The sequence below is a fragment of the Psittacula echo genome, assembly GCF_963264785.1.
Source record: "Psittacula echo genome assembly, chromosome: 4".
Taxonomy (NCBI): Eukaryota; Metazoa; Chordata; class Aves; order Psittaciformes; family Psittacidae; genus Psittacula; species Psittacula echo.
The window spans coordinates 11,765,889-11,890,965 of NC_137738.1; the positions used below are offsets into that span (position 1 = coordinate 11,765,889).

The 125,077-nt window shown below is 42.2% G+C and overlaps 4 protein-coding genes across 8 annotated transcripts; 1 reads left to right on the plus strand and 3 right to left on the minus strand.

Moving 5' to 3' along the window:
• Positions 1 to 2,360: 2,360 nt before the first annotated feature.
• On the minus strand, positions 2,361 to 5,402 carry LEFTY1 (left-right determination factor 1; the record flags this gene model as incomplete). Its single annotated transcript, XM_080615010.1, has 4 exons — positions 2,361 to 2,700; positions 2,987 to 3,226; positions 4,049 to 4,283; positions 5,138 to 5,402. 4 exons carry the CDS (start codon positions 5,400 to 5,402, stop codon positions 2,361 to 2,363), a joined length of 1,080 nt encoding a protein of 359 aa, XP_080471136.1.
• A 17,387-nt stretch (positions 5,403 to 22,789) lies between these two features.
• On the plus strand, positions 22,790 to 63,927 carry TMEM63A (transmembrane protein 63A; the record flags this gene model as incomplete). Of its 5 annotated transcripts, none has more annotated exons than XR_013956711.1 (24): positions 22,790 to 22,975; positions 25,133 to 25,212; positions 26,746 to 26,809; positions 28,226 to 28,263; positions 29,423 to 29,565; positions 31,995 to 32,046; positions 33,180 to 33,288; positions 33,675 to 33,745; positions 34,474 to 34,554; positions 35,170 to 35,293; positions 36,395 to 36,528; positions 38,796 to 38,933; positions 39,822 to 39,975; positions 40,602 to 40,708; positions 42,406 to 42,492; positions 43,139 to 43,201; positions 44,107 to 44,269; positions 45,366 to 45,471; positions 46,990 to 47,157; positions 49,730 to 49,845; positions 50,190 to 50,252; positions 50,857 to 51,136; positions 52,295 to 52,428; positions 63,886 to 63,927. XR_013956711.1 is itself a non-coding variant. In XM_080616709.1 (22 exons), 22 exons carry the CDS (start codon positions 22,790 to 22,792, stop codon positions 50,913 to 50,915), a joined length of 2,313 nt encoding a protein of 770 aa, XP_080472835.1. In that variant the 3' UTR covers positions 50,916 to 51,848. The 5 variants fall into 5 exon arrangements, 2 of the variants coding, with proteins under 2 accessions (XP_080472835.1, XP_080472834.1); XR_013956712.1 differs by having other exon boundaries at positions 50,857 to 51,047; XR_013956713.1 differs by lacking the exon at positions 63,886 to 63,927 and adding an exon at positions 53,063 to 53,149.
• Positions 62,135 to 90,933, minus strand: EPHX1 (epoxide hydrolase 1). The gene is made up of 10 exons (XM_080616711.1): positions 90,881 to 90,933; positions 74,546 to 74,656; positions 73,870 to 74,054; positions 71,891 to 72,071; positions 69,529 to 69,756; positions 68,453 to 68,582; positions 67,738 to 67,952; positions 64,914 to 65,022; positions 63,851 to 63,976; positions 62,135 to 62,408 (listed from the first exon to the last, which is right to left on the minus strand). The coding sequence occupies exons 3-10, from the start codon at positions 74,047 to 74,049 to the stop codon at positions 62,186 to 62,188; spliced, it is 1,392 nt and encodes a 463-aa protein (XP_080472837.1). The 5' UTR covers positions 74,050 to 74,054; positions 74,546 to 74,656; positions 90,881 to 90,933; the 3' UTR covers positions 62,135 to 62,185.
• Positions 86,190 to 97,966, minus strand: SRP9 (signal recognition particle 9). Its single transcript, XM_080616710.1, has 3 exons — positions 97,837 to 97,966; positions 95,589 to 95,657; positions 86,190 to 93,606 (listed from the first exon to the last, which is right to left on the minus strand). Exons 1-3 carry the CDS (start codon positions 97,906 to 97,908, stop codon positions 93,487 to 93,489), a joined length of 261 nt encoding a protein of 86 aa, XP_080472836.1. The 5' UTR covers positions 97,909 to 97,966; the 3' UTR covers positions 86,190 to 93,486.
• Positions 97,967 to 125,077: the final 27,111 nt, after the last annotated feature.

The following is a 125,077-nucleotide window of genomic DNA, read 5'->3' on the forward strand; positions in this document are numbered from 1 at the left end:
GCAGTGCTCTGCTCCCTGCAGCCTGGTGCCGACTGCACTGGATGGGATTTTTCCCAGGCCTGGGGCGTGATGTCTGGTGTCCAAGTGCTGCAGGGCAGCCAGGGTTAATGCTCTTAATTCTCAGGCAGGAACCAGTTCAAACACTTTCTTCCCCAGGAGCAGTGAGGGTAAATCACCGGCTTTGTTCTTCAAAAGATAGTTGAGCTCATGGCCTTCAGGCTATGCCCTGTTTCCAGGAGAGGAACTGGGACTGAATGCCAATGCCATTAAGATAGATGCTACATAGTCATGAGAAGGAAATGGCCCGGGATCGATCTGGCTTACTCAGTTCTGATTCCAGTAACCCATGGTGCTGTAGCCCAGCGCTGGTGACTGGTGAGTCTATGCTTCTGCCTTCTTCTCTCCCCTTAAAGCTCTTCTTTTGCCACAGACATTCACACAAGTGGAAAGTGCCTGCCTACCAACAGGCCAAGGTGATGGTGATTGCAGGGATGCCTGGGTGACCTCAGAGCCAGGGTCCTGCAGGGCAGCTGGGACACTTGACACCCAGCCTTTCCAATTAGAGACTCAAAGCCACTGCAGAGTCCAACAGGTCTCTTTTCACCTAGCCCATGGCCACCCTGTCCAGTCAGACAAACTCATTTCAGAGTCCTCCCATCAGGTTCAGTCAGGGCCTCGGGGACCACATCCCACAGAGATGGACAGCAGAGACCTCTTCATCCCCAGAGCCACTTACCTACTGAGAAGTCTGACATGAAGTATGGAAATTATTATCATTGGTGACACCTGGGCCAACAGTTTGGTACAGTTCAAAACCCATTGTCATTGCATGTCTCCAGGGGATGTGCTGGTCAGATGTCATTCCGTAAGGAATGGTCAGGGTTAAAGCACTTCACCTGGGAAGGGAGGAGCACGAGCAGCTGAGCAGCTAATCTCTTCCTGCAGTACAGCTCCAACTGATTGCCTGCAGGCTCTGGCACTGCACTGCTACAGCTCACACCCAGAGCATCCTCTCCTGCCTGTCAGAATCATAGAATGGTTTGGGTTGGAAGGACCTTAAGATCATCTGGTTCCAGCCCCCTGCCATGGGCAGGGACACCTCACACTAGTAAGTTTCTAGGTTTCCTCTTTAAGAAAGCCTTAACCTCTGCAGCAGTTTAGGTGGTGTGGGCTCTGCTCCACCTGCAGATCCAGCCCAATGCCAGTTCATGCCTGGGTACCTGAGCTTTGCCAGAAGCGGTCAGGATCACACAGGTAACCAAGAAGAGCTTTTACTGTGTGTATCTTCATACGAGTGGGCATCGGGGTACATTCAGAAATATGACAGACTTTCTTCCCCTCCACTTTAATAACTAAGAATAAATATAAGCAAACACATGGCTACTTTAATAATTGTGGTTTATTGTTGCCTTGAGTTTGTAAGCACACCAAAATATCCCTAAATTGAAACAACTGCAAGACACAACCAGAAAAATAAAGGTCTGATTTCCTGGTGTAATGGTTTGACTTGATGATCTTAAAGGTCTTTCCCAACCTAGCCGCTTCTATGATTCTATAAACTGTTACTTGTGTGAGCAAACCTAAGTCCTAATATTCCCATTGACTTCAGAACTCCAAATTCTGTTTGAAACTCTCCTAAGCCCATGGAGCAGGGGCCAAAAATATGATCCTTTGTGTTCCAGGTAATATTTTATGTAAATGTATACATGCATATGATATATACGTGCATATCTATGTTCCTTTGAGCTCTAGACAATATTTTATGTACATGTATGTATGCAGACAATACGTATATATCCAATATGTATGTAGACAATACAAACATATATTCATATACTATATATATGTACACGTGTGTGTGTGTATACAATATATACATGTAAGTGCTTCTGCTCTCCAGTTCATCATAAACATGACTTGGACAGACAAGGACCAAAACCAGGAGTCTAACAATGAAAAGCTGAACCCATGTATTACTTCTCCATTTGGTGATGATCATTCCTCCTTTGCCTGTACCTGTCTGCAATACTGCAGGGTAGGGACTGAAATACACTGGATGCAGGTCCATCAAATTCAATGAAATTTCGCTAGCACCAAGAGGGTCCTAAGAAGCATTAGGCTCCATAGGTACCCCTCACACAGTTATACATGAAGATGGATGCTCTTCTGAGCCCATCTATATGGACAGTGGCTTTAAGTGCAAGCCCTCTGCAGGGTAGTGGGGCGCATGCTGCCCCTTGCACACAGGTATGTGGGGGTCCCCCCAGCACCTTTATCACTGCATGGCTGCAGCCTGGGGTGTCTTTGGGAAGGGCTGTGAGGAGTCAGGGCCTGGGTAGCATCCCAGCTGGCCCCACACCTCACACCAGTGCCATGCCATCCGTCACACAGCTGCACTTCTCGATGACCATGTTGGGAAACTCGGCCGCCTCGATCTCCGTGCGGTTGCCCCTCTTGACCAGCAGCATCATGGGCAGTGGGGAGCTCTCCACCTCAGCACAGGCACGCTCCCCATAGCCGAAGCGGCGCAGGGCGCTGGGGGCCTGCAGGCAGCTCCCCAAGCACCGGTAAGCCTGGTACCCTGCCGGCTCGATGACCCAGTGCTGCGCCCAGGGGAGCTCACGGAAATTCACATAGTGCTTCTGCCGGCAGCAGGTGGATTTCCCCTTCACTGCCTCCTCCCTGCAGTCCCCGGGGCCCCTGTGTGCCAAGGGAGAAACAAGAACTGATGCTGTAACTGGAAAGGGGGATGAGGGAGAAATAATCCCCCGTTAATAGCACCATGCCCTGTGAAACTGGGGCTGTGATGGGGTTCCATTTGAATATGCTGGCAACAAATATGGGAAGAGGAGAGGTATGATTCAGCAGCAACTCTCTAACTCCTCCAGTTTACCTGTGAGGGCGAGAGCTGCACATCTTTTGTTAGCACAATAATTCAGGGGCACTCTTATACCAGAGGCAGTACAGATTTACCTTTCATACATACCCATAGTCTTCCAAGTCGAGGGTGTAAAGCACCAGTTCAGGTTTGCTAAAGGCTTTATCCTTGGGGTCCTGAGAGGTGAAATGCACAGCTTTGGCCATTTCTGAGGCATAGCTGCCTACCCTTTCTCCTTCAATCCAGACCTCCAGGAACATTGGCTCCCGCCTTTTGTTTCGCTGCCAGTAATGCACGGCCTGTGTCACATCAAAGTTCTTCCAGCCTGACTCACGTATAGGAACCAGCCTGCACAACAAGGGCTTGGCATTAGAGAAAAGCACATCGCACAAAGCCTGGGCTTGCAGCACTGTCACTGCAGCAGAATAATTTGCTCCCCATAGATTGTCACATGCCTTGATTACATGGTAATTTTTGCTGAGCACTCTGATGAACACAACAGCAATTAACACACCTCAGAAAGGAGCATGGGGATCTAACAGACACTGAAGGGTCAAATAAAACTCTCTGTGTGTGCTCATGTTAAGGTATTACTTCGTGCTCATATAGAAATATGGCAGTGCAGGGTTACATGCAGCCTCGGGATTAGGGAAGCTGGTAAACACCACAGTATTCCCCCCTGCTCCTGTCTTAGCTGCATCAGGGCTGTAAGTTTCTACCCACCCAGAAAATTGGTTTGATGTCTAATTCTGCCTTCAAGGGTTGTAAAACTTCCACAGAGCTCAAGGCTACAGAATCAGATGCTTTTTGCACAGTTTACTTATTGAAACCAGGCAATGAGATGGCCAATTGAAAGCATATCAGCTGCCCATGTGGGTTAGAATGAGACAGAAGTGAACCCGGTGGAGTGTTTTGAAGGGGAAGATCTGGCAGTCCATGGCATTGTTTGACACAGAAATAGATCATTTCAGTGAATCATCACATATTGCAGTCTCAACCTAATATCTGCTCTTATAAACTCATTCTGGGTTTAGAGGCTATAGAGCCTGATTCTACAGATGTAACCCCACCAGGCTGACCGGAGGCAAAAACACATGACAACCAAACCCAGCCCAGAGGACCCATACCCTGTAACTAAAGTCCTGTCTTCAGAACAGGTCCCTTTCTTACCTGGAATCTACCAGGGAGGTCCTGTTGGTGCCATCATGCTGCCGCTGCACCCAGTACACGCTGACTCTGGCATTGGAGATCGGCCTGTGAGACTGCCTGGCAGGCAGGTTTGCTCTGTCCAGAGGCTTTTTGAAGAGCTTCAGCTCAGCCATTGTCACTTCACTGTTTTGAGGTATTCTGCCCTCCATGTCAAAGATCAGGTTCTGGCGTGTGGTGGTGTCAGAGTAGAGGGCTTCTCCTGTCAAGGAACAAAATAGACAGCCTGTCATTGCCATCCCAGTGAGCAAAGCCCCCACACTTCATCCACTATTATCATCACAACACACTGTTTCTATGCTTCCACATCAGCCCTTGTGGCAGAGACAGCCACTAAACACACCTTTTCTAATGCATACTTAAATCAATGTCTTGCAAATGCCCTAATTCTTCTGAGTCTCTGTAATCTGGAGGAAAGAAATCTCCTGTATCATTTGACCCCAAACTGAGCAAACCCCAAAAGGTGCACATCACATTGTGCCAGCACTGGGCATAACAGCAGGAAATTGCCCCACTTGCAATGAAAAAGTGCTTTCACTTGCTGCCCAGGGTGCTATGTATGCCTTTTGGAAGTGAAACAAGTGTCCTTGTACAAACCCCATGGTGTCTGCAGAGATGATCTCCTTGATATTCTTCCCAGGCAAACAAAACCAAATCAAAACAAAAAATACAGGGGAGAATGAAATATCCTCACAGAGATGTGATTCTTATCAGAGGACTTTCCAGACTTTTGACCTAAAACCTGCCAGATCTTCACTTTGTATTGATTTTTTTTTTAACATTACTTTTCCACCTGCCCAAAATGTTACCTGGGTACCAAAGCTTTTCCCTTCTACTACGCCCCAGCAGCAGCCTGCCCTTGTATGTGGGACCTGCACTCCAGGTGCAAGGTCTTACTCATGCGTGTTACTTGCCCCTCTTCTACCCAGCTCAGGTTTGGAGCCAGACCCAAACTTCATTCCCCTCGTGGGTTTGCCTGAGCCCATCCTGTTGCCTCCTGTGGCAACTGCACAATGCTTCCCAAGCTCCCAACAGTGCCAGCAGAAACATTACCTGCGTTGCCAGGGATCCCCCTGAGGATGCCAGCCAGGCTCGGCAAAGCTCGGCGCTTCACCCTTTGCCGCTTCAGCATGGAGATGTATTTGTTCTTCACGTGGTCTGGGATAACCAGATCCACCAAGTCTCTCTTATGAAGTGTAGGGATCTCAGAGAGCCCCAGCTGCTTCAGCAACACCTCCTTGAACCCCTCCTGGGTAAACGCTCGGACAGTGATGACCAGGCAGAGCAAGCAGAGCATCCGGGTGAACCTCACATCCATCCTCCTCTGTCAGTGAAGAGCTGCCTGCCCAGCAGAGATGAAGGGGGGACGTCTCTCAGCAGAGATGTGGTGGCAGGCTGCCTGAGCGGGATGCTGCGGTTTTATAGCCAGCCTCGTCCCACTGGCACAACAAATTCCACAAGTGGGGATGAAGGAGAGAACTTGAAAGGATCACTTCCCCATCAATAGACACATGCCAGTTTAACACCTTCATCCACTGCAAAGTTAATACAAAATGGTTTAGGGGAGCTTCCAGATTCCTTCACAGGGAAGAAGTTTCCATTCTTTTTTAACTCCCTGTAAACTTCTGCCCAGAAAACCCCTGTGTGATCAGTGTCTCATGTTCAGGCTAGGTCAGGGAGGAAACACATCTGCAGAGTACATTGCTTTAGGTACCACACCATATGATTCTTAAAGGAAGCATCAATCTTTACCGTAGGGGACTTGCTACCTAAAATATCCACTATCAATCAGGAGAATAATGCTTTAGCTGGAAGTCCATCTTTATGGCAAGCATTAAAAAATCATTTAAAATCTTTTTTTGGGGGGTAGGTGCTGCTTTGATCTCTGAGTATTTGTACCAAGCACATGAATCAGTGCAGTGAATCACAGCAGCTGAATGGTTTATGACCTTTTACGCTGCTCCTGAATCACAGAAGGTGGAAGATGTACAGGCCTGGCATTTTAGAAAAATGTCCCATCATTCTTTATGGATTCCTGTGGGTTTCATAATACTTGTGCTTGAGAGAAGAAGGCTTTATATAAAGGCAGATCACCTTTCAGTGAACATGAGAAACCACTCTGCTTTTCCACAGCATGGATGAGGAATATTGGTATTTTGAATGCTGTTCAGTCTCTGGAGAGCTGACCTGGAGGCTGGGGGATGTGTGCGGATGTTTGCCTGGAAGTCAACCTTTAAACTTGAAGCTCACATCCTCTGCTTCCCTGGCCTTTGCTGGCATAAGATGTGGAAGTCTGGTTTTGAAACAAATCCCAGGAGAAGCACACTGAAAAAGAATAAAATGTGGTTGATAACAGTGTGATGGAGCATGGCACTTGGGCACTCTGCAGCAGTGACATGCCTGAGCATACATACTCTTCTTGATGTCTTCAGCATCAATGTCTCTGTAAACGATTTAAAATTGGTCCAGTTTGATCCAGTGTCCAGGCTGAATGGTGTGCCCTGGGAAAAGCCTGGCTAGAAGAACCTGTACAAAAGCAGCCCACTGTGGTTTATCCCTCCTTAAGGATAACATCAGCCAAGGCAGCCTGGTTTGTACACACAGGAAGGCAACAAAGTGGCCTGAAAGAGCCTAACTAAACACTTGTGTCAGTGAACATTTTGTCTTCATAACCTTGTAAGAAACTTGTCTCCTTAACCATGATAAAGCCTCCGTTAGATATTAAAGGGGCACCTTATTTAGTTGAATTGAGTTTTAAGGCTGAAATGGAAACAGACTACAAACTAACAGTCTGTGCAAAGCCCAAGGCAGTACATTCTTTAATCTTTCCCTTTGTAGAGCATCTTCCTCTGAACAATTCCATATTTTCTGCTATATTCATTCCCAAGACACAAATAGCAACGAAAAATATCCACTTCATTGACCGCCTCAACTTCAACTCATGTCAGAAACTCCTGCTCTTGCAAGCAAGAGGAGGGAAGGGGTTTATGTGATATCTCTGTGACACTCTCAGCCCCTTAGGAAGGCTCAGTATGCCCGGCTCTTCCCCCTGTACTGCCTTCCCAGCTAAACAGCACATGACTGCTTCTCATTGCATGAAACCAATGCAGTCACACTACGAACCACCTCAGAGGCTTGGGGCACAAACTGCACCTAAGCAATGTTCAGGTGGCTGACAAAGTTTTCTTTAGATCTGCTCTGTAAGTGTTGGATAACTCGGTTCCAGCAATGAATTTGTTATATATAAATAGTAATAGTCACAGTGATAGTCACCTGAGTAAAACTGCATTTCATGGATTTGTAATGGTCTCTCTGTCATGTCAGAAGGCCTGATCCTGTAAACCTTTATCCACCCAACTATCTTTCACTCCAGAGAGTGGTCCTACTGCGTAAAGAGGGCTCTTCAGAAAACCGTGGTAACATGAAATGGAAATGTTCCAGCAGCACTTGGCTTTCCTGGATCCGGATATGATGTGATTTCTCCTGTGGCTGACGTCTAATCTACCAGGACTCTCCACTGTCCAGTGTGTATTGGAAGGTGATTTATGGGCTTCACACATAAAATTATTGACCAAACACAGTTGAAGCTCAGCTAAGAAGAAAAACGGAGGATGTGGATTGTAGGCTTTTCGCAGGAGAGTGATTATCTTGTCCAACTGGAGGATTTGCCATTCCCCCTTTGTCACACAAACAAGAAAAAGTCAGGAATTTTGTAATAGCTCTTTTTGTGTAATGTGTATTAGAACCTGTATGGCACATTCAAAATGTCAAACAGAGGGTTTACAGAGGCTGCAAGGGATGAAATATGAACAGCTCCCAGTTTTAATAGAGGCCAGTGCTTAGAGAAGAGAGAATCATTATGTTTAAGCTTTAATTTCATTACAAATGGTTCTCCATGACATTTGCTGGGCATATCTATGCAATGGGGTTTGGTAAATAAATCCAACAGGTTCAGAGAGAAAGTGTGAAAGGCTTAGCTTACTTATGTAGCTCTTACCCTGGGATACAAGAATGTTTCAAATGTATTTGCAGCATGTCAATGAGGATCTAAGTATTTTCAAGATTAGAATTTCCATGGACACAATTCTTCCGCATTGCAATTGAGCCCATAGTAGAACAGCCTTTGCTTGAGTGGTGTGAAAAGCAGCAGCTTTTGTGTGCTCCAAGAAATGCCCTGATTTGTGCAAAAGGTTTGTTGTACAGAGATGGGAGCACATCTCTATGTAGATTTTGGTCTGATTTGCCCCCAGATCAGGGTCTTTTGAATCCAGGAGGGTGGAAGTAAAAACAGTGGTAGTTAAGATGCAGGTATAAACTTGCCAAGTTAAGAAAGGAATTCAAGTAGATGTTCTGTTTCATATTCTTTTCCAGTCTGAAGCACACTGAGGTTTACATAACTAACACACCACCGCAGAGTAAGCTGGTCATGTGAAGTGCTGGGTTACAGGTTTCAAAAGTGGAAGTAAACTGCAGGTGATGCATGAAATTTCTCCCTTCTTGTGTTGCCTCACCAACACATCACGACAGCCACCAGCCAGCAGTTCAAACATGATATTCATTTTAAACCCAGGCTAAACACCTTTAAGTGGGATTTCACAGGCATCTTTGGCTTCTTTCTTGACTGGCACAGTCTGTGCTGGTGGTGGAACCCCCACTCCTCTGCAGAGACCAGCCCTGCATCACAAGCAAGTCCAGACAGAGGAGCGTGGAGCTCACCAAGCCCACCGCTGGAAAGCCACCCCGCTGCCAGCAGACAACAGCTCCACTTTGCTCAGTCTGGGTTTAAGCCTAATTTCTAAATAGTGACCAAGGCAAAAGGCATTTCCATTTCCCACCTCTCAAGCTGCACAGCAACTTCAGTGCAGGATGAGAGTGAGATGTCACTAAGTACAGCAGACAGTATTCACTCACAAATACTGAGGACTCATGGCTTAGCCTGCCCTTGCGCAAGTATGGCTGGGGGTGTAACACAGTGCAACACTTGTCCCACACCTAGCAAAGAGGCAAAGCTGTACACTGATGTTGTCTTTAGGCAAGAAGGGCCATATGTGCCTCACTCCATTCAGCCTGTGTGGCTCCAGGGACAATGCAAAACAACTAGTGCTAATTCACAGAATCACAGAATGGTTTGGGTTGGAAGGATCTTAAAGCTCATCCAGTTCCAACCCCCTGGAGAGACACCTTTCACTACAGCAGGTTGCTTCAAGCCCCATCCAACTTGGCCCTGAACACTGAGAGGGATGAGGCTGCCGCCGCTTCTCTGGATAACCTGTGCCAAGGCATCACCACCATCACAGGGATGAATGAAAATGGGATATGCCTGTTGAAAGGTACTGGGAAACCATCTTGCCAGAGCAGTGGCTTTCAGTCCTCCTCTACCTCTAGAGAAGCTGCTCTTTCATCAGAGCATGAACAGCTTGCTCAGTGTGCAGAGTCAGAAGAACAGCATCCAGGACTTTGGTGGGGCCAGCATAGCTCATGAGTTTGCATGTGTGCTCCCCATGGCCTCAGACACCTCTGCAAGAACCTGGCATAGAAAAGGTTCATGAGACATGGCCTGATAACACAAGACACCCAGCTTTTAATCTGGCTCCCAGGGCCAGGCTGCAAACAGCAAAGCCACACAATGCAGAGCACTGATATGCACTAAATCCTTTCTGCTGGTCATGATTTATTCCAGAATTTGGCAGTGTTAATTTTTGTGCCAAAAGGCTTTGTGCCTGACTTGCCTGTCCTTATCTAAGCATTTCCATGCACCACCACCCCACCCCCATGGTGGGTCTATAAGCATGGACTTTACATTTGCATTGTTGACTCCACCTGATACAACTCTGGGAAACTGAACTTTGTATCCCTTGTTTGAGCTGAACCATGTTCATTCTGACCTGATAGTGCACAAAACTCATACCACTGCAACCACAGGCTCAGTCCTTAATGTTTGCTTTGCCTGCCAGCTAAGGAGCCAATTCTAGCAGCAAGTTTTGTGGAGCAATCATCTGCTTGAGCTATACAGAAATTATCCAATTCATTTAATCTAGGCTAGGGCAGGAGCCTGCTTTCCCTGATCACCAGTGTAGGCTAGACTGCATTGGCTATCTCCAATGGAAATATCTTACAGATTGCATGTCCTGTTGGGTTCCTCTCACAAAATGCTGATGATGAAGCCCCAGGCAGCAACAGGAATAATATTTCCTTATGGACTTATCTTGTAATGCATCCAGCATAGTAAACCCCTCATTTTGAGAGATGTTGCAAACCTGGTTTAATCTTAAGCTCAGCTCACGCAACGCCTGGTGCTATGTATCTCAGATTTCATTGACTTCAGCACGCCTTCCATAGGCAGGCTGCTGCTTTTACTCACAGGCTTGTTTTGGTCAAACAGCCCGGACAAAAGGCTGCTTGTTTGAAGAGGAATGGATAAAACGTCCAATGTCCCACCATGTCCTTGGTCAGCTGATGTCAGCTGGCTTGCTCGCAAGGGTTTCTGTTGGCAGCATTTGCAAAGTACCAGTGTTCTGGCAGAAAAGTGATGTCCAAGACTTTTTTTTAACATAAAAGCAAACACAACTGTTTAAATACAGCTTCTTCTGTCCCCTCTGCAGTCTCCTCCCCACTGCTCTTATCTGTGCCTTGTTTGGAGCTGGGGAAGCAGGATTTGTTACCACTCTGATGGCTACAGAAAAGGCAAAACCACTGACATTTAGCAAATGCTGCTGACTCAGGCAAGTAAGTGTATGTCCCTAAATTGCTCGTTTTACACCACAGTTCACTTCATGAAGGAATGCCCCCATTACTGAGAAATAGCTGTATTTTTTAGGAGCACCATTTAATTTTCTGAGATCCCATTCATCTGCCCACTTAAAATGCTGCCTCTTTTTTCCTCTCTCTGCAGCTGTGTGTTGACACCGTAAAAGTTTATCAGCCTTTTTTTAAGAGTATGTTTTTCCTGCCTTAGTGATGCAAGTTAAGGGCCCACCTCTGGGCCAGGTGGGGCTGTCGAGGCTGCATAGGCTCCCCCTGCTCTTGGTTGTGCATGCTGCTGAGCTGGCCTTTAACCAACACACTCCAATGAATGTCACCACAAGGGCTCAGCGTGTGATCCTCTCAGCTGGTATCTCTATGGGTGGACTTGGCAATCCTGAGTTAACAATTGGACTTGATGATCTTAAAGATCTTTTCCAACCTAAACAAGTCTGTCCCATTCCCCCTACAGATTCTGTACCAAGTTTGTGTAGTGAGTGGCCTTCCAGTGACTGAGAAATGCCCCCATTTTCCTGTCATGCTAATACATTTGGAATACTATTCATATTTCATCTGTGGCAGCAAGTAGCCTGGCTTAATTCTGGATTGTATTGCCTCCAGTTAATTTTAACTCTAGTAACTTTTGCTTCACTGAACAGAATTTCCTCTTTTTGCCATGCAAATTAACCACTTTTTCCCCAAGTCAGATAGATAAAGAATAACACTGTATTTTAGCAGCTGTAATTTATTTCTATTACCAAGAGAAGCTGAAAAAGGAGAAAGACTATGAAGTAACATGTTAATGAAAATTGAGTAATTTGCATTACTAACTTTTCTGGAAGATGTTTTTGTTCTGCAGGCCAAAAATAAAGAAAGCCCAAGATGAGTGAGATCTAAAAGGAACTTCTTCTGTTAAGCCCTGTGAGCTGTCATACAATATAGTAATGTTAGTGTAGTGCAAAAAAAGGCTGTTCATTGCGTGGAAAATTACAAAAAACACTGCAAGATTGTAGAACACAAAATGAAGTCATAACGTGCACAGAGATTACAAGATAGACCTGATAAATACTTCAGACTTCTCTAATTTGGTGCATCAGATGGAGTGCGGAGTAACTGCCTAAAGGCTTCCGTTAGACCTCACTGAGATACTTAAAAGTAACTTGGGCAGCACCTTAGCAAACACATTGATTGGAAAAAAGATACCTGCAACAGTAGGAAAATGAGCTAAACTACTTGTATGGTTGTTTTTCATCTGTAACATCTGCTGCTAAAGTGACTCAGGGGCTATTGTGTGTCAGCAGGTTTTACACCATGGAACACAGATGTATTCAGTTTCAAATAATTACTTGCATATGGCTGTTTTCCTTGATGTTAACAGCACGTCAGTGCCATGATTGGAAGGATGATGAAATGGAATTCTGAATGGATACAGCAACAGCACCAGACCTGCCTGCCTGAGCTCTGGGTGAGCTGAGCTGGTGCTGGGGGAGAATGTCTGAGAAGCTTCGGAGGGTGCAGGAGATTCAAGAGGTACAAAACAGTCTTCTTGGAACTGGTGATCCGAATCAGACTAGAATCCCTCATCCTCATGTTTAATAGTCACTGTTTTTAAACAGATGCAGGCTTAACTTGCTGCATTGAACTTTGCAGGCATCTCTTGTCTTCAGAGTTCTGAGAATGGTTTTAAAGGGCTACAGGGTATTTGATATGCATTTAAAAGATTTTAGAACTGTTAATAAAATTTCAGATCATTAACACATTTTTGACCCTAGTGAGCTGTTTCCAACTTATGCTGATTTATTATTTATCCTATTCATTCCATTCCCTGTTCATTCCATTACCTTTCACTCTACACTGGGTACCTTGCTACACCTTTGAGAACTGCATAATAGCAAGTATTAAAAGATCCCCCTACTTTTCTTTTGCCTTCAAACAATGCTGCAATGTGCAGGAAGGAGGGTGTGTGGATAGACCACTTATACTCAAGCAGTTATTACAAAGCTGTTTTCACTTAAATACTTGTATTATTGCATTGCTTTTGTAACTTTTTGGGGTATGTTATTACTTTTTAATGAAAAAGACTTCAGTAGGAAAGCACTGGAGAAAACACAGTTCCTTAAGTATTTGACTCCAAAACAGAACACAAAGGGGTATTTTACTTCATGGCACAGGTCAAATTATGTAATTTCCTGCTATGTACTCATATCTATGTAAACAAGGGGTATACAGTCTCGGATTTAACATGGCCCTTGTAAAGAGTAAAATAAAGCTGTGTGACCTGGCTACTTTTAATCCTTTTAGCATTCATACTACAGGACCCTGGGAGATGCACCATGGTCACTTGATTTTAAAAGGGAATGTAGCCACACTTGGCCAGCTCACTTGAAGCGTGAAACACAAACTCCAGTTGCTTTTGTCTTTTCTTTTCTTACCTAGCCATTTGCTTATTCAAAAGCGTTAATCCAGGAATTACCAACATTTCCTCATAGCAACTTTTGGATTCAACATGGGGTTCTGTAGGAAATGCCATGCCTTTGAAGCTGGTATTTGTCAGCTTTCCAGGCTGAATAACTATTGTAAAGACATAGTTATCAAAATGTGTTTTATTTATGCAGCACCAGTACAGCAGTTGCCAGTACAGAATCCAGGATCTCTGGACAAATCATGCATGTGGAGAAGATTTTTAAATGCCCCAAAAGGAATTCAGAATCCATTCTTCATCTATTTGGACAAAATTTGGGTGCTTATTCCCTCTTCTCTGCTTTTATTCTAAAATAGAGCGAGGAATCTTTTACCTCTGTGACAGGAAAACTAGAAATAAATTACTACAATCAAAGAGGAGACTTAGATGGCCCAGGAATGAATCTGAGATTCTTACTTAGTTTGACCAGATCTGTTAGGACACCTCAAAAGCAGACTACAGCAAAATGATGTTTTCAATGACATTCAGGTTCTACAAATCCAGTGGAAGGGATCTGAAAATCACTATGTGCAGCAGACTTGGAAGACTGGCTCTTAAATCTCTTTGGAGGCTGCACTGCTGATTTGTTCTCAGTCTCTTGTGATAGGAAAGTTTACCTCTGGACTTCACTGTGTTCCCAGGCTCGTAACTCTTTTAAACACATGCTGTCCTAAACACGAAAACGCTCCAGTTCACAACGGAACATGAAAATATACTATTGCCTGGGCTTCCCTTGAAAGTGATTCAGAAACAGCAGCAATTACAAGATATAGTTGTCTTGTTTCCTAACGACAGTGGAAGGAACTGGTTTCTTAACACAATTTCATGTCCTCTGAGAAATGCTCTCATTGTGATCAATTGAATAGTAAGTTCAAGATCTTACACTGACATATGAAACCCTTCTAATCTGCACAAGAACTACAGTGCAAAGGAACTATGATCAACCTGGCTCACTGTTCCCCAGAGCAGATGGCAATTCAGGGTCTTAAACCTCAGGTCTGCTCATCTCAGGGCTCCAAATGCAGCAGTGGCAGCTTCAACCTACTCTCTCAGCTGTGCCTGAACAGTCCCAGAAACTGACCCAGACAAGACGTAGAAGAAAAGGTGTACCATGTTGTGAAGATAGGAATAGTTTGCCTAGATGCTCCCATGCAACATGGAGCATTTCTTCTGCTCTAGGGTCCATCTCAGTCCAGAAACTCCACAAAGTGACTGTGCCACCTTACAGGATGTGCTTTTAACTCCTCCCAAATCAATTCTGATCACTCACTTCATTATAATCTGGTATATAATCTGGATATATAAACATCTGCTTTACTGAATCTGGGTATCTAAACATCTACTTTACTGAATCTGTACAGAGTATCAATAGGAAGGGAGAGCTGAAAAGGTTTGGTTTTTTTCCTGTTCTGTCCCTGAGTCAGAATAATGACCTTGAGCAAATCGCCCTGGCCAAAATTTTCAAGTCCATATTTAGACACCAAAATAAATAACCTGATTTTCAAAGGCACCAGCCAACCACAGCTTCTATAAACAAAACCCTAATCACCAGTAGACTCTAACAGTAACTGTACATACAGTATCTTAGTAAAACAAGAGATACCCCTCTTGCCATCTGTTACTGCTTACGTAGAGGGAAGAAAGTTCTCCATTGGTCCACAGATCATCCATGTCTTTAAGCTCAGCTTGCAGTGACTACATTACTTTTTTACACAGATCAGGCCACCTTTATACCCTCTGCAACCGTTTGAGAAGATGGAACAGAAAGAAAAACAAGTGATTCAGAGAAAATAAAATCATCACAGAAAAGGAAATATGAGAAAGGATGAATGGGAGGAGGACACAAAATACTATACAAAAAGGAACAAAAGAGTGGATAGGGAGGGATGAGAATGGGAAAATCAGAAGGTATGGTGATAATATATCCAAAAGGTGACCACATGCTAAGGAACGGCTAGTATTTAGGTAACTCTATTGCTCCCCTATAGCAGAGGTCCCATGAAGTGTCCAGGGAGGACTCACATGCCTGCAGCATGCCTCGAGCGGCATGGATGCTTCAGCACCTCACCATTTCCAGCCATGCTCCAGTAAAGCCAGGCCCTGGGTGCAGGATTTTCCTTGCTGGAAAGAGCCACACTGCCTTTAGTCAAGGGTGTTTGCCATTGCAATGGCTCTTCACGGCCTCCTGCTTAAGCCACTTTGCATCCTGTCACCAATGCGCCTGGCGTACCTGGCACCTGACCCCCTGCACAGGCTCACCAGGATCCTGCTCATCCTGCCGTCATTAGTGGCACCCTGTGCTCGCCTGCTACAGCATGTATCTGCAAAGGAGCCAAGTCACTGCTGCAGTGAGAAATGTAACAGAGATCTTCTCAGCTCTTCACAAAGCCAAAATCTGAATTTAACAGATCTAAAGGCCAACACACATAAATCTACAGAGGTAATTATTGGTGCAAGCTCCTCCGTGGAACACAGAAGCTAATGAGTGTAACTCTTCTGCTGCTTTAGGTTTGCTTTGAGTGAGCCTGGGATTCAAATAAAATCAAAGCCCTTTGAAATCCTCATCTGCACTCTGAATTCCGTTCCTCTCTAAGTCTAGAAGTGGGAAGGGGGAATCCCTGCCTAAGGGAAAAAAGATTATTCATTTTAAAAGTCCTTTAAAAATAATTTAATCCAGATCTCTATTCAAATATGTAAGGAAGAAGCTCTTTACTGTGAGGGTGGTGAGGCACTGGAACAGGTTGCCCAGGGAAGTGGTGAATGCTCCACCTCTGGCAGTGTTCAAGGCCAGGTTGCACAGAGCCTTGGGTGACACGGTCTAGTGTGAGGTGTCCCTGCCCACGGCAGAGAGTTGGAACTAGATGATCTTAAGGTCCTTTCCAACCCAAACCATTCTACAAATCTATATCAAGGCTTAAGCTTTTGACACTTTAAAAGTATTGTGAATTACATTTATAAAGGTTCAAGTAATGTGTCTGATGCTGATATCTGAAGGAAAGTCAAGCCAGTGAACCAGGAAGAGCCATCACCAAAGCCTTGAAACCCAGTTCTTAAGTCTAAAAGCTGGGAATCTCACTGGACTCTTTGCAGACAGAGAGTGGATAAAGCAGACCAATCAATTTAATAACTAGTTTGCTCAGAGTGAGTAGTATTTGAAAAAAAACCTAAACCCTATTTTCCCTTTTCCAATCTTTTCTAATCAAAACCAGGATTTGAGAGGTTGGTTAACAAATATTTACTTTCAATTCAAGCTTCCAGCAAACCCTGCTGACTTCACCCTCCAATGGCTTAGACTGCAAGATCTCCCGGGGCGTTTTGTGGCTCCTGCACAAGCAATCACCCAGCTTTCTGCTCCAAAGAAAGCAGAACTCAAGGCAGGATGTTCTTAATGTCTGTCCAGGTTTGCTTTCACCCTGATACTGGTACAACGAGAGCTACTACTTATGGTTGAGACAGCCGTGGAGCACAGAGGCTCTACAGGACACCAGAGTTCTTCACTAAAACATCTGTTGTAGCCAAGAGCAAGCTGTAAGTGGTTTGTATTTTACACTGGTGACAAATACACCTGTTCCCTGATTCACCTAAATCCAATGGGTCATGCAGCCAGGTGCTGTGCTCTCCACGGGGAGAGACCACATTGTCACAGATGGTTTCTCCATCTCTCTGTCTCTCAGGGAGCTGCCTTAATTACAGTTAGTGCTATGCCACCCATACATTAACTCCCTTCAGCTTCTATACACACACAGTTAACGCATGGATAGGCATTAAGATAATAGGTATATTCAGAAAATCATGAAGTCATTCATGTTTCACATCACCTTGTCCTACTTTTGCGCCAAAGTGTGTCACATCAACAGTGGCTGCATTTCGACAAGCTAGTAATAAACCTAAAAATCAGCAAGAGATGCTCCACAGTCACAAAACAGAGGCATAAAACCTCACACCTTGTCCCGTGGTAAGGCACAGGCCTGGCTTAGCCTATGGCAAGGTTTGGCAGTGTTCATAGCTGCAGTGTTGTACAGAAGTACTCACTGGGATGCCTCTTTAGATACAACCAGGACGACCAAAACCAATGAACTCGGTGCACAAAGTAGGGACAATAATTCACCATTTCATAAATCAAACTTAAATGCAAAATATGTTGAAATAAGCTTTTTTTTTTCTCCTGCATTTTTCAGTACTATTTCTGATTGCAGTTACTTGTGCATTTTAACAAAACTCCAGTTGTTACCTTGACAAAGCTCGTGAGAAAAATCAATCATGCTCAAGCATCAATACCAGCACCCCAATCACCATTTCCTATCTGACACAAAATGTAAAAGAAAAGCAAGACAAATTTCTATCATATATTGATAGCTATAGTCAGTTAAATATTTTGTAAAATAATGAATTCTCTTACTAGAAATACATTCCAACTTCAATGCAAGGCTATTTCTACCTTGAATATCAACATGTTATCTATGAATGTGAAGCAGCACTATAAAAATAATAAGTATAGCGAGAAATCAAGTGTAAATTGTTAATTTAAATCAACACTGCTACTTGCTGATTTGTATTATGATTATAGTTCATTTAAATCTGTATATCTGTCTAGATTTTATTATTGGTTTGTTTTTATTAGACATATGTTAATGCTCAGGCCTTTCAAAGGAAGACTCCTTAATGCCCACACCAAATCCTTTGGTATATCAAGGCTTGTAAACAGATTGCTAGATGAAGGAGAAAAAGCTAGCAAAGGGCTGCCAGGCTAGAAGCCTGAATTAAACCCATTAAGATATATTTGAATAGGCAGATAAGTAAGGAGCAGCAATTTGGGCTGAGGAGTTTCTTCAGAGAGAAGAAACCACAGTGAGAGTTGCCACGCATGGTAAAGAATCAGGCCACCTGCTACTCACGTCCACAGACTATTGATGTCCTGTTGGGAGTTCACCCATCAAGGAAAATCCTGCTGTGATAAATCAAACTAAAGTGACAGAGTGTCTTTAGACATAAGGTCATTTAATAAAGCAAGGGAAGAGTCACGCATGTAAGTGTAAACACCCAGCACACTTGTTCAGCTTGGTGCTAAAGAGCTGTTGAAGTGAATACGGAACATGCAAAATACAAGAAAGATGGAAGAATTTGAAATTGTTGGCCTGCTCCCCAGGTGCTGAGGCTGGATTTCCATCTGCTCGAGCAACATAATGAAACGTTTGCTAACTAATGACAGTATGTGGCTTTTGTCACCAAAAGAACAGACAGTGGTAAACAAAACCCTATTTACAAGAGGTAGGGAAGAGGGAAATGTGACTCTGCTGTTGAAATTAGAGATAAACAAAATCACACCACTTAGCTAAAGAGCCTGTCTAGACAGAGGAAGAAAAAAAAGCCCAAATGACAAAAGCCTGATGTTACTCTTGTGAGAAAGAGGGGAAAATGATTTTGTAGCCAGGCAAAAGTCTTCAGAATGCAGAACATCAAGACTATAATGGCAAGATCACTGAATATCACCCATTTTATACTACAAAGGAAGATAATCTAGCCAGAGCAAGGCCTTCTTAATTTTGAAAAATAAGGCAAGAATCAAAAGTACAAACAGCAAAGGAAATCGGTGAGAAAATGAACCCAAAGGATTTTGGTCTTAGCAATGTAAGAGCTGCGAGCATACACCGAGGCTTCACCTATGTAGTAGGTCTACTCTGCTGCAGCTACCTCGGTAAAACTTTATTTAAAAGAAAGCAATTATAACTAATCCACTTTGAATTTCTGTTTTAAAATACACTGTCCACATGAAGAGTTACTCCAGAAAAGCCAAGGTGGAGTAATTACTACACTCATGACAAACAACTTTAGCACCAACACATCCCTAAGCACAGAGTGCATTTTAAAGCTAAAAAAATTAACATCATCCAACAACAGTGGAATTTCTTTATTCCAGCAGTGAATCTGAACCACTCTGCTTCGAGCTGGAACTTTCATGGCATTTTCTAACTAACAGTGTAAAATCACAGGTTATCTACAATGCAGCTGCTAGATAAATTACAGAATTATATCACAGAATCATAGAATAGTTAGGGTTGGAAAGGACCTTAAGATCATCTAGTTCCAACCCCCCCGCCATGGGCAGGGACACCTCACACTAAACCATGCCACCTTAAAATGTCTCTCAGTTACTGCAGGTAAATAGTACTCTTCCTCTTCTGTGGACGGACTGAGGGAAGGCAGATAACACGTACAGCCAAATGCTGCTCTCCATTGAACAGCCATACCTGAAAAGTGAAACAAGAATTTGACAGAGCGAAACAATTGTGGATTAATAAAATGGCAGGGATCAGAACAGCACGTATGCATTCAGGGCCCTAAGTAATATAGTTTGAATAGACAGGAACATAGAGAGTTGAAAGTGGAGAGGCACGGGCAGGACTGTCAACTGGAGGAGATACTGGCTTATTGGCAGCTGGGATGCTCAGTTCTTAAGCATCCAGCATTCCAAGTGTGGCCTGACTTCTTCATCTCTGCTGGCAGAGATGCCTCGATTCCCAGCATCCTGTGGGAATTTCATCCCCGATCTGTCACGGGCACATTAAGTTAAAACTCCCTGGGTTTTGTTTTTTCCAATTTACAACATTGGAATGCTATTTCTCAGTATAGGTGTGTGGAGACAAAAGGCTTCAAATATATTGTGGAACAGTCATGTTACTATTATAACTTAATCTCTTTCAGAGTTACCTTAGTGTATGGGCTGCTCCATTTGTACCTGCACGCTTGTCCACTTCACCAGATTGGGAACTGTGAAGTCTCTCTTGAAATCTCACCTATCTTCTTTCTTTCTTTCTTTCTTTCTTATTTTTCTATAAAAAGCTCTGTTTGGGTCTAGGTTTTTTTTTCTTAGCCATGAACATCGGAAATAACTGTTGTAAACTATTGTAGATGCAATTTCAACGTTGTTTCATGAAGAGAATGCTTGGCTCAAGCTGTTCATGGCAGGAGCTGGGAACTAGATGATCTTAAGGTCCCTTCCAACTCAAACCAGTCTGTGATTCTATGCTTCAAAGGCAGGTTCTTTGGCATACACAGGCCTCTAGCCTGAAGCTCTTGCTTGTGGTATGGGGAATAAACCCAGCTCTCACCACCGCTCCGGGTGTCTGAAACGAAACTGCTGACTGAAGTCGGGGGATCTCATCTGCCCGCTGCCATACAATGTTGGTGATAGATGAAATGGAACACGAAAAACGACACCAACTCGCCCCCGGTTATTTTACTACGTGATCCCTTCCCTGAGGAGAACACTCCAGAGTCTGGAAAAGAAGACTAGAGAAGAACAACCATGCCGCCCTACGAATACAGCTGCCTGTGGGCCGTGAAGGAAGACAGGAGGCGGGCGAACAATGGCCGCCGCCCCGACCCGCCACGCATGCGCGGCTCCCGGGACTTGTTGCTGAAGCTCGTAACTTCGGGGTTGGGACGGGTGTTCTGGTGTTGCGCCCCGTGTGGTGACGAGACGGGAGGGAAAGGGAACGGAGAGGCTGCGGCTTCCGCGGTGCAGGTAAGGGAGGGCGGGAGCAGCGCTGCCGGTGGCAGCCCTTGTCAGCTGCGCTGTGCGGGCACCGGCCGGACAGAGGCTACGTGAGGTGGCTGCGGGTAAGGGATAGGGCTGAGGTGAGCCCTGACGGGCGGCCAGTGCGGCCGAGCTGCGCACTCCTCTCCGCCCGGCCCTCCTGAGGGAACCGGCCTTTTCCCTGGGTCGCCTCCCCCTTCCTTCGTCAGTGCCCGCAGGGGACCCTCGGCGGGCTCGGGGCGGGGAGCGGGCGGCCCTGGCGGCGTCCCCTCCCTGTGGGGCGGGGGCTGCTACCCCATGCTCGTTGGCCTGAGACGAGCAAGGAGCTGAGGGGTTGGGTCGCTGCGGGTTTTCCGTGTGCCGCCCGGGAAACGGGCCTTGACACCCCAATTTCGCACCCTCCCCGGGCCGCAGACACTGTCAGGGTCCCAGCCTGGAGAAAAAAGGTGGTTTCTCGTTTATGGAGCCCGCAGCGGTGCTCGCCTTGCCTCGAAAGGTGGCCAAGTGCCTCTTACTGGGTTGCTGCAGCACAAATCCACCCGTGGCAGGTCTTGCCGTTCTCTTTATCTTGCTGACAGCCGGCTTACTTAAAAATAATAGCTTTTACGAACTGGAAACTGTGTCTGATAAGATACGTGTGTTACGTGAAACTTAATGTGCTGTCTGTGCAGTTGTGGTGAAGGTTTCAGACCTATGTTCAATAGTGCCTTCTCTTTTGTCAGCACTCAATTTGCATCCTTAGAAAGCAAGTATAGATTCCCGGCACACATTGGTTTGTTTATATGTTTCCCTGTGATGAAACGTGTCAGTTGGGACAGGATTTCTTTCCCACCATGTCACACAGTCCAGTGTTTAGTAAAAGCTGGTTTGGAAGGAGTATTCTCCATGCTGATTTCCTGCTGTTTAAAGGGAGAACTTGCAGTTATAAATAATCTCGGTTTGGTTTTGTTTTCAGCATCCAGAATAGTGCTGTCATCAGACACGTGCATTCCTCTTTACAGAGGCATGGTATCCCAAAAGCAGTGTCCCTGGACCTGCGTGATGAGTGCCTTATTTGCATTCAAAGGATAGTTTTTTTGAGTATGATTTCTTCATGAATTTGTCAGTCAGAAGGGTGCTATGCATGAAACATGCTTTGGTCCAGACTACATTGGAGCCATCAGGTTAGTAAGATACAAGAAAAGAAATGCTTGAAGTGGAAAGCCCCAAAATAAGTGAGCAGTTGCCTGCACTAATAAAAAGACATTTGTATCAGCAGCCAAATCTTGTTCATTCTTTTATGTTACCACGTTATCTGAGCAGGTCAGTTGACTAAAATGAGGTAGATGGCTGTTCTCTTAGAAGTATTCTTTGTTCTTTTGTGTTCGTGGTGCACTGTGCTGTTCTTTCAGTTAAATACTATTAACAAAGGAAAATCACACAGTATCCTAACAGCAGAGATGAATGTGTAGTAGTTCTTTTCTGTGGAATTAGTGGGAAATTAGTTAATAATCTCAAGGTCTTGACATTTTTTAATACAAAGTTCACAAGCTGGTATATTCAACACATGCTCATCAACTAGGAGCAAAATCTTCAACTGCCACTATTGGGATATCTGATGCCCCATGTTACTCTTAAAATCAGAACCCAAGCAGGGCTAAGTAGTTTGATATTAGAGCTTACAAGACAGAGAAGTTTGGTTTGTGTAGGTCTTTAATCGTCTTCCTCAGGCGTGTGTACAGAACATGGTTGGTTGGATGCCTGGAACTCTCACTGGGCCCTGCTAGTAACTGAGGCTGTCAGTTATTGTGAAATAGTTTACAGGTGAAGGGGAAAGTTTGTCAAATATAACTTCTTTTCCAAAGTAGTTTTCAGGTTGAATCTTTCTGCTTTTTTTATACTTGCAATATTAGTATATATCACAAATACCAGGCAGGCTTTTCACATGGTTGTTTCTCTTTTCTGTTTTTTTTAAAGGAAACACAAAATGAACCCTTTCTTTTTTCTGGGTTTTGGACATTCTCATCTAGTCTACTTCTGGAATAGAAGTCTACCTTTCAACTCAACAAATGAGACATACTGCTATAGCACTGCCCAGGGCAGCACAGTGCTCCAAGGTGTAACTTTTGGTGGAATCCCAACTGTCCTGCTGCTTGATGTAACCTTCTTTTTTGTAAGTCCAGTTTCTGTTTCTTGTATTGAAAATATCTCTGGCCTTCTCAGAAGTGAAGTTCTTCAAAAATCTCTTATTTATCAGGAAATTTGTTTCTGAGCATCTTCAACATAAGAAATGTGCTAAGGCCATCCTGGGAACCTCAAAACACTTTAACAAGCATTGATACAGGATCCCATATACGTGAGATGACTGTGTCACTGAATGTTGGATATGTAGATGAGAGAGAGGGCCTGTATGTGGATTCATGGTAAGCTTTATAGTGGTAGCTCAAAGTCCTATGTTTTGTCTTAACTGCAGCAACATTTTTTCCTTACTCTGGGTTTAAGTAGTAGGTACCTTTTCAGGAAGGGAACATCATTAATAACTTGATTGGTTTTCCAAAGGGAATACTATATGGAAAATTGGTCATTTCACGAACTTCTTAAACATTAGATTTTATGAAGCTGTTAAGGAAATAATGTTCTGATCAGCTCAGTTCTGACAAAAGGAGGATTAGTTGCTGCTCTGGAGGCTCCAGGACAGGCCTGAGACTCCAAAAAAACTTAGTTATTTCTGTGATCTACGTGGTCTTAAGCCACATGAAAAAGCTGTAGACCTCCAAATTAGCCTGATAAGTGAGGTTTGTGGTAGTAAAATGAGACTGAAGGGATGACATAGTTCCTGAGTTCTAGAAAACCTCTGTGGAGAAACAAAAACCTACCTGTTTAAGATCAGAGCTGGTAGTTCTGTGGGAATGTAGAGTATGTTCTTAACAGTCATGGAGTAGCATTAAGTGTTACTTATCTGATGTATTCAGCATGCTACCATAAATCCATTTTTGGAGGATGTACAGTATTTACTGCTCTGTATGACTGATGGCACAGCATTTAGTAAGATTTAGTTGGAGTGTTTGGGAGAACTTTAATTTTTAAGCTGTGGTTCATTTTTAAGATACTGAGTCTCTGCTTTTGAGTTCCTTGCTGTTGAACTCTCCTATCAAACAGCATTATGTAGTTAGATGCAGTGTAGAAGGCTTCTCTCTTCTTCAAGTGCCAAATACTGCAATTTATTGAGCAACTCCTGTATTCCTGTTTTCATGACATGTTTACTGCAGATCCCCTCAGTAACTGTCAGTAGATGGGTTTCTGAATATTATTTCTAGGCTGGTTTCCTAAGGAAGTGAGGTTTATATATTACATTCTCTTCCCATTTTTGCATGTCAGTTCCTCCTAATAACCATAAAACATGTTACGCAATTTCAGCCAAAGTTGTCAAAGAGACTTTCCTGCTTATATTAAGCTTAATGGGAAGTTGAAGAAGGAAGATTTAAATTAATAATCCTTGTTGGGGGGAAGGCTTTTATACGAAGATTATATTTATTGTGAAATGTGGAAATTAGCTGTGTAATCTTGACGCATATCCCAGCTAGCTAGTCGATGTTTGCATAGATCCAGGTAAGTTACACCACTTTCTAGCCAAACAGGTATGGGATGTAGGAGGGGCTGGAAGGTGAGGGTGTATGCTGCATATGCATAGAAAACAGGCCTTGTTACTTCTGTTTCATTGCTTCAGTGTACAAAGCAACTTATTTTTAAAGAAAGAAATGCATCTGTGAAATACTGTGTTTGGTTTATTTCTTCTTGTGTTCTTGTCATCTTTTAAAAAATAAAAATACAGGGGGAAGGTAAAAAAATACATTGCAGAGATCAAATACAAGTTTCTGGGGTTTATGAGTTGCAATAATACATTACTTTTTTAGGGATAAAAATAAGTCACATACTTGAGAAAGTAGCTGAAGCCCCTGCAGCCTGTTTACATCGCTGTCTTGCATCATAGTTCTGGTCATTAAGTTTTGAATGTGTGAAGGTGTATTTATGAAAGTTCTGACTTCCTCTCAAGTACTGCTTGCTTCTTTTCCTATCACCAACCTTCATACATTTGCAGTTCAGAAGTACTTTTCCATGCAGTTCTCCTCTATAATTTAAAAGGGGAAGGTGGGTGTTCTTGTCCTTTGGTCCCAGTGTTCTTTGTAGCACGGCCACCATTGGGTTGGTTAGCATATGACAGTTGGTTTAGGAGCCAGGACAGCATTTTTTGACAGTTCCTACACACCTAAAAACAATTATTATGAAGTGGAAAAATTGATATTCAAAGATTTTTATTTTTCTTTTCTAGGTTTTAATATTACTGTTTTCTGTTATAAGAAAGAGATTCTGGGACTACGGTCGTGTTGCTCTGGTGTCAGAAGCTGAAAGGTAAAAAAGATAGGCAATCAGACTGATTTGTTGAAACTGGGGAATGTAGAAGTAAGTACAGTAAATATGGTTTAAATGAAGTGCGTTTGTATCAGATATGGCTGGAACCACATGCACATAATTGTTAGAAATGTCCTTGTGCTGATTTGTGTGAAATAGGCCCCACTCAAAGTTACTCTTTGTGGTTTCAGTAATAGAGTTGTGTGTTTGGCATCATCATAAATTTCATTTTACAGTTGTGGGTTGAGGAAGTGGAGGTAAGAAAATAGGCTGCTTGTCTGCTAACATGTCACATACCCACATGTTGATGTTTTAATGGTGTTTCTGTGATAGAAGGATATTGACTATTTTGTTTATCTTGGCTCAAGCCCAATATCTTCCCAGAGCTCCCTATGTAGCCTGTGCTATAAAATTTCTGAAGAGTTTTAAAATACAGAAATATATGCTTGCAGGTTTCTGGAATTCTTTGCTGATTTTCAGTAATACTGTAAATAAGCTTTTGATTATTTATTTTTAAATGTTATTTTTGCAGGATGATGTCTTAGGGTGTTTAAAAGCTAGCTGTCTGTTTATGAAGTGGGTGAACTTTAACAGCAAGCCTCTTCCTGGTATTAGTGGTGTAGCTAAGTTGTAAATTCACAACTAAACATCGGGAAAAAACTCAGAATGTGGTTTTAGGTGTAGTCCATTACAGTTGTGAAATAAAGATGGTGGGGACTAAAAAGGAATGGCAATAACTGAGATGGCTTCAATCCAGGTAGCTCAGTCAGCAGGAATGAAGATGATCTGGTATGGGCTTCCATGTGGTCTGTAAAGGCCTGCATGGGACAAACAGATCCTTGAGCAGTCAGGCATCCAAGAGCCTATGTTACTGTCTCTGCTGGACTGTGATTTGAGCCACTAGGTCAAAATTATCACAGATACACCTATGAATACACTCCATTTTAACATGTATTGTCCTGTAATTATGAGCATATCACCATTGCCACATTTCTGGTTAGCAACAACTGAAAACAGGTACTCTGCTGTTTTTGAGGGCTACAGAGTCTAGCCTTGCTGCAGGACTTGGTTTGTGTGAGGAGGTGGCTTGGCAGGTAAGAGATTTAATTGTGTGGAGAAGTTCTGAGTGGTGGCTATAAGATGAAGGAAGAAAGGTGGAGGGAAAAGAGGTGATGTGTTGTAATGAGGAATATCTGAACAGGAAGCTAGCTTGCAAATCTGATCCTTGCCAGGCTTCCAAACCTGTGTTACGTTCTTCTATCTTACTGTGGTTTTAATAGCCCAATAAAACATTATTTTCTTTCCAGTTCAATTATATGCTCTCATATCAGGAGCTCACATCCTCCCTTTTCAAGATCAGACATAGCACACATTTCTGTAATTAAGCATATGCTGCAAGGTGAAAACCACAGCTGTGAAATACAGTGAAAGTGTTTTTGTAGTTACTTCAGAATTGTTAAAGTTGAAATAATTCTATGGAATTCCATCATCTGTTATTAAAGATGGTTAAAAGCAGCATTTAATGTATTGTAGTGAATCAAGATACAACAGATTGTCAACATCTTCATCAGTACCTGAAGATCTTGAATATGATAAGGTAAGTATTGTAGAATTTTGAAATGTTTTTTCAAATATAAGCTGTTTAATGGTATCTCTTGTAATTTGCCATTCCACCTAGCCCAATGAACCAGTCATTAAACTGGAAGGCCATCTATATGCAAAAAAAAAGTAATGCATTGTTTACTGTGTTTTTACAGGACCATATGTAATTTATTTCTGTTTCCTGACTATCCCTATATCATAAACCGGTATCTTACGTCATTGTTTTTAAGTATCTTTATTATTATTATTATAATAATAATTATTATTTCAAAGGGTGTCTAGTAAATATTTTATACTTAACAGCTCAAAAAGTTGTATTATTGCAAATAATACCCAGCTGGTCTTTATAACACATTGTTTTCCTCACAACATTGAGGAAACTGGATTGCAAATGTCAGGCCAGTAATAGTGCTATATACTCTTAATATTAAGGCTGGTTTGGAGTGGAAGATAGTTTTGTGGCCAGACTTTTAATTGGTTCCCTCCTTGGTCTCTCTGGAGTCTTTGAGTTCATGTACCTCTGTCATTGTGTGTTGCAGCTTCAGAGTGAACCATGCAAGTGTTGTGCAATTGTGGCAGCCTGTTTTAACCTTTTATATATGCATCGACTTAATATCTAGCTTTGCAACTAAATAACTGCGTGAGCATCAAAAGCACACTGGTGTTTGATCAGGGTTGCTCTGCTGTTTGTATAGTTTTCTTCATCTTTTGAAAAACCCTAAAGCAACTTTGTCACTGAAGCTGTTGAATAAAAATGTCTCTTTACTTGGCTCCTATTAGCTTGAAAGAAGAGGTCTTTTGAGAGAGAAGGTTTTGGGTGTTCTTGGAACTGTACTGCAACATTCAGTGAGTTGTGGTCTCTGCTGTACAGTTTCAGAGGAGGTTTTGTAAACGTATATGCGAAGCCTTTCTGCTAATGTCATCACAGCATTGTTTCTAACTGCTTTTTAACTCATTAACTTGTATTAGACTCTCATGGAGTTTATCCTTAAAATTGGAGAGTATCTGGAAATGGTTTTGGAAAAGATAATCACCTTCCCTGCTCTAAAACAATCCATTAAAAATAAATCCTTAGAAGCCTCATCTTGACTTCCATTCACTAGGATTCGGGCATGCTTGTATAAATTTAAGAAGCCCAAGTGATAAACATGTAGGTAATGAGAAAAAGAACAAGAAACAAAACAACAACCCTTAAATACTCTCTGAAAACACACATATGAAGTACCCTGTGAAAAATACGTAGGCTATTAGGTATTTTTTCTATATGTTTCTAAATGATGACTTTGGAGCAACTGACTGCCAGGTTTTTAGCTAAGAGGTTGACTTAATGGAAACACTTCTCTTAATTGTATAGATTAGAGACTATGTTTTTTGTATGTTAGTTCCTAAAAACTTCCGTCTTGATTTATAGGGGTTTTGTTCTTGGATGACAGCTGCTTTTCGGATGCGGTAAGTATATGAAACAGAAATAGTGAGCTGTGCTGTGCTTTGCTCTTTTTAATTAAAAAAGGGGGGTTGAGTTCGAAAATGGTTTGGGGTGGGTTTTTTTTGAGTAGATAGGATTTAATGCAAACAGTGATACAGGTGCCTCTGGTGGACTAGCAAAAAGAATATAAAAACACAGCTAATGGGAATACTTCTTCAGAATGCAGTCGTCCTCCTGACAGCCTAAGAACTTCCTGATCTTGTGACAGTGTGTGAATCTATGGCATTTATATGGATTTTGAGCTGATAACTAGGCTCTAGGCTTTCACTCTTCAAAGAGTACTGTGTGGGTGTTCCCCTGTTTGAAGCTTGCAGGGCCTCAGGCAGCAAGTGGGGTTTCCCTGCAAGGGTTTCTGTGGAGAATTGGTGGTTTGGTTGAGGCTGGAAGTGACTGACGAGGAAAAACCCATCCCATTTTTTCCCAGAAACTGAGCATTAGGCATGTAATGTTCTTTCTTTATGTCTCTTAGGGTTTAGTAAATCATGATTTTAAAAAATCAATTTCCAGCTTGGGTACATTGGAACAAGGAGTGGAGATTGAGGCTGTCTTTCTCCATTTTTGCTAGTTCAGTTCCTTCCTTTTCCGAGAATTCCTACTTTAATGATCTGTCCTGCTGAAAAAGGGTAGATGATGAGAGTTCTTTCTGAAGCCTATTCATATCTTCTGTTAATTGGGTGTTATAAGAGTAAGGTGATTGTATAGTAATTTTCCTCATGGGGAGCCTTTATGGAGACAAATGAACACCCATCGCAGTGTGATCTTAAATTTTGAGAGCTAGATGTTCAACCTTGTGACTGTCATAAAGCAAGAGTTCACCACAAATGACTTTGTCCTCTTTCAGGCTGATAAAAAAGACCTTGGATTTATATTTGCTTTTCAGATTACTTGTTTCCATCTTAAATTCCCTCATGTTAATTTTTGGGTAGTGATACTGCACAAGGAAAAAAACACTTTTGGAAGTTAAATTTCTACGTGAAAGAACACAACCATGTTGAAAACTGATAGGGATTGATGGAGATGTCACTGGGTAGACTAAGAAAGCACTATATGTTCAGAAACTATCCCCTAGAACCTTAAAGATACCAAGTAGACTGATCATGTGCTTTTCTGTCTGTGATGCAGTGATGATGAGATCCATGAGAGATGTGGTGAAGATGCCATACATTACCTTGCCTTCCAGCGGCACATCATCTGTTTGTTGATTGCTGTCAGCATTTTGTCTGTGTGTGTCATACTACCTGTCAACCTGTCGGGTGATCTACTTGGTAAGAAGTTTTATTTTGTATTCTGAAAAGAATTTTGTGGTTTATACAATTGTAAAAGCTTTTAGATGGCAAACCACATGCAGACATGGACAACTAGACCTAGAAGGCTCAAGTCAGGATTAACTTTACCTGTGCCCTCTTAACTGGTGTTTATCTAGGCACTCCTTAGGATTTTTATTGGTGGTGATTGCCAATGGAAACTGACTTCCCAGCTGAGAAATCTTTTTCTGGTGTCCAGTCTGAATCTCTTGCTGCAATTTAAGATCATTATTTTTTGACCTGTCACTGGGGAGAATAGCTTATTCATTTCTTCTTTGAATGTCCTTTAAACTGCTTAAGGATCATGAATTCATCATCTTCTTGATAAATCAGACCAGTTAATTTGGTCATTAATGAGAAATATTTTCCATTTGGCTGCTCGTAAGATCAATGAAACAATCATCCATCCTATGAAATTTTTTAGATCTAGCTAGGCTGTGTCCCATTGCTCCTTTCTGTCTTGGTTTGCAGCCCAAAACTGGATAAATTTTCTTGCTGAGACTAAGTCAGTGCTGATGAGACAAAGATTTATTTCCTGTTTCTTGCTATCTAATCGTGGTTATGTCTTCAAATGTGACACCTCTTTGCATTATAAACTCACACTCAACAAATACAGTTTATGTGTCCTCTAGTCTGCCATTCAGGTTGCTAATGAGACTACTGGTGGACAGAATGCTGTTAAACATTTAAACTTTGTTAAACATGTTAACTCTGTTTAAACATTCTTCCGTTTTTTTTATAATGAGCTCTTACAAGCCCATTAAGACAGCTTTGGTATGAATCTGCCTATTTTGACTGTCTTGTCAAGATCATGTTTGCAGAGTTGTTCATAATTAATCATCTTGGTGAACAGTGATGCAAAGAAAAAGCACTAATTCATTTGGTTTTCCCAGGGGTTCTCAAGCAGAGTGCTTACTTGCAACCACAACAGTTGCATCTTATTTTTTGTACTGATCTTGCTGACCTTTGTCTCTATAATTTACTCTCTTCTATTTTTCTTTATAATGTGTCTTAGTTCTTGGTTTTGGTTTACTTCTACCTGTGTTTTAAAGAGCTTTGTGACTTAGCCCTCATCTGTAATGGAATATTTAGTACCTATGCCTTTAATACTCTTTCTTTGTGGAACTGCCATCTCTGACTTCCTTTTTATAAGCTCTTTCTTATCAATTTCCTGTTTATATTGAGATCTGCCTTCTTAAAGACCGTTGCTGAGTTGGTTTGGTTTTGGGTTGGTTTTTTTTTTTCTTCTTTGAATTTTATTTCTCTTTTCGTTCTTTCAAAGAACACTTTATCACTTCACAGTCACTTCTCCTTCCTTGCTTTACATCTCTGTGTTGTCAGCCTAGTTGTAGAGAATCAAATGCAACATGGCTCATGCCCTAGTTGCTGTCTTATGTCATTTGTAAAGAGGGAAATGCCACTGCCCTCAAAGAACTTATAGGGTGTAGTTCTCTCTTCTGGTTTAGTTTCTGCCTGTACGTTTACACCAAAATAGATTTTGTAATACACATAAATTTGTGTGCACTGTCATTCTCTAACTACAATTTGTAAAAGTTGTAGTATTTTGGATACCAGTAGATGCTCTCTGTTAATTCAAATGGCAGATCGTGTCTGGCCTTCTAAAGCAGGATAATACAGCCTCTCTTTTCCTGCATTAACTTTTATGATGATAGGAAATACAGCTGAAAATCAAAGATGAAGTTTTAGTGTTCCTCCCCTTCTTCCTCCCCTTCCACCATATGTTGATTTTGTGCATTTGCAGTTTCTTTCTGTTGTGATGACTTGCAATGTGGCTCAACAGACTGTGCTAAAAGAGTGTTTAGTTTTCCAGATACACTTAGCTCTTTTTCCTTTGTGAACATGTACTCAATTTCCACTCACATTATCGTTTTCTTTAAATACTTGACAGCCTAGAGAAACAATGTCATATAAACCTTTTCCTTCTTGACCTTAGTAAGGTTATCAGTACCATTTTGTCAACACTGAATTAATGCAATTTAAAAACCTGAGATAAGAAATCAGTTAAGGTGGAATAAAAATGTGAAGGAAATATGTTCATGTCCCTGAGTAGTGTTGCTAATGGGCATGAATGGAGATTGGAGGGAGAAAGGGAGAGCCTGAAAAGATCTAGCGTTCAGGCCTTTAAAATAAACTAATCTTTCTCTTGATGGGTCGAATGTGGTATAATCCTGGGTTTTTTTTCCCAACTTTAAAATGCAATACAGTAAACCAACAGTGATTATGATTCTGCATCTTTTTAATAATGAATATGCTCAGCATTAAAAAGAAACGTATCAATATTTTTAAGAAAATAGAATAAAATCTGACTTTCTAATTTGCATGTGAATGTTGCACCAGTTAATTATGCTGCTTATTTTTGTCCTTCTTAGATAAAGATCCCTATAGTTTTGGAAGAACAACTATAGTAAACTTGCAAACTGGGTAAGTAAATCTTTCAGAGTACCTTTATGCTTACGTGTGTTTCCTGCCATAGTCTCTAACACATGAATTGATACTTGCAGGATGGCTTATGGGGTAGAATTTACTTATTCACGCTTCATCAACTGAAACTGGGATATGTTCTGCTTCAGGCTATGCAGTTACAGTGCTGATAAGAAATCTAGAGACTTGGCTCCTACTTTCTCAGCTCTTACTTGTTACACCACGTGTTTCTTTTGGCTAATGACCGGACATCTAGAAATTTCAGAAATTTCCACATTAAAAGAAACCATACTTGAGAAGAAAAATAGGAAAATAAGGCTGACAGCTTTACTAGAATGTGTAACCCATGATTTCAATTCCCATACGTTAGATTTATGTGTCTGCATCTCTCTCCCATTTGAGATCACAATTAAAATTACTTATATATGTTTTAAAACAGTCTGTAAAATAGTTGAAGTACAAAGCTGTACATTTTTTCTCTTTTATCACTTGGTCACATCCATCCATGACCCTATTTCTGATAGAGTTTCTGCCAATGCACTTTGGGGCTTTTTTAACCATATTACGAAGCCTAGTAACTGGTGGAGACTTCTTGCTTGGTTGGGTTATTTATCTGTAAAACAGGTTGCTGTATTTTAGGTTATTTGTAATTCTTAATGCTCTTGCAAAATTGAAGAGGTGTTTGCAGAGCGGAACTTCTGTAAGCTCTGAGGAAGGAGCTCTCAGAGAAGCAGAATTTAATCCCTGCATTAGGCTGTTATCAATTGGAGCGAGGATTGTGTTCGAGTTCAGTTGTGCACTCAGCACAGTAAATAATAAGGCCAATAGAAAACATTTTGGCAAATGACATGGTGTGGGCTATTGGTCATCTGAAGGACAAGGCACAAGGCAAATGCTGCCTGAAAATGTCCATGTCACAGAATTCTCTGTAAGCCTGTTATCCATAGAATAAAAAGCCAGTAACCCTAACGACTGTCCAATGCACCTGCATAGGAGTGACTGGCTACCAGTAACTAACTTTATTTTTGTGTTCAGTGAGAGGCTCTGATCTGCTTAGCATTTTGATGGCTACTTGTATCAGTTGGACAATTAGTTCTTCCTAATTCTCATATTCATAACATTTTGTCCAACAGTAATAATCTTCTTTGGCTGCACACGGTTTTTGCTGTTGTTTACCTGATTCTGACTGTTGTCTTCATGAGACATCACATGAAGTATGTCACCTATAAAGAAGAAAACATAGTAAGTTTCTCTATTGGGGTGGGAAAAAAACCATACAGCATGTTTGCAAGTGGATAATGCTAAAACCCAAAATTGCTAACATGCCTCCTGCTTGCTAGAATGTGATGTAACTGTGAAGAAACTCACTGAAAGCAAAGCTCCACTGAGTGAATTAATTGTGAAAATAAATGCAGAGAAGGGGGTTGAGGAGAGATTTGTGAAATTTTGGTGTACCCTATTGCCAGAGTAGAAGGTGGACCTGGTGCTGTCTTGAATAGATGCAGCTCCCATCAAAATCAAGATTTCCTACCTTTTTCCCCCTCTACAACACAGCTACTTGTGCTGTGTCACTGCCGCCTTTGTATGCTTGTGGTTTCTTTAAATTGGAATTGCAATCTCTCCTGCAGGTTAAGTGCACATTGTTTATAACTGGTCTTCCGAAAGATGCAAAAGAAGAGACAGTACATGGCCATTTCACGTAAGTTCATAGAATCACAGAATAGTTTGGGTTGGAAAGGACCTTAAGGCTCATCCAGTTCCAACCCCCTGCCACAGGCAGGGACGCCTTCCATTAGACCAAGTTGCTCCAAGCCCCTGGCCTTGAACACTGCCAGGGATGGGGCAGCCACAGCTTCTCTGGGCACCACCCTCACAGGGAAGAATTTCTGCCTAATGTCTAATCTAAATCTCTCCTCTCTCAGGTTAAAGCCATTCTCCGTTGTCCTGTCACTACATGCCCATGTAGAAAGTCCATGCTTCAGTAGTATCATTAGGAATAAGAGATTTAAAATCGTCCTACTAGTTTTATCTGCCCATGCAGGAATGTTTTTTTGACCATTGCAGTGTTTAAAATTCATTCTGTATTATCAGTCTTCTAAAAGCATATCTTGTAATCTTTTCTCAATTCTGTCTAAGGAATATTTCAATAAAGTTAGTCAGCTGATCTTAAAAATGAGAATCTAAGGAAGTGCTTGTGTATCCAGGCTTTCCATCCAGGCTCCCACATGGCCTTTACTTGGGAATAATGCTGCATATCTCACATTGAAGTAATTTTTAGCAACTGTCTCTTTGGAAGTCTCCCTTGTATGATACCTCATTCAGAAATGAAATGACTGATTGAGATATTGGTTAGACATCAGTGATGCTCTTCAGAACAGTTTCTTCACTGTACTTTCTTATATTTCTCCTGTACTGCTTCCTTTTCAGTGCTGCCTACCCAACTTGCACTGTGCTGGAGGTGCAGCTCTGCTATGATGTAGCCAAGCTTATTCATCTGTTCAAAAAAAGGTATTTGTTTTGTAAGGTACAGTTCAGTGTAATTTCATGAATGCTTTGCCAGTCCTTAATCAACATATACCACTAGTGCTAAGCTTGCACACACTAGAAATGAATTCTGCTCTCAAAGTTCTAGTCTGTATTTCAGTTAGATTCAGATCTGTTTTAAAGTGAGTTGTGGTGTTCAGTCAGTTTCTTGTGTGATACATTGTGTGTTGCATAAGATAAGCTTTGACTTGCTGACTTTATTTATGTGTGTATTTATTATCAGGCAGTGCAAAGTGGAAAACTCAACTATTGAATTAATAACTCAGGAGCCCTGCTTCTGTGGCAGGGGTGCTGGTCACAGAAGAGAAGAGTGTTAACTTTTGGGCTATACAAGAATAGCATTGGTCAGGCTTATTTTTTTTGGAGCCTCACCACAGATGTTGGGTGTATAATGCCATTAGACTTGAAAACAGATTATTCTAAGTAGTCAAAAATAAGGTGTATGTGAATATCTTTGGTGATTGATTAATTTGCTATCAGTCCTTGACATTACTTTCTGTCTTGGGGATTATAATCTTTTTAAGGTTGATGCTGATACTGTTTTCCTGCAAAATGTTATGAATGTATTTTTCTGTCCAGAAAACAAGCAGAAAAAAGCCTGACTTACTATGAACACTTGCATCAGAAGTATGGCAAACGGGTCCAGATCAACCCTAAGCCATGTGGTCAATTCTGCTGCTGTGAAATCAGAGGATGTGAAAGGGTAAGATCATGTTCATTTTTAATTATGGCTGGGTAGATTGTTAGAAGAGTAGAGAGTAGGTTTTGTGTGATGTCTTGTTGAGCTTCAGAAAATTCTTCATTCAGTTGTTGCAGATGCCTCATCCTTCAAGTTCTTGCACTGTACAGAAAAGGAATTCCCCCCAAATTTTGAAATGTAATCTTAGTGTAAAAATTGAAGTACAAGAAAAACTTCCTGTTTGTCTTCTCATTGTGACATGATTTGTAATTTGTGGAAGTATCATAAAATCATAGAGTGGTTTGGGTTGGAAGAAACTTTAAAGTTCATCCAGTTCCTACCTCTTGCTATGGGGGACACCTTCCACTAGACCAGGTTGTTCCAAGCCCCATGCAACCTGGCCTTGAACACTGCCAGGGATGGGGCAGCAACAGCTTCTCTGGGCACCCTGTGCCAGTGCCTCACCACCCTCATAGTAAAGAACTTCTGCCTAAGATTTCATGTCAGTCTTCCCTCTGACAGGTTAAAGCCATTCCCCCTTGTGCTGTCCCTCTCCACATTTCCTGTAGGCCCCCTTTAGGCACGGGAAGCTGCTCTAAGGTCTCCTGTTAAGGAGCCTTCTCCTCTCCAGGCTGCACAAGCCAAGCTCACTCCACCTGTCTAGAGAGCACAGTTGCTCCAGCATTCATTTCATGTTTATGGCCCTCCTCTGTTCTCGTTCCAACAGCTCCACATCCCTCTTGTGTTGGGGTCCCCAGAGCTGGATGCAGGACTGCAAGGGCGGGGGGGGGGGGAGTGTCTCACAAGAGCACAGTAGAGGGGCAGAATCACCTCCCTTGACCTGCTGCTCATGCTCCTTTTGATGCAGCCAAGGACACGGTTGACTTTCTGAGCTTTAGGCACACGTTGCTGGATCACGTTGAGCTTCTTATCAGCCTACACCTCCTCCTTCTCATCGTTGCACTTAATCTACTCTTTGCCCAACCTGTACTTGTATAAGTAATTTGAGGACAAGAGACTATGAATTAATACGAGGACGACAGACTATGGTTTGTGTAAGCTGTATTTTAATGAAGATATTAGCCATCTGGTACTTGGATGTAACAGTCATCAATTTCCCAACAGGAGGATGCTGTAGATTATTATACCAAAGTTACAAATGAACTGATGGAAGAATATTCAAAAGAGGAACAAGCTGTTCACAATAACCCTCTGGGAATGGCTTTTGTAACATTTCAGGAGAAATCCATGGCAACCTAGTAAGTTGTCTGCTGTCTTGTTTGTTCTCTTTGAACTATAATAGCAGAACTCATCTCCTGTTTGTGTTGCTTGTGTGCTTATGTTGGTTCTTCTTCCTTTCTTCTTCTTCACCCTCCTGTGGATTTGGGCTGCTTTGTTTTTTGGTAAGTTTTTCTGTAAGTGTGCTTTTAGCATCTGTGCTGTAAGTGGAAAATATATCTAAGGGACTAAGTGGGTCTGGACACTTACTGGGGTAAGGAGCCTTTCTCTTCTCTGTACACAGTCCCTCAGTGTAGGTTAATAGTAGGCCAGACTAATTGGCTCTTGAATACAAGTTACTGATTTCTCCATTTCTACTGTGAAAATGGTCCAATTACCAAATGATCACAGTGGGTACAAATTACACTGCTAGTTAGTCATCTCAACCAAGCAGAATCAGGGACTGATCTGGTCATAGGTGATAGATACTCATTATGTATCTCTCTTACCTGTTATTACAGATATATGTGTATGCCTACTACCAGAAGTTGTTCAGTGCTTTTTACTTGGTCATTTGTACAGAAAATGCATGTAGCCTCTTGTTTTCTGTTGGCTCTTTGTGAGTATCTTTTACTAACACAAAGTGGGCAAAGGGAAGCAGAATTATATTTGTCTTACAAAAATAACACAGCCTCTGATTTAAATGGCCTGCATTCTTTTGACCCTCAAGTCATGTTAGAGAGCCAGTCTTTCAGACTTCTTTTCCATGAAGTCTAGCGTATATAATTCCTTGCAAAAATTTGAGATGCTGCAGAAGATTTTGCTTGCTGCTCTTTACCTGAGTCTAATTGTGTGGTGAAATTTGCTCCCCTCCTGATTTTGTAATGTTACACACTACATTTAGAGAATATAAGGCATGAAATGACATTTTAAGATGTGAAACTGAAAGAAGAAATAAGCACTGAAGTTCCTTCTCTAGCTACTGATTTGTCATATACTATTTTGCTGGGCTAGTCTCCTTGGGCTGTACTGCAGGCGTCTTTGCAGTTCAGTTAGCAAGAACTGAAAAGATTTTAATCAGTTTAGCTTGCAACTGATGCAGTGGACTCCAATCTCTGGAAAATTAGATTTGATGACATGTGAAGCTGAGGCTACCAGCAAATTAGGAAGTTATTTGGTGCCCTTACTAGGCTTTGCTCCACAGAACCCTGAAATAAGATGGGAGAAATGGGAAGCCAGGGCTGAGGTTCATGGAGTCAGGTTAACGTAACCATCATTAATCAAGCCAGTAGAAGCTGGGTTAATGATGATGCTTGGTAGCATGGCTGGTAGTGCTAAAGCTTACTCTGTATGTATGTTTTTAACTAAACTGTCAAAAAGTATCATTAACTTTCTTAAATTCTTGCTGCTGCAAGATGTTGGCAGTTTGACACCACTACTAGAATTCTGGTAAGGTAAAGATCTGGGGGTTACATTTGTTTGTTTGGTGTTTGTGTGTGTGTTTCTCTTTTTCTTTATGTTAAGAGCACAACTGAGGAACAAGCATGTTCAGGAATTCCAGAGTCTGCCTGTTCAAACATAACATATACTGTTTCTGTGCTGGTGTAATAGAGCTTATCTATATAGAACTTCTTTTGCACAGTAACACAGACAGAGCTGTACTGTATCTGAATATATACCTATAATTACTGTTGCTGTGTTTTTAGAAGTCTTTGAAAGCATTAATTCAGGGCAGGTTTAAATTTTGTTTAAATACGTTGATTGTCAATCAACTCATCAGAAGATAAAATTGAGTATTGTGATTATTTTAGGAGTGGGTGAATGAAGGTAACATTTTGAATTGTGAGAATACCAGCATGGTACAGTTTTTTTCTGAGAACTCCAAGCCAAATTGGCTGGTTTTGATACTGATGTAATGAAAAGAGAGTGCAGACTGAGCCTTTGGTCTGCCTTGATTTGAAAACAACAGCTGTAATTCCATAAAGAAGTGTTTGGAGAACTGGCAGTCTTTATCTTGATTTCTTCCAGTGCTCTCACATTTTCATGTGTTTTTTTAGCTATTTATTTGACTGAGTTACTCCTGTTGTAAGTGTTCGTAGAAGCACTGAACAGTTCAAACCAGAACTGCTTTTAGTTTCCAACTTTGCCAGGTCGTGACATTGTTACGCATGTATTGTTGTCTCAGTGCTACCTTGATCTCTGTTATTAAAAGCAAAAGCACTTTATTACTCTTCCCAGTCTTCTCAATACATATGCAGCATTTTTGGGTGTAATTATTTGGAAAAAGCCTCCTTTTTGTCTCTTACAGTATCCTTAAGGACTTCAATGCCTGCAAATGTCAGAGTATTAAGTGTAAAGGAGAACCTCAGCCATCACCTTACAGCAAGGAGCTGTGCATATCAAGCTGGGAGGTTACATACGCTCCTTACCCTGAGAATATCTGTTGGTAAGATTCCTGCCTTGCCTTCGTTTATTTATGATAATGTAGGTTTAGAGTGGGGACAGGAAAAGGGGGCTGAGTGCATTTTTCTGTAGCCCTGAACTAGAACATTATCTAGTATTTGGATGTGACTGATCTGCATCTTTATCTCTATGACTGATGTGTTTCACTGACCTTGGGGAGGCTTCTCAGAGGCTGACTAGAGTTTTACAACCCCAGAGTTCTGGTACCTGCTGTTCCTGTTAACTAGAGCTAAAAAGTATCAACTTATCAATGTCTGTACCTTAGTGTTCCAATGTTTTGAAGAAGAGGAGGTGCAGGGATTTGCCCAGTTAGTTACTTAGGTTCACAAAAAGTTGTCTTAATTGGAGCTGTTACTGAGCCTCTGTCCCTCTTTGATCTGTTCTAAATAGTTGGCTTTGGGGTTCAAATTATTCCTATCCTTTGGGAACAGTTTCAGATGACATTTAAGAACTTTACATGTTTAATAAGGTGTTTTAATGCTCTTTATAATGTTTCATGCTGCTTTAGTATAGCAGGAAGGGGTAAAGGAGTTTTCATTTTTCTCTAGTCGCAATTTCTTGGTTGATTCTGCCTCTGATAGCTGTTCTCCTTGTAGAAATTCTCTGGATCTTCTTCTGTCTCTGTCTTTTCTTGTCCTAACTTGTTTAGTACTTCCATATTATCAACAGTGGAGAAAGTTTGCAGTTTTCTTTATTTCTAATTGCAACTGGAACTTGTGTGCTTTATTATATAACTTGGAGGCTATGAAAGCTCAAGTTAGAAAAAGCAGTTCCACCTGTTACTTGACAGCGTGTGTGTGTGTATGTGTGTATATATGTTTTTAACAGCAAATGCTTTCTGCTTGTTCTGCTTGGGTTTATGTCTTTTCAGGAAGAATCTTTCGGTGCGTGGACTGAAATGGTGGTTCAGATGGGCTTGCATTAATTTGCTTCTTTTTATTGTGCTGTTTTTTCTTACTACCCCTTCCATCATCATCTCGACTATGGACAAGTTCAATGTCACTAAACCTATTCACTACCTCAATGTGAGTATCACCACGTGTTTGGATAGAGCTGTGTATCAGACCAAAATGTTGATAAACTGATAGATGCATAGTAAGACAATGAAATAATGTCTATAAACTTAATTCATTTGAAATTATCAGAATTGCTTTATATAACTGCTGATTAAAAAGCAGCATCAGAATCAGGTCTTTTGTGCTTCGATAGTAGGCTGAAGTAATTTAGTATGAGACTTTATATTATTATATCTTATTTGTTGTAAAAAGCTGCATTCTAGATTTACATAACTCTAAATTCTGTAATCAAAAACCTTTGCCAAAAGTGGAACTTCAAGTCCAACTTGTATTTTGATTTTTATAAGAGAAGAGGGGAAGTCAGATTTTGAACTCTAAAATATAGCACCATGATTTTATTTCTACATACAAGCTGCTTGTGACACTTCACTCTCACAGAATTTAATTCCCAATCCCACTCTTTTTCGCCTTGCACATTGGTGCTGAGCCCCCACTTGTTTTAAGACTGTATCTGAATATGATTTCCACAGTCCAGCCTGTTGTCGTTTACAAAAAGCAAAATATTGCAGCCTCTGTTCAGCCACAACTGCATTAAAATGTTTGTAATACTTTTACCTTTTTTTTGCCCCCACTAGAATCCTATTGTCAGTCAGTTTTTCCCAACACTGTTGCTCTGGTCCTTCTCAGCTTTGCTACCAACAGTTGTCTATTACTCAACTTTGCTGGAGTGCCACTGGACAAAGTAAGGAAGATTTTCCTCTGTTTTTGCCTTATCAGCTGAATTACTAAAATAAATTGAGAAAGTGCTTGTCTTCATGGAGCTTTAAATCCACAGACCGTCTTGTAACAAGGAATGTCATGTTCTTGTCTGTTTTGAATGTTATAACCAGCACCCTGGAGTTTAATTTGTCGTCAGCACAGCAAGTGTTAACTGACCTTATGCTCCCCCTTTGTGTTTAATCAATAAAAAATGTATAAGCAGGCTCAGGGAGTGTAGCTTCAACAGGAACATGGGAAGTGCCTCTGATTCCATAACTAGCTCTCTCTCTGTGAAGGAGATGTGGGTTTGGATCCCCTCCAGGCTGAGAACATCACAGAACCCCAGAATCCCATCTCAACAGGAAGTGCTCCAACTGCTCATATGCTGCTTACAGAAAGGGCATCCATCTGTTTGTTATTTTTGTGTGGAAAGAAATGGTCTGAGTGTAACTCTTGATACACAACTTAGATGCTTTTGGATATTGGTAGTGGTGATAAGAGATTTATGGGACCAAGGCCCAGCAGATTTTCAGGTATGACTGCAGAGATGTCCAGCACATTGACATGCTGTTAATCTAAACTCAGCCCAGCTTGGTTTGGCAATGCAGATTTCATCCTCAGTTTACCTGCAGTTACATAAAAGCCCGATGCTGCACACTGAAACCCAGCTTCACTCAATCTTCTCCCATAATGCCTACAGCCATTTTTTGTTTGGGTCTTTTTTATATTCTAAGATCAAACTTTTTTTTACCTCTGAATTATTTGCATCATTCCCTTGTAAGCCATCATATCCAGAATGTGCTGTTTATTCATCAAAGTTATATGCTTTTCATCACCTTTTTATTTTTTTGGTGCTTGCAGTAGGCACATGAACTTTGAGCCCTTCTCAATCAGTTGAAATAGTTTTCTGAAGTCTAGTGATCACAGATCTGATTTCAAGCCTCAGCATAGTTACGCTGATCCGTCCCACAGTGCCCAAGGGCTATGTGATCCTATAATCATAGAGTAAATACCTCAAGTTGGAAGGGACCCACAAGGATCATCGAGTCCATAATAAGACCGTTGTGGTTTTAATGCCCTGTGAGATGCCACCTTTAACAGTCTGAATTGTTTGTAGCAGTCACTGCACTTTTCTGGCTCCAGCATGTCACTAGATAGATGTCCCTGCTACTGTAGGAGGGGTATAGCATTAGTTGTGTCATGTTGTTCCCAAAGACTTGACACTTGGTAAGGACAGTCAAGTAGCTTGTCTAAGTGTCAAGTTTCCTGGCACTGGTGCACTTTTCAAACAGCCTGATCCCTCTTGGCATAGCACTTGAAGAACTGTTTACAAGCTCTCGTGAGATGTGAGTGTCATTGAATGAGAGACCAGGCGAGATTGTCACAAATCCTCCTGCTTGTGATGCAAACCTGTAATGGTGCTAATCCAAGGTCTGGATTAATGTTCAGAAATATCTCGTTTGCCTAAGAAGATGAGAACCTTTTTGGTCTAAATTAGTGAATATCTGAAAGATATTAGATATTAGATATCTTTCAGATATTTGTTTTGGGAGTATCTTGTAGCAATGTGATATGGTTGGGGAAGCTGGAAGTCTGATGAGTACTGACATTCTCTAGGCAAGATCCTTCATGTGTGGAAGTCTTTCATGTGAGTTTGTTAATAACTTTTTATGTTGGTAGATCTGCAGAGAACAGAATAATGATGCATAAAGTCTACATATTTTTGATCTTCATGGTACTGATTCTGCCTTCCCTTGGGCTGACCAGGTAAAGAATCATAGTTTAGTGTAGTAATGTTTGAGTATTTTTGTTGCATGCGATAACTTACTTCTGGTTTCTAGTTGTTAGTTGGAGTATAGTTGATGTAGTTGATGTACCTCCACTCCCTCCAGTGTGTATGGTGGTTGTCATTACACGTTAGATTTCAGTATTCACCTTTCCTGTGAGGACCTCCTAGCCCTTATAGTTTACAAAGGCTGACTTCTAACATACAAATTTAAGATCTTGTAACATCAATGACTAATTGAAAGTCGCCCAGACTCCCTATCTCATAGTGAGAACCCGGTTTCCTGACTGTGTCTTATACTTCAGTTGTAGCTGTCCTTTTCTTTCTACCTTTATAGTGTTTGACTGTTTCCTTGGCTGACTGGGTAACATGTGTTTGATCTCTCTGTCTAGTAATTGCTAAAAATGAATCATTAAAACTTTAATGTGAAGTAGACATTTCTGTTTGATTCTGTATCTTTTTTCCTATTTATGACTATTAGTTACTGTGATAAAGCTAAAGTAGTGGTCAAATTATTTGATTAAATTCTCTATCCACTCTCCTGATCTGAACTACTTAAAAAGAGAAGCGGTTTTACACAGTACTGAGCTGTTGGAGACTGAATTACATTGACCATCTTTCTTTCAGCCTGGATTTCTTTTTCCGTTGGCTGTTTGACAGAGAATCATCTGATTCTGCAGTTAGACTGGAGTAAGTATTAGCAACTCTTTGCTAAAGGAGTACTTAGGACATTTTTCTTTGCTGTTAACTAACCTTGGTTAGTGTTTATTAAAATTTGCTTGGGGTTGGTGCCCTGTGGGGTGGTGTGAGCCTTTGAATAAGGTGGGGAGAATGCAAATGATTTTGCTCTGAAGAAATCCATACTTTTTTCCTGCTAGCTAATGCATGCAGTCATTCAATAAAGAGACAGTTATTTTCCCAAAACCTCACAAATTTTATAGAAGAAAGGACAGGATGATATGGGGTAGGTGAGTGAGGACCAGATAATGTGCTGAGATTGGTGCATATCGTGGACAAGGGGATCTTTCCAAGGATTTCAGTGAGACCAAATTGCTGCAGCAGTTCTCATTCTGAAATCCATTGACTCTTGTTTTTAAGTAACGTGAATGTTTTCACATCAGTATTGCGAAGTTGCAGTTACTGGTTATTAAAAGCTCTTGTGACTATGGCTGGAGGGAAAGAACAGAATGCAATTATTAGGACATAGGTTTCCAAATGTTGTTTCAAAATCAGTAACAAGAATACAATTAGGAGTTACTCAGCTAGGAGACAATTATTCTGTGGCAGTCTTATCTCATCTTGTCTCAGGTTGCAGACATCAAATGATGCTCTTGTCTGCTATCAGGCCACCCATCAGACTGCTGTGTCTTTTCATAAACAGTTTATTCCTCATCCAAACTGCAATTCAGCCAGGCTTGTACAGTGTACTCCACTTAGTGCATTCATAGCCACATAGTACCCTTTTTCAGCCATTCTCAGAAGTCTTCTAGCCACTTCTAATCATAAGAGATTTCCAAAGGCCATAGGTCTCCACTGTATATATGCTATATTTACTTGTCTGCTTTCCAGTCAGTGTCTGATGTCTTTCCTTGCAGATGTGTCTTTCTGCCTGACCAGGGAGCCTTCTTTGTGAACTATGTGATAGCCTCTGCTTTTGTTGGCAATGGGATGGAGCTACTGCGCCTGCCTGGCCTCATCCTTTACACCATACGCATGATAATGGCCAAGTCCACAGCAGAAAGGAAAAACATTAAACAGGTATTAGAGCATCTCCTTAGCAAAAGGCAGTTAAATGACTGATCCTTATCAGAAATAGTGGAAGCATCCATCCTTCACACCATTAACTGTCATCTCCTGTCATTTTGGGGTTGGTTTTTTGGTCTTTGTTCACTTATCCATGACAAGTTCATATTCCCTTCATTTGCAGCACAGATAATGAGGGGGTATTTATTCAAGGCAGAGATGGTCAATAATCAAATGCCAGGCTCTGAACTTCAGGTATTTTTCTCTTCATAGCTCCAAGTCAGAGTTTTATGATTTGGATTTTATAGGATAATTATGATTATTATTTTAGAGTCTCAACTTCAGGGGGTTTGAAATTCCAACCTGTCTATAGTTAGTTCCTTCTGTCAGGCTGCAGACATGTATAACTTGCGCTAATCTGAAAATTCACCTAGCAAGATGTATACTTACTTTCTGTATTCCATTTTAAGTGGTGGACTTCCACTTGCAGGTGATGTGTGGTCTTGCAAATTGAAATCAGAGGTGTTAAAATGGGAACTTAAGCCTGTCTACAGCTGTCCATGTTCTTCTTTTATGGGTGGGTTCCATTTTTAAAAGATGCTTTTAGATACTCACTTGTGTTAGCTGTTGTATATTACCCCTTGCTGTGGTTGAAATTACTTTCATTGCTTTCCTCATCACAAGAGGAGAAAGTGGGAATACTGACCACATCAAAGCTTTGATACCTTTGGCTTTCCTGGGAAAGCCAACACAAGGAGCAATACAGATTCAATAGAATCTGCAGCAAGATGGAGGTTCTGAGTCTGGCATGATTATTTTCTGCCTTGTGCTTTGAAGCAGTTGCTTCTGGTAGATGAAAACAAATTCCCTGAGGAATTACTTTAAGGCTATGAAAGAAGCAATGGGTTTTGTTTTTGTAAGTACAGATGCTTAAAAAATGCAGAATACTTCGTTGCTGTAATTACATCATTTATTCCTCTTGGGGAAATCACTGATCTCTCACGGGGAGGGATTAAGAGAAGGTGAATTGTTGTGTTAGTGAATCTGTTCTGAACTCCTAACACACTGATAGATGACATGAGAGTTTTGAGTGTTTTGTTTTTGTTCCTAGCAACAAGCGTTTGAATATGAATTTGGAGCAATGTATGCCTGGATGTTGTGTGTGTTCACTGTCATCATGGCCTATAGCATTACGTGTCCCATCATTGTCCCGTTTGGTAAGTTTTCCAACGAGCTGTGAGCACGGCGTGAGCAAGATGGGAACATGTGGGAGGTCTGGAAGGCCCAGTTCTGCATGCTTATTCCAGCTAAAATGCTAATAATCTAACTTCCTTTCTTGTGGAAAAAACAGGGCAGAAGATGGTGACTGACTTAGCTCTTGTACTGCTTTAGAAGTTGAAAGTATACATAAAGTCTATTAGATTATTTTATTTCTCAGGTTTGAGTGTATTGGCTCTGGTGGTGCTTTTTAATAGTTAAACATAAGAATTCAGGTAGGCTTGGGGATGAGGGGATTGTCTTTATCTCTGGGTTCTTGAGGGCTGGGAGAAGCAAGCTGCAAGAGGATACCCAGCCCAGAAGTCCACCTTAAGGAGCCAAACTTGACTTGAGACATTCTGATCTCCAGATCTTTTAGGCACATTTGAAATGAGTTTTGTCCTAAAGTTGGAATGACGTGTGTAAAATGAACCAGGTCACTGGGAGATCAGGGCATGTGGATGAAATACAGCTGCCCCATGGTGTAGATGGAGCTTGCAGTCCTACAGGGCCCTGAGAAGGTCTCCAGATCTGAGTCACAGACCTCTTCTTTCTATTTCACTTGGTTTATCTCTGTCCCATGAACAGAACGTAACATTTCTGCCTTAAGTTGTCTATATCTCTGGCCTTGACTACTTTCTTCTTCTGTACCAGCCACTAAATGCTGTATTGGTATGCAGGAAACTTAGCAATCTGTCTACAACTCATGGACAGTTGTCCATCTTTAGTGACTGTGACATGATCTACATCTTATTTTATTGCATCTTTTATACACAGAGATTCTGGACTGTCATAAGAATTACGTATAAGGAATCATTTCAGCAGCTACAGATATTTCCACTCTGGAAACCTGTTTATCAGGCAGAAGTAGTACTGAAACCATTTTATAGAGCTAGTATTTTCCCTTTCTAATCCCAAAGTGCAGTTGTAAATATCTGAATGTGTTGCTGCACACCAGAGCTATTGCAATTCATAGCTGTCACAGCAGTAACTGGGTTTCTTTTAGGATAAGAAATAGCTGACTTGAAATCCAGTCATGAATCCATTGAAAGCTAAGGGGAGATGTGAAGCCACTGTTAGACCTTTCTTGCTTACCAGTGCGGTGGTGGAGGAGTTACGAAGTCTTCCCTACTGGCTTTGCCTCATGTGCCAGGCTTAGGAAGAAGCTCTGGGTTCTCTCTGGGAGGACAAGTAGAGCCACAGAGAAGTATGTGGAGAGGAGAGATGGGCAGACCCTGGGGGTCTTGGGCTGGGGATGCAACAACCTCGGGAGCAGAATGCTGTCATGTAGCTGTACCCCACTCAGCTGCGTCCACCGTTGGTATCTAGATTTCAGTCACTTGGTTAGTGACTGACATCTAGATCTCACTCCTCCAGTAGTGAGGTTTTTGTCAAGTCTTCTTTTACTGAGTCTTCTGCTGCTTTTTATCAAGTCTTCTTTCACAGCTTCTCCTTGGCTCTCCTTTTTTTCCTTCCAGGTTTAATATACATACTCCTGAAGCACATGGTTGACCGTTACAACCTTTACTATGCATATCTGCCTGCCAAGCTGGAGAAGAAGATGCACTTTGCAGCTGTGAATCAGGCCCTTGCTGCTCCGATTCTCTGCCTTTTCTGGCTCTATTTTTTCTCCTTTTTGCGGCTAGGTAAGTACTACCTGTTCCCATGCAAAAGCTGCTCCCAGCTTGCCAACTTACCTGAATTACATGTGAAGTTTCAGAGGCTTCGTGGACTTTTCTTCTTGTTTCCATAAACGGGAAATCATAGTGGTTACGTGTGGCACAGAATTATCCAACATTTGCAGCTTACAAAAGTCTGTATAAGATACTCTGATGGAGGTGGCTGATAATGTCCACTCCAGACTGTTAGCATGGAGTTTTACATTTCTTCATTTTACCAGAGATCATGTGTTCCCTAAATCTGGAGAGTTTGATTTGGCCATTTGGGCTATAAAGTGACAGTAAAAAAACCCAACCCCAAATCAATTCAGAATTAGCTGTTTCTAGTGAGATGTGGGCTCTATTTTCACTACCTGCATTGGTGTAGTCTGTGCATAAGTTTAATTTGCATGGGTGAATTGGCTACTGCCCCTGTGGTACAGCTGGCATTAGAAAAAACCTTAAAATGCTAAAATTTTGGGTAATGCTTATAAGATCTATGCTCTCCATCAGCCATTAAGCTTCACATGGCAGACTGCAGTGAGGTGGTGACTCTCCTCCCCATATTGTAACATAAAAACCATGTTTTGTGTGTAATTTATTGTAAAAATAGGGATGTTCTGTATCTTGCAAACACTTGGCATTGATAATATTGGCTGTGGTGCACTAGCAGCTTTGACATCAGAAAAGGTAGGTGATAGCTTATGGCTTTTTATCCATGAAACAGGAGGAAGCATTTAGCATGGAACAGGGATGGCAGTGATGCTGGAAGAAGTTGAATTTCCCTTTGTGGGAAGGAGGCCCTTGCTGTCCAACTGGATTTTCCTCTTTGCTTTCTCAGCAGTGATGACAAATGTTTGACTGTGCATTGTGTTTTGCTAGCATACCAGTAGTGAAATAATAATGTTGGCAGATAATGTTGGCAGACTCTTGTCTAATGTTAGAGATAGCTCCCTGTGGAGGTAAGAGGCACTCAGAACTGTTGTTTCAGGCTGTCCTTGGGTTTAAGCAGATGTTCCTGTATTACTTGTATATTTGAGAGCTTGTTTTTTCCCCTCGTTTTGAGAGATGTCTTTGTAACCAGAAAGACCAACAAATCTATGCCCTTTAAAATAACAGCAAAATTGCTAGAGCATGCTTTAGAAAAATCATCTCAAACACACAGCAGTTGATGTGCCTCTTTAATTGTTACAAAGGAAATCCTGATACAGTAAAAAATAAATCTTTATTATTCTGGGCTTTTTTGTTCTGCATCTGTGGTAAAACCATCATCTGTGATGGACCTTAGTAACGGAAAATACAGGCTGGATTACTGGCCAGTATAGAGGACCCTGTTTTCAGGATGTTGCTCAATGATTTGTCAGTGCATAGGGCAGTCTAGCCAAATAGTATGAGTCTGAGAGGTAGGAACCTGAGATTTTGATTTCATAGCCATTGATTTCACTGCTGCTGCTTGTGCCAAAGAGAAGGAAGGAAGGGGAAGAGTGCTCTGCTTCCTAATCTGCAAAATAAATCAGTTGTGGTGTGTAAAGCTTGATTGCTTAGTCATTGATTTTGTATGGTTTGCCTGGTATGGACTCTGGTTGCAGAGTACAGTGATAATACTGTTTCTCATTCATTAATGTTTTATCAACCCACACACACGTAGTCCCCACCCTGAAAGAAAAACTTACCTTTCAGCTTAGTTCATGTTTACTCAGTTTCTTCTCATGTTCCTTTTCCTTGGATTCTTCCCAGTACATCCCTATTTTATCATGGTGTCCTACACAGACAAAGCTGCTGAAGTTGAAGGCTTAGTAACACTAAATTATTTTGTATAGGTGCTAAAGACTTGTTTCCCCCCCTTTCTCCCCATTTCCTGCACATATTTTATGATAGCATCACACTATTGACTGCTTTCCAGCTTGTAATCATCCCCTGTATTCTGCAGTTCTACAGGCTTGTTATCCCTCATGTCTACATTTTGTATTTCATTCCGAATTGTAGTTATTTCATAGAATCACAGAATGGTTTGGGTTGGAAAGGACCTTAAAGCTCATCCAGTTCCAACCTCCTGCCACGGGCAGGGACACCTTCCACTAGACCAGGTTGCTCTAAGCCCCGTCCGGCCTGGCCTTGAACACTGTCAGCGATGGCGCAGCCACAGCTTCTCTGGGCACCCTGTGCCAGTGCCTCAGCACCCTCACAGGGAAGAATTTCTTCCTAATGTCTCATCTAAATCTCCTCTTATTTACATTTTCTAAATACAATTTCATCTTTTCTTCTTCCTCCCCCCCCCCCCACCCCCCCCCGGTAAATATTTCCTATCCTTTGGGTTACTTGCAAGCCATCCAGTTTGGTGCCATCATAATAATTAATAAATGGACTCTATGTGTGACATTTCACAGATCAATAGGCTGAGGAAGGAGAAGAGCTGCTCTGAGTCTTGTTTCTAGTTCAAGTATTGCAGCCACTTTTCCTGGCCTCTAAAAATGGGCAGGCTAAAGTTTTGTTTGTTGGGTTTAGTTTGTGGTTTTTTTGCCATGTGTTTTTATATTGTATTTTCTGGATATTTTTCTAGGCTTTAAAGCACCTACAACCATGTTTACCTTCCTAGTTGTCAACATCACAATCGTCGTTTGCTTGGCTTATACTTGTTTTGGCTGTTTCAAGTACCTGAGCCCATTGAATTACAAGGTAAGTGGTGGATACCTAACACCTTTCAGCATCTACCTACGTGCTTGGTGTAGCACCAGCTAATATTCCTGCTGGATGCTTTCTGCCTTCTCACTGGCAATGTATTCGCAAAGGTTCATTCCAGTAAGATGGCAGAGAGGGCTGATAGTAGAGGTAGGCTGCTAGACACAGTGTTAGCAGGAATTGAATTTGGGAGGGAAGAACAGTATGGAAGAAGTATGCAAGAGGATGGGAAGACAGATCTCTGTGTGCAGGTTTTGGGGCTCTTACCATCTCTGTATATTGCTTTGACTTATTAATTTGATATTGCCTCCCTTCCTTTCCTCACCTATTACTGGTTACAGGTAGAAGACACGCAAGGTGAAAGAGGAAACGACGCAGATGTACCAACCATCACCACATCTTCTGTAAGAAGTTAAGAGTTGCTAATACTCTCTTACGTTTCCTAGGAAACCTGTATTTCTCACCCTGCTAACCAGAGAGCTTGTGTAGGATGTATTAATCTGAATGGACTGTGGGACTTTCCTTGTGGAACCAGGGAGTTCTGCAGCTGAGCTCCTTGACTGTTCCCAGGTGGTGTTCCAGAAGTACCCTTGGATGATGTGTTTGGAGTAGCTGAGACAATACTTTAAGTGGCTCTGTATGCTGTGTTCTGGGCCTTACATGAGGCAGATCCTTACATCTGCACATCTGCCAAAAGCAATCAGTTGCCACAGCTTTGTGACTTTGGACGTTGTGATGTGCAGCATGTCTTATCTGCCAGGTCACTAAAAAGGATGCAAGGCTCAGATAGACGTAGATGCCTTTGTGCAACAGTCTGCAAGTACAGGTGAGAGTTGCACCAGGAAGCCTCTGTTAGGGTGAAAAAGGTCTTACGTGTTAAGGGAAAGAATGGAAAATGAAGAGTTGCAAGGGGAAAAATTATCCGGGGTGAATATCCCAACATTAATCTGGGGTGAATTATCCCAACATTTGAGCGACTAGTAAAATCCTTATTGCTTGTCATTTCAGATGTACGTGCCCCAAGTCTTGCATCCTCATCCTACAGAAAGAACGGTGCTCGCCCATAAGGAGCAGCAGTCGTATGGCACCATGGACAACACTTCCTCACAGGCAGAAGGAATCATAAGCTATTCTGCCGGACCTGCAGTTACGGAGCAGGCAACGAGAAGTTCGGTTTGAATGCCAAGGACTAACACAAGGTGGAGCACTTGTTCCAGGTTTAGGAGAACTAATTCTCACCGTCTACTAAGTATTCTGTTTTATTGGCACGCTCCTGCCTGCTGAAGAGGTACAGAACTAATCCCTGTGCGGTCTGCAGCTGTGCTTGGAGATTGAAAAGCAGATGCCTTGGGACTGATTGTTTTCCAGGCTGTCTGCACACATTGGGAAACAAACCTGTTGAACACGGGGATGCTGATCCTCAGGGACTTCACTTATGCTATCTCATCACTTGCCTTATGAAGATAACTTATGCTGCGTATATATAATTGGTCACCAAAGCAAATGCAGCTGTAATTTATTTATTCAAAATAATTATTGCTTTAAAAAAAAAAGTATTTATAAACCTCTTGGGATGCATTAAATCCTCAGGCAGTGTCACTGTTGATGAAAATGCTGTTTGCATGGGTATGAGGATGGTGTGTGGGAGTCTCTCATCACCCAAAGTAGTCAGTGTAGACTTGACCATGTTACTCTTTTTCCTTAAAAGAGATGAGAGAGTTACTCAGTGTGCACCAAGTGGGTTACTGTGCACTCAGGTACTAAAAGTACCGAAGCAAAGAGACTGGCATGGAAATGGGAGTGCTTTATCTGATACTGGTTTTACATATTTTTGGAGGGTGTTTACGTTGTTAGTTTCTGTTCACTCTTTTTAAGGGCCTTTCACAGTGAAAGTTCACCTGCCAACAATAAAGCATGTAATAATTTTATCTTTCTTTTAATCGTGGGTCAAAATGACAGAACTCTGGGATTTCTCTATAGTGCCAACTATATGAGCTGTAAGGTACTAAGATTTTAAATTATGTAGTAGGTGCTGATTTACTCCAAAGTACATTGTGTCAAAGTGCAACTAATGATTGTGAAGCAATAAAACACTGAGTTCAGAGGAATTTCAGGCTGAAATGTATGTTTTCTTTGTGTATTGAAACAGTTCTGTTGCTGCCTGCCTCACAGTGTGCTGTGTCATGAACTGTTCATAAGGGCACTGTCATGAGGCTCAGAATGACAGTGTGTCCCATGAGAGATTTGAATCCTTTTAAATTTCTCTTGGGGATGCATCTTGGTGACCTTTGGGTAGGAGGAGGTTTTGTTGTCATCCCTCAAGCCCTCTCGTTGCCTGCTCATTGTTAGTTCCTGAACTTGACCTTTTCTAGCATGTCTGTAAAGCAGCAATATCTTGAGATGGGATTAGAACCTGTGCCATAAGTAAGCGTATGCAGTTGTTCAGTGTCTTGCAGGACTGCCTCCAGCTTCCTGAGACCAGCACCCTGGATGAATGCTGAGCAGGAGATCTGCCCTGCCGCAAGAAGAACCTTGCAGATATTCGACACCCTGCTGAGAAGCCCATCCTGTTAGTGGAAGGTACACATGCTGCTTAAAGGCCTTGTCTAGTTGTGGGGGGACATGGATTTATGTCAACTTCTTTATGTTATCACTTCAGTGTGGCATAAACTGCCAGGGGGTTGCATGTGTTTTGATTTCAGCAATTGTGGTATCATTAGAGGTGGTTTGTACACTAAATGTTGGGGGGGATTTATTGATCATGGTATGACTAGAGGTGGTTTGTACCCTGGGTACAAATCGCCACTTAAGATTGGTACTCAAACCAAGAAGAAATGAAAACAACCAACTCCACATTTTTCACTTGTCTCTGGTCTCTCATACAGATATGAGGATGGAAGGAGGAGACAGAGCCTGTTGTATTAATTAGATCAGAAGCCTGTGATTGTTCTGACACGTTTCTAGCTCAGTACCCATCTCACAGAGGTGTCTGCAGAAGCAGTGGACGTTATGTGTATACTAATTGAGGAATCAAATGACTCCATTCCCTATAAACTTGACCTGTTCACAGCACTGGCTCTGCAGGATTTTTGTGCTCCGTGGTATAACTTGTTGTTTTGAACAAGTGACTTTTGATAGTCACTGTGAGGTTCTATCTGTCATAGCAAGGAAAAAACTCGTTTGCTCACTGGATTTCTTTTTTTGTGCTTGGAAGGCTGCTGAACCTTGGTAATGAAGCTCCTTGTGACCAGCACAGGTTTGGTACAGACAGGGCCAGCTCTTCTGTGAACTTGAATAAACCCACCTCCAGTCATGCTAACATGCTTCAGGTATAGAGTATGGAAAGCTGCATCTTGCTAAATAATCACTGGTGGTATTTGAGGAACCAGTCCGTGTGTCTGGTGGAGAAACCACCTGTATATTTCACTTGCCCTGTACAAGTGAACAGGCCATTCTTGTTTGCCACTGTTCTTCGTTGCAGTTAACGTATAGAAATGTCTATGGTACTTGGACATGCACTAGTTACAGTAAAGGCTGGAATCACCTATTAGTGAATTATCACAAGATCTCCATGTATAGCAGCACACAAATTAGAGGCTGGTTTATCAGCTTTGCTGTGTTGTGCTTGCTGCCCTACTATCTTTTGGGTTTCTCTGAGACATGGAAGTAATTAGGCACTGCACTGGCTCTAGTTCATTCCTTCGTGCTGGTGGACATCTCCGAGAGGATAAAATTAGATCAGCAGGAGAAACTCCTTGCATTCCTTGCTGAGCCTTACAGAAAAGCTGAGGGATGGAAGCCTTAACAAATGTGGATATTGGCTGCACTGTATTTGAAATTCATACTTAAAGCTATTGCACATTCTTTACTGTTCTTTTTATAAATCTTCTGGCAGGAAGCCTGAGCAAATGGCCCAGCTGGAGTTACTGATTGTAGCTCCCAGAAGCCATATTTGTTGAGATCCAGTGCCTGCTGCTTGCCTTGCATTGCTCAGTTGGAACAACTCCCCCCCCATTTCACTCCTTGCTCAGTCCTTACTTGTGTTCTGGCAGCCTCCACCAGCAATGCTCCTGTGGAATGGGAATCTGGACAAGGCCACTAAGCACAAGTAAGCCCTACTGTGTGGTCTGTGGTGGGTTTCTCTGTGACACAACTGAAGGGACAGCTCTGAAAAGCTGAAGAACAGAGCTCATTTGATATTGTACATTTTGGTACACTCTGCAAAGACTTCACTCTAGCTGATTTTCTTCTATAGTGAAAAGAGTGCTATATTGTATGCTGAGACCCAAAATAACCTTTGGCTTGTTTGGATACATCCAGCTCTGTGCTAGTTAGAGCTTATTCTATATGCATGCCCAGTCTGGTTCACCTCCAGGCCTGTTACATCCTCAACACCCAAATGATTGCAGTTTCTCGTTTGCATTAGGTGCACACGTTCATGCTCTGTTTTCCTTTGGGCTTTTCCCATGCCCTGAGCCAAAAGTAGATCTCTGTGCTGGCTAAGGTTTTAAATGCTTCAGCCCAGCATTTGACCATGTTCTTTCTATCTCTTTACAGAAATACAATTCCCAGCTCTGCTTATTCACACATCCTAGCAGCACAACTAGAAGCTTCCTCATGTATGATCCACAGATAGTCCATTTATTAGCATTTGAAGCCTTGTGTGTTTCTGAAGAAGGTGGGATTGTGCTAGAAGCAGCAGACCACAGAGTTGTTTTCCTGGCTCTTAGCAAAAGTGAGGTGAGAGGCACAGGAAGATTTCAGGAGGAGGGGTCTCACAAGCAGAAGTCCATCAAGTACAGAGAAAAGACACACTTTATTGCTCTAAACTGCAAAAATACAAGGAAATACACACTTTTAACTTCAAATGATGGGCAGGGCCATAACTTTCAAAGAGGACATGGCTTAACTTCTTAAAGTGGTCTTGCAAATTCCTTCTCTCTAATCTAAACAAGGCATCTTGAATGGTTCTGCATGTCACCTGTCTGTAACAGCTGTGAGTGCCTGTTTCAGATAGTTCAGAGGTACAGAAGTTATTCTTTCTTTCTGAGGACAGCTGTCTGACAGATCAAAACAAAGGAAATCACGAAGTGGAGAGACTGGGTCACTATAACAGAACATTCTTCCCTTTAATTTTTTGGTTCTTTGGTTAACTCCTGGCTCTTGCTTTGTTTCTGATGTTCTGTTGGTTAGGCCATGGCATCTCAGTTGCAGCAAGTGCAGCTTCCCAACTGTTTTGTAGTCAGACACAGAGCTCCTGGGTTATCTTCACTTGCTCTTTGTCAGCAGTCTGTAAGCATTTGTTGCTTGGAGAGAAAGGGTATCAAGATCAGCTGTCTTTGTTGCATGTACCATAAGTACCTTTCTGTTCCTTTGATGAAATGACAAATGTGGTCCATGAATTGACTGCTGTAGCGTACAAAGGTGCTTCTCCCTGCTCAGTGTACCTCTATTACTAATCTTTTCCAACCAGCAGCCTGCAGTCCCCATTACTGGCAGACTGTGAACTCCTGGTTGAAAGCAAATGTTGTTGCTTTCCTAAAGGAGGATTTGTTCCCTGCTGAAGCAGTTTGTTTCCTGCCTTCCTAGGTGAGTTCCAGTGTAACATGCATCTGATCTTCTCCCTTTTGAATGGACTGAAAGTCCTACGTCAAGACCAATGTTTATGGATAGTAGAAAGTGATATTCTGTGTGTTAAGTAAGAATTTCACTAACTTAAACTAAATAAATCTCCAGCTTCATTTCTGGATGGAGTTCCCTTTCCACTGAAGTTCTAGTTTGGAAATGTCTACTGGTACAAAGTTTGTGGTCTTCAGCAGTCCAGAGCTTCATCCCATTTTATCATTCCCCTGAGATGTGAGAGATACGTGGTACATATAGTATAATACGGATATGATAGTGTCATTTTAGGGCCTTTAAACACTTCATCTTCCAGAGTGTCACAGGAAGATCTGGTTGGAAGATCTGATGTCCTTGAATGCTCTGTACCAGGTCTGTGCATAATATTCAGGTGCAAATGGGTGGGACTGGAAATAGTCAAGGAGATGGTGAATTTTCATATCTGCTGCTATATTTAGTGGTTAGTTAAATGCTGGTTAATAGTTAATGAAGACACTTATCAAAAGTAATGTTTGAAATAGAGTTCTAGAACTCTAATGTGTGGTATGTCCACATATCACATGTGGATATCACTTTAATGTGTGCTATCTCCTAAATAAAACAGGAGCCAGAACTTGTTGCTGTCTCTTACCATTACTGCTATGTGGTTGTAAACCTCCAGTTTTCATGTAGTGCTGCAAAAGGGTGAAGGTTTGTGATGGAAATTAGTGACTGTTTTTGAAAGGCATCTCTCTGCTGTGCTTCTTAGCTGTTTATTAACATAAAAAGAGCTGCATTGCAGGAAGACTGAGAGCAGAGGGAATGTGAGATAGATGTATTTTTGTACACAGCTCGCCTCTCTTCTGCATGAATCTTGCATGCATTTACTGGTGTTTTATACGTGGCTTTTCAGATCAATTAGGTTTATTACAGCCTGCTCTCCTGAAATGGAAAGCATCAAGTTGCTTCTTTCAGTTGAAGATGTTCCATGTCAAAACTTAGTTTGAATTCTATATAATTTTTCCCTAAGTATTATTATCAGTATTTTTTCTTCCTCCATCTATAGACACAGAGAAATAAAACCAGCAGCTATCTCCACAAAGGAAAATGGAGAAGGAAATAATATGAAGAATTGCTAAGTACCATAATTTGGTTGCAGGCATTGAATTCTTTTATGACAGGGTTCTAGCTTTATAGAATGGAGGGGAGGGTTTTCTTCGTACTCCTTTATATTTGACATCTCTAACTTCAAAATTGATCCTAAAATAGGAAGAATTCATTCTCTTCTGTGACCAGAAATCAGAATCTGTTGGGAAGGGCAAAAATTGAGGAATAAATCAGTTGTACACTTTTAGCAGGAATCATTTAAACAATTACTTCTGTTATTTATCTTCAAAAGGGAAAAGACACAGTGGCGAAGTTGAGAGAATTGTAGCATCCTTAGTTCCCTTGAGGCTGTACAAGGATTTCTAACACTCAAGAGATACAAGTGTATTTACGTACAAACCCACTCCAACAATGCAGGCTTGGTTGCAAAAGAGCTTAAGAACTGCTGGGAAATAAAGCTGCTTTTAACACTTCCCTCCATGTGGAGAAGCCGAAAGGTTAGTATGCGCACTCTGAGCGGAGATGAGATCCTACGAAGGAGCATGGCTGTAGTCCCAAAGTGAGTGGGACTGCTTGGGCTCAGTTGGAGCTCAGGAAATCACCCTGAGCAAGGGATGCCATACAGACACAGTGGGAAGAATGTTGGCTGGGTTAGGATGTTCCTCTCTGCAGAGGAAAATGGTGACATCCATCACTTACCTGAAGTCCTTGGGGTGGGACATATCCACTACACTATGTGGGTAACTAGGAATGAAGCAACAGTCAGTGGGCTGTGTTAGGAAGGAAGGATGGGTATTTACCAGGAAGCCCCTATCAGCAGGACAGGCACAAGCTGGTTTTGCATTGAATGCGGATACCAGTGGGGGGCAAGTCAGGGACTGGGAGGAACCTGGGAGCAGAGGGTGCAGTTTCTCTTTTCATCTCTGGCCTGGCCCTCCTTGGGCCCAGAGCAGGTGGAGCAAGGGGCACAAGGCTTTGCAAACAGGATGCTTGGGCCCCTTGCAGCTGCTGGGATGGGAAGCACAGGCAAGGTGGAGCCATCGGGTTTCCTCCTTGCACCTCTTTTGTGCTGTTTAAACAGTTGTTGAGTCAGTCTTCACATACAGTTCAGTTCGTTGTGTTGGTATCTTTTGTTGTATTGGTGGTTGAGATTAGTTTTGTCTTTCTGTGTTTCTGTTCTTTTCTCTGTGCTCTACTCCCTCTGCACTGATCATCTGCAGTGGTTTGAACCATTGCTACCAAGGGGATTATCTTTCATTTAAGAAGCTGGAAAGTCATCGCTTAAATCTCATTTATCATTCATCCTATCCTCAGAACTGCAGACATTCAGTTATTAAACACAGGCAGAGCTTGAGCATCCTTAATGTCTTCAAATCCAATCAGGAAGGTATTTTGAAGACTGACGTTTGGACTACATCTAGCAAGGGGAAAGAGCTGTCACTCAGCGCAGATCTGTTCATAAATACTGCTCTCCAGAAGACAACTGACAATTGTAATGGGGCTAATTCTTCTAGCAGCATTGCCATAACACCATCAGGGCTGTCTGGCACTGCACAGGGTATTTCTTTCATGAAAGAAAACTAATCCTAAGCAAGACAGTTTTAGTGTGAGTTATGTTACTTAAAGTGCTATTACAGCAAGTAAAACAAGTGGCATCATTTCTCAGTGTGTTAAAATAAGCTACCCTGAAATCAATATGGATTTATTCCGTGTCTCTTCCCACTGTATCCAGAAGGCTCCTTCCATTCCTCATTCAGACAAAAATGTATCTTCATCTAATGCATATTACGTATTGCACCTGCTGTAAAACAGAACATATATCAGCTCCTGCCCCCAAGCAGTTCCAGCTGACTCAGTGGTGATGAGTGGTGCCCTTACAGATCTGGATCTAGCTCTATACTTAACAGATTCTATTTTTCACTGAATGATGGCTTAACTTCCTTTTTCATATGAAAGTGTGATTTCTAGTCATATTTTTTCATTCATGATCTGAGTAATGCCTATTTTGTTTCATGTACATGAAGTCTTGTCGTTTAGTTGTACAGGATGTCCAAGGGCTACATAGAACAGCTTGGATTTCACAGACTTTATGGTCTGTAGTTTAAGAATCAGAAGTCAAATTCATTTTAGCTGGGCTGTATGAGATGATGATGACCTTACTAGTGTTTTTCCATACCAGAAACAGATACTTACCCAAGTACTTCAGCTGGGAAGGCCAGGGAGGAAAGGAGGAGGAAGGAGGGGAGCAAAGTATAAGTTCCGTTTATTTTCAGTGGCATCTCCATGGTTCTGAACCACTTATTCAGCCTCCTCATGGGCTGTAATTGTCTAATTACAAAGCAGGGCTTAGGTCAGCTACTTCTGGTTTTGGTGTAGGATAAATGCATGTTTTGGAGCAACTTAAGGAAGAACAGCTTTTAGGAGAGCAGTTTTTTTGAGCAGAGGCTTTGGCGCAGCTTTGATCTGGAAATGGAAACTTCACCATGAAATGGCTCTGGGGCAAAACAGAATGTTTTGAGCATCAAAACGCCACCGGGTTCTCCTGAAGGCTGAAGCTACTATTCCAAAGGAGCAGCTCAGCCAGCCCAACAGCAGTGCATCTGGCCTTGTTAGAGGAGACTTGCTGTCTGAATGGCAGGTACTCGGGTGGCTCACTTTGGTAAGAACAAGTAGAATGGAGCAGAGTCCCTTCTTCTGCTGATTACTACTGCAGTAATCTGATAGGCAGTTACTTCCTAACAGAAATGGTAAAAATTTCTGATTATCTGACTTCTACGCTGCTCATGGTAGTACTGTAGCTGACAGTTTGGATGTGCTCCAAGTGCTGGAGTGTATCAGAAGTGAGTCTGGATTCACTCAGGATGGCTATCAGTCCAAATCTTGGGCTCATGGGGGAGTTGCTCCTTGCAGGAGGAGATGCAGATACCATGGTTAGCCTGCAAACACTTCATTAGCACTAAAGCTTGCACTGCAGGCAGTGGGATTGGGTGCCTTTTGCTAAAAGCAGGCGATTACTTTGAACAAGGGGAAGGCAAATGACAGCAGATTTCACAGCTGGCCCATGGCCAGTTTTATGCTCTTCATATTGTCATAGCATTACACTCAATCTTTGTATCTTTAAGTGTAGATAAGTAGGTGCTGAACAACAGCTACTATTAGCTGTGGGTTTAAGGTTTGAGAAGTGTGACATGAGAATAACCTCTGCTATAGAACAGGTGTTTCGTTATAATTTTTAAGCTTCTAGGTCCAGATTTTTTCTGTCTCTTTCAGACAGCAGCTGATCAAACCCATGTTTGTGCTGGGTTTCATGCCTCGGTGCTTATCTTTTATCCTCAGCAGAACTGACAATGCGGACAGCTCATGTTTGTGGTAGGCTGAAGGGTGCTGACCTGGCGTGCAGAGCAGGGTGAGGATGTGCTCCTTTACTGCCTCTGTTCATTATCATTGTCTTGGATTGCTGAGTGCCCAGAGGTGTATTTAAAAATAGAAAGGTGGTTGTGTTCTGTCCAGTCTCACTGGTGCCTGAGCCTCGATGAGCTGCTGTAATGTAAGATCACAAAACAGAGCCCTGATGTTCCTCCTTTCATTGAGGCTGGGCCCCTTCAAGCAAATCTGCTCCAGAAGGGAGAGGGAAAATGCTGCAAGCCTTCTACTAACATCTGAAAAACTGGTTTGGCACAGATAATGTAGCAAACTGTCTTCCCCCAACTCGATCTGTGCTGTGACTGAGCAGTCCCTGTGACCGTGCTGGGTTCTGTCGGTGTATGGCAGTGTTCCCCAGCACCACAGCAGATGTCTGCCTGAGCGGATGAGAGAGGATGAGCTCTAGCTCTCAAACATAAGGCCACACCGGAGACAGAAGTAAGGCAAAAGCAAGTAGCCAGAGATCAGACTGGTACAAGAAGGAGCAGAGTGTTGCCTGTGAATAGCTGCTGTTGTCAGAGGTGAGCTGATTCCTCTTAAATAAGCAATGTTTTTCAACATACTGCACCTAAAACAGGTGTGGGGATGGTTTTCTCTTGGAAGAGCCTGTTTTAGATGACATGAATCATTATGTATTTTATTTCTGTCTGTACCACACAGTATTTTGCAAATGAGAACACAAATTGTGACTAATGAAAGCACTTAGAAGTAAACGCGGAATTAGTGCTCACTGTTAATGTGGAAGCAGTTAGCTGTCCTACAGAACTCAAGTACAGCTTGAAGGGCTGAGGCAGCAGAAGCTGCTGTGCCTTCCTTTGCTGGTGCGCAGGGGCAGAAGCACAGGAGGCACAGGAAAGGGGCTGGAGGTCCCTGGCTCTGCTTAGAAACTGATCTGGGCTGGGCTGCCACCCATCTGCCCAAATGATTTTCTGTCATGGGGTATCAGGTGGCTTTTAGCACCAAGATTCATATGTGCCAGCAGGAACATTGACTTGCCTTCTGTGAAACAAGCCCCATGGTGTTCTTGAGCATAAAGCCCTGTGGGATGGAGCAGGGCTCTGGTGGAGTGACTCTTACTTAACAGCTTCCATTTCGATTAATATTGTGAAATGATACTAATCTGTGCAAGTGTTAGTGGTGTATTAGATTTCCCTGTACTTGCAGGGGTAGGGAAGTATGTCAGCAGCGAATGGATAACAAAACCATACTGAAATCAGTCATCTGGATACAGTTTGAGAGTGTTTGAAGCTCAACTGCTCACACTAGGGACTGTTGCTGGCAAAAACATGCAGCCTTCAAATGCAATTTTCTTTGAGCAGTTTGCCTTCAATCTGACCTTTGTAACAGATGCAGTACAGAGGGTCTGAACTGGTGCTTCTCAGCTATCACCAAGCAAAATCTCAGCTATTACAACATCTAAAAGAAGCATACAGGTATTATTCAAAATGTTAATGCAGGTTTTTTATTTTTAATTAATCACACTTTTATCCTTTACTACAGCAGCAGTGCAAAGCCACAGTGTCTTGAGCCTTGTGTCTTAACTCTTTTGGTTAAGAATACAAATTCAGTGCAGAGGGAGCTTGGGCTGCACTTACTCAGACCCAGTCCCTCCCTCTGGTCTGAGCCAGTGCAATTCACACCTCTGAGCCAGGCAGAGGGGAGCAGAGCTTTCTCCCAGCCAGGAAGCTGCTCAACAGCCCAGGCTGGGTGGGAAGGGCAGCCAGCTAGCTAGTGTAAGGGTTCTGCAGATCATCGATGCTGACTAACCCCTGCACTCAACACAAGTTAGGTCTTGCTGTTCCCATTCTTTGTGTGAGGAACCTCATACCTACACCAACTCAAGTTTTACTGCTGCCATGAAAAAAAGCCTTTAATAAACTCTGATTAGTTAATTCTGATGTTTAAGGTCTATTTTTCAATTTCAAAGCAAGGGTCAGGAATACTACAGAACTACAGATTTTAGAAGTCTGCTTGGGGGAGAAGATAACCAAGTGATCTTCATGGTACTGTCTCAGCTTAGCTGAACAAAGAGACCCAATCCACAATCAATAGGTCTCCATGGCAGTATCTCATTGAGATATACTGCATTGTTCTTGCTGTCCTCTCACATCTGATCAAGAATAAGATGTAATTGCATGGATTACAGTACTTAGGAAGGCTTGTACATGTGCTAAGCTATAAGCAGTTACCCTGCTGTTTGTCAGCGGAGTTACTCTTTCTTTCTCCAAAGTTGCTCTTTCTCTACTTTCCCAACAAACTGCAGAATATCTTCAGCAAGAAGTTCAGGTTCCTCCAAAGCTGCGAAGTGGCCACCTCGAGTCATGAAATGGAAGGAAACTATGTTGGTGTATTTCTTCTGGGCCCAAGCCTGGGGTGTGTGCGTGATTTCATTAGGGAAGGAGGCAATGCCAGTAGGTACTTGTACTGTGAGCCTAAGAGAGGAGAGAGAATTGGTTTGATCTTTCAAACACTTAACCCTGCAAGAAATGGAAAGTCAAAAGGAAGTGTAGTTCTTAAAACAGTTGGCACACCGTTGTTAGGTAATTAAAATTTGATGTCCACATCCTACATTTGAAGACAACACTCCCTGGGGAAAAAAATTAAAATCCATACATTGATATTAAGGCCATTTTACAAGAGACCCAGGGCATGGGAGTTAAAAGCATGGGAATGGAGAAGAGAACCCCAGGGAGAGGGGGGGATCAAGTTTCCGCATGCTCCATTCAGGGCTCAAGAGTCATGTGTTGAGGGGAAAGCACACAATTTGAAGGGAGAGAGATTTACAGTGAAGGTTACAACTAGAATATGTTGACAACCGCAGGGTAGGAAGGGGAAGAGTTATCTTGAACTGCTGCAAAGGGAAAGGAGAGGGAAGGAATAATAGTAAATCAAGACTAGTTCGGAAGAAACATTTCTGAATGAGAGACTTCACCTTTTAAAGTAGCTCTTGCTTTTAACTAGCATGAAGGCACTCTACACAACATTTTGCATGTTATTAAGTGACGGAAAGCAGCTGGATTTGAGGAGAAAAGTATCTTAGAAATGGGAACGATCCATGCTTGTTATAAACAGAACAACATTGCTAGATTTAAATATCCCATACACTTAAGCTGCACTGTCAGAAGAGACAGATTTTAAAATTTAGATAAAAGAATTGTTGGGCACATAACCACTGGAAGCCTGAAAACAGAGTGCCTGATTTTACAAAGGTCTTTGAGACTCTTTCCTCTGAGCACGTAGAAGTTCATATAGCTCATCTCATGTCGGCAGAACCAGAACAGGATACCGCTCACTGTGTACTTGCTACAGAATCAAGTCACCTTCCTGGGAGCATCATTTCACAGCTAAATACCACAGCACTGAGCTGTGGTTGCAAATACCTCAGGGCAGGTTTAAGCCTTCACTAATACTCAAGCTGACACAAGTATATGCAACCAAGCTCCTGTTTTAAGTGTCTGCACAGCAGGAACATCAGTCTTAGTGACTTCCAAATTGTGCAGTTTGTCAGTATGCTGAAGTTGCTTCCAAAGGACTTAAATCTTTTGAGGAAATAGGCAAACTGCATCCGGAAAAGTCCTAGAACTACCATCCAGATAAGCTATAAACAAAACTGACTGCATGCCTCAGTCACAGGCACTTTTCCCCACTTGGGTACACCAAGAATGGGAGGTCTTCAAGCAGGGCCTCCAATCACATCTCCTTACTGATGGTTCAGGATTCTTACCTACCTACTGTGCTTTCCAAGTGCAACATGGTATAACTAACAACCTGTCCTGCAGAGGAACACGGTGATAAAGCAGTGCTTTTCCTCAGCATTCAGAAACTTGCAGCAGCCATAAGGCATAAGCAACCTGTGTGCAACCAGAACACTTACCTTTCATGTTTCTGTGTACCTATCCCCTTCTTCAGATTTTCTTTGTAGAAACGCATGGAGGAGACTATACAGCCTGACACCCAGTAGATCATGATATTGGTGAGCAGATCATCCAGGTTAAACTTCCTGAATAGGTAAGCCCAGAGATTGCTTAGTTAGAACTGAATACCATTACTGTAAAGGAACTTGACTTTGGTTTAGTTGCAAGAAAAAAAGTTTCAAGAAAAAATAGTTAACTTGGTTAAAAAGAGAGTTGAGAGGTGAAACTGCTCCCCCTCTGCCTGTCACTGACATGTTAACATCCAGGCATGTTAAAGGCTTTCAGACACAAACTGGGAAGTGACATCTTAACTCCTACATGGAAGGCAGACTCAGAACAAGCACTGTACCGTCCGTAGACTGGGAGAGTAGGAGAAGACAAGCACATGGAACGGCTTGTGCCATTTACTGTTCATAATGTGAAATGTTACCATGAGCCTTCAGTAAAGCCATCACAACAGGTACTGTAAACAGTGTGTTTCATATCAAATTAGCTGTATGCAGTGCAAACTTTCTATTCAAATCCACTGAATAGGTCACTGGTCCTTTTCATAATGTGCCCCTTTACTCCATTACTGCCAGGTACCCAGCAATCTTCAAAGTCATCTCTTGCACACCAAGAATGATCCTTTATTAGCAAACAGTAGGTAGATGAAGCCACTATGAATGAACCTAAAGCAAATTCATGGTGTGTTAACTTTTAGTATTAAAATGAGTCATAAGTTCTGTTTCCCAGCCTCTTAATGTAGAATTGAAATTTTGGTTTTCTGTCCTAATGAGATTCTTCCACCTAGGTCAGTTTTCAATACCCAGAAGCTGCAGATCTTTCTTCTAGGAGACCAAAATGGGAAGGGAGTACCTCAGCCTTTATTGCCTGTTTGCTTTTCTGCATGCTGTGGCACAGCACTGCACCACTTGTGGTCTCTACAGGTTCCCTGTGAGATGGGAGGTGATCAATTCAGACAAACTTTTTTGGCTACAACTCTATCACCTCGTCCAAAGTGGCATAGGAGGAGTGGCTTACCTCTCTAGTCCTCCATCCTCTAAACTACAGAATTCTGGATCAGTCCATGTAGAAAACTTCTCCAAGATGTATGCACCCAGTCCTACAGGAGAGTCGTTCAAACCACAGCCTGAAAAGGAGGAAAATTTCACTGGAATTGTGATACCTTACTACTGACCTCAGACTGTTACAGGAGCTATAACACAGGGTAGATAACTTTACAAAGCTGTTCCAGCAGCTGTATTCCTAAATAAATACAGTGGAACAAGGTGGAGCTATTTGTTATTGATTCATAAACTGATAGTACCTGCAAACCAACAGGTTCCACATTTGCTCACACCATATGTTTTTTGAACTGAGGTAACAGTATTGGATTTCTGCTGGCTTTTTTCCTCCCCACCCCTTGTAAGCTAATACGATTAAGGACTGCGTGCCAAGTAGGGTTTGCTTCCATTAATCTGGAAGTTGTCGTGTATTAAACAGCATTACAAGGCCAAACCTCACATGCCTACACATGACAGGGAGAATCTGCAACGTTATCTAACAGCAAAAACATTTTAAGGATTATTAGAAAGTCATTAAGGAAGAGCAAAGCTTTACTAAAAGGTCCATCTTCTAAATTAACAACCGCCAACTGCCTTCATGTATAACAAGGCTTAATATACCTATTATAGTTTGGTTTGCTTGGACAGAAACACACACCTGCACCTGGAACTTTGCTAATCCTGGTGCTGTGAAATACAGGGACCATAAGCTGTCTCAGCTGCTAGGAAAAGCCTTAGAAAAAGCTTTTCCCAAGGAGCAGCAATATATTTGAAGTTCCACCCATGCAACCCAACTTTCCTGAAAGATGCCTAGTGCTATAGCTAGCACAATTTCAGCAGTAACTGCTATTTAAACATGATAGTTGAGTTTCAGTTATCAAACAACTAATACTGATAACTGAAATACCAAGTGTTTGGAAAAGTTGTACTGACCTGCTAGACAAGCAATAGCCTGTTCTCATATACGTATTGTGAACAAAGAAGGGTACATCTGTTTACACAGAGGGAAAATTGACATTGATGCTAACAGTACTTGGAATACAGGCGCTGCCTATTCCAGCCAGTTGAAAACAAATCCATGCTCCATGCAGGTTTCCCAAAGAGCATGTGTAAAATCAAATCCATGGAAGACAGTTTGATGAAAAGCCAGCTCTGAGGCAATCAAGAGTACAGTATTAGGAAGCACAGTGTGTATATATACACTATGTGTATATCTGTATCTGGCTATCTCAATAGCCAGAGACAACTTCCTCGCCTAGAGCAGCTTTCAAGGTAGCCCTGTACTACCAGAAGTCTTCCTGACTCTGGTAGCCTCCATGGCTGTGCTTCTTCAAGCCATCTTATGTTGCCTTCTTCAGAGTGTTTTTCTCCCTATGGGAACCTGCCACCTGCCATGCTCCTCTCCTCTTTGTCCTCAGAACTGCAGGAATGCTCCAGCTCCCAAAACATGAACTGGCTCCTGGTTCCCAGTCAGCACAGTCCACTCTGACAGACCGTGTATTACTGGTAGGGACAAGAGTCAAATGGGAAACCACAGCAGAAGGCACATGGCTTGGCACTGTCCAGCTACCAGGTTCCCATCTTTTCTTAAAGCACAAACACAATTAGAGACCAGTAATTTTTAGAAAACAAAACTCAAGCAGAATTACTTAAAATCAGTAAAATTCCCATTTTGCCTACACATTTTAAGAACATACATGAGTTTCTGCAGGTAAGCAATAGAAAAACATTAAGAAATACTTTCCTTAGCTATGTTCTTAATAAAATCCACAAATGAATTTCTGCTGCACTAAATTAAAATATAGTCAGTATGTCCAATTCAGTTGCAAAGGATGTTTTTAAAATAGAAACACTTAAAACTCAGATACTTAAGCAGTTAAGCAATCTGAGTGATTAGCTTATCTAGATAGCACATTCATAGGTACATCTTTTTTTCCTTGAAAGTCTGCAAGTGATTGACTGAAAATTAAATTTGATTCTACTTTTCAGGTATCATTTATCCCTATAAAGAAGCTACATTGTGTGCTGAGACAGCTAAAAGCTAAAGCTTCTTGTAATTTACATAGACTGGTTTGGGTTGGAAAGGACCTTAAGATCTAGTTCTAACCCCCTGCCATAGGCAGGGATGCCTTACTCTAGACCATGTCACCCAAAGCTCTGTCCAACCTGGCCTTGGACACTGCCAGGGATGGAGCATTCACCACTTCTTTGGGCAACCTGAGCCAGTGCCTCACCATGCTCACAGTAAAAAACTTCTTCCTTAGATCTAACCTAAACTTTCCCTGTTTCAGTTTGAACCCATTACCCCTTGTCCTGTCACTACAGTCCCTGATGAAGAGTCCCTCTCTTGCATCCTTGTAGGCCCCATCATAATGATACCAAATCAAATATTACAATGGATCACTTGAATGTGATCCATTCTCTGTGAAGTATCTTTTGCTCTCAGCATAGCTGCATCTGAACTAGAATTACAGTCCCCAGTGACAGCAGAAGTGGAAAAGTATTAAATAAACTGTTTTATTAATGAAAACTGAAAATGAGGTCAGTGGCACTTAGAGCATGCTCTGTTCTGTGGTGCAGATTTACTTGCTTCTGCGTTCAAGAGCAAGTGTAATGCCATATACCCCCATGCAACCTTCTCTGACTTGGACACAGAAAAGGAGCCTGCCTTTTAAACCCTCAAACCTCCTACTTCAGCTTCCCTGACAAAACCTGATTTTCTGCATACTTTAAGCACTATGTTTGGTTTCTATGAATGACCAGACTAAATATTCTGAGCTCAAACGGGGTTTTTGTCTTACCAACAGTATCAGGCTTTGTAGCCTGTATGTGAGCATAGCCAGACTCCCTCAAGATCTTGTAGACTCCTTTCTTTAAGAAGGGAAACATCCGCCTGACATCTTCATCCTGGAAACCGAAGAGCCCTGGAAGATAGCGGCCCAGCAGGATGGAGAGCAGGTGAGTGAACCCCATGTTGGAAACTGAGGCGAGATTTAAATGGAGACCTTTCACATGGCTGAAAAGAAAAGCAGAAAATGTCCCCATAAATTAACAGAAGTAAAATGTGATTCAAAGTTATTATATTTAAAATGTTATTACCAAACATTGACACTTAATAGATACTTAAATTCCAACCTGCTAATTACAGCATGTCCTTGTCTGTACTTTGTAATGCGGCTTTTCAGCCCAAAATGACAAGTCAAAGGGGCAACTGTCACTAATCAGCACACACTCCTAGGCACTAAGCCACAAATCCTCCTTCTATTAAAAGTACTTATCTCTCTCCAGACCCAGTGGAGCCATTGCAAAACTACTGCACTACTGGTTGAAAGAACAGGTATACAATGTAAACTTAGGTATGTAATTTTGGATCAGTGCTTAACTCTGAGCACTGAAGATGGAAACTACAGATGAGGACTTGGGACAGGAGCTCTCAAGTGCACAAGAAGTAACTATTCAAAGAATAAAGCAGCTCTGCATGTCAATCATGCAGCACTGCACCAGCGGGGTACTCACTTGGGAGCTATCTGGGCCAGATTGGTGCAGATGAGCCAGCCCCAGTCACCTCCTTGTGTGTAGAACTCGTTGAATCCCAGTCTGAGCATCAGTTCATAGAAAACAGAAGCAGCACTTACAGAATCGAAGTCTGTGTTAAAAACAAACAACACTGTTGCAGTAATTCCAGCTATGCTTCTGCCTGTGCAGCATTTATTCTCCCCATACAGGCAAAGTTTAAGTTCAAAGTCTGGTTTTCCTTGCCTGCCTAACAGCAAGGTCTAGGGAGCAAGCAGAAACCACAAGGCCTTCGTTGCAGACCCGTGTTCTCCTAACCCGAACAATTGCCACACCAAGGGGTTCCTAGAGTTCTTTAAGCTGTAATCATAATCCAGCAGAGCCCTGTCAGTGAGCATTGCCCAGGGAATGTGTTCCCATTTTGTGTACAGTGAGCAGAGTCTCATCTTAATGATGAAAAGCTTGAAGTTGCCAGAAGTCATGCACTTCTCCACTAAATGGTGACTGTATATATCATAACCAAGGAAGCAGAGAAAACCAGCCTTCACCACATCATTCACCTGCACACATAACGAAATACTAACCTCAGTTTCACTTTAAATACTACCTTGCTCCAAGTAGCTGCAGCTTACATTTGTATAAACCAGAGCACAAGCTGAACAAGCAGGCATATGGCTGCAATCTACCATGCAAATACATGAACTGATTTGTTTCAACCCTTGCTTCTCACCTACCTGTATAATGCTGTTGCATATGGATTCGAAACATCCAAGAGGAACAGTAACAAATTAAATTTACTCTTCCTGCTCACCCCCACACAATTCAGTGACTCCATTTCAATTCATGAGTTGTCACTTCATAACTTTTTATAGTCCTTTGTAAATTATCTATACAGTGCTCCTGAAACTAAGTAATGATGTCACCTGACATCACACTCTTATCTCCCTCTTCCCACAGGGCACACAGGATCTTTGTTTCTAGACTGGGAAAAAACAAGTGCCAGGAGTTACTGTTTTGCTAATGGGGTTTATCTCACTGTGAGACTAGGCTTATGCTCAGTTTCTTCTCACAGATCATACCTTTTTTGTGAGGTGCTTCTGAGAAACCATAACCAGGGATAGACGGACAAATGACTTCAAAAACGTGTTCATCAGTGAGGCCATGGCTGGCAGGATCCGTCAGGAGAGGGATGATCTTGTAAAACTCATAGAATGAGCCAGGCCAGCCATGAACCATTAACAGTGGCTTTGCAGACTGGCCTTCAGGCAGACGAGGAGGCTTCACGTGAACAAAATGTATATCAATGCCTGTATAAAGAAAGTAAGTCATGAACATGCCCAAATTTCCCATGACACTGAAACTCAGCACAGAACAGAGCATGAATAAATCTTCTCTGAAGTCCTTTTCTTTGGTGAGTATGCAGACACTGTGCTTCTCTGGATCCATTTAGCCAAGGACCTCAAAGTACTTTATAATGAGGAATTAAGCACCACAGCAGCCAAATGAGGTCGGCATCTTTCTGTTTTAAAATGAATTGGCAAATTAAGGCATAGAAGTGAAGCAATTTCCTAACGGTAACACAGTGACTCACACAGCTTAAAGGCAGAGGAGGTGATAACATCATTTAGTCAAAGCACCCTTAAATTTTACCCAAATGCTCCCCTATGGCACCAGATAGGCTTCAGCCCACCACAGATTTTACTTCTTGCACACAGTTGCAACTTGGAGGCATCAAGAGACAGAGAATCCATCATAACCAGCAGGTCTTTGTTTGGAGTCTTAATCACTTCCCTTGTTTTGTCCATGCCTTACTTCCCATTTAAATGTGTCTGGATTCTGTCTCCAGCCACTGATCTGAGCTTTACAGCAAAAGGAATGTAAAAAGCCTCCAGCAAGTATTCTCTGCCTGTGGAGGCCTCCTGTGATCAAGTCACACAACTGCTTGATAAACCAACCATGCTGAATCAAGGATCTGAAACAATACCATGCTGAAAGAGAGTTCAAGTGTTCAATTCTGTAGTTCTTCTCCACCTTTTGGCCAAAGCTTTCGGTATCTCTTTGTATAAACCAAAACAGAAAACTGTGTTCTAGTTCCAATCTCCTCATTGTTAAGTAAAAAGGTAAAAATTGCAGACACATTTCCTTTGTGATCATCACAATACAAGCAGTAGGTCTCACACAGCTTGCACCAATTGCTTGAGGTGAACTGCTCTTCCTCAGACCCATTCAGGGCTTTGCTTTCCAGGAAACAGTAATTTGCTCTTGGTAGAGCCTGAATGCCTCAGTTCTTGATGTATTTAAGCACATTTTGCTCTCCTGAGCTCCAGCTCCCCAGCAATCCCACCCTTTCACTGACAGATCTCCCCATCTTTGACAACTCTGTGGATTTCTGTATTCTCTGAAGAACTTTTAATTGATGACAGAAGCTGGGAATCTGCTATGCAGCATGTTTGATCTTGCCTTTTCATGTCTCATCTCTGTAATCATTCCTAGTGTTGAAATTTCTCTTCCTATTGCTATACATAGGGAAAAGAAGCAAAAGACAGTGCTCTTTCTTGTATCACATGATGGTTTTTCCACTTTAAATAAAATCTTTATGTTCTAACCCCTATGTAACAACCATTTATTGTTCAAAATCAATTTTAAATATTATGAAATAACATATGATTATGGGTGTAACTGAACACATAATAGCAAAATCTTCAGCTTAAATTTTGCCAGCATGCGAGACAATTGCCTGCTGTGCTATATATCGACACCTGTACCCCCAAATGACCCAAGCACAACCTTCATTCAAGCATGTGAAACATCCAGTTTGACCAAGCTCCAGCACAAGCAGCCCTTGTGCTGAACAGCCTCTTTCAAAAGGTGTCTGTGCTTTGGACGAGAAGCCACACCATTCGCTCACACCTGGCAGCACATCAAGGGAAAGGCACATCCTGCCTTCCTGGGCACAGGAATGCTTGAAATGGTGCAGCAGAGCACATCTGCCATGCAATCAGGGCCAACCTGAGCAGGCAGCATGCCCAGCTGAGGAGGGCTGCCAGGCTGATGGCATCACCATGACAGCAGCAGCTGGGGAATTACATGGAGCAAGAGGAGACATCTGTGGGGATCTTTGCATGACTGCATGCAAGCCAGGGAACATGTGTACATCTTAAGATCCCGGTTCTGTTTCCAAATGCCTGTGCTTGGCTCCTGTTAACACCAGCTGACAACCCATCCACACACAAGGGAATTCCATTTGTCATTCCATGTCCTGAAGGCTTGTGATGAAGGAGTTTCTTGCTGCTTCAGCCACAATGCCAATAATCTACGCTACAGCAGCCAGGAAGGGAAGGCCCACACGACACGACACAACCACAGCACTCTTGCCACCAAGATCCCTTGCAGACAAGGTTATGTATTACTGTTTATTTTTTAAGGGAAAAAGCCACACACCTTGAATCTTAGTTTTGAATTGTGGGTACTTGTTGAGGACTTCAACTTGTTTCTTCCAATTGAACTGGTTTTTCCAGTAGGAGACAACCTTCTTGAGGTACACCGAGTTAGTCCCATAATGGAAGCAACTGTCCTCCAGTGGCTCAGTGAATCGAGCCTGGTCAAGTCTCCTATACAAGTCCTGCAGGGAAAAAGAAAGAAGAGACATCACAAGCACTTGTGTGTGCCATCTCAGGCTCTAGGTCTACTGTGCATGGTTTCTAGTTATTTCTAAGTGAAATGAGAACAATGAAAATAACATCTCAAATGACACCTGTGCATTTTGTTGATGTTCCATCAGCTGTTCCAGTTCTTTTTCTCCTCCAGATGGCCTCCTTCCTCTTCCATTTACAGGTGTTCTTAACACTGTCACCACAGAGGACAATACACTCATCTGACAGTACAGTGGTTTCACAGTTTCAGTCTTTATGCCTTTCCACAGTGTGCTGTTCCCCAGGTTACTCACGAGCCCAACCTCACAATCGATGTGTGGATCTGGCCCAAACCTTTTGTCTTCCTTCCCAAACCAAGGGGCTGGATGTCTTCACTGGCAAAGATAGGGACTTTGCATGGCCACAAAGTTGGTGAAACTAGACTGGAATTAAAGTTTCCCAATCTAGAGTAACTATGAAAATCATCTTCCTACTGCACTTCAAGGTTACAGGGGATACTGATGATACTGCACAACAGTCCAAAATCACTTGGCAGGGAAGAACAGCCAAGAGCCCCTTTCCACTGCATACAGAGCCACAGAATTGAGGGTGGAAGACAGGTCTGGAAATCTAATCCTACTCAAGCCTCTGTGGGGTTTAAACCTGAACAACATTTTCTAATACAGCAACAGAGATAGCTCTGACTCTGACTTAGGTGTATGCACTGGCTCATGACTCACAGTGAACAGGCAATATCAGCCTAGGCAAGATGTTAGTACAGAAGCTCACTGTTTGGGCATTTAACACGTGTACAGAAAGCATGGATTTTAAAATGAAGTTTTTACCATGTCTTTACATACGTGCTCTCTGTTCATGTGCGACACCTCTTAAAAATGTGTTAGTAACAAATGCTGGCGTAACTGCAACTCCGGGTTTAGGTAAGAATACATTTAGGAAGAGAGTTTTCTACCAATGGACTATGTTGCAATAGCTGCCATAATACAGAATTGTATGTTTCAAAACCATCTGCAAGTTAGAAATTATCTAGCTCTGTGTCTGCAGTATAAGGAGGAAACATATTGGAGATTAATGCCCATTGATACTACAAAGAAGAGAAAACACAAATTTTGTCTCAGGCCTTACTGAGAGAATAGGAATCCATTATAAATGAATAATATGGGCAATCAGAGGAGTCCTGTTTGACCCACGACTCCACACAGACCTATGAAATTGTGCAACCCCTGACTTAAACACAAAGAATCAAAATGTTGCTATCTAACACATTCTGCAATGTATGTGTTTACTGTAATTACCACTGTGGTACTGCTGTTGATCAAAGTAGATCATTAATTACAGAAGCAGCAGCATCCAACACAGCTGCACACATAAAGCAGGGAAGAAAATGAAATGTTTGTAACTGCTTTTGAAGGCAAAAAGAAGAGATATTGTTCATACTTTGATCTACACACTCAAACTGAGGGAGGTGCACAAACAGAAACACAGAGCTGAGTATCTTTAATATGAGTTTTATGTTTATTGGGCTTTACAGAGTAGGTTTATTTACTGGCAATCTTGAAACAGCCAGCTGAGAGTAAAACTGCATAGCAATATGTGAAATCTGTCTGTCCATAACTATCTTGGGAAGTCCTGACAAATCCCTTCCCCCAAGTCCCACACATCATTGCTCATTCTCATAAATGTAACTATTGGTTCAACTTAAAAATTACTTCCAAACAAGTTCTGCATTTATTTGGCCATTTCTTACATCTCCCCAGATGATTTGCTTACACTCAGCTCTTCTTCTGTAGTTTCCACCTTAAATGGTCGAATAGTTGTATCTTCTTCAGCATCAGGCTTTTGTCCCTTGCCCCACCATCCCTCTTTGAAGGGCAATGTTTCTTCTTTCTTCTTGTAAAATAAGAAGTAGATGATGACTGAACCCAGAAGCAGGAACACTTCAAGAAGCATAATGCCTGCAAGAGAAGAACAAAACTCTGGTAAGCCCCATCAGACAGTTCAGACATGTGACGTACTCTGTAAAGACTACAGACATTTAACTCACTTTTTAAGACAGGATTTGGTCTACACAATGTTCTGTCACTCACAGGATATCAACACTTATGTACAATTTCAGAACTAGGATGTTTAAACCTATGCAACTCAAATGGGGAGAAATGAAGTGGTTTACATGAAAGAAACTTAGTCAAAACATAACTCAAAGCAAGTAAAGGTATCACATGGCTTGGTATTTAGTCCCGTGGCTGCAACTGCTGCTAAACTTCAACAGTACAGGATGTGACTGGATATAATTCAGGTTTAAAGCTCTCTCTTCCTCTGAAGCTCTAGATTTCCCACAAATTCCAAAGCAGAGCATCTCTTTAGTAAGGCTCACATACATATTCTACAGAGCTAAACCCCCCAAGACATAGAGAGAATGAAAAGTGAAGATTGCGAGAGCACCCACCTTTTACCTACCAAACAGCTTGAGGGAGTGGGACAGGGATATATTTGCATAACCCTTGAACAGCAGTGCAACGGGTAGAAGGACCTTCCTTTTCTTTCTCCCTCTGCAGTTCTAAAGAGAAACCAGAAGACCACATGTGTGCTCTCCTGGCTCTAAAACACCCTTCCCCAGGTGGTAAATTTCTGTCATAGTGCACAGCAACCTGATTTCACTGCACATCTGCATAACCTACAGGGCTGCTGTGCTTCAGTCAGACAGAACACAAACAAACTAAATCCATTTTGAATAGATTTGAACTGTTTCATGCTGCAAGCAGAAATAAAACATCTAACAATGTTTCTTTCTTTAACAATGAATGTTTTCCACCATCCCTTTAAGTACAGAAATGTTTGTAAGGTGGCTTGGGGAGCAGCACTGTCAGCATTTTAATGCATCACTTTAAAGAATTTATGTTTTAAACCTTCATTTGCTGGGGAATTGATAAGATATGAGGTATTGCAAAACTTCTGAAGGGCCCAAGCATTGTTTATGACACAGAATAGTCTTCATTCTCTCCAGAGCTGAAAGGTTCAGTTGGGTTTGTGCTCTGTGATGCTCTGAAATTGCTGAGTCAACAGACTGCACCAAATTTATTCCTAGATCAAAACTGGGATTGCAACACAAGTTAATGGGAGTTCACATTACCATAACAGGAGTAAAACTGACCTGTCCTGTAAGTGCCTTTATGTGACAAGACACATTTTGGTCAGCCTCTTGAGTTTCATTTTCTAATGGCTCACAATAAAATGGTCAAAATAAGCACTCAATAAAACACTTGTACAGGAGTCAGGCACTTTGCAGATGGAGATCAAGCTACAAAAATCTGGTGATTACACATGCAAGTGCTACAGCCTTGAAAAGTGCTCTTCAGAGGCTGGAGAAATGGGAATGATAGGCACCGGAAGAACTTCATCTATTCATTAGTTTCACTGGACCTTGCACAGTTCCTGTTTGAGGAGGTGCTAGTTTTACTCCACAATGTTCTCTGGAGCACAAGACAATGATCTTTTCCCACCTCCACCATGCTCAGGCCATGAATTACCCCAGAATTAAAAAGTTGATCCAATTTCAGCTTGCCTCAACACATAAACCAATGCAGTCTAGGAGCCTCCAGAGCACAATTAAACTTTACTGCAAAGCAGAATTGGAGGGGCTTTTAGAAACCTCAGAGCACTTTGCATAGAAATAATACCTACCACAGTATTTAGCAGCATATCTATTACTGAGTCTGCACAGAGAAGAACAGCAATTTCCCTGAAATCACAGCACAACTCAGGCCATGTCTAGATGACAAAGGTTCATGCACATAACCATGTAAGCACTACATAAACATCACACTCTTGGCCAACTTCAATATGTTTGCAAAGCCCCACAACATAGGGCTTTCCATGCCAGGAGAAAAGAGAGCTGCTGTCAGTGCGAGCATTGTTGTCCAGGCAGGATGGCTGGGGTACTTAGAAGGACAGAGAACTTTTTCTCCTGGCCTATGCTGTACCAGCACCTCTGCCAACATGGTGACAAGAGGCACAGCATCTAACAGAACTGCTTTACCCAGGAACAGGATCTCAGCCCACTCTCTAGCAAGATACTCCTATGGCCTAAGTGACTGGAGTACCAAGAGCTCCAAAAATATTTCTGCTTCTCCCAAGGAGACATGAGAAATCAGGATTTCTGCAGCAGAAGGGATTGTGTGTGAACGCGTGTATTCTGCATTCACCCTGGGCTATGTGTACAAAGAACCTGTGATGTAAGAAGATCCCTATTTTTGCAATTAATTCCAAACACTTGAGGAGGAGCTTGTTGACAATCCAGCAACAAGCACCAAAAACCAGCTTCAGGTCTCACAACAGTTTTGTCTCCTCCTCCAGAGAACTGGGCTGGTTACAAATAGATTTGTATGAGATGTCATTCTGACTTGGAAGAAGCCACCTTTGATACTGGTTGGATTCTTCTTTGCTAACAGATCCCAAGTTGCTCTCTATATTCAGTCTCTCTCAGGTCCCTTGAAAGTGCTTGTAAAATCCCTCAGTTACAATGAACACAGGGGCCTAGAGCTCCAACTACACTACATTTTTTCCTGAGCACACAGGAAGAGAAAGGACTGAGTGCATCAGCAGTATTTTAACTTGCACCAGTTCAGAGCACACTCAAAGGGATTGTTTTGCTAGTGATGAGTTACTGGAACCCAGCATGCTCCTACCAACCACTCCAGCCTGTGCTGAGGAGACCACTTAAGAGCAAATGCACTCACTGATTTCCCCAGTTTGCTATTCAAGTCAGTTCTCAAACTCCTGTGTGTTATTTTAACAGCATAAAGCAGCCTCAGTCGTGATGCATCTGCACCAGAATTTCCTCTGCTAATCACTACTGAGATCTGCTGTCAAATGGAAGTTATTAGCCCCATACACTTACTCCATGATACAGCACCACAAATGTGGAAGGAGAAACAGGTACAATAAAACTCTTCTATACTCGCAGTTTTCAGATATGCACAACAACAAAGTGCTGGTGTTTCTATTCTCTGAAATCTCCTGATGCAGCCACGCTGGCGTGTTGCCTTTATAAATGACTACTTCAAAGGGAGTTCATGTTTTGCTTTGGCTTTTTCCTCTCTTTATGTGACCAAAGGCAAGGCCTTAGAAGGAAATATTTCCATTTATTCCATGGTCAAGTACTCAGGCTCCAAGACTTTGCTGTACCCTGGGGTGGATATTGTTTGTAGACAGCACTTAAATACCTTAGACAGTACTTTTATCCTAAAGAGTGCAAGGGAGAATGTTTTTGTTTGGCTACTTTTAAAAACATGTTTTGAAAGAAAAATAGTGAAATGTGATGGTTCCAGTAAATAGGCCAAAACCTAGCTCCTCTTGAAGGTCAAATGTATCTTAAGAAATATGTTGTTTGCAAGAAAACCCCCAAACACTCAACGTATCTTACTACTCCTATATGGAAAACACAAATTTTCAACAATCTTTTGCATTTTGATTTGCACTGTTCATGCATTAACAACAGTTAATAGTCCCACAGGATCAGAGCAATCATTACGTATGTCTCAGCTACATCCTGCCTCATGCTTTGTCTTCAGCAGTATCCAGTAACAGATGCCCCAGAGAACAGTGCTTAATGGTAAAATCCCCATCTTGTTCTACTAGTAATCACTGACCTCTGCCTTGCAGCACTAGAATCCAGCTGAAACTTGTTATTAGAGAAATAAGCAACTGGAAAGACCTTCAGCCTCATGTCTGGAAATCTGTTTTGGCCCAAACACTATGCACCCCAGCTTGAATGATGCGCAATACCCACAGCTCCAACTGGTGCTACTAAACCCTATCAGTGCAAAACAGCTAGTGCCTGAGTGAAGTGAGAGACTGTGCTGCTTTCAGACACATGCCAGGGATGATCATGGCTTAGAGTTAGTAACATTTTCTCCCCAAAGCTGGTTTACTACCAGGCTGCAAGGAAGCTCAGAGCACTTCGGACACTCTGATGCTGTCAGATACAATGTTTATTAATAATTATTCTGCAGGAGAAATAACAGCTCAATTTAGATGCAACGTTTTCATTTATTTTTGTTGTGTTACATAAACTCACCCATCAGGCTTTACTGAAAAGGATGCTGCAGTGTCTTTGTTTACAGATCTGAACAGCAGCAGTTGCAGGTTACTCCTCCCAACTGAGCTGAAGGAAAAACAATACGCTGAAGGACTTCAAAAACTCATGGCACCTCTAACAGCTATGAGTTTAGCACTGACAGCCGAAAAGGGACAGTCCCAGAACCTTCACCCTCAGTTTCCATCCTACCAGCTTCAGGTACCTATCACCTTTTTGTCCTTGTGTAGCACGAGAAACAGACAGAAAACCATGAAGTCAAGATATCTGTATAAGAAAAGCTTACTGTTTATGTAGTTTATGGAGCATTATGACAAGCTTCAAAATAGCTTAGCAACACAGAAATTGCTTTGCATACAACGGATAACATCTCCCAGGTGAGCATAAGAGGATACATTAACATTGTAGGAAAGGAGGAGAGGTAGGCATGGGATGAAATAAAGCGTCCTACGCAGAGAAGCAATTCAAAGACAGGAAATAAAAATCCAACAGAGTTTCTGGCTTGTCTTGATAAGAAATTTAGCTTTTACATTTTTTATTGCCATAGGGAGGTGGCACACAATGCTATCTCCAAAACAGCAGGAAAAGATGATATCATTCTGTTCCACAATCTTTTTCTATACTGTTCACAATCAGAAATTAGACAGTACAGCAGGAACCTACTTGGAAGAATACAAACAAGGAAAGAGGTCGAAGGAGAAAAACCACACTCCGTCCCAGGGGGATGGCAAGACCTCTCCCAGGAGAAGGGCACTGCACCTCAGACAGGGTTGGGATAACACTTCCATCATCACTGAGGAACACCCCATGCCTGCAGCAGTGAGGCACTGCTCCCTTGCAGCCCTTCATCTGCTTTGCCCTTGGACATCAGGAACAACCAACAGAGAGGAACAACAGTAACAATCAACACAGTTTAAGGCTCTGAGGGTATCTGTATGCATCACCCAGAACTTGTACTTATGCAGTTAGTCCCCGAGGCACTTCATTCCAGGGGAGTAGTTGAGCACCTTTACAACATATCCCACCTCTTTTCCCTATGATACTATGACAGTCAAGTGTTACCATCTCTTCAGTACTACACTGAAATCTGATGGGCACTCAGACCCAAGCCTAGATAAGTATAAGAGAAAAGGAGCATGGGACCAAGTTCATTGTTATCCACTTTGCCTCACCCTGAGGTAGCATTTATTTATGCAACTACCAGCCGGTCAAAGCTCATATCACAATCATCATTTAAAATACTGCATGCCACATTTTTAAGAGGAAGATACTCAGTTTACAAGAAGACACATTTAAGCAACATTACTTGGTCTTTGAAATCCATGCCAAACACATTCTTATGTGCTGCTGAAAACCACGTCCCGTTTATCTCAACTTTCCTCATTGTGCTTCTACTCTGCTTGAACAAACCCACTTCCTTCAGAGAGTCTTAAAAAAGCCTTTGGGCTCCATTAACACAAACTGGCAGAATCCAACCTAGGATCTGTGTGATGCCCATTACTGTGACCTAATGACCATGTCACAGTAACTAAGTGCAAAAGAACTCTTTATAAACTGTCATAATAATGCATTTGACAGCTACAACATTAAGGTTAAATCATACAAAGATTTTATCCTATTCAGCCTTTACCCTATTTAATGACCCTCAAATTCCAACAACAGAGGGGTTTTTGAATGGATGCAGAGAAATGACAGAAGCCTGGCATCACCTTGGGGCTGAACACAGCTGAAAGCTGGGTCTCCTTGTCAGAGCTCTCAAAGCACATGTTACTATCAAAGAGAAGGGTATCATGCCAGTAATAGTTTTTAAGACAGTTCTTAGCCATGCTCCAGCCAACTCAGTGACACAGTGCAATCAAATAGACTCCAAAGAACATCTTGAGCTTTACTTCAACATTTAATTCCTGGTGTCTGAAAAGAAGTTATGAATAGCACATTGTTCTGCTCTGCCTTCCACCAGAGTTTCTAGGTTAACCTCCTCACATCCTATGCCAGTATCTGCATGTTACAGACGGGCTGGAAAAGCATGCAGATGAACCAAATGAATTGGATACTACAGATAAGGAAATGAGATCAAAGCAATTGTTCCTCAGGCTTTATTCAGGTTCTATTTTTAGCTTCACCAAAACTTCCAGTTGCAAAAAAGTAAAAGCTTGCCTTGCTCCTCTGCCATAGTATTAGTGCCAGTGTTTTGCCTGGTATGATCTCTAGATAAGACTCAGATTCCTCTCATACTTCTTGGTGGTACAGCACAATATGTGTCCTCCTTTTTACTGTGGGATTTTCCATTAGTCTAATTCTCTTAAGTTTCTTCCATGAAATCAGAGAGGGAAAGATCTTCAAAAGCTTTACAAGCTTTTTGTATTACAGCGCTGTTAGAAAACTGTGTTACTAAACCCTGTAATTATTAACACATGCAGAACTGACGTGTACATGGTGCCTTAGAGGGGAAGAGTGCGAACAGTTTGAAATCTTGCACTCCAAAGTACGTAGGAACAAAGCACATGAAAACCTTCCAGTTAAAAGAAGGTGTGGAGATGGAAATGATGAACATAAGGACTGCCAGAGGAAATTTTTGGCAAGCTGCAAGAGAGCAAGATGAGGTGCACCTTGTAAATTAGGATCATGACTCCAAATAGTAAGGGCAGCACAAATGAAAACATGTATGAGAGTGTAAAATGAAAGAAACCCCACTTTTATTATAAGTTGTGACTATGGAAACAGGAAGAGATAGAAACTTGTTATCTCTCTATGAAGACTTCGTTCTCAAAAAGAAAAGGAACTTTGAATGATGAGAGATGAGGGGAACAGATGGTAGTCATCATTTTCTATCAAATAACTGCAACACCAAAAGGATGTGCCAGAGTAAACATGTAACAAGAACAATTCTTGCTACTTCATCTCTCTCTTAATAATAACTAAATATTTAAGTCCCCTTTGGATTTAAGGGCTTCATCTAGAGAAGTGCACTACCTGTATCCACCAGCTGAGAGCAATTAACACTCCTCATAAAGCAGGCAAGAGGACCAGGTCCTTCAACAGAGCTTTATTTTTGATTCCTAATATTGCAGCCATTTAACCTGAGAGAATGACTCCTATTAGACAGCAAAGCACACCCAGGGTACAGATGTGGTGGGCAGCCAGGGCATGCAGAACAAACTGGTAGAGAAATGGTTCTGTGTCTTTGTTGCGGAGTTCAAAAGAAGGAAAAACAAGTTCACAATTGACTGCTGGGTGCAATAAATACAAGAACTGCTTCAGGTAGAGAAAGAACGCAAATAAAAGCTTGCTGAGCCTTTACTTGTCTTGTGGGTTACACCTCATAATCCCCAGCAGAGATGTTTCCAAGGAAAGTTGGAGGAGTGTTGGAGAACAGCTCACTTTCCAGGCAAGAAACCTAGAAAAAAGCTCCTGTTCTTCACTCCATAAACACGATCACAGATCATTTCCTCATTCTGGCCAATGTATTAGAAGACAGCAGCATACACTTAACAAAAAAAGCAATTCACAAAGTGTGGCTACTGTGAGTCCCACAATAATATTCCCAGCCCTGCCAATCAGAAAGTACTTAATCAATAAAAATATGCTTAAAAAATATCAAAGCTGATAATGCAGTTAATAACCAAAGAACAAAAAAACCCTTGTAAGACCAAGGGTATATTAAATTTGTTGTATTAACCATCCTGCTAAGTCCAGCATGACCAAGATACTAAAGCAAATGCCACAGCAAAAGTAGATTTTTGTGCTTTTTTATGTAAATACCCATTTACACACACAAATGATGCTTTTAATTAAAAATAATGTGTTAGTCCAGAGGAAGAATCCAGGACTTTTTCAGTAGCAATATTCAGAAGGGGAGAAAGCATTTTGAACATTAATTATAAGCAAACCAAAGCTCTTCAGAGAGAAGCAAAACGCTCTACTTTCCAAGTGACTTTTCTTTAGGGTCTTGCACAGTAATTAGAGATCCATTTGCCACGCTTGGAACTCACACGTTAAAAGAAGACTGCCCTGGTTCTGGAACTGTGTGTTGTATGAAAAAATAACCCCTTTTTCAGGCTCAACCAAGCTGTGCACACTCTGCCCCAAAGGTAAGGCTTTACCTCTGCTCCTCTGGCCACAAAATTTGAATGCTCCAGCTATACTCCAAGAAACGTGCATAGGAATAGGTAAGATAATCAATTCATTTTGCCTAGGGCTATAAGCTATACTTCACCTACCACCCCCATCCCTGCTTTGCTACTTCTCCCCTGACAAATTACTTGACAGACTATTACTGAAGAAACGAGAATTTTTGGGAGTGTTAGCATTCTGGAATTATTACCCCAAACCTTTTTATTTACCTGTTGTAATTACTTAGCACAAATTGGCCATGTATATTCTACTAAGAAGCCTGAACTTGTTTCACAGTGCTTACCATACTAAAACATTGCAGTTCTATGGCTAAAATTACTGGGTAGGACTGAAAGCTTTGCTGAAACCCTAGATAAACAATCAGGCTGAAAACATGGTATTACCCTCTGGAATGACCAAATACAAGAAGTGCAGTAGATCAACAGGGGAGGAAAAAAGGCTTTTTGAATCACCCAGTAATCCAAAAACCTATTTTAGGCAATTCACACAGACAAATTGCATGTGGATTCTGGCTGCACTAGTAATACAGCACCAACTGTGCTCTATTTTGAATTATTTACTTCAACACCATGATTGCCCCTATGAAAGAAAAAGAACAGAATTCAGAAGAAATAACAAGAATTTAAGGAAATCACACACAAGTTTTTATATATGAATTCAGACTGGGAAAGATGCAGAACAAAGAGTCACGAACTTGACACTGTGCCAGGACCTTCCCCCCATAAAGGTTTCAGCTCTGACAAAGATCTAATCCTTGTCCTTGGACAAATTCAACTGTGGATCGATTTCCCAAGCTGCCTAATTGCTTTTGGTGCCTATCATCTATTGATTTGCAGTAAACATTAGCAATCTGTGCACTCAAGTCTCAGTTTCTGCTTACTTCAGACAGGAGTAATATCCGTTTCAGAGTAGAAGCACAGCATCTCAAAAGAACAGTGCCAATCAAATCTGCATTTGTGGCTGTGTAAGTAAATTTGAGGCACTGGCTTCCAAGACCGATCTCATCTTGCAGGCTCACCTACAAAAACTAGGCAAGTTCTCCTAGTTTAGATAAAGCTTTGCTATGGAAATAAGGGATGAGAAGGCAGCCTAATTCAACAGAAATGGAGAATTAAGCAATGTACTCGATCATGGTATGTTTTAACTGCAGGGCAAAGTCAAAATCCCATCTGAATTCTGACAAACTGCGCCAAACTTGAGGAGCAAGTGCGTCATTTGCTTGGTCTTTGCAGATTGCTCAGTTACGCAACAAAATACTGTCATTAAACTTAAAAGGTTCTCTTCTCATCCCCAAAATGCTTGTTCAGCAAAGGGGACTACGTATATGATGCTCATTCACACAGTTTTCAGGTTTGGCAAATGACCCATGAACATGAAGTTCCATTTCATATCCCCATTTAGAGATGAATAACAAAACCAAAACCAGTCTATTATATCACAATAGTTAAAACCACTTACTCTTAACCAAACCAGGAAATCTGGCCAGATTCCCAATGAACACTACATAAAAGTACTCTTAGCACTGAGGCCAGCTTATCAAGAACTTGCCTCTGGACAAACAACCCTGGCTCCAGCAAAGGAATGTCACATCCACTCTACCCCCAAATCAGCTTAAGGACTTTCTGTTCCCAAAATCAACCCAGATACCCCACCCAGCCCACAGCTATTATTCAGACTTTAATAGACTGTTTATAGCATTTAACAGACTGTTTATAGCATTTTGATGCTACCAGCTGGCAGAGAGGCACACACTCTTTAAAACAATGATATTTAAGCCCTGCAGGCACAGAACCCGCTCTCGGGGGTCCCCGCTCCCCCTCCGGATTGACTCTCTGCAGGCTTCGGCGGGAGACGCTGCACACACAACCACCTGTGTAAGTATTGCATTCACAGGACGGGAAGCTGGCGCCGGAGCACTCGCTTATCTTCTTCTTCCCTCAGCGCTGTCCCGCCGAGGCACCGCTTCACCACGGGCGGGAATTCAAACATCCCGCGGGCCCCGTTACCTCAGCCGCGGCCGCGCCGCCACACGAGCGGGGCAAAGGCTGAAATGCGGGTTCAACGCCGCGGTCGTGCTGCCGGACGGCTGCGGAGCGACTCAGAGGGGCTGTGAGGTAAAGCACAACCCGACGCCGGAGCGCGGTGTCGAGACTCTCCCCTCAGGCGACGGAGCGAGCCCGCGGGTTTCCCCTCACACCGCGCCCGGCAGCCACCCGCCATTACCTGCCGCGGCCAGAACCGGGACCGCGCTCGCTTCGCTGTGCTCGCCGCTGGGGCCGCCCACCGGGCGAAGTGCACGGGACCGGCCGGGCCCCTCTTTCCGCAGCCCGCTGGGAGATGTAGTTCATGTCCTGGAGGCGGGAAACACCGGACTGCGGCCCAGGCCGCAGCTGAGGCCCTCCGCGGCCACCTCAGCTGGGGACTGACAAGGACACGGCCGCGAAGGCTTTATGCGCTAGATGCCGGCCCCAGACACGGGATTTGGAGCTCTCTGGCCACGTTCAGCACCGACCAAACATCGGTGAGTGGGGAGCGATGGGGCTCACCTGGGCTGCGATGCACAGCTGGTCACAGAGCGCTACAGGCTGCAGCCCGGTAAACACTTAAATCACGGTTGGAGTGCCAGAATTCGGGCACAGCAGCTATGTGTGAGCTTCTCAAGTGGCCTCTCAGCCGTTCTCACCGGCACTCACAGAGCTGTAGTAGGGATGAGTGAGGAGAAGCGCATGCAGGTTGCTTACAGCTGCCCAGCTACTGTCCCATGCAGCACAGCTGTGTGCCTGACAGAACACTAAGAACCCGTGTACCATGGTGCTTTTCCCTGGATTCTCCAAAGCCTGTCTTCCAAACTTGTTGAGAGAAATCAGAGCAAGCCTCAGAAGTTCCAGCGGTGGCAACTAATCCTATCCGTAAGTACCTAACAAGTGACTTAATTTCTTCATCAGCTCTTTGAGGTTTTCCCACTCAGTCACAGTTTTCACCTATCACTTCCCTCCCGAGTTCCAATTTTACCTTTTCATCACCTCTGCACCGCATCAGTTCTCTGTTCGCATTGTTGAAGAAAAGTCTTAACAAGCAAAAACCTTGTGATCACAGACAATTCGTTTCACATCTCTCAACCTCTTCCACTCAACCATCCCAGTCAGCTAAGGCAGTCCTTTGCACGAAGAGTACGTGGTGCAATTCTCATGCCATGTTGATATGAGCAGCCATTAGTAGCTAAATGTAATGTTTTAAATGTCTTAAAGCAACAAGTGCCTAAATCATTCTGTAAGTACAGCTTTGTTGTTTTCTCCTTCCACCCCAAACACGCTAGCTGGCAGTTTTACCCCTACGTAGGCATTTGTCTTCACCAGCAGCTCCACACTGTTTTGCTTTAAACAACAAAAGTATTAGTAGCAACCCATCTTGCTTCTGTAGGACCACAGGGATTTTGCACACATACAGGTAAGACTGTGTCTCATAGTAAGACAAAACTTTCATAGGATGATAGAAATGCAACTGCATTATGTCGCACTGTTGTAACACTTTATTACAGCTACCATACAGATTCTGTATTTGACTATTTTAGTTAATGAAAAGTAACAAATAGGGGATAGAAAAAATGTGATAAGAATGCCAGCTCCAAACTCGAGTTAGCCAGTAACTCCAGCCTCTCCAGCTTGTTAAAGAAGTAGTTTCATACTTCATCCAGGTTGTCCCATGTTCTTAAGACGTGTCTTCAGTCATCCAGGCTCTCCTCAGGGCCTTCCAGTTCTTTCTTTCATGAAGCAGACAGGATAGTTCAAAGTTCCTGCTGTGGAGATACCACTCTTACGTATATGTGTATGTCTTCCTGTGGGTGTTAAATTGCCAATCATTAAGTACTAGTTTTTCAGCTGTGCTTTAATGGTACTGACCATAAGATGCTTCCCATTCGCAAGCAGAAGGATCTTCTCATTTGCTAAAGCCTAAGTACTTTTTTGATATCCAAAAAACCTATTTCCTTATACTATTGGATATTCTTATACTATTGGATTATATTATTGGATAAGGAAGTGGTCATGCAGTCTATTATTAATGCTTCTGTGACATGTACACGTGTATTCTTGGCAAGTGTGACAATGGAGAATCTCCCTCTACCAAAGCTCAGATTTGAGAACAAAATCTTCTATTAACACCCACAAATAGAATGGGAAGATGCAACTGCATAACAATTGTCTTCCCCCAAGCAAACCAAAAAGTCACCATTATCAACTCTATAGAGGAAGATAAGAGGAACATGTCTGAAAGATCTGAAGAATAAGTTTAAAACAAGTGAAGAAGAAATGACTGAAGAGCCAGAAAAGAAGGAAGCTTAACACAGAAGTCAGAATAGGGAAGGAAAACTGATCATGAAATCAAGGTAACCCATCCTCACCCCCAGTGAAATCACACGCAATAGGTGTTTCAGTGTTTGTGTATCAAGGTTCAGCCACCTGGATGTATTCTGGAGGCACGTTCAGAATGTATTGGTTTGGATCTGCTGCACAGAGTGGTTACTATGGCAGTCTATACACCTTCCTACGTGCTGATGCCTTCTTAAATCAGCACTTCAAGAATGTTAAGAGTTACACCACAGTTTAGTAAAAAAAAAAATCCATAATGTAATCTTCACTTTGTATTGTGTCTTCAATTCTGGTTACTCCATTTGAGAGGCTACCAGAGTGCTACAGGCCATTAGGGAGAATATCATCTACAGTCTTTAGTCCCACACTTTCTGTACCATTATGGAACAATACAGAAAAATTCAGACATACTGAATCTTTAGGTAACTATTGTATGGCATGTACATTACAGAGCATTTAATGGGATGGACAGGAGGTTTTTACAAGCAAGTCAGGGAAATCACAAGATGCAAGATATTTAGGCTGGGGTTCCATGGCAGCTTAAGCAAGTCTAACTGCTGGCTCTTTTGCTGCTATTGTTCTCCCCATCCCTGTCAACCCCTCCATTTCACACCCTCTAGCACCCATTTGACCTTCTGTGAAGCCACTTCAGCACAGAACCAGGCAGAATAATCAAAATGGCAGCTCTCCAGAACATTGAGTTCTCTGATGCACTGTACATCCAAAGGCTTCAGCTGAGGCTCTGAGGCACACTGGAATCAGGGTAACAGAAGCAACAGGGACCGGCAACCAGCTGTTATATTGACCATGGAATCCCAGGCCTTGCACTTTCATTAGATGGTCAATGATGCTGCAGTGGTTAAGCAGCTATTTTGCAAAGCAGCTTTTTGCTCTGTTAAAACATGATTGGTTCTCTGCATGTTTAAATATAGTCATGTTATGTGGGTCTGCTGTGACCAACACAGGGGAAAAGCTTGCCTCTGGGCACAAACAAACAATCCCTGGTGAATCTTGTTCATAGGGCAGCACTGCCACAGCCAATGTGTTTAATAAAAAAACCCAGCTGTCAATCACTCACTGAGAAGGTCAGTTTACTTCCTGCCCCCAGATTTAAAAGGTATCCTTTATGGCAGTTTACAGTAAGACACTTTCACATGAACACGTCTAAGGCATTAGTTCACCCTCTTGCCTGCTGACTCCAGAAAGGAGCAGATGCCTTTGGGAGGTAGCATCTTTAAGCCACACGCAGTTTGCCAGAGCTCATTTGTCAGTGCCCTGAGGCAAGCCTTTCATCTTTCAGCCACATAATGATAGCAGAACTGTATTATAGATTGTCTTTACATGCATGAGCAACCCAGTTAAAATACGTATTTCTGCTAGCCAATGCAAGAAGCAAATTCCCACTTGCTCACTATCAGCCAGTAAAGCCATTCAGTAGGTGTCTAGAAAACTCAGTCCCCTCTCCAAGAAGCCAGGCTCTAGAATCTCACTGTAAACACATGCCTGTACTCAGGAAGATTCTGCTCAGTAGCAGCAGAACAATAGAGATTAGTCCTTTTATGAACAGATACCACTTCTTCTAGACAAAACATGAACCCAACATGCAAACACAACTTCAAGGAAAATAAAAAACCATCTCTCCCAGACCTCTCGATATGACTGGTGGTTTAAGTTCTAATAAAATGACTAAAAACTGCCACAAAAAAAGGAGGCAAAGAATGTGAGCACAAAATCAAAACTTGCTACAAAAACAAAGCAAAATATCCACAAAGCTGGTCTTGATTTAAATAGAAAACACTTTCATAAACACCAACATTAAGAGAAGCACCATACTCTTTAGTTTTATGATACTGACATTCACAACACCTAGGAACTGCCTGTATGAGGAGTACTAACAGGCTGAGTACAACGCTATTAGAGTATTTCCACCTAAGAGCACTCAGAAATAGCACTCATTACTTAAGATGCTTCTAGAATGGCAGAAAGTAATTGCACTCCCATTACAGGACACACACCTATAACTAGCTTTGGCACAGAAAATAAGCACGTACCTTCACCAGCAGCAAAGATTATGTTCAACAATAGGGCGTGTACTTGCACGAAGGCAGTTAACTCTGCTATCATGCTGTGACCATGGTTTTATTTGCTCATTTTCCACAGGCGTCAGTGTTACATGGTCCAGTTTAAGCCCACATTCTCTTGGGAGCATTTAGGCTGTTAAAGCAGTTACAGGACCTACACAAGCTTGCATAATCAGCAGGGCTTAGCAAGCTACCATGTTTCGTATTTTGCTGAGTAACTAATCTGCCTCTGAAATACTGTGGCATCATTCTCATCTTAAAACTAACAATTCTATAAACTCGAAAGTCCACACCTGCCTTCAGTGCATAACAACTCAGCCCAGCAGAAAGGTGGGTAGGTTCATCTGGAAGCCAGTCTTTTACTTATGGTAAAAGTAGTAAGAGATGAAAGGCATGTTTTTGTCATCCCCAGCAACAAAGACAATTCAACTCCAGCTTATATTTAAACTTTGAACTCTCAAAGCCTTTATAAAAGATAAAATCTTCATAAACAAACATTTGTGTTGAGTCATGCAGCATCTACATTTAAAGTGGTATCAGCTTTTCAGAATTGACACCCCATGTCTTGAGAAGTAATCACTAATAACTTGAGCAAAAAAATAGTATTAGTTCTTCAGTTTCCTTTAAAAAGTTATCTTACAAGAAGACTCCTTAGATACACTTGACCAAAACAGCTTTGTTCCATTCAATTAATTTCAAAGTAACCTTAGCACAGAGCATATTGTACAAAGAATAATACTGTTTTCAGCTAAACTTCTACTCCCTAAAGTCACTCACTAATGTTCACAGAGTCTTGAAGGAAACTGGACTTGTGCAGAAGCTGCAGTCTAGATGAGAGTTAAGTTATACAGAAAAATCTATTTGCTATATATTAATTTTTCTACTTTAGATCTCAAACTTCACTGAAAAGGTAGTTACAGTGTCATTTTTTCCCACGAAGCCGGAAGTGAAAAAAGCACTGGTGCACTGCGGCAATGTGCATCATCCCCGCATAAGCTGGTTACCATCCTTACTAAAGATGAGAGGATTTGTTCTGCCTATAGTACAACGGCTTCCAGGTAACATCATCTTTTAACAGCAACCTATGGTATCATCTAAGCCTACGAGAAATCTGGAGAGGGACTTTCACAAGGGCCTCTAGTGGCAGAACAAGGGGGAACAGCTTTAAGCTGAAAGAGGGGAGATTTATATTAGGTATTAGGAACAAATTAATTACTGTGAGGGTGCTGAGGCACTGGCACAGGGTGCCCAGAGAAGCTGTGGCTGCCCCATCCCTGGCAGTGTTCAAGGTCAGGTTGGACAGGGCTTGGAGCAACCTGGTCTAGTGGAAGGTGTCCCTGCCTGTGGCAGGGGGTTGGAACTGGATGAGCTTTTAAGGTCCCTTCCAACCCGGTGATTCTGTAAGTCTTAACCACATCTGGCAGAAATCAGGCTTTCTTCACATTTATTATAGCAAAATATTGACTTTTAGCCACTTTTATACTGCAGGAAGGAACTTACAGAGATAAAATGTAATTATTTTGACAAGTTAAAACATTTTTAAATGCACCTGCTTGGCTTCAGTTCCTCTTCCCATTGTGACAGACCTGTGTACCAAAGCATCCAATTTTACAGAATAAATCCATCACTCTTTAAAGTGTCAGGCCAGGACATCAGTGGAAACAAAGGCCCCTTCCATAAGGATCTCTAAATCAAAGACCTCTCATCAAAATTCTCACTTCTACAGATAATTTAAGGATCTTTATGCAATCCAGAATACACTTAACAGACTACATTGTAGAAGACCAGGGTTAAAACCCCTTAAGGAAAACAGGAGTGATAGTGCATGGAAGATTTGAGACACAAAGATTAAGTGCTGTGCACAAAGAAAGAATTGAATTAAAGGCACTCAGACAGAGAATCTGGGAAGTGAGACCACCAGAAAACCAAAATAAATTTCATGGGCAAACTAATCCAATTTCTTTGTGCAGTAACAAGAACAATATTCTTTATTAAACTGTTCTCACAAAACAGAGCAATTACTGAAGATAACTAACATGCAGCAACAAAATTAGCTACAGCAAGCAAAAAGGTCCTTTTTAATCATTCCCCTTCTCAAAGATTACCTGTCTTTAGCAGCACACGTAGCCCATCTGCTCCTGTTTGTGCCTGTGACTGGCACAAACTCCCACATGGTGATCAGAAGCATTTGCTCACATGCTGGGCTGCCAAATTCAGTGCTTCACATGCAGAGCATCCAGTCACCCCTTTGGCACAGCAGCCACATCAAGCTGGGTTTTTCATCACATACCAATGGCCACATTTGAGTATTTGGCAATACGATGGACTTGAAGGTTTGTCAGGGAAGTGATTAGTCTACATATGCACTCTCAAGACCAAAAAGCAGAGCTTTGAGCTCACACACAGTACTGAAGTTGCTGAAAACTCCAGGACAGTCAAGAAGCATCAGTCGTTTCCAAAAGCTTCTTTCTTTTCTTTTCAAGCAGTAGATTTATTAGTATTCTTGACTGCACAGAACCACCCTAGTTTTTCTGTGAGTATATGGAGAACAAGCTGAACAATGCATCTCTTGCAAAAGTAGCATTAGTCTTTCCTTATGGTTTTACAGAAATAATCTCTGAATTCAGAAAACCAGAAATCCATTTCCCTGCTTCTTTTGCTTGACAGCTGCTACTCTAATACAGAGTACTGTCATCCCCATCTCCACTGGACAACAGTACCCCCCTTCTAAAACCTGCTTAAATATATATAGATAGATATATACAAATATATATACAGACACTAAGTCTGTCTACAGTCTTCTTTCTCTCCCTCTTTACTGTATCCTCCAAGCATAAGTAAGTATCATCATCATCAGAGAATGTTTTGGGTTGGAAGAGACCTTAAAGATCAATCAAGCCTTTCTGCACTTCAGCTCACAGAAGACATCTACATGCCAAACCATTTTATAAGAGATGTCCAAAACCTACACTAGAACAGCTGCAGCCTTTTCACCTGCCAGTTTAACAGCTTAAATATTTTCATGACTTTGTGTAGGGACCATTCATAGCACAGAACCGTGCTTCAGACAAAAGTGGTTCAACTACTTAACATATTATATTGCAAACATTAGGAAAATAATTTGGAGCGTCAAGGAAAATGTTCAGTATTACAGTATCTTCATTAACTTCAAACAAAGTTTAACCTTCTCTCTGGATTTATTTGTATTTCAAAAGCCAATACAAACCCAAAACCGTTAGATACATACCAGTCACTCCTGTACACTAGGATGTGAGTCTTCACTGGGAATTTAGCTCTATTCCAACAATATGCATCATCATATGTTCAGTTAAAAGGGTACTCTAATGCAATATTCAAGCCTGGGGTTTTTTCCAAGCCTTTGGCAAATGTGGGAACTCCACTGCTTCCAAGTAGCTCAATTATTTTTATGTAAGTGACAGCAGGTAGCTATTTCAGTCGATTGTTTTGTTACACAGAAATGCCACTACAGACTTCTGTGGCTTGGTTTAACCCAAAACATTAGTCCTGGAAAAGTCTAGTTATGCCAATAAGCTAATGTCATTAAAATATTCATCTGGTTTTAAGTATGCAAGAACTAGTCAAAGCAAGTATCCATTTCAGCTACTGGGATTTCCAGCAAAAAGCCTTCCATCAGCTTCCCAGAGGTACCAGTGAAAAACAAGTCTAAACCACAGAAGCGTTGGTCTGCTTTTTTGACAGTGGTATTTTAAGTGTTTATTAAGCTGGTTTTCAGCCATTGATTTAGTTGGCTGACATCCATCTGCCACATATAATATTTGAAAATGCAGTTTGCAAACTGCTAAAATAAGGAAGCTAGAGTGTTTGGCTGCATTTTTTTCTATTAATATAACAGGCAAGAGCTTCCAGAAATTGTCTTGCTGATATACTTCAACAATGCCTGAAGCAAGGATGGGAAAAGGTCCCCTGGCTAGTCTAAAATAGTTCCAAGTCTGGAAAAAAGCCGCTACTCTTTAGTATTTTCATAAGCAGAAAAGAAATTCCCAGTTTCTCACCCATCTCTAGCAATGTTCAAGTGAAGTTTTACTTCCATTTTTAAAATACAGAAGTTTTATTTAACCAATATAAGAGTTCTACAAACTGCATCACAGATAATGCACAGCTTATGACCAAGATCAATAGTAAAAGCTGAAGTCTTGCTAATGACAGTGTTAATACAAAATGGCAATTTTAACACTGCAGTGCAGAAAACATCTGTTCTCCTAAACCCCACTGATGTGTATCATTTATGTAGATATTTATTAGATCCAGTCATCATGCTACAGTACTAGTCAGGTTAATAAACCTTCCCACTGTGCAAATATACCAGCATAAGGTATGAACACAATGAAACCTGTATGAAATAGTTACTTTCCAGAAATAAGCTTGTGGCCCATCAAATTCAGATTAAAGTACTATAGATATAAAATATTTACTTGTCTTCTTAGCATACCTACTGGGTAAGACTAGTTTCTTGTTCAATTCCCCAAAATAAATATAAGCTTTCAACTGAAAGCATTTATTTCCCTAGTTTTCCAAAGCAGAGCCTGGAGGGTGGGAGGGGAAATGCTTCAGACTTGCCATCAGTCCACTTAGTCCATGAAAGCATCTCCTGTCCCAGTATTCGTTCAAATCCAAGAGATATCTTCTTCCAGTGAAACATGACCGGAGCGCTCATTGTATTTGCAGCAGTTCAGTCTGTTTCCATGGCAGCACTGCGGGATTCCTTCGCCACCATGAGTCGCATGAGCTGACTGTGGAATTTCTCAATCTTCTTTACATCTTGTGCCTGGTCTGTTCTATACAGCAAACACTGTAAGAGAAAGTTGCTTCACATCAGATTTCTCTCAAACTGGTTTTATCCTGTTTATAGTTGCAAGATACTTGTGCTTGAAACACACAAAACATGTACTTAAATGTTCATTTGCAGCACGTTGTTACAAATCAGCAGCAGCAACATCTACCCTACCCTATTTTAAAACATCTGTGTTGACACAAGTTTCTTTGAAAGGCTCACACTTTCCATTTTGAAAATAGGGAAGCTCATGATTTATCCAGGTTTCTTCTCTCCCAAAGAAGGTGCTAAAACTTAAGGTTAAAGCTGTCTTTAAAGACACTGTTTGTGTTCTCTAAAAAACAAAATCAGATTTTAAACCTGGAATTCCTTTCCTATTTCACTGTATTCTGGAAGTAAGTTTATTTTGCCTTTCACAGTCTTTAGTGTTACACTGCCAGTGACACAAAATCAGTATTTCCCACTGATGGGAATCCCTTCTCTTAGGCAAAATGTGAGACAGTCCTAAATAAGGAACATTGCATCTGATTTAAGATAAAAAGGAACTCTTTGATGTGACAAGTCTGTAAATGCGAAAGGGACAAGCAATGTGTTAGTGACTTACCATAAAACTGCTTAGGGTTTTTTTTGCTGACTAAGTAATTCCTTACATTTGTACAGCCTGAAGTATGACTGCCCAGGCTGATCTAACAGTGAAAAAAACCTAGAATACTCCATTCCCCAGTGCTGTGAACACAGTGGCTTTTGCCAGTATTACACTCCTATTTTAAGTTAAAGACAAGCACTAGAAAATAGTTTCTTTCTTCCTTCAACTGTATGAGTTCTAAAGATTGAACATCAAAGAAAACTTCCCTTCCTGCCTTAAGAAAAAAGGCAGCCCTCCCCCCCGGCCCCCAATCCCAAACAAAACCAATCCCCTGCCATCCCCCAGTGTAACAGCTTTCCCTGACTGGAAGCAGGTAGGAAAGCCTGTAACTGAAAAGAGTTCACAGTCATGAACCAGCCTACTCCAACTTCCCATATGGAAGATTTCAACTAAACTGCCCCCATTCCCCCTGCTATCAGTGCCCCGAACTCAACATCTCGCCCATGTCAAGCCCTATCACCCTATCAAGAAGTGGAGTTTCACATCTCTCGCAGCTATTGGAATACCATGCCAGGCTACTTTTCCTGCAAAGAAGAAATTTGACTTTTTCCAAGTCTGAAGATCAGAGAAGGGCAGACTACTATTGCTTACTCTGAACTGCAGAAAAACAACTTGGCTACATCACTAGTAGCAAGAACCTGGCACTGGCATGTACATTAGCACACACACACCGATGCCCACCACCCTAACCCCCCCCCCCCCATGTTTCTAAGCACCCTTTCAGGCTATTTAGAACAAGAGCAACCAGTAAGCACAGCTGCTCCACCTCCCTGAACAACAGCCCTGGGAAGAACAGTGCAGAACTCCATGTTGCATGTATGTTCCAGTGTTCACTGAATGAGTACTTGACACCATGGCAGCATTTCAGAAAACGGGATCTCTGAACTGCAATGGAATCTTGTCTTTCAGTCTCATCATCACCCCACTGTCCCACAGTCACCAAAAAGGAGCTTAACCTATGGCTGGAAGTTGTCACCACTCTGAGCAAATGAAAAGGGCCACACTCACACTACTAGACACCTGTGTTTGAAGATGTTCCTGAAAAGCTTCAGCAGAAGCCATCAGTGTCGCTCCATGAAGCATTTTCAAATAGAGCTTGCAAGATTTTTGTATTGCTTGTTTTCCTAAAATCCTGAATTATGCTGACACTTGTAAAGGACACTGAGGTGTTATTTTTCCTGGACTGTGCAGAGTTCAACCACAGGTCAGTGTCAGTCACAGACACAGCAACTAAGGAAGGCTGAGCACAAGTTTAGAGAACAATAGCCAAGAGCTCGCAAGTTGACTGGCAGCAAAAATGCAAGTCTGTGAGAGGCACAATAAGCCCTGAAAGAGGAATATATTCTGTACTTACAGCTACGTCATCTGTGACTTTGATACAGAGGTTCCCATCACAGTGGCGGTATTTGAGAACAACCCGCACCTGAAATGACAAACATTGTTAAGAATTAAGGTCCACAGCTAACAATTCTAACAGCATACCTGAAGGAAATCTGCCCACATTCAGACTACCTTTTATTGTAAGTATGTGCTGCTTCATATTTTCATTTCCTCCATGGTGGTCACTAATCCCACAGCCAGGATGATGTGGGAGTTGAACCATCACTTTTCCCTGCCTAACGTGTTAAACCAGTATTACAGCAGCATCAGAAACTTAACATCAGACATGTTCAAAACCATGGTAAATACAGCAAGGAGAACTGCAGAGACCTCAGTGACAGGCAGGATGAACCATAGGAGTCGTGGCAATACAAGACATTTCAGAAGAACTAACTGAAAGCTTGTGTTTATAATCTTGAAACACTTAAAAAAAAAATTAAATGAAGTCTAAATCTAAAATCAAGTCTAAATGAAGAATTGAAAGGGATTAACTCAGTGAGGTAAGCTTAACAGTTGTACTTTTTTCTTCTATGATACCTAACCTAATGTGTAAACCGGTGGTACTTCCAGCCACCACAGTTATTTCAATAGCTGCACCACTGCCTACAGACAGATTTGAAGTGTTCTGATGTTTTTGCAAGTGGAAGGGGAAGATACAAAGAGTAGCACTTTTAACGTAATTAAAATCAGAGGACTGACTTCTGTCAAATTAACTGCTTTCAAGATTCAACTCCTCTCTGAGAGTTCCTACTGTTCCAAAAGAACAGGAGAGGCTGCCACAAGCAGACATGGACTTGACAGATAGCTTGTTCCCACAAAAGACAGGACCATTCAATACTGAGCTCGCTAGCCCACGGAGAACATGCACTCTCTCCCACGATTGTTGTTCTTCCCTTGGTTCCTTGAGAAGCCAAGTTACACAGAAAAGCTCCTAAGGCTTGTTCTCTGTACGTCTCTGGAGCCTACGTAAACTCCTTCCTTCGTACAAGACAAGTTTATTGTCATGGATGGGGAGCGATTACCTTTGGAGGGCCCTGCAGAACAGGGGAAGAGGAACTCCTGGCTGCAGCAGCATCCCTTGTCTTTCATTTTATTGACTATTACAGAGCATAAGAAGGTAAACCAGGACAATTTTACTGTCACTAGAGAGTGGCAACTGCATATGAAGCCATCACCTACACTAATTAAAGGCAGCTCATAGAATCATAGAACACCAGGTTGGAAGGGACCTAAGGGATCAGCTAGTCCAATCTTTCCAGGCAAAGCATGGCCCAGACTAGATGTCCCAGCACCCCGTTCAGATGAATCTTGAAACATACCCAGTGTTGGGGAATCCACTGTTAAAAACTACTTCTGAAGGTGTCTCCATGTCCTCTATTTTTGGGGAAGAAAACTAGGTCATTTTTACCCTCATGTCTTCTCAGTCATGGGTTCCACACTGCCTTGCGTGCTGCTCTAATAATTATAACGCTTTTTCTGAGTACTTAAGTTACTTTTAACAGTTGCACAAACTACATTCCTGAAAAAGTTACCAAAACCAAAAAGCAGTCATACAGCAAGAATATTCTTAGACCAATTACTCTTTAGGAAGCAAGCATCTTCCAGTCTGCAAAGGCACTGCAGGCATCACTACGTAAGACCTAATGAATGCTTTACCTTTTTAGAAAGACGAATTCAAATGATGCAGTCTTAGAGGTTCTGAACTCATAAACCAAACCCACTCCCGACACACCTTTCATTCCGCAGAACTCGTAATCCCAGTTCTAACTCACAGGTACACTGTAAATGAGCAAGTCTCAGAGGTTCGGTTCTCGAGGCCCGCACCTCAATAACACCACCTATTGCGCCGTCCTCTACGCGCGATTTGGGGGTCTTACATGAGCACCCCCCGCCCCGGCTGCTGATTCCCGCCTGCCCGGTGCGGGCCACAACCACCCTGAGCACACCCGCAGGCTCCGCCACACACCGCACAGAGGTCCGCGGCCGACCGGGGACCCGCATCCTGCCTGGAAGGCCGCCCTGCAGCCGGCTCCACGGCCCAGCGTGGGCCCAGCGCCCGCCTGCCTCCTTGGGCAGCAACAGGACACGAACCGAGAGCGCCGCAGCCACCACCTCACCACAGAGCCGCTCCGCCCCGGGCCTACTGCGGGCAGCGAAGGCCCACCTCGGCCGCTCATCCCTCCCGTCCCTCCCGCGAGGCCTGTCGGTGCAGCGCCCCTCACCTTCATGGGGTCTGCGAGGTAGAGCTTCTCGGCAGCACGCGTGAACTCCTCCCAAGCCTGGTAGTGAGGCATGGCGGGGCCGGCACAATGCGGTGCTCGGCTACCCCCGCGGCGGCAAGATGGCGCCGAAAGCGGCAGGCACTGCGCCGCTGCGAGCCGGCGCCTCCCATTGGTCGGCGAGAAATTGCGGCCCAATCGCGAAGCGGATGACTCAGAGATCGCGGGCCCAGGGGTGGAGTGTGGCCGAGGGGCACGGAGAGGGAACGCGGTTGCCACAGCGACCCCGCGAGGCGCGGCGGGCTGCCGGCAGAGGCAGCTGTGCCGCCGTGCGGGAGGGGAGCGGGCTGCCGGCCGAGAGTTAAGGGTTACATTCCCGAGCAGCTCGCCCGGAGCTGAGCGCTCTGTGAGGCGGCTCTTGCGGGGCTCCACAGGCCGGGTGTGGGAAGCCTCCGCGACTGCCCCTCAGCCTGAGCCCCACAGAGGGGCTGGAGGCGCGGGTGGACCAGCGTCGTGGCCTGGCTTGGTGAGGAGAGCCCGGCGAGAGGTGAGGGCAGTGCCCCAGGCTAGCCCAGTCAGGCGTGCCCCGATCGTGAGGTTATCTCGGCTGGCTTCTTTCTACAGCTAAATGTGGTCGTGCTTTTCCCAGCTGGAAGGGCCTTTGTGAGGCTGGAGGTTGTGTCCATGTCGAACAGAAAGGATATTAGGAGCAGCTCTCGGGCTTGCCTAGGCGCTGGGGCAGCTGCAGCCCTTCAGAGGGGTGCTGAGGCGGTTCTTGGAAGTGAAGCTGATGGTTTCAGAAAGACCCAAAGTTGTGATATTGTAAAGATCTTGGGGAACGCTCCTTTTCAAATATATGTGTGTGTGTGCAAAGCATTTACATAAAACTGACTGAAATTCATTTCAAAAGAGAATGAGGGATAAAATCCACAACTTCTCCTGTTACATTATAAAATCCCATTTCCTGAAGCTACCTATGCTTTCTGTTCTTTCATTGCACAAGGGTTGTAGCCAGCCACTGTGCTGAGCTCTGACCACGTTACATGGCCTGTGTAACTGCTGCAATTACAATAAACACCTAGAAATTGCAACCCTCATTTCACAGGGGCACACTGGAAAGCCCAGCAGCTCCTGACAGCGACTCACAACTTTGAGTTAGCTTTATTGAACTGGGCAATCCTCAATGGTGTGGCCAGACAAGTGAACAGGAAAGTTTAGGGCAGGTCTGTGTATAAGTCTCCAGTAGCAACGTGGGGAAATAGTAGCTGTAGGGCTTTTGACCACAAAAGACACAATAGGTGCAAGGGAGAATGAAGAAACATGGCATCGAAATGAAAGGGCTGATGGGAGGTAAGGGGAGAAAAATTAGAATGAGTTTCCCTGAGTCAGTAAAGCAGAAAATAATTGTTACTGCGGGGATCAACTTTAGTCTGTGGTAACCAGACGGCCAAACTTTAATATGTTGTGACTTGTGGGTGTTACAAACCTGGTCTAAACAATTCTGGTGAAGGGCTTTGCACCAATGAGTGGAGGCTATGAACAGTGGAAAGACTTAAAACTGTCTTGTTTTTAATTTCCAGAACGGCTCACAGAGTTTAGATGCTGCTGAGTGTGAGAACCAAGCTTCAGAAACGTAAGAGATGTGTTTCAGATTCTGATTAAAGGTGATTGATGTATTGAAAGAGCCTAAAGCAATTATCCCACAGAACCTAACGGGGAGGGACTGCTTCTCCACTATCTTAGGTTTCGGGTAGCCATTTGTAACAGCAGAGCAAGAATTGCTTTTGGCAGTGTTTTACAGACACATGGGGGATGTAAATACATGAAAATGAAGGTGTGGGGAGCACAACATTTCACAGAACCATTGCTCACCGAATTTGGATCTGAGTTTTCAAGTTGGACACAGATATTTTCTGCCCCCGATTTCGGGCTGTCCACTCAGAAGCACCTTAGGGTTGATTGATTTTTATAGGATTTTGATTTTGACTCAAATGTTCAGTATCTTTTATAGTTCTTTTGACACAAGAGCTGTTTTAGGAGCTTGCCAATGGTCAGTCATTAGCCCAGTAATGCACAATTTCTGCAGCTGAGCTAATGCAACAGAGCAAGATTAGAAAACAAGCCCATTTTGGTATTTATTCTTCCTTAACCCAAATGATTTCTGTGATCCGGTTTAAGATATGCACAACTTGGGAGGTGACAAACTGCAGCAGCCAGGGCAAAGAGCACAGAGAGGGGTTTCATAATTGGCTTTACCTCTGAAGAAAATGTGATGTGTCACTGCAACATTTATGTACAGCCTGATACACAGCTCTGCACAGCCTGTTCCTGGCTGCAGATCTTAAGGATTTCGTCTTCCCTGCCACCACCGCCACCTATGGCCCCATGTTGTGCTGCCACAGCTGTTTGTAACTGCACTGGGATCAAACCAGTGCTTGCGTTAAAAGCAGCACCGTTTTTAGTAACACTTTTTTTTTAACCCAGATGGGTTCGTTTTTCCAGTTTACTGTGTGGCCCTATGTACTGGTGTGCTGACACAGCTGTTGGAAACGTACCTTTTTTGGTGGCAAGGCAGGATATGGGGATTCCTACTGCTTTTGCTGGCTTGCTACCAAAAGTGGGGTCTGTATGTGAAACCATCGCCCTCCTCCACCTCTCCCGAAAACAAGGCCAGTTGCTGAAATCTTGGCAATTAAAACGAGAAGCTATTTCTGAGCCTTGGGGAATGTCTGATACCTATAGTTAGTGCGCTGCTTCGCTCTGTTGTTCTCCTCTTGCCTGGAGAACAGAACATTTTCTTGACATGTTTGAAAAGTAACTTAGGCCACTGCAGTTATGCAGCTGAAAGTTGTATTTGATGTATGTCCAAAACTGTATTTTCCAAGTGAGTTCCAGTGAATGCAGTAATAGTAGAAATCTTTCAATGGGCTTTTTGTTTAGTGAAATAAAATGAACAGTTGTTTATCACTCTATGGAGTGTTTGGTATGCAGCCAATAATAATTTAGTAGTTAGGAAGAATTCTGCTAAAACATACATACTTATCTTGCTTTCTTTTCTTGAGTTCCTGCTTTCTTCCATGCAAGAAATCATTCCAGCAATCTTAACAGCCATTCCATCACTTGTAAGTGAAATCTGGAATGCTGCAAAACCTCAGCTACCTTTTCCTCAGCCTCCCCTTGTATAGCCTTGCTGCATCCCCCAGACCACCTTAGATAATGTATTTTTTAGCTTGGATTTAAGGCCATAAAAAGCTATGAAGCAATAATGTAACTACTGTGCAATGAAGATTTTTCATGCGGTTTTTCCTCAGGCCTTTTCCCCTCATCCAACCTGTGTGTACATGATTAATGATCTCTCTTTGATCAAGCTTCTACATGCATTGCCACTGCAAGTTCTGCTTTGTATAGTTATGTTCAGGCATCTGGATTCCACACGGTAATTTCTTTAGTATTTTATCTCGTGTCTTCCATTGCATAAATGACAAACTGAAAGAAAAGAGCAGAAAAAGACCTTGCATTATATACTAAAATACCATCCACAGAGATCTTGAGTTCTTGCAACTCATATAAAGTTCATGGAAGTTGCAGCTGCTCAGCATCACTCAGGGTGAGATATTTGGTTTCCTGTTCTTCACATTCATGCTTTTACTCAGGCTAAAGCAGGTGCCATATTCTTATTTGCAAATGTATTTTTCTTTCCTGCATAAGGAATTCAGATAATGAGTATTAAATTCCTTAAAATAGTTGTCTGCCACCGTGGCATACTACTGGTGGGTAAACCAAGCTGGTCTTGACAGCTAAAAGGAGGTTTGTATAGAGCACTATGCATTATAATGCTAAATTATGGATTTGATGGGAAACAATAGGACAAACTCTGATCTTGTTTATGCTACTGTAAATCTAGAGCCATTTCATTTATTTCAGTGGATTTTTTCTATATCTGTAGCAGTTTAATTAAGAGGAGACTTTGGTGCTGAGATGATAATCCTTTTCTTGGACCAGGAGCAGCATAAAGTCAGCGCAGTTATACAGGTCTAAAGGAGTGCTAATGAGGAATTAGTTATAAAGCAAGGATTTCTGCCAGGAATGCTTAATGCTTAAAGAAGGAGATACAGTACTTTCTTTCAAACTAGCTTCAGCCCAGCCCTCAGTAAAGTTGAGGAGAAGGCATGGGCATGGTGATTATACATTCCATTCTGGTGTGTGTATGGTCTAAAACAGCTTGGGATTTGTACTGATGCAAACTTCAATCACAAGGGGTTATTTTTTCCTTTGAAAGGGTATTTTTGTGAATAAAGATGCAGATAGCTCTTTAGTACAGTAAGATCTGAGGTCTTTGACATCTCACTGGCTTCTGAATCTCAGTACCCATGAGAAGCGAGGCTGCAGTCAGAAGCTGTTTGTGCTCCTGGATGGGTTATAACATGCCAAACCGAGCCACAGGTTTTCACTCCACAGCTCCTAAAGGAACAAAACGTAGGGCTCCTTTCTATGGGTTTCATATATTAAACAGCTTGGCTAATGGTTTGGCCAGGTTGAGCCATACATAGTTAATTACATCAAAGCTAATTTTCTATTTCTCTTGCACACAAGCATCTTATCATGATGCTTATGTGATCTTATAATCTTATCAAGCATCTTATCTTATGAGTGATTCAGACTCATACTGTCCTAACAGGATAATGAAGTATTGGTGTCACTTGATTGTTAAAATGCTGTTTGTGATAGTAAAGGCTGTATTTAGACAGCAGGATTCTGGGATCCTGTCCTGGTCAGTGCCTGTCCCAGTCAAATCACAGCTTCAAGTCAGGATGAGACCTGGGTGCCTGGTACTATCCTCATTCCTTTTCCCCAGTGCTCTTGCTCCTGTGAAAGGAAACACACTCCAAACACATCCCTGGGGAGCCTGCAGCCTTGGGCACACCATGATCCACACTTGCCATACATTTTTGCCATAACCTTCCACGTGGCAGCATTGTTTCCTAGTTTGCTGTAACCATTAGGAAAAAAACCCCTGTTGTTTAATATGGTCTAATCTAATCTTCCTGTATGTTAGGGAGTTTACATATGTGCATGTCAATAGCCATTACACCTGCAAGAGAGCTGTCCCTGCATATTGCCCTGTTGCCAGCATGGTGTTAATAGAAACTGCCCTTTCATTTTTGGATGCTGTTCTGACAGCGTTCTGGTTAAGCTATTTGCTTTTGATAGCTAGAAAGATGCATCCCTTCCTGTTAAGTGGTCAGTTTAGTCCCTTCAGCATAATAACATATTCAAATTAATGTGCTGTCATGCAAGAGACATATGTTAGAGAACAGACTCTATTCTGTCATGTCATTGACTGTTGAGATTTGAGAATGAAATAGCAGTCCTCATGATGGCCTTCAGGGAAAAGGAGAACACATCTGGTAGCCAGCTCATGAACTGGCGTTTGAAGCACTCTGGAAGCAGACAGACACTGTTAGCATTAACTGCTCATAGATTTTCTATCACTGTCATGTGAAGTTTCTGAGCATGCTTAAGATGGAGTTAGATCATCTGGTGGCACACACTGGAAGCACATTGATTTCTTACATGAATCTTTAAATAGAAAAGCTTTTTATTTGATAGGCATGACTTAAGGGTGGTTTACCTGTGCTATTCATGCTGCCATGGCTGATGTAATTGAAGAGTACAAATCACCACAACAGGCAAGTGAGATTAGATGCTTCCGGTGATACCTTCCCCATAACTACATCTGGGCCAGAAGGGCTTTCAATACCTTTAACTACGTTGACTTCTAATTCTAAACTACATGTTTCAGCCCAGATCAGATGGAAATTACCTCCCTCTCAAAGCCTGCGGAGAGGAAGATATGAGCAGTTCCTAGTCTGCTGAAATGCTAAAGCTTGAACCTTCCTTGTGGGTGAAACCTGCTGACTTCTTGATGAAGTAAAAGAGTAACATGCTTCCTCTTCCCCCTGTGCTGTTGTGAGAGCAGCAACGTGCAGCTGGTGGGAAACAGTGACTTCTACTGTTTGCAAAGTAAATCCATGCTCGCCCTGAAGTTGCATGGCCTCATTCAAATGGACTCTTGATTTAGCAGTCCCAGCCACTTGTCACTGCCTTTTCCCAGGCATTAATGTCCTCTCATGATGTGTTTGCAGAGGTGCTTGTGTGAGTGCCCCGTTAAGGGCATTTCAATCAAACTAGGTTAACAGAAACCTCCTACTTAATCAATTTAAGCTAACTCTGGCTCAGGTTGACCAAAGCAAGTGAGTTCACATGAGCGACTCTGCAGGCAGAGCTGAAGAGGTGGTCATTCCCACCAGAAGTAGGACGAGCTGAGCAGGGGGAGCGGATCTGAATGAGCAACTTGTCCCATGCCCTCAGAAGAGGATGCCAGAGCTGCTGGCTCCTCAAGCTCTTCTGTTTGAGCCTTTGCCCTTGGTCAACAGTTGGTGCAGGTAGAGGTCTAAATTATGGTCAGATTAGTGACTATGAGGATTCTTAGCATTTGCATTGCCAATTTTGGAAGCAACTTGCAAGCACACATGTTCCTCTGATGTCTACAGTATGATGTTACAGTGTTATGTATGATGTTACAGTATGACATGTTCTTTCTCTAGATGTCTGGTGCAGAGCTTGTGTAGCTGACTTGCAGGCCCACAGAAAGCATACATAAGAGCTGGGATCTGTGCTGGGAAGGGATTCCTCCCTTCCAACATGCTGCTGCTGTTGCAGTCCTTGTCTTGGAGCTTGCAAGTGTTTACCTGTCCCTTCAGTTGGCTTGAGTCTGCAGAGGAATTTTTACCTCAAATCTGTAAGTTTAGATTAAGACAGAAGATTTGGAGTATATTAAAAACATGAAAGGTTGGCACGTAGGAGTGGGGACAGGGAGAACATCTTTATAAATGACATGCCAGGGCTGCGACTTTATGTTGAAAGGATAACTACTAACAAGATTTGAAATGTGTCCTAACAGTTGCATTCTTCCTGAGGAGTTTTTCTCTCTCCATTAGCAACTCTTACTGATCTCATTATATTTTATATTGTGTGTATGAAGTAAGTCAAAGGCTGAAGTGATCTTGCTGCTTCAGGAATAAATAACAAAGTTCTCCCTTCTTTCAGATGAGGCAGAAGTTTAGAGGTCACACAGATACCAGAAACAGATACACAAGGGATGTGAATGAAGGAGGAAATACCACTCTCTTCATTATAGGCTTTAGAGGAAGATAAGGGGCCTTCAGGCAATTCCCAGCCTGATGCTGACCCTCCTTCCTCCTCTCCCTGCCTGCTACCCACTCCTGGCTGGGAAGAAGAGGAACTGGGAATGGTAGCTTGGTAGCTGCATGTTTTCTAAGGAATCTCTGTACCAGATCTCTCTGTATAAGGATTCAGCCCATCTGTGTGCTCCTTATGCAGCACAAAGAGATGAGACAGGGCAGTGTGTCTGCATATACATATTTCAAATACCCTTATTTTTTTTCCTTAGGGTTGTTTTCACTTTTATTTTAAACAGGGTAAATGTGGCTGCCCTACAGCTACCTCCTTTTCTGTAGAGTTTACTCGAGTTGATTTAAAAACAAGAATCATAAGAAAGACTTGCCAACGTAGCATTTGCTATGCAACATTTAGATGCAGCTGCTTTGAACTGAATTCCCAGCAGAAGTGAAAGGATTTTGAGGCTTCCAGATCCTAGCAGACTACTGGTTTTTGCAGACAGAAATCTGTATGATATGTACTTCTCCAGAGATCCTTCCCAGCCAGCTAGGACTGTACTATCCTTCTCCTACCCCACTGAGATGTATTATCAGCTTTTGGGAGGGGATCCTTTGGGACCTAGGAAGTTAATTAGCTTTGCTTGCAAATGTCTGCCACTGAAGTGACTGATTACTTTTTGGAGGGAAGTAAAGCTCTTGTCTCTGGAGTTGAAAACAGCAAACCCATGCAAGTTTGTATCAATCTTGACTCTCATTTCTCCTTTTGACTCTTATGTCTTTTCTGTAGGGCAACACTCTTCTCTGTATGTGGGGAAAATTTTCCAGCAGTTCTATTTCAGCCTCTGGAGTTGTAGGTTGAATCATAAATCTAGTCCTAGAGATCGAGAATATGATCAGGAGTGTTTGAAGGATGTTTGCAAATGGAATGATGGTAATTTCGAGTGAGATAGTCTTGCCCTCCCTGACTCCAGCCTGACCAGTTTCAAACAAGCTGAGAATCCATTGACACTGATAGTTTTCTTTGGGTAATGAAACCATGATCTAATCCAGGGCCAGAGCAGTAAACAAGTGGTTTGCTGTTTAGACATGTAATAACACAATTAAGGTAATGCAGGCCCATGTACAGGTGAGGTGAAGATGTCTCCTGTGTTGACACAGGAACCTCCTCGCTCCTCAGTGGCAATGCCACGTCAGCCAGTGGATGCTTTTCTCCTTAGGAGCAGGATCAATTTGATGCCCCATAAATCTTATTAGGTATTCAGTTCATTCCTCAGAGAAGTACCATGAGGGTTAATTATGTCTCTGCTCTGACTCAGACAGTGATTTTGTGCCAGAGGATTCTGGCAGTAAGTATAATCCTAGTGATACCCTCAGTGAGGAAACCATTGTTAACGATGTTGATGAGGAAGTGCTAATGGAAGCTGAACCAGAGCCTGATTCAGAAATTGAGAGACCTTAAGGCAAACAAAGGGAAGAGGTTGGAAACCTGGCTGTTTTCAGTCTTCTGCAGCAGATCTTATGAAAAATAACTCTTTATCTCCTTCACCCCCGCCCTCCCCATCCAAACGCAGGCTGCAGAATGGGTCTCCTGAGGCTGAGCTGTGTGAGGAGGGAGAACATGCGCTGCTGGTGCCAGTCGGAGTTCCCCTGGGAAGATGTGCAGCAGAGAGCAGGTTTCAAGGAGAGTGTCTCTTCTGCAAACCGTGGTTGCCAGAGAGGAGCTGAGGCTGTCGCTCTGCCCAGGCTACAGCAAGGCATCGCTCCAGAGCCAGTCAGCACGGTGAATTATAAATACATTGGCCATGTTACTCTGTTTAGGACTGGTGCTCTGGAGTTAGGTGTTGCATAAAACACATTTTCCATGCTGTTTGTCTTTATTAGTGCTTTCTAAACTCATGATGAAAGACCAGTGATATCTACAGGCTGTGTAACTGTGCTATGAGGGGCAAAGGGGCTCCCTGCGTCAGCACACTTAGCCCTTAAAAAGTTTCCCTTCTCCCAAAGAGATTATTTTCCTCTCCTAGCCTCCTGTGGTTTCCAAGGCCCAGTTTAAACACATACAATGACATAGGTTAGATAGCTATTTTCCATACATGGCATTGGTTGTTCAGCAGGAAGCATTCATTGCTTTAAGACAGTACTGAAAGGGATTCTGTTCTGCACTCCAAAGGAGAAGCAGGCAGGATTATCCTGGGTCACATCTTTCTTCTATTAGTCAAGTGGTGAAACCAGACATCTGAGTTGTTTCAGTCTATGACCTTACTCTGTGCTTCCTGACCGATCTCACAGCTTTTCAGTTGTCCCTAGTTTATATGCAGGATTCTTCAGTCCCCCTGGCAATCTGCATTCTTTCTTGAGCTTTTTTCTGGTATCTTGGGCCGTTGGGAGATCACAGCCTTGCCTTGGTTTCTATGTGGCTGCATTGCTAACCACTCCAGTAATTCACTGCCTCGTCTGGATCCCCCCCCGTACAGGCTTAAAGGTATTCATGGCCTTCTCCAATGTTTCTTGATGCTATTCAACCTATACAATATTCTTTCTACTTGCATTCTTCCTGAATGCCTCCAGAAGCAGAACAGCAGGCTTCAACATTTCCTGACACTATGGCCCTTTATAGCAACCGGCAGTTTACACATTTGTCATTCAACTCACAATCTGCTTCACTGTTTCTGGCATCTCACGGTTGCTCTCTCATTCCCTAACATGCTATAGCCTTCTTCAAGCGCAGCAGCTGCTCCAAGAAGGTTCCTAAGGCTGGGGAGCTTCTGGTGAAAACATTCTTCAGATTCTCCCTCATGCTCTCTAGTAATGATTTTTTTTCCTTAATTTCCATGATATAATATGTTTTTTTCTTGGCGTATTTCTAATTGCTTCTTCACTGGTCCCTGATCTCCAACAGCATGTATTAGTCCCCATAATATCTGGACACTGTGACTTTATTATTTCAAACATCCTTGTGGTTATACCCAGCAGCTGTAGCCCTTCTTGATGCAATAGCAGTCAGTAACATTCCCTTGTGTTAGCTGGCTGTCCTTTGTGTCCCCAGCAATTCTCTGGTTTTCATTGTCATCCTGAGGCTTGCATCTCATAGCATTATGAGGCTTTCTCAGACAGCTGTGTTATGATCATGTCTCCTCTGGTTTTCTCTATCACCGTGGGACCTTTCTTGACATACGTATCTTATTCAACTTCCCTTATATCCCATAGCTCTATGCTGGCTTTCCCTACATCCTCAGCAACTTCCATGGTACTCTGATGTCCTCATGACTGTTATCTGGCTCTCTTTGATCTTTCCTAGCTGAATCGCAGCACTCTCTTAATATCCCTCTCTACATCTTCTGTGATCTTCACAGGCACCTCTGGCTTGCTAATGGTTATTTCCACATTCTTTTTTAAGTTTGCCTCAAAACATCTTCACTCATCTACAAACGTTCACAATCATGCAGCCTTAAAGGACTTTCTAGTAAAGTAGCAGTTCTCCTTGTTTCTCTGACAGCACTTTTTAAAGAAAATACATAGCTGTCTTAATGGATTTTAAGAACAGGAGCTTGTTACAGCATTTGCAGAAAGGTATATTAAGAGTCTAAGGCTCTTCTACTAAATGGCTAAAGTAAGGTAAGGGTTCTATCAGGGTGAGCTTGCCCTGTATTAAAGACCCTGCAGAGAATGAGATTGTTGGTGCTCTCAAAAATTTGATCCGTAATAGCAGTGCCTTTGCTTCTCTTAAGCTGCACATCACTGTTCAATGCAGATTCACGCAGTAGTATTTGTAAAGCACTCAAAATATTTGGGTGATGGGTACTGTGAAAGTTTAGGCTGTTGGTCTTCTGACATTAAACATCTTTACCCATAATGATTAATAAGAAAACCCTGAGTTAGATAGGATGAAGCAGTTTTTCCTTGCCTGTTAGGCTGGCCCCAAAACTGGCTTGAGGTTCAAAGTGTTCAAACAGAAAAAAGAAGTTTACAAAGCTGTAGAACTGGCTTCATTCTAATATCACCTCTTCTGGAAATAGGCATGCACGACAAGTTTTATTTCTTATTAGCTATTTATGTTGTAGCATCATTATCATCAGACTCATCTCAGCTGATATAATGTAAGCCAATTGCATTCATTCTACGTGCATATGAAAGAATCACAGAATGGTTTAGTTTGGAACGGACTTTAAAGCTCATCCAGTTCCAATCCCCTGCCATGGGCAGTGACACCTTCCACTAGAGCATGTTGCTCCAAGTCCTGTCCAACCTAGCCCCATCCAATCTATTACAGAGTGAATATTTCTTCTCCATAAAAATTCCAATGCTCAAGCATGTTTGTTATACTTTGACTGTCTCCTTGTCCCCAGTGCTCTGCTTGCAGTAAGAATCCTAAGATAAGTTTGTTCGTGTTGTTTGTCTTGTGCAAACATATGCACCCATTCCTGGTTTCCACTTACAAAGATTACAAAAACATCCACGTGACATAAATCATACAGTAGTGCATTACAGTTTTATTTGGTTCCTTAGTCAACCATGCTTTTAGTTATACCCAGAAGTAGACACCATCTTTAACTGTGCAAGGGCTACATGCTTATGTGCTGACTTTATTTCCTTTATGGCTGAAGTTCTAAAGCAGTCAACAGCCCTTTAAATACGGATTTATTACTCTTACTTACCACTGAACTGCAGGGGAGGAAGGATAAAAACGTTACTGAATACAGTGGGGTCAATTTCTTTTTGTGTGACAGAACTGCTTAGCAGAAGGGGAACAAGCTGAACCTGGTGCCAGCTATTTTTACACTAGCCAAGTCCTGTCATCAAAACTGCACAGGGGCTTGTGCTAACTTAGCTCTGCAGAAGGGTACGGTTAACTTAAACTTCCAGATGTACACTTCCACAGACCCCTGGTCCTTCGCTTCCTTAGTCTATATGACTTTTGCATCAGATGATAGATGTTTGCCCAGAGAGGTGGTGGACGTGCCATTCCTGGAGACATTCAAGGCCAGGCTGGATGTGTTTCTGAGCAACCTGATCTAGTTGAAGATGTCCCTGCTCATTGCAGGGAGTTGGACTGCGTGACCTTTGAAGATCCCTTCCAACCCAAACTATATTATGGTTCTATTATTCTATGATTCTTTTATTGGTTTTCCTTAGTAGGAATTTCCCCATTGTGAAGGATTGCCTTGTGGGTACATGACTGCCTTCTTTCCAGGTATGGGTTATTATGGAGGCTGTAGAATAACCACAGAATAATTCAGGCTGAAATGGACCTCCAGGGGTAGTTTGGTCCAACCTCTATTCCAAGCAAGTAGATGGGTCTGCTCTCTGATAATCCTTCTCTGGTAGATGGCCCATGGCAAAAATAAAGCCTTCAAGTTTAGATTAGAAAAGCATTTCTTAAACTTCCTGTGAGCATAGACCTCTCCTGAATCATTTGTCTTCCCAAGATTTTCCTGAGTGCAGCACTTCTCCCAGACTTGGGAACAGCTAACTTCTGCTAACTGATAGCAACAGCTCAAATTGCTCCTAGGTGAGAGAGTGAAAACTGATTATAGTTTACTCATTTGAAGTGTGAAGCTCCATTTCTTTGCCCTGAAAGAACTGCACTGCAGTGAGCAGTTAGATGAGCTTGCATAAGTACTCGCAACCAGTTCTCATGCTCATATCCTGCAGGAAATGGGCAGCATCTAGTAAGTAGATCGATTGCTGTTCTCTATCTTTTTTTTTTAATTATTATATGCATTACTTTTTCTTTCTGTAATTTACCTAAGTTTGTGGTTTGTACTTATAAGCTAAGAAGAAAAATGCTTTTTCTCTCTCTTAAATATTTCAGGCTCCCTGTGATTCCATTTGACTCCTTTTTCATTGGAAAGGATACCCTGAGCATTCTTTGGCCTAGCACTGGATAAGTACCAGTACCAGAGAACTGCTGGTTAACAAGCAGTTGAACACAGGCATTGCAAAATTAAGTTTTCTATTGGTTTTGCTGTGTAGTTTGCCTCATGGCTGATGTACCAACCTTACCTCTAGCAATGCTCATTCTCTCTTTAGCCTCTGTATTGATATGTCTCCCAATAGATGAGAAATCTATTTTTGTGAGCATCCTGTGACAGCCAGCTCAAGTGACATAAGCCACTGAGCAGCTATTGAACAAATCTAGGCTAGATTCAGAATAATAAATTAGAGGGAGAAGTCCCTACATTCAGATGGCAATCACAGGTTAATCTGGACCAGATTTTTGTCCTTCAGCTTCTACTTTGTGTGACAATTGTCCGCTTAAAATAGCATTGAAATGAAAAGGAAAGGAAGCTGTGTCAGTACTTTCAGTCCCCCTGCGGAAGGTGTTGGTTCACCCCTAATGCATAATGCACAGCCTTTCTGAAATACACATCCCATCAGTTCTCAGTATCTGCAATGCTCTAAAGCAGTTCAGAAAAGAAAGGGAAGAATAACTTCTGCAAATGCAGCTAGGGAGAGAAGTTTGAGAGAGCCCTGGATATAATTACCTGAGCTGGAGTTCAGCCAGGAGAATGCTGAGCTAAGGAACAGTAAAGTCCTGACTCTGCACAAGGAATCCAGACAAATGTAAAAGAAACTGCAATACCAGAAGTGGGATTTGAGCATCTGGGAAGACGTTTGAGAAAGCGAATGAATACAAAGTAAGGCCTCCAGGGAGTCTGATAGGAAACAAAAGGAGCAAAATCAAGAACAAAGTATAATGGTAATATATGTTGCATTGAATTTAGTAGTCAGTGCTACCTGGTAAAACTATATCTTGTACATGATCTAAGAGAACGAACTTCTCTGAGTTCATTTAACCCTCTACCCAAGCCAAACTACATGTACAAGGATGAAAAGAAGACAAGCTATCTCTGCTGTGTTCTTAAATAGCGATGAATAAGAACTGAGTCAGACCTGATAAGTATGGTAAATCTTTAACGTAACACCAGGTTAATTAGCCACCATTAAAGGAAAGCTCCCACAGGAAGAAGGATTTCTCTCTCTTGGGCTGCTCCCCAGCTAAGGAGACCTGGTCTTGGACTGGAAGGATTTTACCTTCCATCCCAAATTCCTTAAAGAGTGGTTGTTTTAACACTTAACTACTGTTTCTTGCCACCACTGGTATCAAACAAGCATTTCAATTTTCCTTCACTCATACTCTTTTACAAAGTCTTCACAGCTCCAGAATCAGCAAACTGATATACCCCAAGGAATGGTGATAAGGGGTCTGCTATGGACTACCTTTCATTTTAAGGTCCTGTTCTGGTTTTCTTTGTATCTGCAGGGAGCTAAAAGCATATTCGGGCAGCTGCCATTGATCAGACCATGCACAAAGCTTTTTCGTGCTTCTGAACTGCTCTCACTGGTGCGCTGTAAATGGTTTATAAGGCTTGTCAAAGAGAAGTGGTTTCAAAAGGAATGCAAATGAAGAGCTGCTGGATGAGAGCAGGGAAGGTGGTCCAGCAGGCAATGATAAAAAAGAGAAAAAAGATACAAACCAAAATGAGGGGCTGGAGGGAAGGTGGAACATGAGAAAACCCAAGTGGGATAGCGCCCAGGATCTGAAACTCTGCATTCCTCCCACTGGCAGGTTTTTCCTTACTTTTCCTTAGCTCTTTCTTTTTTCACATTCCTTTTCCCCCAGCTCATTTGTTCTATGCCAAGAGGCTTATTTGTCTTTCCTGGCTTATTTGTAGTGCATCTGGGTTTAGGCATCCTGATAAATCAGTTCCTCTGAAGGCTGTGATCTAAAAATGAATGTTGGGATGGATTTGGAGCTAATTTAAACTGATATACATCTGATGAAGTGAAGTTTAGCCATGTGAAATTCCACTGCTTGAGCAAATGCATAAACAATGAACATTATTCCCCTTCAGTGTGTCAGAAAAAATTGTCTGCTCCTTCCAAAAACATTACTTTAAATTTGAAACATGTACCTATAAATGTCTCTATTTTGCAGTTTTGAAAGTCTAAGCATGGAAATGCATCCTGTTAACACATACCACCCTTCAAGAGATTGCCTTCTATCGAGCACGATTTTTCAGCAGTGGTAAACCTGTTGTTAGTTTTATCTGCCTGAATGTATTGGTTTAATTGTGATTTATTTGTTTCTGTAATATCATGTGGGCTCACTGTGCTTTAGCAGACAAATGTACTCCTGGGTCAGAGTGCAAGCTCAGACAACAGTATTGGTATTTCATTACTATTTTGGGGGGTTTATTTGATTATTAAACACAGAACGAACTGTTTCATCTTGGTCACTGTTGTTATATGGTTGGCTTGGAACTGAAAAAATATGTTTTAGAGACAGCTTTGCTTCTGATCTTTGGGAAAGCACCAGTGGGAATTAGTTAGGCCCTGCTACTTAAAAACAAGGCAGATAATTAGAATCCAAATTTGAATCATGCTGCCTTTGAAAGCAAACCAAAATCAGCAGCAATCTGAAATCACATCCCTTGCCACTTTTCACTTCAGTTGCTGATTCCCACTAATGCCAAGAGCATTGCTCCATGTTGAGAGGTGAGCTCTGGGGAATTTTGCTGCAGCAGCTACAGAAGTCACTTCCCCAGCCTTCCCAACCTGCTGCTTTGCTGGAGGCTATCTTCCTGGGCAAGGCTGGCAGAAAAGAGCATATCAAACCTCAGTTTCTTTATGGAAACCCTGGTTTTTTACTTGCTTTCACCTCAACCAGGTTTTAAACTGGATTTGCACCAATTCCCCTATGGAGGTGGAAGCACAGGCTTCCTTCCCACTGTGCACATGGCCATCAGGAGGAAACCTTTGTTAGAAGGACACTGCCACAGCATCTTGATGCTGCCAAAACAATATTTGTCTGTCAGTGGTGGGGGAGGCATCAGCTCACAACTGTGTGCCAACAGCAAATTAGGCAAGAAAGAGATTAGGGACTTGAATAGCAAAATAAAAATACATGTGTGTAGGAATAAGAGGAGGGCAAAGTGCTTTCAGATCCAAACAAGAAATCACATGGTGAGTAAAATCATAATTTATCAGACAGCTACAACTTGACATCTTCCTTTTCTACCAAACATTATTCTCTCATTTCAAGCTACAGTCTGTGTTTTGCTGATTTATTTCATTAGAAAGGAGAAAAAACAGACAGCCACTAGATGAGTTGGGGGCTTTGCAATAGGAAATTGAGATGTTCAACTGTGTGTTGATAGTTGCACTGCTGTCTGGATAGACTCTGGTTTTGTTAACACCTAATGCAGGTTATTATCATCTGTGAAATGGCTCACCAATGTCAGACCACGTCCTAGTGACAGGTAGTTCTGCTTTGCCACCAGCTGGGCAGTCAGAGCAGGAAGGGCAGAGGATGAGCAACCAATGGACACCAAGTTGTAACATTGCTTTCAAAATAGCAACAGAAAATCGAGTGGGACAAATAATGGTGATCAGCAGAAAAAGGTTTATGCTTTTATTGTTATATGCATAAGGGCCAAGTGCTATCACTACTTACCAGAGTAACTTTAAACATTTGGAGTCTGAGAATACAGGCATGCCAGCCCTAACTAACTGATGTTAGTTCTTGTCCTGTAGCCTGACTGGAAACCCAACATTTAGACATGTAATTTGTTAATTCATTATTCACCTTAACCCTGCACAAAATACATTTGTCTAGCAAACTGTGTGCAATTGCTCTGGGAACTGCTGAGCTTCTGCCTTTTTGGTGTGCTGTTGAAAATCAAATTATATAGCTTTAGCAACAGAACTATAATTAGGGCCAGTGGAAAACTGTGGGTAGGATAATGTTGTGGATTCTGCAGTTTTTGTCATGTTGCTCCATAATATGCCAGAACCCAGTCCTTTTATTGCTCCACGATGCATTAGCAGTGTCAGTGAAACATCCCCTGCTTCCTGATGTGGAACTGGCCCTCCTGTGAGCATGTTGCTAAGGTTGGCCTCAGTTTACAGTAATCCTCAAATGTGCTCCTGGAGCCAATGGCAAAGCTCCTGTTAACTTCCATAGGAGATGGGCAGGCCTAGGCAGGGAAACTAGGGATGGATAAGGAAGATGATAGAGCAGAGCTGAGGAGAAAAGGAGGCAGGGTATCATATTTCATTATAATCTCTGCAGTTATCACTGGATCTCATACTGATATCACCAGGAGGTTTGTTCATAGATTAAAATTATGTTGTAACTAAAATTTAATCAGTACTTACTCTCCTGTTCTCCATCACACTGTGAAAATCTCTCCTCTAGGCTGCTGCTGCCTCTGAGCTCTTCAGTTCCTCCTTTTCCTCTTCAGATTTTCTTCTGCTCATCCTTCACCCCCCCTGCACATCTTTCTTCCAGACATTCCCAGATCCTCCCTCTCGGGGTATTTCATTCTCTCCCCTCGCACCATTCCAACCTCCAAACTAATCAGCTGTGGGCAGGCTAATGACTGACTGTGATGTGCTGCTGCTGGCCCTTTCAGCCAGGAGAATACACCTCCTGAGATCATTCCTTCAGGATGTCAGCAAACTCAGGCAAATGTTACCAGGCTGATTTCATAGTTGGAAGGATTCCTGGGACCAGGTTTTTTATCATCATAATAATAATAAAAAATAAGTCAAGTTTTAACTCTTGTGACTGCAGAGGTGGTTTGAAGACGTAATACAGGTTCAAATTGTTACAAAGATAATGCAAGATCCAGGCTCATGCTTCATTCCTTGTGATGGAAAAGAAATAGAAATGAAGAAGGAAAAATCTGAGCTAACTGTGGGAAAGAAGCACAGAAACAGAGGAGGTGGGGAGATACAGAAGGCTCTCATTTTTATTGGAAAAGTGTGAAACAAACAAGCATGAAAGAACTAAAAGCCTAAGGAATGAAGGAAAACTAAAAGGAGGAAGAGAAAGAAGACTAGTGAGATAAGCTGAATTCAATTTGAGCACCACAATGAGAGGTTCCAGCTATGGAATTACAGTCCAGATTCTTGAGATTGCAAAGTTGTCTGTGAAGAGACTGGCTTTCCTCTGTGCTCACACAACTTAGGGACTACCACTACACAAATACTTACTAATGCTAATAATAAAAGGTTGAAGCAATTCCTGTGCACCAGATGACTCGGAGGAATGTCTGCATGAGGTGGTAGAAATAAAGACTGTATAAAAATGGAAGTGGTCAAAGCAGATGAGCAGTGGTTGAGCTCCAATTCTTGTATTTCCTATTTTCTGAATGCAGTGACATTACAAGTTCCTTTCAAACTAGGTTATGTGTGTATATATATACACACACACATACACTCACACACACATATATATATAAAATAATTTATTAGCTTTTTAAAGAAGGGAGGTTGACATCTGTTCACTTTACTACATGTAGTTCCCTTTGTTACATTGGAAATGCTGGAATTCCAGATCCACAGATTGAAGGAGAGGTCCAAGGACAACTCCTGCTATATGGAAGACTATCACCCTCTATGCTGACTGCAAGGAGACAAGACATTCTCTTTTTGGGTGGATCTCAGTAGGAAAACCAGAAAAATACTGCAAGTCTTAAATGCTGGGTTCTATTCCAGATCCTGGGAGCAGCATAGCTTCACAGAGAGTCATCTCTTAACCCACCTTTGAAGTGTTCAGCTCCTAGTCCCTCAATTTTTCCTTCTTACAGTTCCATTTTCCCCTCCTTTTAGCCTCACATCTCCTTGTCTCCACCCCTGTTTCTCAGTCTCCTTTCAGCTTCACTTTTTAGTCCTCACCATCACCATGTCCCAGCTGCTTTTCCTTGTCTTCATCCTAGGCTTCCTCGCTTCCAAGCTCAACAGGTCCGTCCCTCGTTCTCCAGATACCCTCAGATACCTTGCCACAGCACTGCTCCCCCTGCTCTCCCACCCAGCTCTCTGTCATACCAAACTTAATCTGATTCTGTCCATTCTTGACTGGACAAGTGCAAAGCAATTTGTAGAGGTTTGGCCAAACAGTGAAAGGTGCTCCCTAGATACCAGCATTTGTGATCGTTTTCTCCTTCAGAGTAAGGATGGACTAGGATTTCTACAGGACGTTTTTAAGTCAGAACAATAGCCTTCTTCCTTGCCTGGGTTAGTTTGGATTGAATTATCTAGATGTATTCAGATGAAGTTTATACCCAGCATGGTAACTTCCAGCTGTCACAGTACTTGCTAATATTGTAATACTGTAATTCAGCTAGAAAACAGTGATTAAATGGAAAGCATAAAACACCTCAGCTACAGGAAGCCTTATCTTTATTATCCATAATGTCACAACCTACTTTACAAAACAGATATGAAAATTGCAACCCAAGACCTCAGTTCACCTTTGCAGTCTCTCAGCTTTCCTAGGAGGGAGAAATTATTACCACATAGGCAGAAACGGAGGCACGGAGGCATCAGAAGGCAGTTTGGAGTGCCACAGGAGGAGCGGGAGGGAGGAACGGATCCTGTGTTACCCTGAATTCCCACCTACATCAACTGATTTAATGAATTAACCGTAACAGAAGCATAGCATGTGCATTACAGGTGTGCCAGGGATGGCAGTCACCAACAAGGTCTTCTTGTGCTATATGCTGAGGAGACACAAAACAGTACTTTTCCCAAAGACGCTTATGATTTAGGATGCTGTTTGCTGTTGTATTGGTTATGCCAATAGTTAATTCATGCACGACACAGCCCAATCTACTCAAAGATCCTTATGACTTGCAGGATCATGGCTTAAGAAACAAAGTTAAAAATTAACTCATGACGGTTTTTCACTGACTTCGCCTCACCAGCTTATTTCTCATCTAGCACATGACCAACGCTGTCACTGATTTACATAGGAAACATAAGAGAGGGTTTCTTTTTCAGCTCCTGACGTCCCAAGGCTATATGTGTGTACATAAAACGTGTGCAAAAGAGAGGAGCTCTGTTTTCCAAGTGTGAAAAGGAAATTGTTCTAACGTGAGACATATGTCATTGGCATCCCGCTCCCTTTGTTCCCAAACATGGTAAAGAGCAATAAAGCTGTTTGTGGACTATAACGTGACATCACAAAAGAATGCACAGTTCTTATTTTTTTATGCATATATGTATATAACAATTTCATTGTGGGCATCCAAAGAATTAATGGTTATGAAATACTGAGCAACAGCAATGTATAAAAGGTAAATGACACATAGTAAAGGAATCTCCTTTCAAATCACACAGCACATGAAACCATTCTGGTCTGTGACAACTACACCACTAGATTTTTTCCATGTTTATCCAAAGTAGCTTAGTAAGCATATCATGCATGCCATTCACTAAGTCTGTGCAGCAAAATGCAGAGCATGATGACCCCAAGCAGTGTCTGCAGTGCTTGTAAGCTTCTCAGGAGGGAGGGCTGGCTGATGTTGCTGCTGCTGGAAAGTATTTATTTCAGTTCATTTTTGTGAGAGAAGCGACAGAAATAGCTCTCTCTCTACTACAGCTGCTCCACTGTTATTTCAGTGGAATTACACCTGTGTAACTTCCTTATAAAAAGAGGTAGGAGTTGTGCACATGTTCTGGGAGATAATGAGACTTCAGGAAAGGTTGTTGAGGGAGGCACGGGGCATCTTTATTACTTTCGATTCAGAACCAACTCATTTATCTTTTCTGTTTGCTAAAAAGGGCAATTTCAGGGTTTTTCTGGCAACTGAAAAAAATGTAACGCTAGATGCAGGCTTCCTTCTGTCCCATATGTCTTAAGTGTACAAAGCTTTTTTTAGAGAATAGCTTTCTTTCAGGCAAACCAGTTCTTACTAAAAATAATTCCTATGAGATCAGTCGAGGAATGTTGCTGGCAGATCCTGGTGCCTTATTTACAAAAAATAAGGCTAAATCAGCCTAATCCAGGCATATAACACAAGGAGAGAGCTGAAGAACCTTCCCTGTTCCCCAAGGACATGGTTGATGGCCCGAGAGCTGTTTTGGTGGCTGTGGTCAGAGGATGCGAAGGGCCCATACAGATGCTTTCCCCATGTGCCCTGGCCCCTGGGACCAGCCCACAGCAGTGGGCACAGCCACACGCTGGGGTATTTGATAAGGCACTGGGAGAATCTGAACACCCATCTGGGACCTGCAACTACAGAGCACAAGACATCTCTCAGCTTAGCAGGATCTACCTAGATGTGCATCTGCTTAATTTTAAAGAATCAAGGCTAGCTGTGACGGAGCTAGAAGTACAGCAAGGGCTGTACATGCATGGAGGGGATCTCCCCCAGTGTAGGTCTTGGGGTTGCATCTAGTATGAAAGTAAAACTTAGACAGCTTTTTAGCATTGATGTCCTCTTGACTTTGAACTTCAGTTGTGTCTCCTCTTCCTTCACAGCAATGCCTTCTCTCGAGTCTTTAGTATTGAACAGTGCCAGCCCCCCCCCCCGTTGCTGCTGTTGTGTATTATTTCCAGTCTTTTTTGCCATTACTGAGGCAGACAGCAGGGCCCTGAGGCAGGGCCTTGCTTCATCTGTTAGCAAAAAATGCTCAGTAATTATTTATGATTCATTTGTGGGACAGGATTGCAGCATTTGCCTACATTATTGAATAACAGATACAGACCACAACTGTTAAGCAGACAGGAAGATCCATATTGTCAGGAAGACTGAAGGTGATTTTGCAGATTGCATGTGCTGTCAAATACGTCAGCAGACAAATGTACTGCACGTGTACCTTCAAACCAAACCAAAGCATACCCATTGCCTTTTAGTTGCTTAAATATTTGTTCATGCAAAACACTGTGAACTGCTTATCCACAGAGTTACCTGTACTGTAATTGTGTGGTCTGGTTTTATATCTAGTTTTCTTTACTCTTCATTTAAGAGCAAAACTGGAAGGTCTGAGTGGGTTTGGGGTCTTTTTCTCCAAACAAGGCATCTCATTATAAAGAATTCATTGACTTACTATGTGAAAAAACCTTGATCAGGTTAATTTTACTTTCCAAGTAGAAGAAGAATCCCAGGATCCAGTTGTTCATTTATAATTCAGCACTAAGCTAAAGAAACAGGAGCAGAAAAAGCATAGTTGTAAATCATGCCAGCAGCCACAGGACAGCATAATTCCGAGCAGCCATTTTAGGGATTCGGTTGCTTTATGCCCTTTCCACATAATGAAGCCTGTTAACTGAATCCTTATGGGAATCATTCATGAGGTTTGCATTTTGTAGATGAAATTCCAAGTGCAAGAGATGAATTTGGCAAAGTAAATGGTCTGTATTCTGTAAAAAATAGTTAAAGGTACTTCTTTTCTGGAAGGGCTTCTTGCTTTCTAGGTGTAACAATGGTATTACCCTTTCAGTAAAATGTAAACCTATTCTCTCTGGGAAAATAAAGGAAATAGATTTCAGTAGGAATATTTCAGTCAGAAGGAATAAATGTGGCAAATGCAATTCCTGGTGTATATTTCATTCAGAAGGATTCCTAGATAGTCTATTGCATGGATACATGGACTGGATCCCACCTTCTCCTCTGTTATATAAACCTGCGAAAGAGAAGAAAGCAAACTGTTGCCGTTTCAGTCTTCAAAGTGATGCCATAACAGTGGATGGAGTAGAGGTTCTAACTAGTAAATGTGTATAATTCTAGCCCACTTTTTTCCTAATGCTTTATTGATGAAATTGCCACTCTCTCTCTTCCCAAAATTTGCTTGTGGAGAGATGTATTATTTTCCTCAGTGAGAAATAATCCAGGTGTCCAATCAACCCAAAGGTTAAGTATTCATTATTTCTAGTTAAGTCAATTAGAATGGTGCAGATGCCTTTTCTATTTGATGATTTGCTTCCAGAGAAAGAGAATTAATTAAAATACACAATCTAATTGAACTGAAATCATAAGATTTTGTTTCTAGGAAACAACTTATGAGTACAGATGAATCCGAAGTTGTGCATTTATATCTAAGTATAGAACGTATCATTTCAAGCTGCGCCACCAAAGTTTGAGTCTGAGGTTAGTTTTCAGGCTGTGAGTCTAATTTAGTTCCAGAATGGAGAGTACAGCTTAAGATTCCCAACACCAGAGACCTGGCTGGGGGCTTAGAGGGGAAACATGTGATTTTGGTTTCAGTTAATTTTAGATTTATTTCTGTTTATGAGATCAGCTGTCTATTTCTAAAACTGTTTTCATTTTGGCAGACTCCTCAAATGAAAGGCTTATTTTGAGACATTTCCTGTTGAGTAACTGATGTTGCTGCTGCTGAGAGGTAAAGGAAGACATATACAACGCTGAAGGAAATGTATGGTAGTGTCATCGTCATGACAGGCATGAAACTGAAGACTGCCAATATCTTTCCTTCCATTACAGAGGAGCTCAGCAGGCAGTGCAGAGGGAGAGCATGGTACATAGCATTAGCAGGTCTACCCCTCCAGCCTTTTGGTTGAGCTCTACTAGCCATGTATTCTGAACATGGATTATGATCCTAGCTTCTAACTCTTCCCTTTTCTTGTACAAAAATTCCCAGTCAGCTTTGCAAATGATCTGGTTTGGGATTCTTCATAGTTTATTGCCATCGTGCCAAAGACACCAGAAATCAGCACAGCAGAATTCTGTATGATTCTCCCATTTGGACAAAGCCATGGTAAAGTGAAATGCTGGCAAAAAAAATCTATCTTTTGAGGTGAATATTCAGAAATCTTGGCATTCTGATGAATTCTGGAAGACCACTGTTCCCAGCTAAACATGTGGCAGGGCACTGGAATGGGCTGCCCAGGGAGGTTGTGGAGTCTCCCTCTCTGGAGACATTCCAAACTCACCTGGATGCATTCCTGTGTAACCTGCTCAAGGTGGCCCTGCATTGGCAGGGAGTTGGACTGGATGATGTCCAGAGGTCCCTTCCAACCCTGATGACTCTGTGATTCCTCTCTGTCTTCCCCTGCTAATGAGCACTGCTGTGCAATTACCCTGTAGTTTTTGTAGCCATCTAGAAGTCTTACTCAATTTCACAACTGTAATAATAAATCTAACATTAAACAAAGATTTTCTTTACATAATAAGAAGAGAAGAGACAATGAGGATGCAACACTTGACAGTTAAGATGACTTTTTTTAATTGCCTTGTGGATGTCCTGCTCTTACTTTTAAGTCGTTTGAACACACTTAGATAAGCCTTTCCCTGGTTCTTACAGTCAGAACTCTAAGAATGCAGTAGCTGGAAAGAGATCACGAAACAAGTGAGGTCAGCATCTCAGGAGAGTACATCTGCAGAACTTGAGAGGTGAAAACTAGGTTATGGAAAGTTCTTAGCTTCTGAGGAAAACCTGTTGTAAAAGGTTTAGCACACATATATAAGAACATACAGGAACAGAAACTGATTTGTGGCTACTTGAGCACGCTAACCTGTGAGATGTGCAAAAGGTGGAAGTCAGAGTGTTTGAAGGAGAAGCCCTTATGAAGCTGAGTAATACTATGAATTGCAGCCAACTCCACAAAATTCTTAGAGGAACAAAAGCTGCGAGGCAGTCTCTTGTGTGCTTATTTAATGTAATTAATTAATGCATTTTGAACCACTTTTTCAGTGCAAAGGGATCTTAATTACAGCATAAAATTCAGATGTAATTGATGTAAAAGATCTTCATGAAAATGAAAATACGAGCTGCTATATTTAAAGCCAAAGGGAAGAGGAAATGCCCTGTTGTAAGGTCACATCTTATGTGGGTCAGAGTCTCATCTGATTTGCATGTGCTAAAGGTCCAGCTCACACAGAAAGCAAACGCTCAGATACTTGCGTAGCATAAACCCCCCCATTACGTTGTCGTGGGTGAGCCTGTAATGCAGAGATAATGAGGATAATTTGCTTATTTCTGTCAGTTAAAAGATCCATTCCAGAATTTGCCTGAAAATATTACAAATTAAGAGCTGCGTAGAGTAAGTTCATTGAATGGGCTGTGCTCAAGCACAGCTCCTGTGTCCGAGACCTTCCTGCGGTTTATACCAGGCTGATCTTCCTGAAAACATCCACTGCTTTGGGCTTTCCTCAGTGATCTCTGTGTAAGAGGAGGCCGGAACACCTCTTTCTGAGTTAACATATGAGTGCAACCAATATTTGATTACTAGGGTGAAATTTCTTACACCTTCATAAAGGATTCAAAAGCAGAGCTTTTTGTCTTGTGTTCAGGTTAGAAGTCATCTCTTCTAGTAATGCTCTTTGACCTCATATGACCTGATTCATATATAAGTCTCCCTAGGATTAATAGAATCAAAGAAAGGTTTGGGCTGGAAGGGACCTTAAAGCTTATCCATTTCCAACCCCTTGCCCTGGGCAGGGACACCTTCCACTGGACCAGGTTGCTCCAAGCCCCATCCCTCTGGCCTTGAACACTGCCAGGGATGGGGCAGCCACAGCTTCTCTGGGCACCTTGTGCCAGCACCTCAGCACCCTCAAAGGGAAGAACTTCTTCCTAATGTCTAATCTATATCTCCCCTTTTTCAGTTTAAAGCCATTCCCTCTTGTCCTATCACCACATGTCCTTGTCAAAAGTCCTTGTCCAGCCTTCTTGTAGGCCCTCTTTATGTATTGGAAGACTGTTGTAAGGTCTCCTGGAGCCTTCTCTTTTCCAGGCTGAACAATCGTAATTCTCTCAGCCTGTCTCCACAGGAGTTGTGCTCCAGCCCTCTGTTCATCCTTGTGGCTTCTCATCTTTTCAGCATTTTTAGTATGAATATGTCACATCAGCTCGTATTACTGATGATCTTATGAATACACCTATCAGATGCTAATGGTTATAATTGCTACCAGCTTAGGGTGGTTCTAAGCCATGAACAGGTAAGAGATGGAAGGCTTTTTATTTCTTTGCAGATATGCCCATATCCTTGTTGTATGGTTGTTTTAGTAAAAATAATAATAATAGTAATGATAGTAACAATGATGAGAACAGTAATAGTTTCAAACATTACAAAGCTGGCACTTCACCTTCACCCACTGGTGTAGTCACAGCAGAATGAATACTTTATTGTTGTAAGAGACATTCTGCTGCACAAAGCAACCTCTGTGCATAAATAGGTTAGAAAAGTTCAACCAGTTGTGGCAATTAAATACAATGATTGTTTGAGCATCCCTGAGGGTTGTCAATCTGTCTGTCTTCACACAGTTGGAGCTACCTGGGTTTTATTATAAATGGACAGAATCTTTCAAAGTGACAACAACCCTTGTAAAAACCATGTAATGAAATGTGATTTCTGCTTCCATATTCAGAAGCATTGGCTGCTACTTAATAAAGGCATTACGTTTCACCCAGGACTAGAATCATTGGAAGGAGCTTAGAACAAAGACACAGAGTGATAGTGGAGGCTTTTAAGAAACTGAACTACAGGAACACTGAAAAATCTTGTTTAGTGACATGGAGCAGTTGATGGTTTAGGGGTAGCTGATATCAGAAGAAGCCCAAGATAAAATTTACAGCTATTTAGAAGAGAAAAATACAGCATCACAGTATCACACAGTATCACAGTATGTTAGAGATTGGAAGGGACCTCAAAAGATCATCTAGTCCAATCCCCCTGCCAGAGCAGGAACACCTAGATAAGGTTACACAGGAATGTGTCCAGGCGGGTTTTGAATGTCTCCAGAGAAGGATACAGGGAAGTTAGAATTCATCTAAGCATCATAGTAAGCCCAAGAGAAACAAGGGAAGTTTACAAATAACTTCCTGACAGTGAAATGTATTTCACATAGTGTAAGGTTGTTTATTAAACAAAACTCTGGAAGCAGTCTAGTGAGGAACTTTCTTTATTGGTCTTTTCCTACCTCTATTTATGTTCTCCAGAAAAGTAATGCTTTCTTACTAGCCACTTAGAAACCCCAGCATTCAGTAAGCGTTTGGAGAAGGCTATATTCCTATGAGAACCTTTATTTTTTAACATAGACTCTCCAGCAGTACTGCTTAATGAGTGGAATGCTTGGAAAGCAGTCATTTGGCTGTGGTACCTAAATTCCTGCCTGAACTCTGCCAGTCAGTGGCAAACAAGCCGTATGAGTTGTGTAGAAAAACCCTGTGACATAGGAAATAGGGTACGAGACACTTGTGTTCTGCCTGAGGCTGGCAGGAGCAGGAGAAAATCCATCACTGTTTATGTGGTGGCATTTGTGAAACATGGGAGCTGAACTAACAGAGGA

Coding starts and splice junctions, on each gene's coding strand:
- EPHX1 (XM_080616711.1), bottom strand. CDS start 74,049: ATGCTTCTTGAAGTGTTCCTGCTTCTGGGTTCAGTCATCATCTACTTC. Junction 67,953..68,452: donor CTGGCCCAGATAGCTCCCAA/GTGAGTACCCCG, acceptor TTTTCTTTTCAG/CCATGTGAAAGGTCTCCATT. Junction 65,023..67,737: donor TACAAAGCCTGATACTGTTG/GTAAGACAAAAA, acceptor CCTCCTTTTCAG/GCTGTGGTTTGAACGACTCT.
- SRP9 (XM_080616710.1), bottom strand. CDS start 97,908: ATGCCTCACTACCAGGCTTGGGAGGAGTTCACGCGTGCTGCCGAGAAG. Junction 95,658..97,836: donor ACCTCGCAGACCCCATGAAG/GTGAGGGGCGCT, acceptor TTGTCATTTCAG/GTGCGGGTTGTTCTCAAATA. Junction 93,607..95,588: donor AAGTCACAGATGACGTAGCT/GTAAGTACAGAA, acceptor TTTCTCTTACAG/TGTTTGCTGTATAGAACAGA.